Source organism: Gobio gobio (assembly GCF_949357685.1).
Source record: "Gobio gobio genome assembly, chromosome: 1".
In the NCBI taxonomy this organism is placed as follows: Eukaryota; Metazoa; Chordata; class Actinopteri; order Cypriniformes; family Gobionidae; genus Gobio; species Gobio gobio.
The window spans coordinates 75,181,001-75,320,175 of NC_137097.1; the positions used below are offsets into that span (position 1 = coordinate 75,181,001).

Below are 139,175 nucleotides of genomic sequence, written 5' to 3' on the forward strand. Positions count from 1 at the left end.
AGTACAATTATTAAAATTATAGAATATAATAAAATATAAATTATTCATCCCCTGTTCAATATCAGGGATATTGATCATCATTAATCATGAATATTAATCTTAACATCAATAGAAGATTGAAATAAAGGGGTCAAAACAGCCTCAACCAAAATTAAATCTCATACAGTATTGATAGCACATGAGATGGTTTAGGTCAGTAGAGCCCAAAAAATAGTTAAAATTGCCAATTTATATAGTAAAATAAATATATTAGTTAAGTTATATATATATATATATTGTATTTTACAGGCCATCAAGATTCGTTTTGATGCTGTACTGGATAGCCGAGAAGGACTTCTTGCAGCGGCCACTTGTCCCAAGTTCAAACTTCGATGGCTGAAAGATGAGCATAGGAGAGACCATTTGAAGGAGCTTCTGACAACAGAGTGTCGTAAAGCTGCTCCTGCAGCTGACAATGCTAATGTGGCCCAACTGGCAGCCAGCCCAGCTGAAATGGACTTTTTTGATTTTGAGAACCAGCCCACAGAAAGCTTCTCAGCAGAGAATGAAGTAACTGGCTATTTAAGGTCAGGGTATGAGCTTGAGATTCTGAATCAGTTCCCAAACCTCAAAAAGATGTACATGAAATACAACACTCCAACTCCATCCAGTGCACCAGTGGAACGGCTGTTCAGTTTAGGTGGATTGGTGCTTTCCCCGAAAAGGAACAGACTGTGTGATAGGAGGTTTGAGAAGCTTCTGCTGATGCGATATAACCACTGTTTCACTCCGAAATAAAAAACAAACAAACATAGGGCCTTGTCAGGGTAGCCATAAAATGAGACTGGACTAACAGCCTAAATGTGGCATGCAACAGCATTTTCTGTTTTGGTAAACTCATTTTTAGTCCTCTCTGCACTTTACTGTTAAAAGATGTGAATGTTAATAATTTGTAATACAGTCAGGAGAGACTTTCATTTTTATTATTTTATTGCTGTATTTTATTTACATCTAAGGAAGGATTTTACAAAAAAAAATATTTTTATTTTTTATGCAGAAATATAAGTTAACAGAAGAAGGACTTTATTTCATTAAAATATGGTGGAATGTGCAGAAAATAGGTTTAAATGTTCAACAATTTTCTTCAAGTCTGAGACTGTTGCATTTAATTAAATTTTTGCCTGATGCAATATGCATAAAGTTTAAATATTGAAACTAATAAAACAAGTTTAAAAAATGGATGTTTCATTTGATTCAATTTAAGATGATGGAATATGCAGAAAGAATAGTATTAGGCTGAAATGTCTATTGCTTTATAGTGTATTCAGGTCGTGCATCATGTTTTGAAAAATAACTTAGTAAAGTAACTAGTAAAGTAATTAATTACTTTTGAAAATAAGTAATCAGTAAAGTAACTGGATTACTTTCTTGGAGAAGTAATCAGTAACTAATTACTATCTCCAAGTAACTTGACCAACACTGCTGGTGATTGTGTTTGAACCTTTCTGGATCAAATTGATAAGTTTAATTATATCAAGTGCTGTGAGAAAAGGCTATAAATCTCCACCTCCAACATCCTCACACGCTATATAGCCTACTAGCCGGGACACCTTCTTTACGTGTACAGATGTGACGTAATGACGCAAACACATGCTTGAATTTCCTGTGGAAATCCACCAGTACCACTGGAATTAAAAACATTACTACAAGCTTACCGTTGCGAATCGTTAAGCAGATAGGATTGAACACTAGCTGGTTATGTACTATATATTTTTTAACCCAAAGTTACGGACTGCAGCTTTGATACGCAGTATAACAATCAATTTAGCTTTGTAAACGTGCATTTTGCACATTTTTGTTCTTTACTACTTGGTAAAAAGGCAGCCTGAATGCCAGCCGAATTTAGCCCCGCCCACAACATTTGAGGTTGGGAAGTTCGATCTGGACTTGATCCGTTGTGGAGCAACTATGCTGGAACCAGAGCTGTTCTGACCAATCAGATCACCAGGGCGGGCTTTATACGATGATGGACAAATGATCAACAGTAACATCATCATCACGTCACCAAAGAGCGCTTGGGTTGAACTCGTTTACTCAACGGAGAACTTGTTCGTATATGCGTTCACCTTTACTATTGCTCTCAGAAATGATAATGGTGTTGGTAAGTACTCCGTGTATCCTTAAATTATTTTTAGAACACCGGCAAAGATCGTTGACACTCTTCGTTCTTCTTCTTCTTCTTCCAGCGTGCGTGCGGTTGAGTTCTGTTGACAACTATGCGTCGCCCCGTTGCTCTGATTGGTTGTAGGTCTATCCAATTGAGGTCTTTCCTGGTTCGGTTGAAACACACCCCATAATCACAGCCCAGTGGAGCAGATCAGACTCATATTCTGACTAGACTCTGAGTATGACCACGCCAGGCTAGTAAAAAGGCACATGCGAGCTGACGTGTTGGTATGCGTTTTAAACAAACATAATTTAGCATTGTTTAAAGGGATAGTTTATCCGAAAATGAAAATTACCCCATGATTTACTTACCCTAATAGTTTGTCAAGGTAATTACTTACATCTGACAGTCATTTGAGCTAATTTAAACAAAGAAAGTTTCAGTGCGTCCACGTCCTCGCTCAGGTTAAAGCACACACAGCGCCATTGGGCATTTACGGTTAAAAAGCTCTGAATCGATTCTCAAATTCTCAGAATTTATCTAGAATCGTTGGAGAGAGAATCAAGATGCATCTTTTTTTTTCTCGCACCCCTAGTATGAATGTGTAATTTTGAGTAGAAAATGACCTAAAGGATGTCACAAGACGGCAATTTACTAAACAACACTAGCAATGGTGAAACACAGCTCTAAATACAGTTGGAAAACATTGAAAAAAAGCATACATTTTATCAGTCTATTTGAATGATCTCATTCTTTGAATGTCCTTTAAATATTAAGAATCACTAACTTTCTGGCTTAACAACGGCATAAGTTTGGATGATACGTGGCAAAATCCCCTGAGTTATAACAGTGCTCAGTGTTTATGTGAGTGTTAAAATAACACTGAAGCAGTGCTGGAGTTCATGAGATCATAAAGTCATGATGAACACCTGATGTTAATGTGTAAAATCAGTATATGAATGTGAAACAAACATGTGAGGTCACCATTGTGGTGAGTGTTTTCTGTAGTTCCTCTCTACGTCTGAGTAATTTAAAAAAAAAATTAAAAATTAAAAAAACTTTCCTCTGGCAGCACAACATGTCCAAATGACAATAATGTATAACTTTTTCACATTAAAAAAAGACTGTTATGTAGTGAACATTCATTAGTCATGCACAGATTATTTGTTGGAAGTGATTTGGCTCCACACTCCTCCACTGTGGTCGTTTTCCTGAAAGTCATGTGCTTTGCTTGAAAGAGGAGGGATCTCCGTAACAGACAGATCTTCTCTGATTGGCTGACATGCATCTTGCATAACACGAGTACTGTTATTTAAGCCCACAGCAGAAGAGTTCAAGAACACAAGACGCATCTCTTACATGATATCCAGCGGAAAACTCATCTCTAGAACACAGATTTCTTCAGGTTTGACTTTTTTACATTTACATTTATTAGTTTTTTCACTTTTATTAAACAAATTGTTTCCGATTCATGGGATATTCTGGGAATGTTAGTTCTATTGGAGCATTTCCAGAACAGAGTTTAGGCAGTCTTGGTTAGTCAGAATGTATGTGTATGTTATGTGTTATATCTCACACAGGTTATGGGTGAATTAGGGATCTTCTAAAATGCTCAACATGAAAGCATTGAACTTGGATTAATGCACTAAGAACAAACTTTTACTGTGATGTTGGACATTTCTTCAGACTGTTTATATAGCCTACATCTGTGATTGCAAACCGCAACTAAATAAGACAGCAGGGAATGGAAACTGCATGTGTGTCACATAATGTGATAGAAATATCTGATTCCCAAACAAAATCTTTTAATAAATTGATTATTTTAAATCCATCAAACTGGTTCACAAAGAAGTGTTCAAGAGAAGCGAACCGGACAACGTGCAATAGATTTCCATTGGTGGATGTAAAGAGAAGAGAATAAGTTTTACTGGATAGGTTATCTTTGATATAAATATATTCTAGGCTTAAATGTTTGATGTTTATGATGATAACAATATGATATTACACACAGTAATACAACAATTTGTTTAAAGTGCCCCATTATGTGTTTTCAAATATTACCTTTCATGCAGTGAGTAGTGCAGCTGTTTTAAAAGATAAAAAGAGATTAAAAGTTTTAAAGATAAAAGAGCACAGTAGAATATCCTATACACAGTGTCAGAAATGTTGATTTATTGCTTTATTTATTGTAAGGATCGGTTTTGGTGCTAAGACAAAAGCTGAGATACACACCCCAGCAATTGAACAATAAAAGTCACTAATCTTGAGAGAAGATCTCACAGAAACTGTGTGACAACACCCTGACAAACATTTCTCCCCCCTCCCCATTTTGCCCTCTCCTTGCCTTGTTTTCAAGTCACCAAATGCAGATATATCTTGTAAATCTATTGTTTTATCCCTTTCATGTTTGATGTCTTTTTAAAGGTCTCGGTGCGAATGGTAAAATGGTCTCAGTTTCACTGCAGTCACTAGTAGTATTAGAAAGATTGAAAACTAATGAGAATTCAGTTCTCCTTTTGAGGAATTTCTTCAAAGATATCTGATCCACTCCCCCAAAACCAGGTGGTTGTGTTGCAAATATTTACAGCCCTTTTGTTCTAGTTGAAGTATTTAAGGCTGGATAACCAAACTCTCGGGGGAACATTCTGTAGTCAGAACCCCCCGTGTGGTGCTGTGTCTGTGTCTTTGCAAACTGCATGTGTGCCAGACATGATGACTCTTAAATTATTTTCATATTGCTTTGCAATTGTGTTTTGTTTTTACGCTGATCAGTTGTGTACCATGGATTCTTGTTTACTTATTTACTTTTCCTGTCTGGCCAAAATAAATGTTAATCATCATTTATCTTGTATGATTCTGAAATCATTATTCTAGTATGGATCGATGTATACTCCTTTATTACCGCAAAATCTAGGATTATGATAGATCACACCGATGACGCCACTACTGAAGCATGGAGCGCAGAGTGCTCGATATTCTGATTTCGGACTATCGCTGGATTGGCAAGTTGCAGTTCGTGAATATTACTAAAATTACACTTTTTGTTGAGTGAGCATGTGCAACCACTTAAAGGTAAAATATTCACTCTGCATCCTCTGACTAATTACAGAAGTAACCGTTTTGTGCCCTTGAGCGCGCGTCCGGAAGCGTCTGTCTCTATGCGATATTGGGTCTCTCGATGAACGAATATGAAAACTAGGAAGACACAAAGAAAATCAACAATCTAAATTAAATCGCAACTAATCGTAAAATCAGCTGATAAACTCTAAATGTAGCACACTTTATGGAGTCACTTAAAATTGGAGTCAGATAAAATTATTAATGGAGTCAGATTTAAAATGAGATATCAATGAATTAAGAGAACTTCACCGAAAGGCTGAAAAGGCTTACACGCAAAATTCCTTTTGACCAAGCCGTTAGCATCCGGTTTTTGGACTAAATGGATGGAAGTTTACATTATGACCACGTGTCACTCAAACTGACAGGTCAGTGGCTGTCAATGGATGAATTTATTGGTGTATTTATGAGGGGCGTCGCCCTGATTGGCAGGTCACGAGTGTCAATCAGATATAGGGTCAGTTGGATTTATAGTTAGATATATGGGTACATTTACATTTAGTCATTTAGCAGACGCTTTTATCCAAAGCGACTTACAAAAGAGAGCAATAGAAGCAGCTAGAACAGCCAAGGGCAACAATATGTAAGTGCTGTAACAAGTCTCAGTTAATCTAGCACAGAACACACAGGACAGAACTTTTTTTTTTTTATAAATTAGACAGACAAAAAAATGAATAGAATGTTAAGTGCTATTTTTGATTGGTTAGGTGCTGCTGGAAGAGATGTGTCTTTAGATGTTTTTTGAAAATGGCTACAGACTCGGCCGCACAAATTGAGATAGGCAGGTCATTCCACCAGGTGGGAACGGTCCAGGAAAAGGTCTGTGAGAGCGATTTCATGCCTCTCTGGTATGGCACCACAAGGCGTCGTTCACTGGCAGAACGTAAGTTCCTGGAGGGTGTGTAAGTCTGAACGAGCGAGTTTAGGTATATTGGTGCAGAGCCAGTGGATGTTTTGAAGGCGAGCACCAGTGCCTTGAATTTGATGCGAGCGGCTATTGGCAGCCAGTGCAGACTGATGAAGAGAGGCGTGATGTGCGCTCTCTTTGGCTCATTAAAGACCAACCTCAAGTTGTGTGGCCTGCTCTGATAGGAAGGGTCTAATCTTCCTAATGTTGTATAGCGCAAATCTGCAGGACCGGGTTGTTGAGTGATGTGGTCAGTGAATTTTAGCTTCACTGACCACATAGCCTGAATTTTAGGGTATATTTATGGGGGTTACATATCACCCCAGATTGGCGTTTGTTGAACCCTAGCTCTCTGGCTCCTTTCAGTCTGTTGGAAACTGTGATTGTGTTTCCTTTGATTGTTGGGGGGTGAAAGTCACACAAGCAAGTGTTTAACTTTATGTTGACATCTCAGCAGGATCAGCAGTGTTTGATAGGGTATAATTTAATTATTTGTGTCAAGACATACAGGAAAACCATTACCCCTATGCAGCACTGGCTATATCCATTAAAATAACATGTATGGGCATGATCTATATAGATCAACTGTGTATGTATTGCCACCACATTAGTGTTTAAGACAAAGAATCAGAAATAATCATCAAGCCAAAGAGTCCTCATTAGCGACATACCCATCCTATTTTCTTCTCAACAATGTTAAAAACTTTCTAGAACATCAGACTGGGCCATCTGACCAATCAGAGCAGAGTAGACCAATCACAACAGACTGGGCCATCTGACCAATCAGAGCAGAGTAGACCAATCACAGCAGACTGGGCCATCTGACCAATCAGAGCAGAGTAGACCAATCACAGCAGACTGGGCCATCTGACCAATCAGAGCAGAGTAGACCAATCACAGCAGACTGGGCCATCTGACCAATCAGAGCAGAGTAGACCAATCACAGCAGACTGGGCCATCTGACCAATCAGAGCAGAGTAGACCAATCACAGCAGACTGGGCCATCTGACCAATCAGAGCAGAGTAGACCAATCACAACAGACTGGGCCATCTGACCAATCAGAGCAGAGTAGACCAATCACAGCAGACTGGGCCATCTGACCAATCAGAGCAGAGTAGACCAATCACAGCAGACTGGGCCATCTGACCAATCAGAGCAGAGTAGACCAATCACAACAGACTGGGCCATCTGACCAATCAGAGCAGAGTAGACCAATCACAGCAGACTGTGCCATCTGACCAATCAGAGCAGAGTAGACCAATCACAGCAGACTGTGCCATCTGACCAATCAGAGCAGAGTAGACCAATCACAACAGACTGGGCCGTCTGACCAATCAGAGCAGAGTAGACCAATCACAGCAGACTGGGCCATCTGACCAATCAGAGCAGAGTAGACCAATCACAGCAGACTGGGCCATCTGACCAATCAGAGCAGAGTAGACCAATCACAGCAGACTGAGTCATCTGACCAATCAGAGCAGAGTAGACCAATCACAGCAGACTGAGCCATCTGACCAATCAGAGCAGAGTAGACCAATCACAACAGACTGAGTCATCTGACCAATCAGAGCAGAGTAGACAAATCACAGCAGACTGGGTCATCTGACCAATCAGAGCAGAGTAGACCAATCACAGCAGACTGGGCCATCTGACCAATCAGAGCAGAGTAGACCAATCATATGATTGTGTTTTTGTTAACTGTTGAAAATATGAAACATTTATCATGTAAATAATTATATGAAATATATTACAGTGTGTGTTTCTCTCTATGTGTGCTTATATTATACACATGCAGTGCCATATCTGATCACATGCACTATATCTATATATTCTGAAGTGTTTAGTGAATATGAAATCATGCATATTCTGATATATGAGTAAATCTATTGTCTCATGTTTGTTGTAGAACAGAAGTGAGGTAAGATCAGAGCTGCAGAAGTTCCTCTCTGACCGATCACAGCAAACCTGTTGATGTGAGAACATTTCTCTGCTTCTGTTCAATCAGTCCTAAATTAAGGAGAATTTCTCACACAAACTCTTTCTTCACAGTAATTTATCCAGGAAGAGAAGAAGATCCTTTAAGAAGTCCAGAGACCAGATTGAGTTCCTTAACTCTGTTCCTCTGTTGCATCAAGATGGGACGGAAGCGATGTCTTAAACCATCTGGAAATGGTAAATCCACTCGTGTGAAAGGGGGAACAGACCCACCTGATGTCAGTTTAGTTCACGTACTTAATGATTCGCTATCATATTTGAAAAACTTAAAGCGATTATGTGAAGCTAAACAAGAGGCTGAAAATAAATATCACATTGAAAATGAGGATGATGGTTGCTGGCCAGCTGATGATATCAAACGAGTTTGGGGAAAAACACAAAGAATGAAAAAATATTCAATCAAAAGAATCCAATGGACTCTTGTGTTAACGCTTCAGCTGATAGAAATACCCAGAAATGATCTGTCTTGTCTGATCGAGGGTGAAAATATAAGCCAGAGATGTGCAGAACAGCAGAAAAATGATCAAATGCTGGAACAATTGAAAGCTCAAAGAGAGAATAAAAGAAGGGAAGATGGTCTTCGGTCACCTGTTGATATGAATCAAGCCTGTGGAACAACAGAAAGCATGAAAGCAAATTCAGAAGGCAGATTCTCTCAAAGCAATGCTGATCTGGGGTCAGTGGGAGGTATGCAGAGATCCATCTACATACGAATCCCACTCTCAGCAATGCTTCACAGAGAACAAACTTTCAAAGTAGACAGAGTTCCACCAGTCAGATCTCCCTATAAATTAATAGATGGATCTCCTGAAGCTGATGCAGTTATTGAAAGAAGAAAATCTTACGTCATGTCATTCAACAAAAGAACCAATAATGCTAAATGGGTGTATGAGATATTGAACAGAGAAACTTTAGCTCTCAATTGTAAGCAGCAAGCAATATTTGGAATAGAAGGATTTGGGCATGGTTATGACAGAGGTCATCTGGCTTCGGCTCGCAATCACAGGTGGTGTGAGGAAGACTTTTGTGATGCTAATTTGAACAGCAACATAACACCACAGCATTGGAGCTTAAACAGAGGCGCATGGAGTGTGTTTGAGACGTGGACTCGACAACTTAGTGCTTTAATCAGGACCCGCAATGTCCATGTGTACTCTGGGCCACTTTACCCAAGAGATATACAGATGAATCCTCTGGTGCTGCAAGGGAAAACAGTGCCAAGTCACTTCTTTAAGGTGATAATTGTGGAGAATGTGGATGGGACAGTAGAAGAGCCAGAATGTTATCTGTTGCCCAATGAGAAACCAAAATATGGTACCCTGACAGAATATCAGAGACGCATTGAAGAAATTGAGCAAATCTCTGGGCTAAAACTCATAGAACGCCAACCCAATGTGAACGAGGACAGAAGAATAACAGCGACACTGCAGGGACAAGATCTGAATAAAACAACACGTCATGCTAATATAGAAGTCAGAATAAGCCGTAAATGAAAACTGATGATAATCTGATGCTGATAATGAGCGTATTGATTGCTGACGCGTGTGCAGTAAATATTGCTGAACTCTGATGACTCTGAAACACAGAGAGTTGTGTGTGATCTTCTCTATGAGTGTGTTTGGATGAACTGACCGTCTGAATATGAAAAGAAGAGCCGATGATCTCACTTCTGATTAATAACCCCATACTGTACTGAAATATGCACAGCATTCAAAAACACTTTCTCCTGCTTTCATCAACGCTTTCTCATGATCTTACAAACCTGTTCCTCTGAGCGCTCATGAGCAAATGCTGGACATTAGTTTAGACAGTTATATAATGATTATGCTTAACATATGCTTATGGATTCATGTTTCTGTTCAAAAACGAATTTAATATTATATTATTTACTAATAGTTTTTTTATAGTTCTGATGACTTTTGTATTATTCTAAAGTGTGTGAAATCATAATAATAATCATAATAATGAGTGTTTTCAAGCATGAGTGAGTGAATTACTCAACGAGTGTGTGTTGATGATCATCATTCGCTCATGTTCGTCATATCTAGTTTTCTCTCCATTGTAATTATTTTGTAACTCAGAGACACAGACATGTTTGTTTGTTTATGTATATCTATATGACATTATATATTCCATGTATTTTGATTATGTTATTCATTGCTTGGCATCTTATTCTGATTCTGCTGTGTTGATTTGTGTTATTGTTATATTGTCGGCATATTAGCTCATTTTTGACATTATTTGTTTTGTGTAATAATGCTTTGGCAATAATGTAAACACAATCATGCCAATAAAGAACTTTATATTGGATTGAACTGAAATTAAACAAATGGTCGAGTGTCTTTGCAGCTCCTCCACATTATCAAAGGGAAATGTCTCCGATCAGGAAAGATGAACGCAGACGAGGAAAAGATAGGAAACACACACCTGACGACTCACATTAACACACACACACACACACACACACACACACACACACACACACACACACACACACACACACACACACACACACACACACACACACACACACACACACACACACACACACACACACACACACACACACACACACACACACACACACACACACACACACACAGGAGAGAACAGAGTAAATGCAGCAACTCAACTCAAACATGCATGAAAACACCTTTAACCATTATGGGTTTTATATATTATTTTAACCATAATGATTATTTAAACAAACATTTAGCATTCACCTTCATCAAATTAATTATAGTCAATTCAATCAAAGACATTATAATGTTAACCTTAAAGCACTTTTTAAACTCAAATAATTGTTCAACACAAATCATATAAAGCTTAGCATCGATCAGTATTACAGCAAACACATCAAACAAGTGAAAACACAATACTGACATTTCACATCTTTAAAGTTGATATTTTACTCTGATCATACTTGAAGTAATTATCAATGCTCATACCAGTTGCGTCTTCAAGAATGAATTTGAGCTGAATGTGTTAAAGTCCTTCTCCAAACTTCTCCACCTGCCTGTCCTCTCAGAGGTGCACCGCTTTATTGTTCCCCCTGGAAACACAAGCTCAGTCGCCACTGCACTGCCCTCCTCAGGAACACAGAGGAACTTAAAGAGAATTTTCTCCACTCAGCAATATACAATATTTTGTCAGCTGCTACATTTTAGTTTAATTCAAAGTGCAAACTCGGTGAACTGTTATCTCTTCATGAGCTTTTCTCAAAAGCAGCATCATCGCTGAGGTGTTGAAGCGTGAATAACTGAATAATGTACAGTAGAGTGAGTGTAGATGAGTTTTGATTCTGTGCTAATGCGGATTGATTCGAGCCCCAGCAGACAGTCGGTCAGATCTGTGTAACGACATCAAGTGGAGGAAATTCACTCTGCAGACTCCAGAATCTCCTCAAATGATTTTACTGAGGATTATTCAACTTGAACAGGTGTGGTTCAGGAACAAAATACAGAAATAAATATACATGAGTTTACTATTATACTATTTACTATTGTAACACAATTATCTTTACAGATATAAATTTAACAACAGTTTAGAGGCTTTTATACAGGTTCTAGGCAAATCAATAGATCAGCGATTCTATGAATGCCTACAAGATGGCGCCCTTCGCGCATTAATGATAACTGTGAAATGATAACACATTTAATCCATAATAAACAAATACTCTTCAATCGCAAATTAACACTCTGAAACATTAGCATATTTCACTTCACATCATGTGCATTTCTTGCAGTAACTATAAATATATATAAAATGCCCCTAAATAAATATATATTTACTACTTGGTAACAAAGGGCGCATGCGAGCTGAAGTGTTGGTATGCGTTTTAAACAAACATAATTTAGCATCGTTTAAAGGGATAGTTCACCTGAAAATGAAAATTACCCCATGATTTACTCATCTCAAGCCATCTTATACAGTGCTTCATTTGTAAATAAAGCATTGCTGGATCAAAAACAGCAATTAAAAGGCGCTGTGACCGACACTGACAATACAACATCAGTTTTCCCAGAACATACAATGACATCAATAAATGGTGACGGCACAATAAGAGGATTATTCACAAGTTTCTGCACGGTCCTCTAACTACAGCCCTTTTGTATTCTGTATTTGGCGTTGAGCATCATTCAGTTGATCAGTGATATTTACAGATATATATAGATATATATATCACAGACGAGCCATGAGGGGGCAAACTGATCTGATCTGTGCCTCTTCTGTTTCAGTTTGTCAACAGGATTGGTTTTAACTCTTTGACGCGTGGGTGTGTCACTGCTAAATGCATGAATTAATAAAGATATTTCGTTCGATTTTTGGAAAGAATACCGCTATCGTCTCCATGAAAACTACAAAAATATGATTTTCTGTCTTATGAAAAATCATTTTCTGAAAGATTTTAAGGGGGACAGAGTGATTTGTGTGTGAAATCTTGTGAGTGTTTCATTTACTTGGATTGAATTAATTGAACTGAAAACTAAAATCATCAGCTACACAATATATGTCTCTGACTGGACAGAGAGTCTACAGCTTGCAAATGCTGGACAAAATTAATCAAAGATGTGTTGAGAAAATAAGTTCCATTTATTGAAACAGTGCAAACTGTAGCTTACAAGCCTTTGAAAAGTAAATCAAGTGCAGTATTGCAATTAACAATGGAGTTTAAAAAAGTGCAGCAAGTGGCCTGTTCTGAACAGTTTCTTTGACAGCTTTTTTAGCTTGACACTGACACTTGGTGGTATTTCCAGAATATTTCACGTTTGTGTCACAGCTTGCAAACGGCGATGCTTATGTCCTGATCAATGCCCGGAACCAGGGAGCTGATTGAGACGCGCCCGCGCATCATTTGAATGGGGCTTATGTATCGTTACTCGCGGCTTAAAAATTGATACTTTCTTGGGAAAAAAAATATTGATTTATATCGCAGAATCGATAAAATTGCTCAGCCTTACTGTGCAGTCTAATTTATAATCGTCATATACCAACAAATGAATGTGGAGCAGAGGTGAATTGCTCCGTCTCATAGCTAGCGCTAAATAATTGATATTTACCATAATGCACAGCAAAACGAGAAACAAAGAAAACTCCATAACTGTATGAATTAAGCAAATAAGCGTGCTTCTGTTACATAATTGAACCATTGAAATGTCTTGTCCAGCAGAAAAAAGGCGTCTCTGCATCCGTTTTGAACCCCTTTAAAACACGGAGTTCACGCCACCTTTCAAAAGCCTTTTTTATCTTTGTTTTCGCATGGGCCCGGATGCAGTGTCTTTTTTTCTGTAGCCACTCTGAGGGTGTGTCTCAATCAGCTCTAGTTCAGTAGTCAGGGCACTGATCAGGGATCAGCCCATTGACTTCTGTCCTGATCAGTGTCCTGACTACTGAACTAGAGCTGATTGACGCCCCGAAAGTCCGAAGTATTTCGCATTTTACAGCGGGTGAATCTCCAGTTGTCACTGGTGATTGTCGTTTGAACCTTTCTGGATCCGCTATCAAATTGATAAGTTTAATTATATCAAGTGCTGTGAGAAAAGGCTATAAATCTCCACCTCCAACATCCTCACACACAATATAGCCTACTAGCCGGGACACCTTCTTTATGTGTACAGATGTGACGTAATGACGCAAACACATGTGTAATGGCACTCTTATTTCTTCAAATGTTCTATGTACCATTCGTTCAAAGCAACCAGTCTGACGCGACAAACTCATCCCAGTCGTTATATTCCTTTTGAATTCTTGTTTATTTTTGTACTGCAAAGCAATAACAACCTTTTAACTTTATATAACAACACAATATGGAACGACGGTCAAAAACTGTATCGCTCCGTCACTTGCTTACAATCCACTCACCCGGTTATGACGTCTTAGTACCTCATGCGTAAGCAAGGGCACAACAAAAGCATATATAATTATAGTGTAAACATTCTTATTCTTTATAAAAAATGCAAGTGAAACAACTAATAATCTAACATTACTTCAATATTATCAAATTTCCACAATGTGCATTATGGCTCTAACATTCCGGCCCCTAATTGTATAAGGGGACACTATATCAATTACCAATCCTTTAGGTGGAGCCATAAACACTGACAATAATTCCTTCATTTTCTGTTTGTTTCCTGTTTAAACATTCTCTTCTAACAAACAAAGCTTAGTTATAGGTCTTTCTAACGTATTGGTTTTTGTTTGCACCATCACACGTCTTACTGTCCCGTTTGTGTCTGGCATAGTCTTTATGATCCTGCCCATCATCCACGAGTTTCTGGGTGCACAATTATCCACTATGAGAACCACATCTCCTATCTGTAGGTTTCTGTGGGTCTTAGTCCATTTGTGACGTGTTTGTAATTGAGGCAAGTATTCAGCAGTCCATCGGGTCCAGAATAAATCTGCAAGATACTGCACTTGCTTCCAATGCCTGCGTGCGTACTGATCCTCTTTTCTGAATATGCCTGGTGGCAGTATTGCCTGTGTTTTTAACAACAATAAGTGATTAGGTGACAACGCATCAAGATCATTGGGGTCATCTGATGTCTTTGTGATCGGTCTGTCATTAACAATGGCTTCAACTTCACATAAAATCGTTTGAAGACCTTCATCATCCAGGTTTTGCTGATTTAACACAGATGCAAGTACCCTCCTTACAGTACGAATTTGCCTTTCCCACACACCTCCATGGTGGGATGCTGCAGTTGGGTTAAAAATCCACTGGATGCCCTTTTGACTCATAGCATCTTGTATTTTGCTTTAATTTAAGGTTTTCATTGCTTCTCGCAATTCCTTGTCAGCACTGATAAAGTTGGTTCCTTGATCTGAACGCATAATAGCGACTTGTCCTCTCCTACAAATGAAGCGACGTAAGGTGTTTATACAAGAATCCGTGTCTAACGAATGAGCCACTTCAATATGTATTGCTCTAACCGCCAGACAAGTAAAAATAACGCCATATCTTTTCACTAGACTGCGGCCTCGTTTGACTTCCAAGGGTCCGAAAAAATCTACGCCCACATTAGTGAAAGGGGGCTTGTCTGCTATGACCCGATCCTCAGGCAGATCTGCCATTTTCTGTATTGCAGGTTTGGCATGCAGACGTTTACATTTTGAGCATTGTGATATGACCTTTCTAATTGCAGAATTAGACTTTGGAATCCAGTACTTTTGTCTCAGTCTTGCCAGCATGTGGTTCCTACCAGTGATGCGCGGGTCAATGTATAAACAACCCGCACCCGACCGACGTTTTCAACTAACCCGCCCGCAACTCGGACCGCAAAAAAAAAGAAGAAAATATTGTACCCGACCCGCTTCCTGACCCGCATTTTTTAAAAGTAGTAAATGCTCATCGTAGCTCATTGGGCCATTGAGAAAATGTTTCAGGCCCTGGCGTGGTGCTCAGAGGTGCAGCGGCGAGAGCAGGCAGTTCTTGAGGCGGCCCATCCCATTTTAGCTCCAGATGCATATTATTGATGAACGCGATGTTTATGTTTCGACCCGGCTTGAAGAATTCATCAGCCCACATTTGGAAAACATTTGGAAAAGTGTGAAAGCCCTTAGGAGCGCAAACTGTTATTTTTCTGAATGCTGTATGATATAGCCTAGTGTTATGTAATACAGGCTTGATTTATTCATTTATTTCGTTTAATTTTCTTAACAATTAAGATGCTGCATGTGTTTATCCAGTCTAATCGAAGTGTGCGTCTCTCCCCCGACTTTCCCAACAAAAATCCCGCCCCCTCTCAGAAAATACATAAAACTGACTTTAAATGCGTTTAAAAGTAGCCTATTAAAATGGTACAATGGCATTGCTCAGTTCAACGTTTTGGGAAATCGGGCATTTTGTCCTGCGTCAGCATTTATTCAAAAGTTAATAACGCTCAACATTCAAAAGGTAAATAAGGATTTATTGACGATCCGACCGACCGTGACCCGAATATCATTAAAAATATTTTTGGATGACTCGTAACCGCGGGTAACCGCGGGTGGCCGCGGGCACCCGCTTATTTTGGATCAACCCGCGCATCACTGGTTCCTACCACTATGTCCAAGTCCTTGATGTACATGTTGGAGAATCAAATTGGCAATGCGTGAGTCTTTAGACAAAATAACTGGATGTTTGGCCTCTTCTGACAGAGTAGATTTATTCAATCTACCTCCTACTTTCAACACTCCATCCAGAAGAATTGGATCCAGTTTGTAGATAGAACTGCTCTTTTTAATGGGAGTTTTATTCTTCTGTAAAGTTGCAATTTCATCTGCATACTTTTCTCTTTGTGTGAAACGAATGAGTTCCATCTCAGCTCTCTCTAATTCGTCCACAGTAAGAGCATCACTCCACCATGCTTCTTTGTGTTTGTGCATCTTTTCTTTGAGGTGCATGTTGACTTTATCAGGGTTACTTTCTCTCTGATGTATTGCATCCTTTAATTCCTTTCTCTTTTTTTGCTTGCATAGTAGCAACTCTTTTAATCGTATAAACCAGGCTACTGCTCTTTTCAGTTGATGCCACTTGGAGTAGTAGTTGATAAGCATGTTCACAGTATCAACACTCTTATCCACAGCCGTAACATTAACTGATGTAGGTTTCTTGACCTCAGAGTCCTCCTTAGCAACCTTTCCAATGTCATTTGGTCTTTTTGGCCATTCCTTTTCATCCTCCAACAAGTAACTTGGTCCTTGTATCCAACTCTCGCATCTGATGAATGCTTCTGTTCTCATGCCCCTGGAAGCATTATCAGCTGTATTCAGTGTTGTGTTAACATACCTCCATTAATTTGCTGTAGTTGATTCTTGAATGACTGACTGCTAGACGATTAGCTACAAAGGTCTTAAACCGAGTATTCTGGTTCTTAATGTACTTCAACACAGTCATGCTATCTGTCCAAAAGACTGATTCTTCCAGATTCAACCGTAACTCTTGTCTCATCATTTTGTCTACCCTCACGGCAACAACAGCAGCAGTCAATTCCATTCTGGGTATTGTGATCTGTTTTAGAGGTGCCACTCTTGATTTGGCCATTAGAAAGGAACAGTGCTTGTCACCCCTTTCATTCTTCAGCAAGATATAAGTCACAGTACCGTATCCATCTTCACTGGCATCAGCAAAGTGATGCAGTTGAGCCAGTTTTGTAGATCCAAAATGTGCTGGTTTGATACATCGGGGCACTGTAAACTTAGAAAGTTGTTTTAAGTCCAAGAGCCAGTTGCACCATCTTTGTTCTTGATCATCTTGTATCTCTTCATCCCAACCTTTTTTTTCTTTACATAGGTTCCTCAGTAGTTGTTTAGCTGGCAAGATGACAGGTGACAGAAATCCAAGAGGGTCATATACTGAGCTGACCACAGATAGAATTCCTCTTCTGGTTGATTGCTTTGCTTGGATTTGCACTTTAAAGGTGAACATGTCCGTTTCAGTGGACCACTGGACTCCTAGAGCTCTTTCCATAGGTAAGACAATGTGACTCAAGTCTAGGTCTTTCACTTCTTTAGCTCTGTCTTCTACAGGAATGGATGACAAGACTGTTCTGCTGTTACTAATCCACTTGGTCAAGCGGAAGCCACCATTAGAACACAGACTTCTGAGCTGTTTTGCCAAGACAATAGCATGGCTCTCTGATGACACAGAATTCAGATAATCATCAACATAAAAGCTCTGCAACATTGTGTCCACTATTTCTTGAGGTACTTTATTTCTAGCATCTTCCACCGTTCTCCTAAGGGCATAGGATGCACAACTTGGGGAAGATGTGGCCCCGAACAAATGCACGACCATTCTGTATTCCCCAGGGGGTTGTGCCAAGTCACCCTCTGGCCACCACAAGAAACGTAGCAGATCTGCGTCTTTTTCTGGAACCCTTACTCGATAAAACATAGATTCTATGTCTGCCATTAGGGCCACTGGTTCTTGTCTGAACCTAATCAAAACTCCTACCAGAGAGTTAGTGAGATCAGGTCCCTGGAGCAGCTGTTTGTTCAATGAGATTCCTTGATAAGCTGCATTGCAATCAAAGACTAGACGGATCTTATGTTTTTTAGGATGGTATACTCCATGGTGGGGAATATACCACACTCTACCATCTTCTCGGTTTAGTTGCTCTTTTGGAACTTGGACTGCATAACCTTTTGTTATGATATCACTCATGAAGGTCTTGTAATCCTCATGCAAGTCTGGCTTCATGCCCAGCCTTCTTTTCAAACTGTTAGCACGTTGTTCTGCTACACTGCGATTATTTGGCATTTTCACGGCTTCATTTCTCATTGGTAAGCCAACGCAGTAGCGTCCATTTACTAATTGTGTTGACTTCTCAACGAACCTCATGAACTGGCGGTCCTCCTGTGACATCTCGGGCTTGTCTTCAATGCAGCGTTCTGCAAATTCCGTATTGTACTGCTGCACTAACAGATGTTCAATACTCTCTACAGAAATTCTGTTGACAGCAATGGTTGACTGCATTTCCTTCTCTATACAACAGCTATCAGTTTCGTTGCTGAGTCCATTTACTACCCAACCCAAAGCAGTTTTTAATGCATAAGGACCATTTCCTTTGCTATTAATTACCTGCCAAGGTTCCAGTGCATTAGGAATGTTGGTTCCAATCAATAAGCCAACTTCTGCATCAATTGTGGGAAAGTGCACTTTACTCAAGTAAGGCCATTTCTCTATGTGTCGTTGTGAGGGAATGTTTTCTCTTGTTACTGGAATACTTCTCTGTGTGTAAACTCTTGGGAGATCTATGTACTCTTTTTCTTCCAGTCCACATACTTCCAGATCAGACACAATATAACTATCCACCGGTCTTTCTTGTCCCATTGTTCTAAGCAGTATTTTTGTCTTCCTTCCTTTAGCATTCAACTGGTTCATCAAAGTCTCAGTGCAAAACGTAGCTGAGCTACCCGGATCCATAAAGGCATATGTCTCCAAAGTTTTCTCACTCCTTTTGGATTTGACTTTTACTGCCACAATTGCAAGAATCGACTCAGCTTCTCCGGCCCCAGTACCAGCACATGATTCTTTTTCAAGTGAGACCAGAGCAGAGGATACACTTTTTTCCTCTGTGCTGTCTTCTTTCTTTTGCCTGTGTACTTGTTCCTCTTTCTTATCAATGTGAAGTATGCTAGGGTGCCTTTGCGAACATTTTTGACATGTCATTCTTTTTCTACAGTCTTTACTAAGATGACCCAATGTCAGACATCCAAAGCATAAGCCTTTTGACTTCAAAAAGTCAATTTTTTCTTTGGAAGAGCATTCAACAAATTTACCACAGGACTCCAGTGTGTGGTTCTTCTGACAAAACAAACAGGGCTCCTCAAATGCACTGGCAATTACAACTGAGGTTCCTTTTGCAGCAGAGTCGGGGACTTCCTTTTCCAAAGAATTAATGGCTGTGACAAAACTGCTACCTTTTTGTGGAATTTTCTTTGAAACTTTAATGTTGACAGATGTGGCCTTTGCTCTTCCTTCACTGCCCACAGAAAAGCTTTGAATTTCTCCATACAATGGATCTGTGACTACCTTAGCTTCTCTGTCTATAAAGTTCACCAAGTCCGCAAATCTTGCTCTCCTTCCACGTTGTTCTTGAATTTCAAAGGCTCTACCTCTCCATTTCTCTTTCAACTTGAATGGAAGCTTTGAGATGACAATTCTGATATTTGTAGGATTGTCCATTTCGTCCATATAATCAAGATCTTCCATTACATTTCGACATCCAATCAGAAAAAGTGCATATGTTTTCAATGCCTTTCCATCCTCTGGTTTTATCTGTGACCAATTCAGCACTTTGTCTCTATAGGCACTGGCTATTTTCAGCTCGTCGCCAAACTCTTGGTGCAAAAGGTCCCAAGCCTTTTTGTAGCCTTTGTTAGGTTCCATATGAACGCAACTACGGACAAGATCTTTGGCTTCTCCACTAGTGTATTGTTCCAAATAGTACAATTTGTCTCTTGCACTTTCGGTTTTGGTGTCGATAGCATGTTCAAAAGCTCTGACAAAGGTTCTGTATTCCATCAAATTTCCTGTGAATATTGGAATGTCTCTTTGTGGCAAATGAGACAAATTTTGCTGTTTAACAAACATCTCAGTGATCTCATTCTGTCTTTGCATCACTTTGTACAAATTGCCTTCAAGTTCTCCAGAACTGCTATCATTAACTAGTTCTTTTCTAGATCTTGTATTGTGGGTTCTCTGAGAAAGTATTGGTATCCTGTCTCTTTTACTATGCTGTTCCTCAAGGAAAGGGTTTTTCTGTTCCTTCTTACAATGTATACCAGCATTTTTTGATTGACATTCACTCTTATTGTCAAACAGGATGTCATTGTCTTTAAATACCTTGAGTTTGGCAAAGGAAGCTGCAATTTCTGTATCCAACTCCAACTGTTCTTGTTCTGCCTTCAATTTCGCCACCTCTTGTTCAATGGATTGCTTCTTTTTTTAAAGCTGCAGCCCGTGCTAGTAATGCTGCATGTTCTGCTTCTTGTTTAAGGTGAACTGCAGAACTTGAACTGCGACTGGACACATTTGACATTCGTCCAGGAACGGACCCATATCTCTTTTTGTGTCTTTGGGATGAAGCAACTGAAACACTGTCTTCAGGTCCAATATTAAAAGCTTCTATCTTATCTTTGGTTGTAAGAATCCAAGTTTCAGTCTGTGTTACAAACTCCTCAACATATGCAATTTTATGCTGTAACCAGTTCTCATGATCTGCCTTTCTTTCTTCCTCAGACAGAAGCATTCCTAATTCAGTATTGAGGCAATTGAATTCTTTATTCAACCCTGAAAAGTCATTCTGAATCTTTTCCTCAATATTATTCAGATTCTTCTCATCATCTTTAAGACTGTCAATTTCGTTTATTAACTTGGTAATTTGGCCAAGTTTTGATCTTCTGTCCTTTATGAGATTGTGCAGCTTTAGTTCCAATGCCTTTTCAGTTAAATGAAGTGTTCTTTTCGGTCTGACATCGTCAGCTTCTTCCATTTGAAACGCAGTTCCTGCCACCTCGTGGCGAAAATCGGTACTGCAACCTGTTGCGTCATCGTCATCCATTTAGCAGAATCAGTGCACAAAAACGATGTGAAACAGTCATAAAGCCTCTTAAAAATTAAATACTTCCCGCGAATTGTTCAAACAATACCTGTTCATGTACAATATTCCTCAAACAGGATATTCCAACAGACTGAACAATGCGCCGTAACTTTTAAATGCCTCGTGCGCTCCACATGCGTGTTTCATTATGGACGTGCATCCACCAAACGCATCCATGCGATCGCTTAATCCTTTGATGTTGACGATCATCCACTAGTCCTTGTTAGAAACAACAGTAGTCCCAAACATCTATAATCCGTTTAGCGATTGTCCTTTAGAAGCAAAGTTTTTGACCAAATGTAATGGCACTCTTATTTCTTCAAATGTTCTATGTACCATTCGTTCAAAGCAACCAGTCTGACGCGACGAACTCATCCCAGTCGTTATATTCCTTTTGAATTCTTGTGTATTTTTGTACTGCAAAGCAATAACAACCTTTTAACTTTATATAACAACACAATATGGAACGACGGTCAAAAACTGTATCGCTCCGTCACTTGCTTACAATCCACTCACCCGGTTATGACGTCTTAGTACCTCATGCGTAAGCAAGGGCACAACAAAAGCATATATAATTATAGTGTAAACATTCTTATTCTTTATAAAAAATGCAAGTGAAACAACTAATAATCTAACATTACTTCAATATTATCAAATTTCCACAATGTGCATTATGGCTCTAACAACATGCTTGAATTTCCTGTGGAAATCCACCAGTACCACTGGAATTAAAAACATTACTACAAGCTTACCGTTGTGAATCGAGCTAAGGTAAGCAGATAGTATTGAACACTAGCTGGTTATGTACTATATAATTTTTAACCCAAAGTTACGGACTGCAGCTTTAATACACAGTATAACAATCAATTTAGCTTTGTAAACGTGCATTTTGCTAATTTTTGTTCTTTACTACTTGGTAAAAAGGCAGCCTGAATGCAAGCCGAATTTAGCCCCGCCCACAACATTTGAGGTGGGGAAGTTCGGTCTGGACTTGATCCGTTGTGGAGCAACTATGCTGGAACCAGAGTTGTTCGGAACAATCAGATCATCAGGGCGGGCTTTATACGATGATGGACAAATGATCAACAGTAACATCATCATCACGTCACCAAAGAGCGCTTGGGTTGAACTCGTTTACTCAACGGAGAACTTGTTGGTATATGCGTTCACCTTTACTATGCTCTCAGAAATGATGATGGTGTTGGTAAGTACTCTGTGTATCCTTAAATTATTTTTATTATTTATATTTTTTATACTATTATTAAACTATTATATAAACTATTATTTTTTAGATCAGACTCATATTCTGACTAGAATCAGAGTATGACCACGTCAGGCTAGTAAAAAGGCACATGCGAGCTGAAGTGTTGGTATGCGTTTTAAACAAACATAGTTTGGGATAGTTTACCCAAAAATGAAATTTAGCCCATGATTTATTCATCCTCAAGTCATCATAGGTGTATATGACATTCTTCTTTCAGACAAACACAGAGTTATATTAAAAATGTTAGTACTGGTGTCCCCCAGGCCTCAATTCTTGGTCCTTTGCTGTTTAGCTTTTTATATTTTTCCACTCGGTCAGTTATTTCTCTTGACCTTAACCAGGGGTGCCGCTAAGAAGGGGAAAGTTAGGCTGACTCTAAGGGCCCACACACTTTTGGGGCCCCCAGAGATCAGATTTATTAGTAGGCCTAGTAGTAATGAAATTATAAATGTATAATCTACCAAAGAGTTACCAATAAAACAATTATGGCTTAACGCTCCACTCATGAACCGCTTGCGCTCACCAGTGAAACTACGTTCGCTCAACTCCGCTCCGACATGAACTTTCTCTGTACTGTAGGCAACTATACCTGTAGCCTTTTAAGATGTATTTAGTTTCATATTTATGCTTAACTACTATAATGTTATTTTTAATGTCATCTATGTTGATTATGAATAGTGAGCAGCATGAGTGAGAAAGGACACATCATAAAATGCGCAATATGTTGGAAGACATGGAGCGAGTCAGAGATGATTTTGAGCACTTCATTAAGTTTTGTTTAGTAGAAAGCCTGAATTTCGTTTTGTATAAATTGTATCTTAATTTCAATGAATGTTTCATCAACCAATTGCCTGGATTTAATAAATAATAAGCAAATATAGCAGACAATATAATCGAGGCATGGAAGCGCTGGCGCGATTAATAGCATTGAACGTGAACTGGAGCGCGTCTCAGACATGAGAAATATGTTGCTTGAAATGTCTACTTTTAAACAAAACAATTCAAAACTAAAAGAAATGGGCTACTCTCTGATTATTTAATGAAATGTGCATTTCTTTTGTGGAATGAGCGTGCTCGTGAGATTTTGGATAGCTAGGTTGGCCCAACCTCATTCTTTCATAGGGCCCAAAATTGCTAGCGGCGCCCCTGACCTTAACTATCATTTTTATGCTGACGATACCCTGATTTACATCCACTCAAAACTTGGTCAAGACGTGGACTTATCCCATCTGACACATAGTATTTCAGAGATCAAGATTTGGATGTTTAAGAGCTTCCTATATCTGAATAGTTGTAAAACTGAAGTCAAGCTTCTTGGCTCTCCCCATCAACTGTGCACTGCTAGTTCTTTAGCTCTGTCTGTTGACGGTGTTGCATTGGAGTTACAAAGTAAAGTGAAAAATCTTGGAGTTATTTTTGATTCCACTCTGTCGTTTGAGCCTTTTGTGCAGAACACTGTTAAGACCTCTTTCTTTCATCTCAGAAATATTGCACGTCTGCGTCCTATGCTTTGCTTTTTCTGTTGCCGAAAGGTTGATTAATGCATTTTTTTCGCGGTTAGACTATTGTAATGCCCTTCTTGTCGGAGTTTCCAAATCTTGTAATCAACAAACTTCAATATTTGCAAAACTCTGTAGCTAGAATTGTATCTGGGGCTGTTGATCATATAACCCCTGTTTTGGCGTCATTGCATTTGCTACCAGTAAAATTTTGTGTTGATTTTAAAGTTCTTATGTTAACATATAAAGCATTGCATCAGTACTTAACCGAGCTTTTAACACCGTACTATTCACAACCTGCGTTCTTCTCAGAGCGGGCTTTTAGTCGTTCTTAAAACTCGGCTTCTCTCAAGGGGGGATGGGGCTTTCGCATCTTATGCCCCCAAATTGTGTAATTCTCTCCCATCTGACATCAGGGAAGCACATTCATTTGTCAGTTTTAAAATGCATCTTAAAAACTTTTTTTCAGGATTGCTTTTAATGGATTTTTATTTGTTGTTTATTTACTCAGTGTTTTTTTTTATTGTTGTGCTTTTTTGTGTTGTAAAGCGCTTTGAGAAAGCAACTTTTAAAGATGCTATACAAAATCAATGTATTATTATTTATTATGTCCTGGCTCTTCCAAGCTTTATAATGGCAGCCCAAAATTTGAAGATTTGAAGAATTTGAAAATGTATTTACACACATTTGATAGCCCCATTCATTTCAAGCCAATATGTTTATTATGTTATACAATCATTATATACCACCAGAAAACACATTACATTCATATAAATAGATTATTCTATGTGGAAATTTATTTTTTCTTCTTCACCGTTATATTTAAGCCTTAAGTGACGCAAAAAGTACCTATCACAGATCACATCAGGTCATCTGTAATGTATCTGCTTGTTTTAAACTCTTTGACCACCAGGTGGTATTGTGTGAGCACATGAAGCCTTGAGAAATGAACCATTAAAAGCTTCAATGCTTCATCTCGCCTCCACTATCTGACATTGGCTGAACTTCAGCTTCTACAGTCACACCCGTGGGTAGTGAAAGGGTGCAGGAGGGCATCATGTGATCAGAAAAGAAGAGGGGGGTCAATGTTACATCGGTCGATGGGCAGTCCCTTGTAAAAACAGTGAATTCCAGAGGCTGTGGCAACATCACAACTGCACCAGGTGAAGCCTTCCTCTCTCTGATGCTGTTTTATCGACCTTAAAATCATCTGCTATTCTCTTCCTATCTTTTTGCGATAAAACAATTAAAATCCCCTGCTATGGAAGCCCTACCTAACATTTGTGGGGCTGTAGGTCTTCTAAAAGCTCATATCTGTATTTTTTTCCTGTAAAACCTTAAAAAAAGTTAACCTAAATAAGTCAGATTGGCAAATATTGCCCGCCCATCCCTCACCACAGTGCTGCCCTTCACCCAGATGTTGGGATTATTCATTAAAATGGCAACACCGTCGTTTTTGTTAAGATTGGAGCCACCAGATGGAGGTCCTGGGGTCCAAAGCTCTTCCCATTTCCTGTAATTATTTTAAAAAGGCAGAGCACACTCTTGCAATAAAAAGACATCTGACTTGAAATGTTTTAAACATGATAAAACACTCTGTGCTCGCAGAGTAGACCTCACACTTCTCACATTGATCGAAGAGATGGTGAGGGCCATGAGCAGGATGGTTAAAAATACAAGCATTAATAGAAGAATACAAACTAATTAGAAGACTGCAGAACGTTGCATTAAAATCATGTTCTCTCATGTGCATTTGCTTCTCCTTTTGCCCAGAAAAACTGGGATCAGGAGGGCAAATGCTCACCGTCTCAGAGTCCACAGAGAGAACCTCTTGTGGCTCCTTTGGTGAGGATGTTCTCCACTTAATGTGCAAAAAAAGAGACTTCACTGGGAGACTCTGTGGGCCACATATGGTCTAGATCTTCCGAAGAGAAACTACCTAGCCGATGCAATGCCCACAGCCTTTTCTCCTTTGTTTGAAGCAGAGGAGATCCCACAGACCTTTCCTGCACTTGAGCATGGGGAGTGAACAATCGGTTTAACTCCCACTATACCCGCCACACTAACCTCCGAGACGGTTTGGAGGGAGGAAGCCGTTTCATCCTCTTCCTCCATTTTATTTCCACTTTCCTCTTGCTGGGCTTCCTCCCTCTGTCCACTATTAAAACTTGACTCCGGTCCTGTGGCTGCCCCACTTCCTCCTTCTTGTCCAATCCCTGAGGCTGTCTGGAAATATGAAATTCCCGCCAAAACCTCAAGGCCCGCCTCCTCTCTTTGTGTTTTTGTTTGTTCCTTTGGTGGGGCGTCATTTTGTTGCCTTTCAACTTGTTGGCAAAACTTTTGGGGCAATCTCTGTAGAGATGGTTGGATTGACCACAACGATTACACTGTCTGCCAATAGTACATACAGTATATATTTTTTATTTAAAGGTCCCATGGCATGAAATTTTCATTTTATGAGGTATTTCAACATTAATATGAGTTTCCCTAGCCTGAATATTGTCCCCAAGTGGATAGAAATGTTGATCGGTGTAAAACCGAGTTCTGGCTGTCTCTCTCTGCCTTTGAGAAAATGACAGGCCAGACTAGCCAATCCTGAAGTCTCCTGGTTTGACGTCCAAGCAGGAACGGTTTCCTCCCTTTCCCCCGCCCAGAGAGTCTGGCACGCCCATGCAAACACTCGAGATCATTAACGTTACTTGTGAACGAGTGAACACTGGCAGTTTCTCAGTGTTTGGATGTACAAATGAAAACAGAAGTCTTTCTTCAGTTCCTTCTGATCTGTGATCATTGATTTCTTATGTGTAGCTAATTATTTATTATTTGTGGACACGCAGCGGCTTCTCTCTCTCCCGACAGAACGGTGTTTTCGTGTATTCTATCTTGTGAGTCAGTGTTTTTGTACGTCCTTGTCGCGTCTATCTGTTCTAAAATGTGCATACAGTCTTTTCTGTTTAACATCAGCAGTCACATCTTTAGAGATAAACTTCACACACGCCGAAGCTCGGCCTTCAACATCCCCGACCCCCAGTACTGCATCTGGCCCACAGCGGAGGCACCAAACGCGGCGTGAGATTAAGCAGAAGGGGGGTAAGCGTGAGGGTATCCGGCTAGGCTAGCCAGCTTTCCCCACAATAAACTGGATTACATTCGATTACAGCTGTTGTGTCTTTGTTTGCGCTGTGTAACGTTACTCAATGCGCGTCAATGACGCTATTCATATGATTGGAACATATCTAGAAATAATGCTATACTCAACACTTACTAACTCGTTCATCTCGCTGTAATGGTACATTGCATGTGTTACAAAGTTGGTAGAATAATGATGAAGAGGACTCGGTGTGACTGGGACTCGTGTTTATTCAGAACTCTCAGATACAAACACAATAAACTCGCGCTGACTGACAGCGCTCTCATAACTCAGTAGTTACTATAAATAACTTTGTTAGCAATCGCTTCGTCTCCGTGATGTCCGGTTCGCGAACGAATCATTCTTTTGAATCAGTTCTTTTTAGTGAACCGAACCAGTTCACCAAATCGGACTGAATCGTTCTAAACGGTTCGCGTCTCGAGTCAGCGCTGATCCATAATTTACTAAAGTTACTAACTTTCTGACATGAGTGACAGCCCCTCCGACTAGAAATAAACTAATAACCTGAAGTATATGCTAGTAACTACAACAGTTCACCCTAAACTGAGACATGCTGAGAGAACTGATGAGAAGTGAACATAGGTCCATCCGTCTCTCTGGCAGACTCGTGCCTGCTCGTGCCTTGTTAAACCACGCCCCCTCCGCTCATTTAAAATGCAAAGATGTCAGCCAATCACAACAGTGGGCGTTTTTACTGAAGTCTCACAGCAGACACGCCTCTTGAAGCAGGGCATTCAGCCACAGGGCAAACAGCAGTATAGAAAAAATGCCTTTTATTTCTAAATTATGACATTTTATGATGTAAAAATCATACTAATAATATAAGTACACCTCAGGAAACACTATAAAATAATAGAAAAATGCCATGCCATGGGACCTTTAACCTTTATTTAACCAGGCAAGTTACTTAAGAACAAGTTCTTATTTTCAACAACAGCCTGACAGGGGAATTAGATCTCCTGGAAAACATAGAAAAATATTTTGCCGTACACACACACATATACATTAATTTAATACATTTACATGCTGTAATAAAAACACTCCCTAGTAGTTTTTTAAACGCAGAGATTGAAATATATGACTATAATTTCAATGACTTTTGTAGCAATTTCAATCATCTGGGGCAGCACAACCAAAAGCTGAACAACCAAACAGTTTTCTTTTTTGGGATAGTTAAAAGACTAAGATGAGATGATCTGGTTGTATGCGTACTAATGTGAGGTAGCAGCAACTCTTGAAGATATTTGGGTAATAGACCTAACAGGACTTTATAAATGAAAACACACCAGTGTGTTTCCCGTCTGATGTGTAATGATGCCCAATTTAAAAGGTATTATAGTTCACAGTGATGCGTTCTGTAAGGTGCATTAGTAATCAATCTTCCCTTTACGAGCATTCCTGCAAAATACTTCTCCGTAGTCGAATAATGGTAAAACTGTGGTTTCAACAAGATATTTCTTGGATGATATAGTAAACGCAGATCTTTTTCGATATAAGAAACCAAGTCTAAATGTAACTTTCTTCTGAAAATTCATTATATGATCTGTGAAAGTTAAAGAGCTTTTGAGCCATATTCCAAGATATTTGTATGAGGATACCACGTGTAAAAAGGTTTTGTAAAACTCCATCCATTAGCCCAAAAACCGAAAACTAATGACGTGGTCAAAAGGAATTCTGCGTGTAAGCCTTTTCAGCCTTTCGGTGAAGTTCTTTTAATTTATTGATATCTCATTTTAAATCTGACTCCATTAATAATTTTATCTGACTCCAATTCTAAGTGACTCCATAAAGTGTGCTACATTTAGAGTTTATCAGCTGATTTTATGATTAGTTGCGATTTAATTTAGATCGTTGATTTTCTTTATATCTTCCTAGTTTTTATATTCGTTCATCGAGAGACCCTAAATCGCTTAGAGACATAACGCGTCCGGATATCGCGCGCTCACGGGCACAAAACGGTTACTTCTGTGATTAGTCAGAGGGTGCAGGGTGAATATTTTACCTTTAAGTGGTTGCACATGCTCACTCAACAAAAAGTGTAATTTTAGTAATATTCACGGACTACAACGTGCTAACCCAGCGATAGTCAGAAATCGGAATATCGCGTACGCTGCGCTCCATGCTTCAGTCGTACCGTCATCGGTGTGATCTATCATAACCCTAGATTTTGCGGTAATAAAGGACTCTACATCGATCCATACTGGAATAACGATTTCGGAACCATACAAGAGAAATCAAGATTAACATTTATTTGGCCAGACAGGAAAAGTAAATACGTAAGCAAGAATCCATGGTACACAACTGATCAGCGTAAAAACATAAAACACAATTGCAAAGCAATATGAAAATAATTTAAAGGAGTCATCATGTCTGGCACATCTACATGCAGTTTGCACGGGGGGTTCTGACTACAGAATATTACCCCCGAGAGTTTAGATTATCCAGCCTTAAATACTCCAACTAGAACAAAAGGTTTGTAAATATTTGCAACACCCCCACCTGGTTTTGGGGGAGTGGATCAGATATCTTTGAAGAGACTACTCAAAGGAGAACTGAATTCTCATTAGTTTTCCAATCTTTCTAATACTACCAGTGACTGCAGTGAAACTGAGACCATTTTACCATTCGCACTGAGACCTTTAAAAAGACATCAAACATGAAAAGGATAAAACAATAAATTTACAAATAACATCATCACTGATATATCTGCATTTGGTGACTTGAAACCAGGACAAGGAGAGGGCAAAATGGGGAGGGGGGAGGAATGTTTGTCAGGGTGTTGTCACAGTTTCTGTGAGATCTTTTCCTCAAGATTAGTGACTTTTATTGTTCAATTGCTGAGGTATGTATCTCAGCTTTTGTCTTAGCACCAAAACCGACTCTTACAGTTTCTAAAATGCAAAATATGTAGTTTGAGTTAAATATTTTAAGTTAAATCTTTAAGTTAAATATTTTAACTGAAAATGCATCTTAAATTCACTTTTCACATTCAATAGATTCACCTTTGATCAGCGAATCAACACTAAATAAACAGAATTATACATTAAATACACAAAATATATACAAAATACGTAATGCCAAACATTCTCTAGCCTCGCACCATTACTAACGTGCTCAAAATGGAGCCCTGAGCTCGTGCATCCCTGAACTAATTAAAGGTTTTAACATTTCAATTAACACACAATCGATATAATATTCACGTCTGTATCTTAAACATTATATAACATCTTTTCACACTATTTTAACTAATCATTATAATTCATACCTGAAAAGGGGGAGAAGATTAAAAATCACAGAAAACTCGCTGCTTCCCACTGCAAACTATATGTGGAATGGAGAAATCCCGCAAGTTCTCCTCCTAGTGTTCAACCCAACACATTCTCACCCCGTCACATATTGACGCTTGGTCAGGACCCCTTTGGCATCACTTTTTAACACACAGGGAGCCGTTTAGCGTTTCGATGCACAGGAGCTCCATTGATTTCAATGAGAAACCTTTGGCGTCATACACAGATGTGTTGGGCATTCATCATGATGAAATTATTGGGCTATGATTTTACCATTATGACATGTTGGAGTGTGATCCTCAATTTAATAAGCCAGCATACTTTTATTTACATTTATTTTAATTTACGCTAGTTAGACACGTTTGAACATGTAACCAAACCTCATCCCTAAACCTACTCATTTGTGTATTATATGATATAAAACACAGATACGACTGCAGTTAGGGTTAGTGTTAATCTATTCAAAAAGCACAAATATTCCAAGTGTTCTGAGGCCAAACGATTGATTTGTGTGAAGAAAATCCCCAAAAGCGATCAGCATCTCGGTCCACCTCCGCCGAAGATCTAGACTGGGTAAACCCAGCCCGATCTGCCGGCAATTTAATTTCGACCAATCACAAACCGACTTATCCACCTGGTGCACGATCTTAACACGATTTAACACGATGACGGATAGAGAAGCGACAGATCGTTGGTCTGATTGGTTGAAGGACTATCCAATTGCATACAGAGTCATTTGAACTATGCCCGTTGATCACGCCTCTTGTGCAGTAGAAAATACAGAGCAGACTCCACAGACTAATGTTCAATCTTAAAAGATGATAGCCAGACAACCGAAGATCATGATGAACACATTCAAAAATTGCTGGTCGAAGAAATGTTACGTCAGCTTTGATTGCAAAATGCTCTCGTGTGTCTCCTGACCAATTGCGTCATGCTAAAGAGTCAGGTGTATCTTTTGAATGAGATATGACTGAGTGTGTGTGTGTGTTCACGGAGTGGCAGGTTCATAATTTCAGCGATTAAAACATTAAGATCAACTCTGTTCTTCACATAAAGATATTGTATGACTCCAGAAGACTTGCAACATGAGTTAATACTTTTATACTGTTTTTGTTCAGTTTTTGCAATAAATACCTGTGACTGTACTTTTATTTGCCTGTTGCGTGTTTTATATTGAGTGGGTAGGTTTAGGGTAGGTGTGGGGTTAGTTGCTCCAAAATATAAAAGTAACCTATAAATATTCATAAAATCACGTCTACTTTTACAAACGCAAATAATTAAATGCGTCTTGATCTGACGCATTGGGCAAACAACTGAAATCAATGGGGTACCCTGTGAGTTAAAAAGTGACGCTGAGGGGTCCTGACCAAGCGTCAATATGTGACAGACCAGAGCAATCGATTACACAACTTATCGTGCCAAACTAACTGATCACTGATAAACTCAAAATGACTAACAAACTACATATTTTGCATTTTAGAAACCTTTTTACAAGTTCAAAATAGTGAAAATAGAAATTGTTCACAGATTTATGAATTTTTTAAATACATATTTCACATGCATATTTCAATCTGTCACAAGAGCAACATCAAGGTTTGACTTTATTGATTAATAACATCTATTTGTTTTAAATTATTCAGTGTCTATATATATATTTTAAAGTTCAGAATCATAATTGTAGAGTACAATACTTGTACACTAAAATTGTAGCTACAATAGCTTTTTCATAATAAACACATGCATATAAACACAATAGGATAAATATTTAAATGTAAATATATTACAGCTGTAAATTATAATTTACATAGACATGATTTGCAGAGTTAGGTGTTCTTCAAATTTTGCAAAAATGTAAAACAATTTTTCAAATGTTTTAACAAAATTCTGACAATATATGCAGATGAGAAAACTTAAAAAAAATGTATTTGGACTGTGGATACATCAATAATGTCTCATAACTGTTGTTAAATATGTAAGATGATACATGTCAAACATCTGCTCTGATCAAACTCTTCCTGTTAGTTGGTGACTTTCTGAAATTTTGTTACACGATTTACTAGACATCAGGCCATTTTTCTTCTGAAAACTGCAAATCCTTTTGTACAGAATCTGCATCTTAGCATGAGGAGGAATTACTTGACTCTCATACATTTTCCACAGCAAAATCCCCAGTGTTAAATGAACACTCCTCAGTGTACATATGAGAGCACACTACAGGCTGTTAATTAAGTGATGATTGACCATTAGTGATGAACACCTGATGATAATGAGCAGAATCACTGAAGAAAAGAGAAACACAAGAACAGAAAAAAAGAGAGACACAACTCATATGCTGTGTCCCAATTCGCATACTATCAGTCCTAAATAGTATTCAAACATAGAATTGGTATGTCCCAAATCGTAGTATGTGGAAAAGAGTATTCCAAAGATACCCGTTGACCTACTATTTCCGGTCAGAATCTGAAGTGCGGATCGACGCACACTCTAATGGCTGATATTGTCCACAACCCATTGCAAGTTAGACGAGAATTAGATTAGAACTACAAACACGGATAAAAAGTGTTAAAACTATAAACATGACGGATGTGCGAGTCGGACGGTTAAGTAGGGAGGTTTAGATTAAGGGGGTTTAGTGATCAATTATCAGTATTTAACCTGTTTGGCCATTAACTTGTAAATGCATTATTATATTTAAACTGCAAACACATGAGGAGAGTCTCTGCATCAAGACCCACGAATGGCAGATCCACGTGCTACTACATTTCTCTTCGATATGATAGGAAATTGAATGTGGAGGATGTTAACTGTGATGATGATTGACAGGGCAGTTTAAACAGTGACGGGACACACGAGAGTCTAAGCAACAGAGTCTGTTAAAGATGACGAGGTAGTATGTCTCAAAGCTTGCATACTCTTTTGCTACACACTCAAAAGTATGTACTTTTAATTCACAAAAAGAGAACATACTTTTAGGTCGTAGTATAAAGTAGGCGAATTGGGACGCAGCATTACAACTGACTTCCAGCCATTGTACATTATTACACTTATTATTAACCATTTTTTTCAAGTCAGCATTATGGAGATATTTGTTTGCTTTAGTTTGGCTCTTGATATTTGAGCTTTTTTGTTTTTTGGTTGCTGTAACTTTGTGTTTATAAAGCACATTTTTCATGGTAAGCAAAGCTATTACCCACTTCCAGGTATGTCATGTGATTTCACAGAAAACATACATTGTTTTTGTGTGCCTATATAAAGGCATGAAGAGAACTGTCACGCTATTGAGGCCTCAGGAAATGTAAAGATGCCACGGAGAGCATATAGCAACCTCTGACCACAGAAAACTTGCCGTTTCTCACACTTTGTGGAATGTGTTTTGTAACAATTGACATTAAACAGTTTTTCAAATGAACATCTTTGACATTCAACAATTTGTGCCATACATATATTGTTAATGAAATTAATACACTTATTTATAACAATAACACTATTTAAAGTGTACAGAAAATACAATTAAGTATTTTAAGGCATTTTATAATTACCTGAGAATCAACTCCTTTTTATTTTAGTCATAGATGCACATTAACTATAGTGCAAATCAATTATAAGCATGTAAATGCACTCTTTAAGTTAAATATTTTATTTGAAAATGCATCTTAAATTCACTTTTCACATTCAGTAGATTCACCTTTGATCAACAAATCAGCACTAAATAAACAGAATTATACATTAAAAACAAAAATATATACAAAATATGTAATGCCAAACATTCTCTAGCCTCGCACCATTTTGTGGGCCTCACGCCATTACTAACTTGCTCAAAATGGAGCCCTGGACGCCTGGTGAGGACCCACTTTTTAACACACAGGGACCCGTTTTGTGCCACTTTTCGATGTGCAGGTGCTCCATTGATTTCAATGAGAAACCTTTGGCGTCATACACAGATGTGTTGGGCATATCATCATGATGAAATTATATATTGGGCTATGATTTTGTCATTATGACATGTTGGAGTGTGATCCTCAATTTAATCAGCCAGCATACCTTTATTTACATATATTTATTTATTTTTATTAACGCTATTTAGACACGTTTGAACATGTAACCCAACCCCATCCCTGAACCTACTCATTTGTGTATTATATGATATAAAACACAGGATATACAGGATAACACAGGACCGGCAGCTACGACTGCAGGCACAATTTATTCAAAAAGCATAAATATTCCAAGTGTTCTAAGGCCAAACGATTGATTTGTGTGAAGAAAATCCCCAAAAGCGATCAACGTCTCCGTCCACCTCCGCCGAAGATCTAGACTGGGTAAACCCAGCCCGATCTGCCGGCAATTCCATTTCGACCAATCACAAAAGGGCTCATCCACCTGACGCGCTATTGGCAGGTTTAACACAATGACGTATAGAGAAGCGATGGATCGTTACATAAACAATTAGGACCCGAACACACACTTTTGAGGCCCCCAAAGATCGGTTTGATTTGTAGGCCTAGTAGTAATGTAATTATAAATTATAAATGTATAATCTACCAAAGAGTTACAAATGCAACAAAATTATGGCTTATTTCTGCATTTCCGTCAAAACGCTCAACTCATGAATGGCTCATGCTCGCTCAAATCCGCTCCGACATGAACTTTCTCAGTACTGTAGGCAACTATACTTGTAGCCTTTAAGAAGATGTATTTAGTTAAATTTTTATGTTTAAATATCATAATGTTATTTTATAATTTCATCTATGTTGATTATGAAAAGTGAACAGCATGAGTAAGAAAGGACACATAAAATGTATAATATGTTGGAAGACACGAAGCGGGTCAGAGATGATTTTGAGCACTTCATTAAGTTTTGTTTGGTAAATTATATCTTAATTTTAATCAATGTTTCATCAACCAATTGCCTGGATTTAATAAACAAGCAAAATATAGCAGACAATATAATTGAGACATGGAAGCGCTGGCACGATTAATAGCATTGCACGTGAACTGGAGCGCGTCTAAGACATGAGAAATATGTCGCTTGAAATGTCTATGTAGTAAAGGTATGTTCATACGGGAAGAAGGAGGCGGGAACCGGCAAACAATCAAAGTATTTAATAAAAAAACACAAAACAAAAATGGCGGCGACAGCCCCTCGCGGACGACTGTCGCCTACACAAACACAAAATGAAAATAAAAAGGCTGCAGCCCCTCGCGGACGACTGCAGCGTGCACATAACAAAAACATCCAGGCCTGGTCCTCTCTCGTCCCTTACTGTCGTCGCTCCTCCTTTATACTCCCTCACTCCTCCGCAAGGGCCGAGATCGCTGCGGCTCGCAGCTGGCGCTCATCCTCTCTGATGAGCGCCGCCTCGTCCCGCCCTCACGGTCCCTCGGCCTCGCTGCCCGCCACATACCCCCAACGCCCTTCGCAGGCCGGGGGGCACTCCCGAGTCTGCGCTCTACTCCCCCCCCCCCTCCCCGGGGGGGCCGATCCCGGCGGCCGCGGGACCTGGGGGTAAAAACAGCGAGGTGAGAGAACGGAGCGGGGAGCATGAGGAGCGACAGAGACGAGAGAGTGGAGAGAGGAGAAAAAATAAAATAAAAAAATAATTCTGGTCCGGTTCCCAGACACACTGCCGCTCGGTCCTCAGCCAGCCGAGAGGCTCTTCTTCGCGGTGCCATGCGGTGGCACTGGACGCTCGGTGGACGGCCCGAGACTCCTCCGCCCCCTGGCGGCCGGCGGTGGCTCCTCCTTCTGAGGGCGGCCAGAAGCGAGTCCCCATCCCGCGCTCCCTGCTCCTCCCCTATGCGGCGGACAACAGCAGGCTCCGGCTCCAGGCAAGCGCTGGGGACTCCTTCGCCCCCTCGCGGACGGCAGCCACCCCACCTCGACCCAGGGGCGCGGCAGCGAGCTCTCCGTCCCACCGATCTTCATCCGCTCCAGCACCACCGCTTCGGGCAGCCGCTCGCGGACTTCTCTCCTCCGCGCTGCCCGAACTCCGCGGCACCGCGATCCCCCTCAGCTGCGAGGTCTCTTCTACAGCGTGTCCCTCCTTCCTCCCGGGCTTCGGCACCACTGTAGTAAAGGTTGTTTGTACGGGAAGAAGGAGGCGGGAACCGGCGGACATTCAAAATATTTAATCAAAATAAAAGACAAAATAAATATGGCGGCGGCAGCCCCTCACGGTCGACTGCCGCCTACTCACAAACACAAATAAACACAACGTGAAAATAAAGGCTGCAGCCCCTCACGGACGACTGCAGCGGATAACAAAACTAAAATAAAACATAACAAAAACGTCCAGGCCTGGTCCTCTCTCGTCCCTTACTGTCGTCGCTCCTCCTTTATACTCCCTCACTCCTCCGCAAGGGCCGAGATCGCTGCGGCTCGCAGCTGGCGCTCATCCTCTCTGATGAGCGCCGCCTCGTCCCGCCCTCACGGTCCCTCGGCCTCGCTGCTCGCCACAGTCTACTTTTAAACAAAACAATTCAAAATGAAAAGAAAAAGGCTACTCTCTGATTCTGTAATGAAATTCTCTTGTGGAATGAGCGTGCTTGCGTAATAGGTCAGTATTACATTTTGAATAGCAAGCTTGGCTTGTATGTTTGGTGTGGAATGGGAGTGCTAGGGGGCCCAGCAACCTCATATTCTTTCATAGGGCCCAAAATTGCTAGCGACACCCCTGACCACCACAGGGCATCAGAGCCAGCGGCAAACGTCAGAAGGACTAGCCGAGGAAAGGCTGCTCTCGGCGGAGCACTGAGCGCCGCTGATCGTCTGGATCTCACAACTCAGAAAACGCCAGATAACATTTTCAAATAGGCGATCTCTTTATAAATAAACCAAAAAATATTGTTTCTTTATCACCATATAAATTGTGAATAATTTGGTTTTGTTTTAACAATTGTGGTGGTATGGCATATATCTCAGACTATCATTTGGCATCATTTATCTTTTACCATTTGAAAGAGTGATGATGGGAATATACATGTCATCAATGCATCCAACCACTGGAAATCGTTTACTTCTAAGAGTTTATCAAGTGAATGTCAGGATCCTGTATAAAAGGACATGCCATTTTTGTCACTTTGACGGTGTCCTTTTGATGAAATATGTGCAATGAATGAATGAACCTGCACTGCAAAGAATGATTTTCTTACTTTGTATTTTTGTCTTGTTGTTTCCAGTCAAAATATGTAAAAATTCTCAATTTAAGTGCATTTTTCTTATTTTGCAAATTATCTGCCAGATGGGGTAAGAAAAATAATCTTTTTCTGTTTGCATTAGCATTATTTTTCTTACCCCACTGACAGATAATTTTACTTGTTTTAAGTAAAATGTGCTTAGATTAGATTTAAGATTTAGATTTATTTTATCATTTTTAGATATTTGTACTTGAAATAAGACACAAATACTCAGTATGAAAAGCATTTGTGCAGCGTGAATGAAAGAAGTAAGTATTTAAACACAGCTGACGCTTTAAAAAGGGGGAGGAGACCTTAATAAACTCTGGGTTTACCGAAGAAAACCTGGGGCCCGTTTCAGAAAGGAGGTTAAGTGAAAACTCTGAGTATGTTAACCCTGAAATAAGGGAAACTCTGGGTTCCCTTTCAGTCGGTCACGTTCGACGTACGTCGGACGTACCGACGAATTGGGATCACTTCTGGGAGCCCCTATCAGCTTCGAGCTATATAGAACCGACCAATGAACAATTGGCGTGCAAGATTTGCATCTCGCGCTCCGCCCCGCACTGCGGGTATAAACAGGAAGCGAGAGCGATGAAATTTCACGGACATATACAGCTGAAACACTGCTGGGTGTGCTAGGACTGAAGACTGTTAGGTGTGAAGAAGACCTTTCATATGTTAATGACTGACACTAGTGCTGGCTGCTCTCAGAGGGAGGGGGGCAGGGGAGGACTTCAGGATTGAGAATTATCTCTGGTCTACTGTAGGCTACAGTAAACAAGCTTTTTGTACACAAAAAATACATTCTTAAGGCCCTGAAACACTAAACCGAAGTAGCAATGACTAAAGCCGACTGTGGGGTTGGTTCACGTTGCCTGGGTCTGAGCCAAACCATCAGAATGGCGTGGCAGGGCCTTAAAACCACTGCATGAAAAGAGTCTCTCAATCAAATATTTTTTATAAAAGCAGTATAAAATAAAAACCCTGACTGAACTTATACGTTCACAAAAAAATCTGAATATGTAATGAAATAAACAAAGAAATGTAATGGAATTAACAAAGGATATTTAACCAAACATTTTAGACTATCCCCAAACAATTTTTGCAAAGTTTTACAAATTGTAGGCAATAATAGCATTAAATAAAAAGGAGATGAAATGTGGAATATAAAAAAGTTTGTTTTAAAAACACCAAAAACTGATATGCTCAAAATAAAAATTCACAGGGATTCACTTGCTCAAGAAACACAGAAACACAAGCAGATCTTTCAGCTCTGCAACTGTTAACAAAAAGTGTCACTCCAAGATTCTTAACTTTAACACGCTGCAAAAAAGTTGGGTTTTGAGGTTTGAAATCCACCACTCACAATAGATGTAGGTGCAACCAATAAGGTTACCAATAAAAATAAGGCAACCAATAAAAATAATCCTAATTTTACAGAATTTTTTTTTTTTTTTTACAGTATTTTCTTGTAGTTTTGAATTATGTTTAAAACGATGTAAAATTACAAACAATATCTAAATAAACAACTTGACTGTTATTTTAAGGATTATATCATTAATGACAAATTACAGTAATTCTCATTTTTTTATACAGGAACACTGTATTATTTTTCTGTTCCCTTTCAGTCGGTCACGTTCGACGTACGTCGGAACTGACCGACGAATTGGGATCTGATCTCAGAGACCAATCTACTTCGAGTGTATTAAAAACGAGCCAATGGAGATTGGCATGCGATCCACGCATTCCACGCACCGCCCGCAGCGCGGGTATAAATAAGGAAGTGGAATGCTTGATCATTGCCTTTTTTTTCGGAGCCGAACAGCGTCATTGCTGTGTCTACGAAGAGTGTTATTCGAGTCTCGTGAGAAGGATTGCTGTTCCAGTGCGGGTGTGACGGCGCTTTTCAGCGGGTGGCCGCTTCAGAGGAGATAAAGAGCTGGTTTTGTTGGTTGGCTGGGCGTTTCCATTTCTGAGTGCTCACGCAGGCTTGCACTATCTGAACTGCGTGAGCCGCGGTCATCTCCCTGAGTGCTTCAGCACTGAAAGAGCGGTTTTCCTTTTCTAAAAGAGCAACACGGTTTGACCCTGCGTCTTTTTCAAGATGTCATTCAAACCGTGTGTTTCTGGATGCGGTTGTTTCCTGTCCTCATTTGACGGCCACGATCTCTCTCACATATAAACATGTGTGATTGCGTTCGTGGGTGATCCATGCTCTCTCAGGAGAGCATGGTCACGTCGGCGCGTTGTTCGTCTCACCTTTCTCGTAAGGGCTCGAGCGTTCAGCGCGCCGTGTGCCGTCGAGCGCCGGCTGACAGCGGGGGTTGCCACGGCAACCCAGCGCGTCACTCGGCACTCTCTAGATGCGCGGTCCAGACTATGAAACCTCAAATGGGGTTGAGTCCCTTTCCTTATTCCCTGATCTAGTTTCTTTTCTGGTGCATCAGAAAAGGACTACTTTAGTTAATAAGCTTTGGTGGACCTGAGGATTACAGTGGGGCATCCCCGCCGGGTACATCTCTTCGGGCCCCCACTCCTCTATCGCATCATGAGCATGCCGAGACTTTGTTCGTGGGTGGTTCATGTTCTCTCATGAGAACATGACCACGTCGGTGCGGTGTTCGTCTTGCCTTTTCATAGGGCTTGAGCGTTCAGCGCACCGTGTGCCGTCGAGTTTGACGGCCACGTTCACTGTTTCACATGCCTGCTGGTAGCTTACAGATGGGATTGCTGGTCCTTTTAAAACAAGGAGACCTAATGTTTCATTTGTGGCTCTGGCAGAGGACAGATGTCAATTGCTGCATCGGAGAGAGGGCTGTTATGCACTGGAAATGATGATGCTGAGTTTCCCACTATAATGGTGTGTGCTTTTGCTGAATCAGATTCAGAGTTGGCAGCCATGCTTTCCCGGGTGGCTGAGGCGTAGTGCAACGCTTAAATCGCCTTGCCTACCCCCGTGCCTTTTTTCCCGGATGGGCATTGGAAAAATGAGCAGTATGGAACTATTTGGTGTCAAAATATGGAACACCAAAAGGGCCAAAATCTGTATAAATTTTTCCCTCTCTCACTACCCTCTGTCCTGCATGTACGAGGGTAGTCCCGACCCAGGGGTTATGCAGGAACTGCGTGCGGTGGTGGACCTCGCTCTCTGGGCGACGGAAGTCACTGCACGCTCCCTGGGTCAGGCGATGTCCACACTAGTGGTCCAGGAACCTGGGGCTAAACCTGGCAGATGTGCGTGAGTCCGACTAAGTTCGGTTCCTTAACGCCCCTGTCTGTCAGGCTGGCCTCTTCGGCGACGCCGTCGAGTACTTTGCCCAGCAGTTCTCGATGGCCTAGAAGCAGACAGAGGTGGTTTAAAAAAAAAAAAAAATCCTAATTCGCAGCACCTCTGCCTGCTTGTCGCCGAGGGTGCCCCCCCTGCGTCCACCTCTGCCCCTGCGAAACCCAGGCAGCAGCCTCCATCTGGGAGGCAGGGTGTCGGACGTAAGGGAGGCGCCCAACCCACTCAGGGCTTGCTAGTCTACAAGCAAGCGTAAGGGCAAGCGGCCCTGAGATGGGCAGCCCAGGGAGAACAGGAGCTGCTCCGAGGGAGTTGGTGTCCGCACCCCTCCCTCAACCCCCCGGAGGAGGACCGGGGGCCCTGACTGGTGTCAATACTCTGCCGCTGGCTCTCCGGAGTCCAGCGGTACCCACATTTTCAGAGCAGTTTCCTCTCTCCCTGGGCCCCAAGAGGGCCAGGTTGGCAGTGTGCGACGCCCCCGGGCCTTGTCACTTCTTTCCTCCCCTCCCTTCGCCAGGGGGCAGCAGTGTGGGCACCGAGAACGCCCCCGGGCCTTCTCACCCACACTCTGCCCCACCCTGGAATACTCAGACAACACTCAGGGCCGCCTCCGGGCCTCCCGAGTCGGGTCTGTCTATTCCGCCTCGCTGCCCCACCCCGGGTACGTCTGTGGTGCCGTTGGTCCCGCTTGTGCGGTCTCTGGGCTTCGGCCCCCAGGCCGTCTCGCTGGCTCATCCGTACCAACAGACTCGGCTACGCGATTCAGTTCGCTCACCGGCCTCACAAGTACAAGGGCATCCTCTTCACCTCCGTGCGAAGCAGCGATGCTCAGGTCTTGCGGTCAGAGATCGATGTCCTACTGGCGAAGGACGCGGTCGAGCCGGTTCCTCCAGCCGATATGAAGGCGGGGTTCTATAGCCCCTACTTCATTGTACCCAAGAAAGGGGGTGGGTTACGGCCAATCTTGGACCTGCGTATCCTGAATCGGGCCCTGCACAAGCTCCCGTTCCGGATGCTAACGCAGAAACGCATCTTCGAATGCATCCGTCCCCAAGATTGGTTCGCAGCGATCGACCTGAAGGATGCGTACTTTCATGTCTCTATCCTTCCTCGACACAGACGTTCCTACGTTTTGCGTTCGAGGGGAAGGCATATCAGTACAAAGTCCTGCCCTTCGGGCTGTCCCTGTCGCCTCGCGTCTTCACGAAAGTCGCAGAGGCAGCCATTGTTCCGCTCAGAGAACGCGGCGTTCGTATCCTCAACTATCTCGACGACTGGCTCATACTCGCCCAGTCTCGGGAGCAGTTGTGCGAACACAGGGACATGGTGCTCAGTCACCTCAGCCTGTTGGGCCTTCGGGTCAACCGAGAGCAGAGCAAACTCTGTCCCACGCAGAGGATCTCTTATCTCGGTATGGAGCTGGATTCGGTCAGCCAGACTGCGCACCTCACGGAAGAGCGGGTCCGGTCGGTGTTGAACTGCTTGAATTCGTTCAAGAACAGGACGGCGGTCCCACTGAAATTTTTTCAGAGGCTCCTGGGGCATATGGCATCTGCAGCCGCGGTAACGCCGCTCGGATTGCTTCATATGAGACCGCTTCAACACTGGCTCCATGGCCGAGTCCCGAGGTGGGCGTGGCAGAGCGGCCAGTACCGGGTCCCAGTGACTCCTTACTGCCGCCAAACTTTCAGCCCATGGTCCGACGCTTCGTTTCTCCGGGCCGGAGTGCCCTTAGAACAAGTGTCCAGGCATGCTGTGCTCTTCACGGATGCCTCCTCCACGGGCTGGGGGGCCACGTACAACGGGCATGCAGTTTCAGGTCTGTGGACGGGACCTCAATTGCATTGGCATATCAATTGCCTCGAGTTGTTAGCGGTACACTTGGCACTGCGCCGCCTCAAGGGGCCGCTACGTGGCAAGCATGTACTGGTCCGTACGGACAGCACTGCGGCCGTTGCGTACATCAACCGTCAGGGTGGTCTACGCTCCCGTTGCATGTTCCAACTCGCCCGCCACCTCCTCCTTTGGAGTCAGAAGCATCTGAGGTCGCTTCGTGCCATTCACATCCCAGGTGCGCTGAACCAGACAGCCGACGAGCTCTCTCGCCAGTCGACACCTCCGGGGGAGTGGCGACTCCATCCCCAGGCGGTCCAGCTGATATGGGACCTCTTCGGAGCCGCACAGGTAGACCTGTTTGCCTCTCTGGACTCGACCCATTGCCAGTGGTACTATTCCCTGACCGGGGGCACCCTCGGCACGGATGCACTGGCGCACAGCTGGCCCCGGGACCTGCGCAAATATGCGTTTCCCCCAGTGAGCCTTCTTGCACAGACCCTGTGCAAGGTCAGGGAGGACGAGGAGCAGGTCTTGTTAGATGCGCCCTACTGGCCCAACCGGACCTGGTTCCCAGAACTAACTCTCCTCGCGACAGCCCCTCCTTGGCCGATCCCCCTGAGGAGGGACCTTCTTTCTCAGGGACGGGGCACTCTATGGCACCCGCGTCCAGACCTCTGGAAACTCCATGTCTGGTCCCTGGACGGGACGCGGAGGTTCTAGGTGGTCTACCACAGGCAGTGGTGGACACCATCTCTTCTGCTAGAGCCCCCTCTACGAGGCGCCTCTACGCTTTGAAGTGGAACCTGTTCGTTGAATGGTGCTCTTCCCACCGGGAAGACCCCCGAAGGTGTTCGGTTAGTGTCGTGCTTTCTTTCCTGCAAGATGGGCTGGAGCGAAGGCTGTCTCCCTCCACCCTCAAAGTGTACGTCGCAGCAATAGCGGCGTATCACGACGCAGTCGAAGGTAAGTACATAGGAAAGCACGACTTAATCGTCAGGTTCCTCAGAGGTGCGAGGAGGCTAAATCCTCCTCGTCCAAACTCGTTACCCTCTTGGGACTTAGCTCTAGTGCTCAGAGCACTTCAGAGCCCTCCCTTTGAGCCTTTGCAGTCTGTGGAGCTTAAAATCCTGTCAATGAAGACAGTGCTTCTGACGGCATTGGCCTCCATCAAGAGGGTAGGGGACCTGCATGCACTTTCGGTCAACGAATCGTGCCTAGAATTCGGGCCGGCCAACTCTCACGTTGTCCTGAGACCCCGGCCTGGATACGTGCCCAAGGTTCCTACCACTCCCTTCCGGGACCAGGTAGTGAACCTGCAAGCGCTGCCCTCGGAGGAGGCAGACCCAGCCCAGGCTTTATGTCCCGTCCGCGCTCTTCGCGCTTACGTCGACCGGACTCAAAGCTTTCGGACCTCAGAGCAACTCTTTGTCTGTTACGGAGGCCAGCAGAAGGGAAAGGCTGTCTCCAAGCAGAGGTTAGCCCACTGGATAGTGGATGCTATCGTCTTGGCTTACCAGTCCCAAGACGTGCCTTGCCCGTTCGGGTTGCGAGCACACTCAACAAGGAGTGTTGCTTCTTCCTGGGCGCTGGCTCAAGGCGCCTCGCTGACAGATATATGTAGAGCTGCGGGCTGGGCGACACCTAACACGTTCGCTAGATTCTATAGCCTCCGTGTAGAGCCGGTATCTTCCCGCATCCTCGCCCCCAGTGGCCAGTAGCGCTAAGTGCCCGTTCTAAGTGTCGGCTTGCAACGCCACTCCCGCCCTCTGGGCCGGATACGTGCGTCTATTTTCTCCAGTTGTGTTCCCCGGAAACGGCTAACCCTGTCGAGCTCCTCCGTCACCCCTGCGGTGCCAGACGTTGCGGCCGTCTGACGCCAGGCCTGCACCCGTATGCTTGTGAAACGTGTGTGTAGGCTGGGTTCCATATGTAGCGGTCCCCTCACGGCTACCCCATATGTGTATTCTTCCACGGTACCAGCTGCCCTTCTCGGCTAGCCCCGTGTCTTTCCCTTGACAGAGCCCGCTCTGTCGTCTCTGGGCGTGTTCTTTCCCCCCTGGGACCAGGCTGGAACCACCCCAGAGACTGCCATATGTTGCACTACCCTGCCAGGTTAGTCCTTATGTGTATTCTGCCACCTAGCCTTCTACGAAGGACGTGGCTCCGCAGCGTACCATCTCCCGAGACGGGCACGCTTTCCCAGCGTTATCCAATAGTCACACTGAGTGGGTCTTGCAGAAACAGCAGTGACTGACCTCCCTGCTTGGAGCCCTGACTTCCGTACCATCTAAGACGGTCCAGTGCGCTCAAGCAGGACGCTGGAAGGGCCAGCGCCCTGGCGTTTTGGTAGGGATCCCAATTCGTCGGTCAGTTCCGACGTACGTCGAACGTGACCGACTGAAAGGGAACGTCTCGGTTACGTATGTAACCCTCGTTCCCTGAAGGAGGGAACGGAGACGTACGTCCCGTCGCCAGGTGCTGTGCTTCCGCTAGGGGGCCGAGTCACTAGTTCGGCTCCTCAGCAGAAAAAGGCAATGATCAAGCATTCCACTTCCTTATTTATACCCGCGCTGCGGGCGGTGCGTGGAATGCGTGGATCGCATGCCAATCTCCATTGGCTCGTTTTTAATACACTCGAAGTAGATTGGTCTCTGAGATCAGATCCCAATTCGTCGGTCAGTTCCGACGTACGTCTCCGTTCCCTCCTTCAGGGAACGAGGGTTACATACGTAACCGAGACGTTTTCATAAATAACAAATTCATGCAAAATTACAAACAATATCTGTAAATTAACAACTGTAATAAAATATTTAGCTCATTATATTAAAGGTTTAGGTTTATGTCCATACTAACAATTTAACATTATTCTTTGTCATTTTAAAGTAAATCTTATTAGTTTTATATTTACACTGTAAAAATAAAAAACTAAAAAAAACGGTCAAATGACTGACAGCTACAGCTGCAAAACAAAAAAACGTAAAATTAAAGTCAAATATCTTAAGTCAAATAAAGTTTAAAAACTTCACAGAAATGTACATTAAACGTTTTAGAGAAAACACTATTAGTTTACAGATTATTCCTTATTTAAATTAAGATATTTTACTTTAATTTTCTGTTTTACAGTGAAGGTGTATTTTTACATTCAAACTGGTTTTACATTCAATTCTGGATACAAATATAACAAACTATATAGCAAACTAAATATCAAACAATAATTGTAAGAGTACAAATCTGCACTGCTCTCCAGGTTGAAACTTCCAGGCCTCTGCCCACACCACAAAACACCATTTGACCAATTCATTAAATATAACAGCAAATAAAAATAAATATACACATTTTTGAACTGTTGTTTAAAACAAGTTTTTTTTTTCTATATTTGCAAGGCTATTTGCTGTCTTTCCGTGTTCTTTTGAGCGTGATTGGTCAATCTGAACGTCATCCAGAAATCTGGCCAATGACAGTGCGCGCCTTCAGTTTGAATTACACCCGTTGTCGTTGGAGTGTCTCGCGGGGACGCGATCGCGGCTTCTAATCTTCAACAGGACTGCTTCTTCGGTCCATTAATGGCATTGCATGGATCATTTTAAATCTGTTAAAATCTTATTTTGGACGAATTTTGATTGTGGGATGTTGACTGAGAACGAAAAAACATGAATACGAACAGACCAGGTTTCCAATGGCCGACAGCAGACGGCAGAAGGTAACGTAAATCCCTTTATATTGTTTCTACTGCTCATCAAGATATAACGTTAGTGCATTAAAGTCATATGGTAATCGTGATTAACTTACATATTCTGTTTCTGTGTTTTGTTGTGTTGTAATATTGTTAAGATAGGGCTGGATGTTATGACGATCTGATACTGACTATTGTTAGCGATTTTGCAGTACGTTAAACGTTAACATTACCTTTTTATATCGCGGAATGTGAATATAGCGTATATAACGTAGCACTGACTGTACTAAAAGTTTTTGACATTTTGACAAGGAAACATGAATGAATGAATGTAGAATAATGAGTTGGACATGCATGTGTTAAAATAAGCCTCTCCCAGACAGCATGCGATCCCGAAATCAATTATCTTTCTGTAAAATGCACACAATTATCTCAGAAACCTTGTCATGTGAGGTATTCACTTGATTTAAACAGTCAGTTATGTCTAAAGTAAAGTCAAACAGTTCAAGTTAACGTGGGGAAACCCGGATGTGTGTCATTCTGTGCATCCGTTCTTAAAGGGGCTGCAGCTTTGTCATAATTTTAATAAAACAAAAGAATAGAGAAGACCTTCTGCTTCTTTAAGAATCAAGTGATATTAATTAATTGAATATCATACAGTGAAGACTTTTAAAGCAGTATTATTCTGTAGCATTTTAATAAAATATCCATCAAAACAAATATATTGTGATATCGTTAATGTAAAATAAAATTTCTCATGTATGTAGAATAACATGGTCATAATGCCCATCCCTACTGTCAGCTAGTTTTAAGATCAAGCTTGTCATAAAATGTAAAGGAGCTTTGGAATGATTAATATGAGATCATGTACTCATTCAGCAGAGAGGACAGGAAACCACCATCCTTGGACTCTGAAGAATTATAGGCAAACCAGGATTTTGGATCTACTGTGAAGTTTTTGTATGGACCTGGTGAGTACGTTTTGCAAGTCCATGTCAGTAAGTTGATAATTAATATTAATGTTTTATCAAACAAATTAATATTCATTTGTGTGTGTGCATGTTTCTTCCCCCCTCATGATCCAGAAGTTTTGGATCCATGATCCTGAAGAACTTTTACAGATGTTGACCCTGAAAGTGTAAAAGGTAATCTTAAAAATTTTGTAATTATTTTAATGTTCTCTGTTTTTTTCTGTAATGTAGACGCATGCATTTTCTGTGAAGTTGCTTTGAAACGATATGTATTGTGAAAAGCGCTATACAAATAAATTTGAATTGAATTGTTTTACTTACTTTTATTGGCATTACATATATTATTCATGATTTATTTGGCAGGTCGCAAGATGTATTTTATTTTGTGAGACTTTGCTGAGGAAGTATTCTTTGGCTCAGTCTGAAAAGGCCCAGAAAAGAAACACTATGAAGAACATCACACAGAACCGTCAGAGAAAGAGACGGGTAAGTTAAGAAACCGGTTAAGCTTTTTCCCCCCAGAATGTTACTATACTCCTCTCTGAGTTTTAGTGGTTAATTTACTGTCATGTTTTGCAGTTGCTGGAGACCAGGTCCAGGGTTGCACAAACCAACACAGAACCTGTGGAAGACCGCAACTATAGACCTGATGAAGATGAAGATGATGCTGTTGTTGATGGAAGGCCAGTGTGGATGGTTAGGCTACTACAAACCAGACTAGGCTGACCCACGCTACACATCACATCACCAGCCCATCATGCCAGTTTGAAAAATGTTCAAACAACATTGTGTTAGAGTTGGTCACAATTATTTTATAATTTTAATATTCAATTGTTCCATTTTATATTTTCTTTATTCCTATGTTTATATACTTATACTTTTATTGGTTCCCATATATAGAGTATTTACATATATTTTATATACACTTTGTAATTTATAGATTTCTTTGTCTCGTTTTATATTGTATACTTTGTATGTTTGTTCCTTTTTAGATGTCCATGTTGCTTTTGATCTCCACGTTTTGTATTGTTGTTCCTCTTACGTCGCCTTCCTTTAGATACATTTTATTCACTTATCTTTTCCCCCATTCATTTTAATGTATGTTTATAATGCTCTTTGTTCTTTTTACTTGGTTACTTCTTTTATATTGTTTACTTGGAATATTTTTATATTTTATATACACTTCTTTTTGTCTTATAAATTTATTGTTCTCATTTTATATTGTTTAATTTGTATATTTATTATTTTCCTTTTTATGTACACCTGTGTATTTTATTCCTTTATATCTCTGTCCTTTAAATGCATTTTGTTCACTTTTTTTCCCCTTTTTGTTTCTTTACCAATTCATTTTAACGTATGTTTATGTTCTTTGGACTGTTTATATTTTTACATTTGTTCCTTTACATTTTCATCCCTTTTAAATACATTTAGTTCACTTGTTTTTTGTTTCACCATTGTTTTCATGTTCGTTTATAATGCTGTTAAGAGTTTTTTTTTTTTTATACCTTTTTAATAAATATTTCAGACTTTCTCAAATTGTTTTGTGTGTATTTTTCTTTTGGGAGGGAGAGGGGATTTTATATATATATATATATATATATATATATATATATATATATATTAATGAGCAAAATCTGCATAGCTGGCCTATTACCAATCAAGTCACTATGCTACAAAACATAGCCCACCCTTAGCCTTAGAAGTAACCAATAAAGTCACTTTACTGGGTCTTCAATGTGTCCTGTCCTCCAATAGCAGTCTGGGTTTTGGGAGTGGTTTAAAAAAAACAACCAATCCAGTTTGAGATAAAGGACCAATAGGGGGTGGAAGGCAAAGCTGTTTAGAGGTGTGAAAAAGTCTCCTGGGAAAAACTTGATGGGATTATTTGCCATGGCAACAAATGGCTGTAGCATGGAAGTATACGGCCACAACATACATCCGATTTGGTACCATTTCGGATGTATACGGACATATACGGATCCATGGAATTTGACCTATCCGGCCAGTATACTCCTGGATTCTTCCGAATTTCAGCAGTGTATACAGGAGTATACTGGTCCGGATACACCTTTTTTCATGCAGTGAGACCTAACAGGACTTTATAAATGAAAACACACCAGTGTGTTTCCCGTCTGATGTGTAATGATGTTAGAATAAGATATAAGAAACGTCTCGGTTACGTATGTAACCCTCGTTCCCTGAGGAGGGAACGGAGACGTACGTTAGTGACTAACGAATGGGGGTTTCGCCTAGAAGCCAATTACCTTCGAGGTGTTTAACAGCGCCCAATGGCTTGCCAATGCCATGGGCAATGCGGAATTTGCATACGTAACTCCGCCCCACCACGTGGGTATATAAGGAAGTACGCTGGCAACATCGCATTATGTATCTGCTGCGGAGCCAAGATCTGAACTCCGCGTTCCAGCAGCACAGCTGATGTGGCTGAGGAACGTACGTCTCCGTTCCCTCCTCAGGGAACGAGGGTTACATACGTAACCGAGACGTTCCCTTTCGTTCAGTCACTACGACGTACGTTAGTGACTAACGAATGGGGGTTCCAATATAACCGCGCCACTCAGCTGTCGTCCAGTGGCCTGCGTAAGTGTGAGATCCCGCCACTTAAGGCCGTAGGACTCCCACTTATCACAGGATTACCAAGGTACACTGGGAAGCATATCCCAGTGAGGGAATGCCAAAGATGCCTACCCGTGGGGAGGACTTAGATAGTACACATATGACCCGCTGTGGGCTGCATATGGAAGAACTCTAGGGTACCAGCCGAAGGTGGATTTTTAACCCTAGGGGTGGCAGGGCTTGCCAAGGGAAGACACCTGCTCACTGAGGAGGCTTACGGTGGGAATACTCGTGTGGGGGTCGCCGGAGGGAACCATGCACACGGGGCACCTGGCCGGACATGAGGGTCTGGGCTCGAAAGGGCAGACTGAACTGATGTCGGCGTCGACAGTGCTGGAGGAGCTCAGGGCTCTCGGGGAGCTCACCTGAGGAGAATATCGCACGTATCCAGTCCGTGGAGTGGAGTGGCGAGCAAGCGAAGACACCTAAGCCTGGCCCACTACCGGCCCCTCGGGGGGGCGAGTACATAATCGGACACTGGCTCCACTCGGAGATTGTAGAATCTGGCGAATGTGTTGGGTGTCGCCCAGCCTGCAGCTCTGCAGATGTCTGTTAGCGAGGCGCCATGCGCTAGAGCCCAAGAGGAGGCCACACTCCGGGTGGAGTGTGCCCTCACACCAAGGGGACATGGTCTACCTTGCTGCTGGTATGCCAAAATAATGGTGTCTACTATCCAGTGAGACAACCTCTGCTTTGAGAGAGCACTTCCCTTCCGCTCTCCACCATAACAGACAAAGAGCTGGTCTGAGGTCCTGAAACACTGCGTCATGTCTACATAAGCGCGGAGAGCGCGTACTGGACAGAGCAATGCCAAGGCTGGGTCTGCCTCCTCCAAAGGCAGCGCTTGCAGGTTCACTACCTGATCTCTGAAGGGAGTGGTAGGAACCTTGGGCACATATCCAGGCCGGGGTCTCAAGGTCACGTGAGAGTTAGCCGGCCCGAAATCTAGGCACGCTTCGTCAACCGAAAATGCCTGTAGGTCCCCGACCCTCTTAAGAGAGGCCAATGCGGTCAGCAGAGCCGTCTTCATCGACAGAAACTTAATATCGACCGACCGCAAAGGCTCAAAGGGAGGCCTCTGCAGAGCAATTAGGACTACTGAGAGGTCCCAAGAGGGAACGAGAGGAGAGCGAGGAGGATTCAGGAACCTGATGACCAGGTCGTGCTGACTTACCTTCTTGTTCTCCAGGAGATTGTGGTGGGCAGATATAGCGGCCACATAAACTTTGAGGGTGGAGGGAGACAGCCTTCGCTCCAGCCCCTCTTGGAGAAACTCAAGCACGGACCCGATCGGGCATTTCCAGGGGTCTTCTTGGCGGGAAGAGCACCAGGTGACGAAGAGGTTCCACTTCAACGCATAGAGGTGTCGTGTAGACTCTGCCCTAGCGGAAGTGATGGTGGCGGCCACCGTAGGTGGCAGGCCACTCAAACCTGCCGCGTCCCGTCCAGAAGCCACACGTGGAGCTTCCAGAGCGCTGGACGCAGGTGCCAAAGGGTGCCCCGTCTCTGAGAGAGGAGGTCCGGTCTCAGAGGAATAGGCCAGGGAGGGGCTGTCGCAAGGAGTAGCAGTTCTGAGAACCAGGTCTGGCCGTGCCAATACGGGGCGACCAACATGACCTGCTCCTTGTCCTCCCTGATCTTGCACAGAACTCGTGCGAGAAGGCTCACTGGGGGAAACGCATATAAGCGTAGGCCCTGGGGCCAGCTGTGAGCCAGTGCATCCGTGCCGAGCGTGCCCTCGGTCAGGGAATAGTACAGGCTGCAATGGGAAGAGTCTTGGGAGGCAAACAGATCTACCTGTGCGTCACCGAACTGTTCCCCAATCAGCTGGACCGTCTGGGGATGGAGTCTCCATTCTCCAGGAAGTGGCTGAATCCGTGAGAGCTCGTCGGCTGCACGGTTCAGGACCCCCGGGATGTGGATAGCACGAAGGGACCTCAGGTGCTTCTGACTCCATAAAACGAGATGGCGGGCGAGTTGAGACATACGGCGGGAGCGTAGACCGCCCTGGTGGTTGATGTACGCTACTGTGGCCGTGTTGTCTGTCCGGACAAGTACGTGTTGACCCCTCAGCAACGCTCAGAAGCGGTGCAGGGCGAACCGTACTGCCAGCAACTCGAGGCAATTGACATGCAGGAGGCGCTGGGGTCCTGTCCAGGAGCCCGCGGCTGCTTGTCCATTGCACATGGCACCCCAGCCCGTGGCGGAGGCATCTGTTGATACAACAACATGCCTGGAAACTCGTTCTAAGGACACTCCGGCCCGTAGAAAACTGAGGTTCGACCACGGAGTGAGTGTCTGTAAGCAGGCCCGGGTTACTTGGACCCGGAGCGTGCCAGACCGCCATGCCCATCTCGGGACTCGATCGCGAAGCCAGTGCTGAAGCGGTCTCATATGTAGCAATCCGAGCGGCGTTACCGCGGCTACCGATGCCATATGCTCCAGGAGCCTCTGAAAGTGTTTCAGTGGAACCGCACTCTTGCTCTCGATTTGACGGAGGCAAGTCAGCAGAGACTGCGCGCGCTCGCTCGTAAGCTGCGCGCACGTGGCGACCAAGTCGATCTCCATACCGAGAAAAGAGATCCTCTGCACTGGGCAGAGTTTGCTCTTCTCCCAGTTGACCCGAAGGCCCAGACAGGCTAAGTGGTGGAGAACCAGATCTCTGTGTTCGCAAACCTGCTCTCGAGAGTGACTCAGTATGAGCCAGTCGTCGAGGTAGTTCAGGATACGAACCCCGTGCTGCCGTAGGGGCGCAAGGGCTGCCTCGGCAATCTTCGTAAAGACGCGAGGGGACAGAGATAGCCCGAATGGGAGGACCGCGTACTGGTATGCCCGCCCCTCGAAAGCAAACCGTAGGAACGGTCTGTGTCGAGGTAAGATGGAGACATGAAAGTAGGCGTCCTTCAGGTCGATTGCTGCAAACCAATCGCCGGGACGAACGCATTCGAAAAGGCGTTTCGCTGTCAACATCTTGAACGGAAACTTGTGAAGGTAACGGTTCAAGATGCGCAGGTCCAGGATTGGCCTCAACCCACCGGTCTTTTTGGGTACAATGAAGTAGGGGCTGTAGAACCCAAACTTCATCTCGGCTGGAGGGACAGGTTCAATCGCACCCTTCGCCAGTAGGGTGGCAACCTCCGCTCTCATGACAGGGGCATTGGCCCCGACCATAGAAAAGCGGACTCCCCGGAAACAGGGAGGAACCTGCGCGAACTGAATCGCGTAGCCGCGCCTGACTGTCTTCTCGACCCAGCCGGACAGCCCTGGAGTCTGAAGCCAGGCTCCCAGGAACTGTACGAGCGGGGTCATTCGGACTATAGACGTACCCGATGTGGGGCAGCGATGCAGCGTTACCGACCCGGACAAGGGAGGCTGTTGGGCGTCCCGGTGTGGGGGTGCGGTTAACGGCTGCGTCCTGACAGAGGAGACCAGGGAAGGACGCGCGTTCCACTGGGGTCTGCTCTGCCAGGAGGCTGGCGACAGAGTGGGATGCGAGTGGCGGGACCCGTGGGTGGCGAGCACTGGCATCACCGGACTCTGGGGGCTCAGGGATGGGAGTGTTAATTCTTTCTTTGACCAGATTAGGGTGCTGCTGACCCGGGGGCCAGCAGCTAAACAAAGGATTCTCCCCCGGCCCTCCACCGGGGGAAGGAGTGGTCCTGCTACCATCTCCTCGAAAGAATTTCCCATCCCTGCGTTTAGCGGGGCGCGGGGCGGCCTGAGGGGACTTGGACGCCTTCCTACGGCTTCCTCTGCGACCCGGCCCGGGTGAAGGCTGCTGCTGGGACCGGGTGGGAGGGGCGGGAGCCTTAGGAGGGCGTCCTCGGCGGCGAGCAGGCTGAGGCGACTGTGCCGGCGGCTGGGTGGAAGCAGCAGCTGGCCGCCGGGGCAGTACGTGTTTGAGAGCCTCAGTCTGCTTCTGGGCGGTTGAAAACTGTTGGGCAAAGTTTTCAACCGCTCCGCCGAAGAGGCCAGCCTGGGATATGGGGGCATCGAGGAAACGTGTTCGCTCGGTGTCCCGCATATCGGCCAGGTTTAGCCACAAATGTCGCTCCTGGACCACATTTGTGGACATCACTTGACCCAGGGAGCGTGCGGTCACCTTCGTCGCCCGGAGAGCGAGGTCGGTGGCGGCACGCAGCTCATTTAAGAGCCCCGGATCAACTCCACCCTCGTGCATGTCCCTGAGGATCCTGGCCTGGTAGACCTGTAGGATCGCCATGGCATGCAAAGAGGCGGCAGCCTGCCCCGCAGCTCTGTGCGATTTCGCCACCAAGGTTGATGTGAATAGACAGGCTTTGGAGGGGTGCTTAGGATCACCTCGCCAGGTCGAAGCGCTCTGAGGACACAGTTGCATCACAACAGAACGTTCAACCTGGGGGACCCCAGTGTACCCTTTGGCCACGGCCCCATCAAGGATGGAGAAGGCAGAGGAGACTGCAGACCGATCACGGGAAGACAACGGGGACTTCCAGGACCGGGCAATCTCCTCATGCAGCTCGGGAAAGAAAGGTATTGAGGGCGGGGACTGACGTGAGTCAGCGCGGGCCCCCAGATAACAATCATCGAGCCGCGAGTGTTCGGGACAGGGCGGAGGGTTCCACTCTATCCCTAAACTCGCGGCTGCCCGAGACAACATGGCTGTCAGCTCTGGGTCTGACTCGGGCAATGCTGGCGCGCCCGAAGGCGGCAGCACAGCCGAGTCGTCATCCTCAGAGGACTCGAGCCCACCTTGTGATGCGGTGACCGACATCGCATCATCCTCCGGAGCGGCAAACGAAATGCGCGGGGGAGCCGGAGCTGGCCCCGCGATTTCAGCCTGGACACTCACGGGTTGCGGAACGCTCGAGGGGGGTGTTGCCCGAGGCATGAGCGTCGGAGCTTTGTTCCACACCGTAACCCTCAGGTCACCCTGACCACCAGCCGAAGTACCGGCCACGGGGGGCGCGGTAGATCGGGGTGTGGTTGAGGGGACTCTCACTTCAGTACGAAGGTCTTTGAGTCTAGACCGCAGAACCGCGATGGTCATGTTCCCGCAGTGGGAACATGACTCATCCACGAACGCTGCTTGAGCATGCTGAACGCCCAAGCATACCAAGCAGAGATCGGGCCCATCGAAGGAAGTCAACGACCGGCCACACCCAGAAGTACACGGGCGAGACATCCTGAAAAGGACGTGCCACGTGTATGCTCTTTTAGAGAAGAAGCTTCGCAGAGACGCCGAAGCGCCCAGGGACCACACACCAGCTGTCAGACGGACCACTGCGCAGATCAGCAGGCAGGCAGTATGCGATCACTGGAACGCGCCGAAAATCCAACGCCTCTGGAAAGCTGCTCGTCTCGAAGGCTGACAAAGACTCAGTTGAAGGCTTGAAGGAGTGAAGAGGTACTCTTGGCTCCAAAGCAGAAACATAATGCGATGTTGCCAGCGTACTTCCTTATATACCCACGCGGTGGCGCGGAGTTACACATGCAAATTCCGCATTGCCCATGGCATTGGCACGCCATTGGGCGCTGTTAAACACCTCGAAGGTAATTGGCTTCTAGGCGAAACCCCCATTCGTTAGTCACTAACGTACGTCGTAGTGACTGAACGAAAGGGAACCAAGTCTAAATGTAACTTTCTTCTGAAAATTAATTATATGATCTGTGAAAGTTAAAGAGCTTTTGAGCCATATTCCAAGATATTTGTATGAGGATACCACGTGTAAAAAGGTTTCTAAAATGCAAAATATGTAGTTTGTTAGTCATTTTGATTTTATCAGTGATCAGTCAGTTTGCCACGATAAGATGTGTAATCGATTGCTGGCGCGTCAATATCTGACTGACCACAGCAATCGATTGCACAACTTAAAATGTGCAAATTTTGTGCAACTTAAGATGATACATGTCAATCTTCTGCTCTGATCAAACTCTTCCTGTTAGCTGGTGGCTGTCTGAAATGCACCACTGCGGTTTTTGTCACACGATTGAAGGCATGAAGAGAACTGTCACTGGCTATTGAGAACTCAAGAGATGTAAAGATGCCGCAGAGAGCGTGTTGCACCCCCTGACCACAGAAAACTTCCCGTTTCCTAACTCACGCTTTGTGGAATGTGTTTTGTAACAATTGACATTAAACAGTTTTTCAAATTAACATAATTGACATTCAACAATTTGTTCCATACATACGTATATTGTTAATGAAATGAATACACTTATTTATAACAGGTTATTTAAAAACAATAACACTATTTAAAGTGTACAGAAAATACAATTAAGTATTTTAAGGCATTTTATAATTACCTGAGAATCAACTCCTTTTTATTTTAGTCATAGATGCACATTAACTATAGTGCAAATCAATTATAAGCATGTAAATGCACTCTTTAAGTTAAATATTTTATCTGAAAATGCATCTTAAATTCACTTTTCACATTCAATAGATTCACCTTTGATCAGCAAATTAACACTAAATAAACAGAATTATACATTAAATACAAAAATATATACAAAATACGTAATGCCAAACATTCTCTAGCCTCGCATCATTACTAACATGCTCAAAATGGAGCCCTGAGCTTGTGCATCCCTGAACTAATTAAACGTTTTAACATTTCAATCAACACACAATCGATATAATATTTCACTATTTGAACTAATCATTATAATTCATACCTGAAAAGGGGGAGAAGATTAAAATCACAGAAAACTCGCTGCTTCCCACTGCAAACTATATGTGGAATGGAGAAATCCCGCAAGTTCTCCTCCTAGTGTCTCCTCTCAACCCAACACATTCTCACCCCATCACATATTGACGCTTGGTCAGGACCCCTTTAGCATCACTTTTTAACACACAGGGACCCGTTTAGCGTTTCGATGCACAGGTGCTCCATTGATTTCAATGAGAAACCTTTGGCGTCATACACAGATGTGTTGGGCATATCATCATGATGAAATTATTGGGCTATGATTTTACCATTTTGACATGTTGGAGTGTGATCCTCAATTTAATAAGCCAGCATACTTTTATTTACATTTATTTTAATTTACGCTAGTTAGACACGTTTGAACATGTAACCAAACCTCATCTCTAAATCTACTAATTTGTGTATTATATGATATAAAACACAGATACGACTGCAGTTAGGGTTAGGGTTAATTTATTCAAAAAGCACAAATATTCCAAGTGTTCTGAGGCCAAACGATTGATTTGTGTGAAGAAAATCCCCAAAAGCGATCAGCATCTCGGTCCACCTCCGCCGAAGATCTAGACTGGGTAAACCCAGCCCGATCTGCCGGCAATTTAATTTCGACCAATCACAAACCGACTTATCCACCTGGTGCACGATCTTAACACGATTTAACACGATGACGGATAGAGAAGCGACAGATCGTTGGTCTGATTGGTTGAAGGACTATCCAATTGCATACAGAGTCATTTGAACTATGTCCGTTGATCATGCCTCTTGTGCAGCAGAAAATACAGAGCAGACTCCACAGACTAATGTTCAATCTTAAAAGATGATAGCCAGACAACCGAAGATCATGATGAATACATAAAAAAATGGCTGGTCGAAGAAATGTTACGTCAGCTTTGATTGCAAAATGTCATTGGCTCTCGTGTGTCTCCTGACCAATTGCGTCATGCTAAAGAGTCAGGTGTATCTTTTGAATGAGATATGACTGAGTGTGTGTGTGTGTTCACGGAGTGGCAGGATCATAATTTCAGCGATTAAAACATTAAGATCAACTCTGTTCTTCACATAAAGATATTGTATGACTCCAGAAGACTTGCAACATGAGTTAAAACTTTTATACTGTTTTTGTTCAGTTTTTGCAATAAATACCTGTGACTGTACTTTTATTTGCCTGTTGCGTGTTTTATATTGAGTGGGTAGGTTTAGGGTAGGTGTGGGGTTAGTTGCTCCAAAATATAAAAGTAACCTATAAATATTCATAAAATCATGTCTACTTTTACAAACGCAAATAATTAAATGCGTCTTGATCTGACGCATTGGGCAAACAACTGAAATCAATGGGGTACCCTGTGAGTTAAAAAGTGACGCTGAGGGGTCCTGACCAAGCGTCAATATGTGACAGACCAGAGCAATCGATTACACAACTTATCGTGCCAAACTAACTGATCACTGATAAACTCAAAATGACTAACAAACTACATATTTTGCATTTTAGAAACCTTTTTACATGTTCAAAATAGTGAAAATAGAAATTGTTCACAGATTTATGAATTTTTAAAATACATATTTCACATGCATATTTCAATCTGTCACAAGAGCGACATCAAGGTTTGACTTTATTGATTAATAACATCTATTTGTTTTAAATTATTCAGTGTCTATATATATTTTAAAGTTCAGAATCATAATTGTAGAGTACAATACTTGTACACTAAAATTGTAGCTACAATAGCTTTTTCATAATAAACACATGCATATAAACACAATAGGATAAATATTTAAATGTAAATATATTACAGCTGTAAATTATAATTTACATAGACATGATGTGCAGAGTTAGGTGTTCTTCAAATTTTGCAAAAATGTAAAACATTTTTTCAAATGTTTTAACAAAATTCTGACAATATATGCAGATAAGAAAACTTTTAAAAAATTTATTTGGACTGTGGATACATCAATAATGTCTCATAACTGTTGTTAAATATGTAAGATGATACATGTCAAACTTCTGCTCTGATCAAACTCTTCCTGTTAGTTGGTGGCTTTCTGAAATTTTGTTACACGATTTACTAGACATCAGGCCATTTTTCTTCTGAAAACTGCAAATCCTTTTGTACAGAATCTGCATCTTAGCATGAGGAGGAATTACTTGATTGATTGATTGATTGATTTTATTTCTGGATCAAACCGGTACAAAAAGAGAGAAACAGTAATCCAAAAGGATAACATGCTAAAGTAAAAATACTTATTTCCAGCATGGTCCTTGGTGTTACACACTGTAAAACAATAAACAGAAACATAATGGACAAAAACAAAGTAAAAACAAAAACAAACCCATACAATATGAAGAGGAGGGTAAAAAAAAATCACATAAAACAAACTAAAACAAAATAAAAACACTATAAAGACTCTCCAAACTATTAATAACTAATTTACCCTATCCCATAAATGTTTTTTGACCTGTGTTTTAAAAATCCCTCTTGATGATAGGAGTTTTGTAGCAGTAGGCAAAATATTCCATGCCATGATACCAGTATAAAAGAAAGAATTTTTAATTGCATTTGTAGCTCTAGGAACTATGCAAGAGCGGATGCTGGCCCTAGTATTATAGCCATGCTGCGTATGGACCATATTTACGTTAGAGCATAAATATTTGGGGGCATGACCATTAACAATGTTAAACATATGATTTAACTTAAGTTGTTCTACTCTTAGATGTACAGGTAGTAGACCAGCTCTTGTAAACTCCTCCCTACCTATATGAGTACGGGAGGGTACTTTTAATAGGTACCGAATAACATTGTTTTGCAGCACTTGGAATTTATTTTTAAATTTCGCAGTCAACTCAGAAAACCATGCAGAGCAGGCAAAATCTACATGACATTGAATCAGAGTTAATACCAATAATTTCTTTACAGAGGAATCAAAAAGCTTTGTCTTGCGATATAAAAACTTTAACTTACAGGCACATTTGGCTAAAACCTTGGCTGCAATGGCTTCACCTTTAAGTGATTGATCCAATGTTAGACCCAAATATGTAACACTTGATTTAGATACAATTTCAAACCCATTACACATCACCTTTACAGTATTTGATTTTGCCAGTTTCCTTTTTGTACCAAACAAAATTGATTCAGTCTTGCCCAGATGCATAGAGAGCTTATTGTCTACTAGCCACTGGCTGACAGACTCGAGCTCTATGCCAAGAGTATTTTCAATGTCTTTAACATTACACCCTGGGACAAGTAAAACAGAATCATCAGCATATAATAGCAACTTGCACCGTACCGCAGCTGATATATCATTTATATATACTAAAAATAACAGGGGCCCCAGGATCGAACCTTGGGGCACCCCGCATGTTATACTCTGTGGATCAGAAAGGGTCCCCTCAACATCACAGACCTGGGTCCTGTCTGTTAAGAAAGAAGTGAACCATATGAGTGCTGAGTTACTAAAACCCATACACTGTAATTTAGAAATCAAAATCTTATGGTTCACAGTGTCGAATGCTTTTTGCAGGTCAAGTAATAGCATACCAACATAATTCCCTCGATCAAAATTCTGACGCACATAATCAAAAAGGTGAATGAGACAGGTGTCGGTAGAATATGCAGCTCTAAAGCCAGACTGGAGCTCATATAATAAATCATGCCTGATGAAATACTCCTCCACCTGTTCATACACAAGGCGCTCAAAAATCTTTTAAACAGCTGACAGGATTGATACTGGCCTATAATTTCCAACATCAGTTCTGCTACTTTTCTTAAAAAGAGGAACCACTCTGGAATTTTACATATCGCATGGAAAAACTCCCTGACTTAAGGACAAATTTATAATATGGGTAAGAATACTATATATAACCCCTGCACTATCCCTAAGAAACCTGGAGGGGATAAGATCCAAGCCAGAAGCCTTATTCACTGACAGGGTGGAGAGGATCGCTTTTACTTTATCCTCTGTGACCGGGCTAATTACAAATGCACCTGCAGAGACATTTTTACTTTTATAAAAAGAGTTAACAAAATTTATGCCAAATTTGTCAGAAACACCAGGCAATTTACTGACCAAACTGGCAGCAATGGTTGTAAAATATTGGTTAAAATGACAGGCAATCAGCCGCTTATCAAAACACATCTCATTCTGAATAATAAGCCCCGCTTTTCCAGACTTAGATTTTGCCTTTGCTGTTGATCCCATATCATTGAGAATTTTTTAGGCTGTTTTACATTTGCAGCAATGGAATCAGTATAAAATGTAGACTTAGCTTGCTGTATCTTGCAATTAACTTGATTTCTAAGATAAGCATAAGAGTTATAGGGCCCTATCTTGCACCCAGCGCAATTGACTTTGTACACCGACGCATGTGTCATTCCTATTTTGCACCCGCGCAAAGCACGCTTTTCCCTCCACAGAAGCACGTCGCTAAACTAGTGAATGAACTTGCGCTACCTGGGCGGTTCAGCGCAAAAAAGGAGGCGTGTTCCGGCGCAAACAATCCCTGGTGCTATTTTGCTGTTCCATTAAACAATTGCGCCACTGACCAGAAAAAACCTAGTCTAAAGTCAGTGGCGCGTTGCGCGTTGCGCGTTGTTCATTATGCTATTTTAAGGGCGCATGCTTGACCATAATGTATAGCGTGCACAACGCGCATACACTTTGCTCATGTAATCTACACATATGCAACAGTTATTTTTGCAAATCATAAATTGTTACACTAAAAAAATATTAACACATGAGATGACGGAAATCATTGTGGTGTGCCACGAAGATGTGAAAAAATAGGCATAAATCTAGCTTACAAATGATTCAGGCTAATTGTAATAATTAAGGATAAGACCTGTTTGCCCAATAGTGGCAAGACATATATGTATATAAGGACATCTGACAAATTGGTTTGTCCGTCAAGAACCAGGAAAAAAAATCGACTGAAAAACTGAAAAAACTGAAAGACTGAAAAAAAAAAAGACTGTGAAATCACCTTTCCCATAATGTACAACATTACAACTTCACTTCTCTGTCTTTCACTGCTCTTACAAGAACATCAGTCTCCTCGGCTGTGAACCGCTCCTGGTGTGCGCCTGGTAAATACGCCATAATAATAGCAATCCATAATGGAACTTGCGCACCTGCTTTTAAAGGGAATGTTGGATGACGCTCGGATTGGTTTATTCACGTTACGCCCAAACCACACCTATGAATAATGAAGCTACTTCAGACCAACCCATTTTAGATTTGCGCCGGGCGCAAGAGCCATTTATCCCGCCGGGAAAATAGCAACAGCGCCGAGACCCGCCCACAAAGTTACTTGCGCTTCGTGCTTTGACACTTGCGTTTCAGATCGTTAAAATAGGGCCCATAGTCCGCTGGAAGTTTAGACTTTTTAAACTTTCTGAAACATCTATTACGTTGTCTGATCATGTCAACAATTTCAGATGTCATCCAACATGCACTTCTATGCTTAATTCTTGTTTCCCTCATAGGAGCGACTTCATCAAGAGCTGCTATAAAACGCTGCTTAAACAAATCCCAAGCCTTATCAACATCATTACATTCAAACACATCAGACCAGTCTCTCTCAGACAGCCTTTGATTGAACACCTCAGCAGAGTACTGTTTGGTACATCTGTATTTGATAGAACAGTGCTCATTTATTGGTTGAGATTTCATTTTTTTGCGTGTGCAAAAGACTGCATTATGATCACTAAAAGCCACATCCAACACACCCGATTTACTTATCATTTCATGGTCAGATACCAAAATTAAATCAAGAAGGGACTGACTGTTTATAGACAACCTAGTAGGCTCTGTAATTAATTGCTGTAAACCAGACACCCTACATAGACATGAGAGACATTCTTTCAAGCTACTTCGTGGCAATAATAGATTTGTATTAAAATCACCCATAATGATGCATTCTTTCTCTAGGCATACATTGCTTTTACAACAGACAGATTCAAGGAGTTCATAAAAGTCAGTTTGCTTAGGAGGACGATAACATACACCAACAATGATGGGCTTGGTTTTAGGAAGAATTAACTCCACCCAAGCTGCCTCCAAGCCATCAACCTGCAGATCGTGGCGCGGATTGAAAGTTATATCAGACCTTATAAAAAGGCACACTCCTCCTCCATGTCTGTTGTGATCGCGTCGGTAGATGGAATAACCTGTAAGCCCAACTTCACACTCTTGAATCGAACAGTCTAGCCAGGTCTCCGATACAGCGATCACAGCAGCCTTAGATGTAAACGCGAGGTGGCCAATTTCATCCAGTTTGGGTAACAGACTCCTTGCATTAACGTGAATAAAATGCATCCCTTTCTGATTTAAAAGACCAAGTGACTCAGAGTGTCTCTCATCCATACTGTCGTCATCATAAGTTCGCAATTCCTTTGTGTCATCAAATACATTTACGCCGCACATTTCCCGCACACAACACCGGTTACAAACCAGCGGGATATCCGACTCAGTTCTTACTGCCCGGTCATACAATTGTGGAGCAATATTTCCGCATTTTATATGAACAAAAACGTCACACAAGTCACAGGCAACTGCTTTGGCGTTTGCTCTTACCACCTTTCCGCAGTTAGGGCAGCAGTTGATGGTAAACTTCTTTTGCCGGTATTCCACTGTTTCAGAGTTAGTAGGGCCCGGACACTGATGGATATCTCCCGAAAGCAGTAGGCAGATTGATAGTATTTTGCCGAAAGCATCGGGTCGCTGGGTTCCTCTAGAACTTGCTTTAAAAGTGGCTTTAGACTGCCAGGTGATCAAGGCAACACTGTCGCATCCACAAAGTTTGTCAGCATTTACTGACAGATGACAATCTTTGTCTAAATGCTCGATTTTCAGGTGCACAAAGGGATCATATTCGAAGCCCTGTTTAGAATTTTTAAAACGGTAACCAAAACTGCTTAAAAACACAGTATAAACTGATACTGCTATCAGAGCTCCAAACACACCCGGCACACCTGCCGCCATCTTGAGCCGGTATATGTCGCAATCGGACGCTCGGAACGCGGCGCAGCGAGACTCTCATACATTTTCCACAGCAAAATCCCCAGTGTTAAATGAACACTCCTCAGTGTACATATGAGAGCACACTACAGGCTGTTAATTAAGTGATGATTGACCATTAGTGATGAACACCTGATGATAATGAGCAGAATCACTGAAGAAAAGAGAAACACAAGAACAGAAAAAAAGAGAGACACAACTCATATGCTGTGTCCCAATTCGCATACTATCAGTCCTAAATAGTATTCAAACTTAGAATTGGTATGTCCCAAATCGTAGTATGTGGAAAAGAGTATTCCAAAGATACCCGTTGACCTACTATTTCCGGTCAGAATCTGAAGTGCGGATCGACGCACACTCTAGTGGCTGATATTGTCCACAACCCATTGCGAGTTAGACGAGAATTAGATTAGAACTACAAACGCGGATAAAAAGTGTTAAAACTATAAACATGACGGATGTGCGAGTCCGACGGTTAAGTAGGGAGGTTTAGATTAAGGAGGTTTAGTGATCAATTATCAGTATTTAACCTGTTTGGCCATTAACTTGTAAATGCATTATTATATTTAAACTGCAAACACATGAGGAGAGTCTCTGCATCAAGACCCACGAATGGCAGATCCACGTGCTACTACATATCTCTTCGATATGGTAGGAAATTGAATGTGGAGGATGTTAACTGTGATGATGATTGACAGGGCAGTTTAAACAGTGACGGGACACACGAGAGTCTAAGCAACAGAGTCTGTTAAAGATGACGAGGTAGTATGTCTCAAAGCTTGCATACTCTTTTGCTACACACTCAAAAGTATGTACTTTTTATTCACAAAAAGAGAACATACTTTTAGGTCGTAGTATAAGTAGGCGAATTGGGACGCAGCATTACAACTGACTTCCAGCCATTGTACATTTTTATACTTATTATTAACCATTTTTTTCAAGTCAGCATTATGGAGATATTTGTTTGCTTTAGTTTGGCTCTTGATATTTGAGCTTTTTTGTTTTTTGGTTGCTGTAACTTTGTGTTTATAAAGCACATTTTTCATGGTAAGCAAAGCTATTACCCACTTCCAGGTATGTCATGTGATTTCACAGAAAACATACATTGTTTTTGTGTGCCTATATAAAGGCATGAAGAGAACTGTCACGCTATTGAGGCCTCAGGAAATGTAAAGATGCCACGGAGAGCATATAGCAACCTCTGACCACAGAAAACTTGCCGTTTCTCACACTTTGTGGAATGTGTTTTGTAACAATTGACATTAAACAGTTTTTCAAATGAACATCTTTGACATTCAACAATTTGTGCCATACATATATTGTTAATGAAATTAATACACTTATTTATAACAATAACACTATTTAAAGTGTACAGAAAATACAATTAAGTATTTTAAGGCATTTTATAATTACCTGAGAATCAACTCCTTTTTATTTTAGTCATAGATGCACATTAACTATAGTGCAAATCAATTATAAGCATGTAAATGCACTCTTTAAGTTAAATATTTTATTTGAAAATGCATCTTAAATTCACTTTTCACTAGGGTTGGGTATCGTTTGGGTTTTTTCCGATACCGGTGCCAAACCGATACTTTTAAAACGGTACCGGTGCCTAAACGGTGCCTGAACCGATACTTTAAAAAAAGAGCCACAAAACGAGGTGGATGAGATTAAAGAATGGCTTTTTATTGATTTTTTATTATTATTATTTAAATTGAACAATTTATTACAAGTTTAAAGTATACTTAAATATGTAAATATAAATAAATACAAAACACAATTTACATAACAAATTCACAGTAAAACTAAAGCCACCTAACCCAACTACAATAGGCCTAATTTAACTCTAAATACAGTAATAACAGCAGTAGTCTGTATTCTTGGTATGCTACAACCCAGCTTCAAGCTTTAGCTTTATTTTGCAGAAATATGACCATATTCTCTGGCTAAATATTTTAGAGCGCATCACCTTATTGTTTCCATGGAGACGCGTCATGCTTCTCACATGACACACAGCTGCTACAATAGCGCTGTATGACAGCTCACTCAGCTGTATCGGGTTTATTTAGCTTTTTCTTTTTTAATCAAAATATTCACAAACTTTCTAACTATGTCATGAACTATCTGATATTCTGATTTTCAAATATATGTGTGAGTAGATGTGTGTTAGTTGATCTATACTGCGCGATGGGCGGCGCCACGTTAGTTTGCGCCTCAGAGAATCGGATCTGTCGGATTTACATCACATAACGTTACATGTATCTTCATCTCACGAAATACATGAAAGTAAGTGACGTGCTGAACTGGGAGAAGAATAGAGTAAACTGTATAGTCACTATATAATGTGTATCTGATGTGAATAAAACACTTAGTCAAGTTATCTTAACTGTCTGAAAGGATTGTTTTTGCCGCTTCCATAGACATCATTGTGTATTTTTTGCTAGTACTTATGAGCATTTAAATGTCTGAAACCTAAAATAAACATGATGTGGATGAAAACACTGAATAGTTGTGATATGTGACGAGCGCTGAGCGTGTCTGTCTCTGGCTCAGCGCCGGCCAAAGCGCGAAAGCACGTTTGATTTTAAGTGGCACCGAAATGAGGCACCGAAATTTGCGTTCTGATTCGGTCTGGTACATACCGGTCATAAAGGTACCGGTGCCATATTGGCACCGGGTTTCGGTACCCAACCCTACTTTTCACATTCAGTAGATTCCCCTTTGATCAACAAATCAGCACTAAATAAACAGAATTATACATTAAAAACAAAAATATATACAAAATATGTAATGCCAAACATTCTCTAGCCTCGCACCATTTTGTGGGCCTCACGCCATTACTAACTTGCTCAAAATGGAGCCCTGGACGCCTGGTCAGGACCCACTTTTTAACACACAGGGACCCGTTTTGTGCCACTTTTCGATGCACAGGTGCTCCATTGATTTCAATGAGAAACCTTTGGCGTCATACACAGATGTGTTGGGCATATCATCATGATGAAATTATATATTGGGCTATGATTTTGTCATTATGACATGTTGGAGTGTGATCCTCAATTTAATCAGCCAGCATACCTTTATTTACATATATTTATTTATTTTTATTAACGCTATTTAGACACGTTTGAACATGTAACCCAACCCCATCCCTGAACCTACTCATTTGTGTATTATATGATATAAAACACAGGATATAACCGGCAGATACGACTGCAGGCACAATTTATTCAAAAAGCACAAATATTCCAAGTGTTCTAAGGCCAAACGATTGATTTGTGTGAAGAAAATCCCCAAAAGCGATCAGCGTCTCCGTCCACCTCCGCCGAAGATCTAGACTGGGTAAACCCAGCCCGATCTGCCAGCAATTCGATTTCGACCAATCACAAAAGGGCTCATCCACCTGGCGCGCTATTGGCAGGTTTAACACAATGACGTATAGAGAAGCGATGGATCGTTACATAAACAATTAGGACCCGAACACACACTTTTGAGGCCCCCAAAGATCGGTTTGATTTGTAGGCCTAGTAGTAATGTAATTATAAATTATAAATGTATAATCTACCAAAGAGTTACAAATGCAACAAAATTATGGCTTATTTCTGCATTTCCGTCAAAACGCTCAACTCATGAATGGCTCATGCTCGCTCAAATCCGCTCCGACATGAACTTTCTCAGTACTGTAGGCAACTATACTTGTAGCCTTTAAGAAGATGTATTTAGTTTAATTTTTATGTTTAAATATCATAATGTTATTTTATAATTTCATCTATGTTGATTGTGAAAAGTGAACAGCATGAGTAAGAAAGGACACATAAAATGTATAATATGTTGGAAGACACGAAGCGGGTCAGAGATGATTTTGAGCACTTCATTAAGTTTTGTTTTGTAAATTATATCTTAATTTTAATCAATGTTTCATCAACCAATTGCCTGGATTTAATAAACAAGCAAAATATAGCAGACAATATAATTGAGACATGGAAGCGCCGGCACGATTAATAGCATTGCACGTGAACTGGAGCGCGTCTCAGACATGAGAAATATGTCGCTTGAAATGTCTACTTTTAAACAAAACAATTCAAAATGAAAAGAAAAAGGTTACTCTCTGATTCTGTAATGAAATTCTCTTGTGGAATGAGCGTGCTCGTGTAATAGGTCAGTATTACATTTTGAATAGCAAGCTTGGCTTGTATGTTTGGTGTGGAATGGGAGTGCTAGGGGGCCCAGCAACCTCATATTCTTTCATAGGGCCCAAAATTGCTAGCGACACCCCTGACCACCACAGGGCATCAGAGCCAGCGGCAAACGTCAGAAGGACTAGCCGAGGAAAGGCTGCTCTCGGCGGAGCACTGAGCGCCACTGATCGTCTATATCTCACAACTCAGAAAACGCAAGATACAATTTTAAAATAGGCGATCTCTTTATAAATAAACCAAAAAAATATTGTTTGTTTATCACCATATAAATTGTGAATAATTTGGTTTTGTTTTAACAATTGTGGTGGTATGGCATATATCTCAGACTATCATTTGGCATCATTTACCTTTTACCATTTGAAAGAGTGATGATGGGAATATACATGTCATCAATGCATCCAACCACTGGAAATCGGTTACTTCTAAAAGTTTATCAAGTGAATGTCAGGATCCTGTATAAAAGGACATGCCATTTTTGTCACTTTGACGGTGTCCTTTTGATGAAATATTTGCAATGAATGAATGAACCTGCACTGCAAAGAATGATTTTCTTACTTTGTATTTTTGTCGTGTTGTTTCCAGTCAAAATATGTAAAAATTCTCAAGGAACTAATTTAAGTGCATTTTTCTTATTTTGCAAATTATCTGCCAGATGGGGTAAAAAAAATAATCTTTTTCTGTTTGCATTAGGATTATTTTTCTTACCCCACTGACAGATAATTTTACTTGTTTTAAGTAAAATGTGCTTAGATTAGATTTAAGATTTAGATTTATTTTATCATTTTTAGATATTTGTACTTGAAATAAGACACAAATACTTAGTATGAAAAGCATTTGTGCAGCGTGAATGAAAGAAGTAAGTATTTAAACACAGCTGACGCTTTAAAAAGGGGGAGGAGACCTAAATAAACTCTGGGTTTATCGAAGAAAACCTGGGGCCCGTTTCAGAAAGGAGGTTAAGTGAAAACTCTGAGTATGTTAACCCTGAAATAAGGGAAACTCTGGGTTCCCTTTCAGTCGGTCACGTTCGACGTACGTCGGACGTACCGACGAATTGGGATCACTTCTGGGAGCCCCTATCAGCTTCGAGCTATATAGAACCGGCCAATGAACAATTGGCGTGCGAGATTTGCATCTTGCGCTCCGCCCCGCACTGCGGGTATAAACAGGAAGCGAGAGCGAATGCACGCTGTCATTCACTTCGGAGCCAAACGGCACATGAAGAGGACTCTCAAATCGTTGTTTGAGTTTGTAGTAAACGTTGTTTGTACGGGAAGAAGGAGGCGGGAACCGGCGAACAATAAAAGTATTTAATAAAACAAACACAAAATAAAATGGCGGCGACAGCCCCTCACGGTCGACTGCCGCCTACACACACACAAACACAAAATGAAAACAAAAAGGCTGCAGCCCCTCGCGGACGACTGCAGCGTGCACATAACAAAAACGTCCAGGCCTGGTCCTCTCTCGTCCCTCACTGTCGTCGCTCCTCCTTTATACTCCCTCACTCCTCCGCAAGGGCCGAGATCGCTGCGGCTCGCAGCTGGCGCTCATCCTCTCTGATGAGCGCCGCCTCGTCCCGCCCTCACGGTCCCTCGGCCTCGCTGCTCGCCACAGAGTTGTTTCAGCTGCTATCAGCAAAGAGTTGTATTTACCGGAGACCAGAGGAAGACACGTGTTGGAGGAACGGCACACTTCAGCGGGACCCTGCTGCCATCTGGTAAGCGCTTCCGTAGCCTGATGGCAAAGACTGAAAGACTCAGGAGGAGTTTCTTCCCCCAGGCCATCAGACTCCTGAACTCAGTCACGTGACTTCACTTCACCCCGCACACGCATAAACATCCAGTTTAAACATTAACATCCATATACTGCCATTGCACTGCACTTTACGTTCCTATTGTTACTGTGTAACAACCTGTAATAAACCTTGCACATTATACTTCTTTATATATACATATATATATATTTTATGTTAACCACTTATTTTTAAGTCTACAGTTTATCTCACTTATCATATCCACATATTTTTTATATTTTTATTTTATCTTATTTCCATTTTTATCTTTACTTGATTTATTTATAATCCTACTTATGTTAATACTTTTTATTCTAATTTTATTCTATTTCTATTTTAATTTCTTGTAACTGTTATTTGCACTGTCCATGGAGCGGACCTGTTTACATTTCACTGCCAGTTGTATATTGTGTATATAACTGTGTATGTGACAAATAAAACTCTTGAATCTTGAATCTTGAATCTTGACCGAGCAACGTCCGACGTACGTCTCCGTTCCCTCCTTCAGGGAACGAGGGTTCCCATTCAGTCGGTCACGTTCGACGTACGTCGGACGTACCGACGAATTGGGATCACTTCTGGGAGCCCCTATCAGCTTCGAGCTATCTAGAACCGGCCAATGAACAATTGGCGTGCGAGATTTGCATCTCGCGCTCCGCCCCGCACTGCGGGTATAAACAGGAAGCGAGAGCGAATGCACGCTGTCATTCACTTCGGAGCCAAACGGCAGAACGAAGACCACTCAAATTGAGTTTGCTGCTATCAGCAAGAAATACAAGAGTTTTGAGAAGAACCGGAGAAGAGGAGAAACGCGTGTTGGAGAGACGGCACATTCCAGCGGGACCGCGGAAGACTCATCAGCTGCCTCTGTGCTACAGAGAAAACGGCTGTTTTCACAGCAACAAATTTCTGTTGGTCTGGTTGGGCGTTTTCCTGTATTGAGTACAGGCACGGGCTGCACTACAATCCCATGCGCTGTCGCGTTTCCCCCTGAGTGCTTCAGCACAAGAGCGTTTCCTTACAAAAAGAGCTTCACGGGTGACGCTGCGTCTTTTTCAAGATGGCATTCCACCCGTGCGTTTCTGGATGCGGTCGTTCCCTGGCGCCTACTGACGGTCACAATCGCTGTCTCACGTGTTTGGGCAAACAGCACGCTGAGGCGGCGTTTGTGGATGACTCATGTTCCCACTGCGGGAACATGACCATCGCGGAACTAAGATCGAGACTCTCCTACCTCCGGGCTGGGGGAGTCCCCTTAGCCATCCCACGAACCAGGTCTACCCCTAACCCGGGTGGACCTGCTTCTTTGGATGGCCAGGGTGATCTGAGGATCACGTTTAGGGCAAACCCGCCGAGTGAAACTCCGCAGGCCGCTATTCCCTCGGTTCCGCTGCCGGTAGAGCTCCCGAGAGAGACCGCTGGACCCTCCCACGGGAGACCAGTGGTGTCTTTCGGAGCTCCGGTAGACGAGCAGATGTCGATCGCTGCATCGGAGGGGGAGTTTCAGTCCTCGGAGGATGAAGGGTCAGCTGTACTGCCTCCCTCTGGGAGAGTGGCAACGGCTGCCCCGGACCCCGAGATGACTGCTATGCTTGCCCGGGCCGCCGAAAGGGTTGGGCTCGTGTGGAACACTCCACCGTGTCCCGAACCCTCTAGGTTGGATGATTGGTTCCTCGGGGCGGCTCGCGCTGGTTCTCAGCGTCCCGCCCCGACACCTTTCTTCCCGGAGGTGCATGAGGAGCTCACGAGGTCGTGGACGGCACCTTTTTCTGCCAGAAACCGACCGAGTGACTCCTCCCCCCTCACTACCCTCGACGGCGGGCCAGCCAAGGGTTACGTGGGAATCCCGCCAGTGGAGCGCGCCGTCGCGATGCAACTGTGTCCGGCGACCGCCTCTAACTGCCGTGGTGACCCGCGTCTCCCGTCCCGGGCCTGTAAGTTCTCTTCCGGTCTGACCGGGAAGGCTTACAAGGCCTGCGGACAGGCTGCGTCCGCCTTGCATGGCATGGCGCTGCTTCAGGTCCACCAGGCCCAAGCGCTCCTTGACATGCACAAGGGTAGGCCTGACCCAGAGCTCCTCCGGGAGCTCCGGACGGCGACGGACCTCGCCCTCCGGGCGACGAAAGTCACCGCCCGTTCCATTGGTCAGGCGATGTCCACACTTGTGGTCCAGGAGCGGCATCTCTGGCTTAACCTGGCTGATATGAGGGAGACCGATAAATATCGGTTCCTGGACTCCCCCATCTCGTCAGCTGGGTTATTCGGCGACGCGGTCGAGAGCTTTGCCCAGCAGTTCTCGGCCGCCCAGAAGCAGACGGAGGCGATCAAGCACATCCTGCCCCGGCGGCCCGCTGCTGCCCCTACACCGGCGCCGGCGGCAGCGCCTCCGGCTACTCGTCGCCGAGGACGTCCACCCGCCGCCGCCTCCGCCCCCACCAAAGCCCCGCAGCAGCCTAACACCGGCCGTCGGGCGTGGGGCCGGCCGTGGGAAGGACGTCCAGCCCGCTCAGGCCGCTGCAAAGCCAGGTGGCAAGCGCCGTCGCAAGCGACCCTGAGACGGGCCGCCCAGAGATGGAGGAAACTGCTCTGAGGGAGATGGCTGCAGCACCACTCCCTCCCCCGGAGGAGGGCCGGGGGAGAATCTTTTGTTTTTCTGTTTTCTTTTTTTTTTCTGCACCCAAAACTTCAATAAAAGAGCAGTTTCCAATATCTCTGGGTGCCAAGAGAGCGCGCTTGGCGGTCCCCACACTCGCACGTCCCCTCCGCGGATGCAGGTAAGTGTTGCACAGCACACTCAGATCCCGCTTCGGGCCACTCCCATGCCGTCCGAGCCGGATCCCTGCGTTCCGCCTCGCTGCCCCGCTGCGGGTACGTCTGTGGTGCCGTTGATCCCCCTTGCGGAGTCTGGGAGCCTGGCTAGCGCTTCCCAGCCCGTCTCGGTGGCTCCTCCGTACCATCAGACTCGGCTATGCGATTCAGTTCGCCCGGCGTCCCCCCAAGTTCAGGGGCGTTCACTTCACGACTGTAGTGGAGGCGAACGCCCCCGTGCTCAGGGCGGAGATCACTGTCCTACTGGCGAAGGACGCGATAGAGCCGGTCCCTCAAGCCGATATGAGGTCCGGGTTCTACAGCCCGTACTTCATTGTACCCAAGAAAGGCGGCGGGTTACGACCGATCTTGGACCTGCGATTCCTGAACCGGTCCCTTCACAGGCTGCCGTTCACGATGTTAACGCAGAAGCGCATCTTCAGGTGCATCCGTCCCCGAGATTGGTTTGCAGCGATCGACCTGAAGGACGCGTACTTTCATGTCTCGATTCTCCCTCGACACCGGCCCTTTCTGCGCTTCGCGTTCGAGGGACGGGCATATCAGTACCGCGTCTTACCCTTCGGCCTGTCCCTGTCGCCCCACGTCTTTACGAAGGTTGCGGAGGCGGCCATTGCTCCCATGAGAGAGCATGGTGTTCGCATCCTCAACTACCTCGACGACTGGCTAATTCTTGCCCAGTCGCGAGAGCAGTTGTGCGAACACAGGGACAAGGTGCTCAGTCACCTCAGCCAGTTGGGACTTCGGGTCAACTGGGAGAAGAGCAAACTCTGCCCCACGCAGAGGATCTCTTTTCTCGGTATGGAGATAGACTCAGTCGCCATGACAGCGCGCCTCACCGAGGAGCGCGTCCAGTCAGTGTTGAACTGCTTGAATTCGTTCAAAGGCAGGACAGCGGTACCACTGAAACATTTTCAGAGGCTCCTGGGGCATATGGCATCCACAGCCGCAGTAACGCCTCTCGGATTGCTTCATATGAGACCGCTTCAATGCTGGCTACACGATCGAGTCCCGAGATGGGCGTGGCACAGCGGTTCCCTCCGTGTCCAAGTGACTCCGAGATGCCGCCAAACCTTCGGCCCGTGGTCGGACCCTTTGTTTCTCCGGGCGGGAGTTCCCCTAGAGCAAGTGTCCAGGCACTCCGTTGTCTCCACGGATGCCTCATCCACGGGTTGGGGTGCCACGTACAACGGGCTTGCAGTTTCGGGTCTGTGGACGGGGCCTCAACTGCAATGGCATATCAATTGCCTCGAGTTGTTAGCAGTTCGTCTTACACTCAGCCGCTTCAAAGTGCCGCTCAGAGGCAAGCACGTTCTGGTCCGGACGGACAACACTGCGGCCGTAGCGTACATCAACAAACAAGGTGGTCTACGCTCCCGTCGCATGTCGCAACTCGCCCGCCATCTCCTCTTATGGAGTCAGAAGCATCTGAGGTCGCTTCGTGCTGTTCACATTCCGGGCCTGCTCAATCGTGCGGCCGACGAGCTGTCACGTCAGCAGGTACTTCCGAGAGAATGGCGACTCCATTCCCAGGCGGTCCAGCTAATCTGGAGTCGTTTCGAGGCCGCACAGGTAGACCTGTTTGCCTCCCCAGAGACGACCCACTGTCAGTGGTTTTATTCCTTGACCCAGGGGAACCTCGGGTCGGATGCCCTGGCCCACAGCTGGCCCCGGGAAGAACGCAAGTATGCTTTTCCCCCAGTGAGCCTTCTTGCGCAGACACTGTGCAAAGTCAGGGAGGACAAGGAGCAGGTCCTGTTGGTTGCTCCGTATTGGCCCAACCGGACCTGGTTCCCGGAACTAGTGCTCCTTGCGACAGCACCTCCCTGGCCCATTCCTCTGAGACGGGACCTCCTGACTCAGAGACGGGGCACCCTATGGCACCCGCGTCCAGACCTCTGGAAACTCCATGTCTGGTCCCTGGACGGGACGCGGAGGTTCTAGGTGACCTGCCACAAACGGTAGTTGACACCATCACTTCCGCTAGAGCCCCCTCTACGAGGCGCCTCTATGCGTTGAAGTGGAACCTGTTCGTCGACTGGTGCTCTTCTCGCCGAGAAGACCCCCGAAGATGTACGATCGCATCTGTGCTTACCTTTCTACAAGATGGGTTGGAGCGAAGGCTGTCTCCCTCCACCCTCAAAGTCTATGTTGCCGCTATCGACGCTAATCATGAGCTAGTAGATGGAAAATCTCTAGGTAAGCACGATCTGATCGTCAGGTTCCTTAGGGGAGCGAGGAGATTAAATCCGCCTCGTCCTCCCTCTATACCCTCTTGGGACTTAGCTCTGGTGTTTACTGCACTACAGAGAGAACCCTTTGAGCCTCTGCAGTCAGCTGAGTTGAAAAGCCTGTCGTTAAAGACTATACTCCTGATTGCGTTGGCCTCCATCAAGAGGGTAGGGGACCTGCAGGCATTTTCGGTCGACGAATCGTGCCTGGAATTCGGGCCCGGTAACTCTCATGTGATCATGAGACCCCGGCCTGGATACGTGCCCAAGGTTCCCACTACTCCCTTCCGGGACCAAGTGGTGAGCCTGCAAGCGCTGCCTTCGGAGGAGGCAGACCCAGCCCTAGCTTTTCTCTGTCCCGTCCGTGCTCTCCGGACTTACGTGGACAGAACGCAAAGCTTCAGGACCTCAGAGCAGCTCTTCGTCTGTTACGGAGGACAGCAGAAGGGAAAGGCTGTCTCCAAGCAGAGGATGGCCCACTGGATAGGCTTATCAGTCCCAAGACGTGCCCTGCCCGCTCGGGTTAAGAGCCCACTCCACTAGGGGTGTTGCCTCTTCCTGGGCGCTGGCTCGTGGCGCCTCGCTGACAGATATTTGTAGAGCTGCGGGCTGGGCGACACCTAACACGTTCGCTAGATTCTATAGCCTCCGTGTAGAGCCGGTATCTTCCTGTGTGCTCACTTCCCATAGTCAGTAACACCGAAATGCCTGTTCTAGTGTCGGCTTGCTGCGCCATTCCCTCCCCTATGGTAGACGGATGCGTGCGCTTATTCTGCTCCAGTCGAGTTCCCCGGAACGGCGAACCCTGTTGAGTCCTCCGCAACCCGTGGCAGTCGGACGTGGCGGAGCGTTCGACGCCAGGTCTAACACTCGTATGCATTGGTGGAACTTGTGTTAGGCTGGGTTCCATATGTAGTGACCCCCACGGCGGTCCCATATGTGTATTCTTCCACGGTACGGCTCCCTACGGCGAAACCGTGTCTTTCCCTCAGCAGAGTGTCCTCTGCCGTTCCAGGTACGTGTTGTTCCCCCTCCACTAATTGGCCGGGGCCACCCCTGGGACTTCCGTATGTTGTGCTGCCCACGGTCAGCCCATACGTGTATTCTCCACATGTTAACTCCCTCTGGGCATGATGTGGCTTCCGCAGCTGCCTTCACAGGCACGCTTTCCCAGCGTTATCCAATACAGTCAGCTGAATGGGTCTTGCGGAACAGCAGCTTTGACTCTCCCTGCGTGAATTCCCGCCCGCATCAGATCGGGGTCTGAAGGGCTCATCGCTGGGCGCTGGAAGTGGTAGTAACTATGGCGTTTTCCATAGGGGATCCCAATTCGTCGGTACGCCCGACGTACGTCGAACGTGACCGACTGAATGGGAACGTCTCGGTTACGTATGGTAACCCTCGTTCCCTGAAGGAGGGAACGGAGACGTACGTCCCGTCGCCACAGTTGCTGTACCATCACTGCAGGTTGAGCCACTACGTTTGGCTCCTCAGTGAAAAACACCGTGCATTCGCTCTCGCTTCCTGTTTATACCCGCAGTGCGGGGCGGAGCGCGAGAAGCAAATCTCGCACGCCAATTGTTCATTGGCCGGTTCTAGATAGCTCGAAGCTGACAGGGGCTCCCAGAAGTGATCCCAATTCGTCGGTACGTCCGACGTACGTCTCCGTTCCCTCCTTCAGGGAACGAGGGTTACCATACGTAACCGAGACGTTACCATACGTAACCGAGACATTTTCTGTTTCAGAATGGGAGGTAAGTCAAGCCCGTTTCTAAAAGAGAGGTAACTTCTACTCAGAGTCAGTTACCAGGGTAACTTACTCTGTGAACCTAACCTGGTCAGGAGCAGGTTTTCTTTGGTAAACCCAGAGTTTCTTTCGGTCTCCTCCCCTTTTTTAAGCGCCAGCAGTGTTTAAATACTTCATTAATTCATTCAAACGCCACAAATGCTTTTCTTACTGAGTATTTTGGTCATATTTCATGTACAAATATCACAAAAATTATAAATATAATCTAAATCCAAAGTAAGCAAAGTTTACTTGAAACAAATTAAATTATCTGCCACTTGACAAAAATACAGTGCAGTGCAGGAACATTCATTCTTTGCTTATATTTTCATCATGAGGACTGTCAAAGTGACACAAATGGCATGTCCTTTTATACAGGATCCTGACGTTCACCTGATGAACCTCTAGAAGTATCCTAATAATTAGAATTTCCTTTAGGATTTCCAGTGGTTGGATGCATTGATGACAGTCATATTCCCATCATCACACTTTCTGAAAACGGATTACTGTATTGAATGGAAGGATGCTGCCAGATGGTAGTCCGTGATATATGCCATAACCACCACCACAGCTGTTAAATACATTTATTTACAATTTTTATGGTCATCTTTATTTCCTACAAATACTTTATTCTTTTTCCTGTTGGATGTTAATATTCTTCGTCCGTCTCCTCTTCATCTGTCAGTGGTGCTGGTGTTTGGTTGGCCTGAGTTGAAGTTAAATGTTAATGTCATGACCCTAATTAATAAATGAGCCTTTTCACAATTCTGGGTTTCCGAAGCTGAAGTCGTCATAGTTGGGTTAACTTTTATAGCGGTGAATGAAAGAATACATTAAATATATATTTTTGTGTCCCCATTTGCTCAAATAGCAAAAGAAAAACTCCACAATAGTGATTTCTCAAATTTCAAAAAGAGTGAATTTGATAATGCAAGTGAAAAGAGAGAAAGATGTTAATTTTCACCATCACTCCCATAGATACTGTATTAGAAACACCCTCACAGCAGCGGCCACTTGTTTTTTGTAATTTGATGCAAAAGTAATATAATACAAAGTATTAGTGCTATAAATGTACATACATTAAAAAAAAAAAAAACCTTGCAGGATTTACAATATTGATGACAATTAAAACACGTCATCACAGTCTGTGAAAAGGGTCTATGTGGGAAAAGCTGCTGCACATTGGACACTGAATGATATTTATTTAATATGTCAAATTTTTGTAAAGTCATTAAACCTACACCCATGAACATTTTATGCTTAAAGCTTTAGCTGATTGAATTATGTTTTTATTTTTCATTTTTAGCTGCTGCCACATTCTTTTTTTGCCTTTTGGATACCATGAAAATTAAACTTAATTAAAATAATTAAGAATTAAACTTACATATTGACCTGGAAGTATGGGAACGTCTTTTTGTTGGGTGCTGTTGCCATAGTGAATCGTAATTTCGGAGCTCCATTGATCGTGGCTTTTCATAGTTGGAGTGCATGTGCTTAACTCAGAGTCAGTCTACTCAGAGTTGATTGAACTACCTTAATTCAGCTGTTCTGAAACCCAAAACTCAGAGTTTCCCATCTCAGAGTAAGTCAACTCAGAGTTCAGGTTTAAACTCAGAGTTGATTGAACCTCCTTACTGAAACGGGCCCCTGCTCCCGACCGATTAGGTTCACAGAGTAAGTTACCCTGGTAACTGACTCGGAGTATAAGTTACCTCTCTTTCAGAAACGGGCTTGATTTACCCTGCTTTCTCGGGTTTAACATACCTTCTTTTCTAAAACAGAAAACTCAGTTTCCCTCATTTCAGGATTAGCATACTCAGAGTTTTCACTTAACCTGCTTTCTGAAACGGGCCCCAGGTCATAATGCTTATATTTTGAGAATGTGTGTTTAGTGTTAACAATAATAAAAAAAAAGTTTATATGCCAGTTTAACGTGTACATGTACTTCAAGATGTTAAACTATATATACATATGCATATATAGGGTACAACATCTTAAGAAAAAAATGTGCTTTTCACCATTTGTCCCATAGTGTATGATTACATTAAAAAAATTGATTGAACATTTATGGAGCAACAGATTTTGTGTGAAGATAAATCATAAAAGTTTTACCTCACACATGGGGTAAAACACTGTTAGACCTTACCAGGCTTTTTTTTTACTGTAAAATACAGTAATTTACTGTAAATTGTACAGAATGTTACTGTAAAAATACTATGCATTAACTTAAAATTCGAGTTAACTAATTTAATTTGCAGAAAACGACTGCCTTAAATTGGCCAAATGCCATGACATTTATAAACTTTACACTAGTAATGAGAGCATTTAGTCCACTAAAAAATATTTTAAATAAAAAGACTTTCACTCAGCAACTACACAGTCACCATCTGTTAAATTAAGCAACTCGCAGCATATCATCAGTGTTTCTTGATCTTCTGCTGGACTGAAGCACAGGCTCTACTCTTCAGCTCAATGGTGACACACAAAACTACATTTTACAGTAAACAACTGTGAACAGTGTTGCCATTATATAACACAGTTTATTACTGTGTCTTTTTATCTTGCAAGTTTAACACTTTCAACTCCACAGGGAAATCCTGTAGTGCCCACAACTGTGTTGCAGTGAGATAATAAATTGTGTGTGTGTGTGTGTGTGTGTGTTTGAGGTGCTGTTGATTTTGTTGTGAAAATGTGGATTTATACGCATAGACTTCATCTGAGAAGGATGAGAGCAGAGATTGATACTCACGTCAGACGGGTCGTTTGATTTGCACCATTTTCTCTCTGCTGCCCTGAGTTTGGTCCGGTGTTCATGAAGAATCTCAGATAACCAAGGGTTAGAGGGAGTAGCATGTGCTGGCCTAGAAGATAGAGGACAGATGCTATCTAGACAAGAAGTTAAAGTGGAACATAAAGTGTCTGTCACAGTATTTACATCCATGGATGAGAATTGCGTGGATGAGGGAAGCGAGGATGACACAATAGAGGAAAGACGAGAAGGAGAAAGTGAGCACAGGTTTCGTCTGAAAGTAACTGGTAGAGGGACTGGTTAAGTAGATTAAAAGATGATCTGAGATGTGTAGAGGTTTCACCAAAATGTTGTCTGTACGACAGGAGTCATAAAGATTCATGCATGAATAACAGCAGCCTTAACTACATGTTAGTGCATGTTTGACAATTAATGCATTCATTAACATTTAGGGCTAAAATAAATCAATCAGGCTGAGTAAGAATTCAGTACCCTGAATTTGAATAAAACGTGATTTAATACTGTCATCAAAAGAGAAACATATTCACTTCCAGGTATGTCATGTGATTTCACAGGAAACAGACATTGTTTTTGTGTGTCTATATAAAGGCCTGCAGAGTACTGTCACTTGCATTTGAGAACTCAGGAAGTGGAAAGAAGCAGCACAGAGAGAGCGACATCAACGACATAAAGGTTTGACTTTATTGATCAATAACATCAATTTGTTTTATATTATTCAGTGTCTAAATATATTTTAAAGTTCAGAATCACAATTAGAGTAAAATACTGTACACGAAAATTGTAGCTACTGTACAAAATTTTTTCATAATAAACATACATATATATATAATGTCTTTTTAAAATTAGATTTTTTTGCAACTGTGTTTATAAAGCATATTTTAACACTGACAAAGCTCTGTAGCTCTCATTGTGAATTAACAGAGGTTTAGATGTTGATGTTTTATTGAAAAAAATCAGTGTTTGCTTTAGTTGGGCTCTTGACTCTTGACTTTTTAACATTAACCACTTATGCTCTGGGACCATTTTGGGGGATTTCGGCCTGGATTTGGCCAACACAAATTGAAAAGCTTCCCATACCCACTGTGGTCTGTTGGATGTTTTACAAAAGAAAAATACTCTTTAAAGCAATATAAAATCACTCTCTCTGGTCTCTCTCTGTCTCTCCAAGAATGGCACTTGCACACGGTGGGGATGTGAAATTTGACACAGTCGCAGCAGTGGCAGGGCAGGAATCAGGGGGACACAATCTATGTAATGCCTTAACTTATTTTCCCCAGAGAAAATGTTTTAGAGACAAAATAAAATATTTAAAAGTTTTTAATAAATGTATTAAGTCTCTATCTTCCTATAAGAGTGTTGTATCCAACATCCGACGTCCTATGATTTTTAAATCCAACATAACGCATAATTTTACTAAACAGAGAATGTTCCATTACTTTATAATGTTTTAGAGCTTATTTCTAGAAAGATAATATTTAAAAGATGATTTTTAATAAAGCAATAGTTGTTTTCTGTTAGTGTTTGGCATCGTCACAAACATTGTAGGTGGAAATATATATTACACACCCAATAATGTTTAATGAATGATTAATTTATTGAAACACAGGTAATCAAACATTGTAGTTAGCTAGGTTGAAATATATAGGTGCTTATGCACTATGTATTGAATGAAAGGCACAATATAAAATCTCTCTCTTTCTCTCTCTCTCTCTCACGCACACAGGGGAGTGTGTGAAATTGACGGTTTAAAAAAAAAATTCCCATGCCTGGGAGATAACGCAGGCCCATCTGCGTAAACTCATTACAAAATAACTTCTGGTTAAAATTGTTTTACCAGGGTATTTTTGGGGGATCCACACGTGTGAAAAAGACAGTCCGGAATGACTTATATACCTAAATTATTTGTTTAACACAAGACAAGATGTCCGGGGTGTGAGAGTTCGGCAAATGGATTCGTCATAATGTCATCCGATTGTTGATTTGAATGGCTTGTCTACCGTTTCGCTCTAAAACATTATAAAGTAATGGAACATTCTCTGTTTAGTAAAATTATGCGTTATGTTGGATTTAAAAATCACCGTGTGCAAGTGACATTCTTGGAGAGACAGAGAGAGACCAGAGAGAGTGATTTTATTTTGCTTTAAACTGTATTTTTCTTTTGTAAAACATCCAATGTATATACATGATTGTAAAACCCCTACTTTTCCCTGCTCCCTGAAAATGAAAGTTATAAATATATAACGTAAGCTATAATAAACTGTAATATTTTATCTGGCCAGTTTCAGTACATTTTAGTATGATAATTGTTATTATATATTGTAATATTATATATTTTGTTTATATTCATCACATTTAAATAGAAATACATTATTTTATAAAACCAATTGCACATTTTACAATTTCTCTGTGTGTGTGTGTGTGAGGCAGTGAGTGAGTATGTGTGAGACAGTGTGTGTGTGTGTGTGTGTGTGTGTGTGTGTGTGTGTGTGTGTGTGTGCCAAGTGTGTGTGTGTGTGTGTGTGTGTGTGTGTGTGCCAAGTGTGTGTGTGTGTGTGTGTGTGTGTGTGTGTGTGTGTGTGTGTGTGTGTGCCAAGTGTGTGTGTGTGTGTGTGTGTGTGCCAAGTGTGTGTGTGTGTGTGTTTGTCTGCCAAGTGTGTGTGTGTGTGTGTGTGTGTGAGGCAGTGAGTGAGTATGTATGAGAGAGTGTGTGTGTGTGTGTGTGTGTGTGTGTGTGTGTGTGTGTGTGTGTGTGTGTGTGTGTGTGTGTGTGTGTGTGTGTGTGTGTGTGTGTGTGTGTGCGTGTGTGTGCATATTCTAATGTACCATAATGACAATTCTCGGTTCCTCTGTGAAAAAATCCCCCGTCTCTGGTGGAATGCACCAACCCCTCACGTGTCCGGCAGATATCCCCCGAAATCTCCCTTCAAATAGTCGTGGCAAAGTTCAAAACAATCATTATTCACATTGGTGGCCTAAAGGTCATACCCTGACATCGCTATTTCAAATATGAGCCCTCAAAGGTCATATCGCTCCCCGGAGGATACACAAGGTCAAAGGTGACAGCGACGTGGGTGGTCAAGGTCAAACGTGGGGGAGGGGAACGATGTGGTTGGTCCATGGTAAAGGGGCGTGGTAGGTCAAAGGTCGCAATCAAAGTGACACAAGGTAGCTTATATAACTACTGAGGAAAGACGAGAAGGAGAAAGTGAGCACAGGTTTCGTCTGAAAGTAACTGGTAGAGGGACTGGTTAAGTAGATTAAAAGATGATCTGAGATGTGTAGAGGTTTCACCAAAATGTTGTCTGTACTGCAGTTGCGTGTGTAGATTGGGTCAAGTTTTTAACTAATTATGAGGCAATGAAGAGCTATCCTTAACCACGACAGGAGTCATAAAGATTCATGCATGAATAACAGCAGCCTTAACTACATGTTAGTGCATGTTTGACAATTAATGCATTCATTAACATTTAGGGCTAAAATAAATCAATCAGGCTGAGTAAGAATTCAGTACCCTGAATTTGAATAAAACGTGATTTAATACTGTCATCAAAAGAGAAACATATTCACTTCCAGGTATGTCATGTGATTTCACAGGAAACAGACATTGTTTTTGTGTGTCTATATAAAGGCCTGCAGAGAACTGTCACTTGCATTTGAGAACTCAGGAAGTGGAAAGAAGCAGCACAGAGAGAGCGACATCAACGACATAAAGGTTTGACTTTATTGATCAATAACATCAATTTGTTTTATATTATTCAGTGTCTAAATATATTTTAAAGTTCAGAATCATAATTAGAGTAAAATACTGTACACGAAAATTGTAGCTACTGTACAGCATTTTTTCATAATAAACACACATTACATATATATATATATTATATGTTGTTATATATATATACGCTGTTTTCTGCATCGTGGAAGCAAATTATTTTATCCTAATTCCACAGAATAACCTTTAGTGTTCCCGTCATTGTACAGATGACTGCTTCTCAAATCTCGTAAAGGTCAATGTGGGATTTGTAAAATGCTTATCCTTTAAAGATGGGACAGTACCCGCTTTATTTGAACCAGTTGCTCCACTTAAATTACTGATGTCTTCTTCTGAGTGCTCAAAATACATACGTGAGTAAAAACTTACAGTGAGAAACGTCCTGTTCAAGTCGTCCCTGTGATGGAGGTTTTGAATCGCACTCAAATTTATATTGTAAAATCTACTCAGTCATGTTTGTACAATTGCTGAGGATTGTGGACGTCTTTAGTGCATAAATTCATATATGATAATGAGACTTAAGTTTCAGACTTACACTGTAAGGGGTAGACCAATCACAGCAGACTGAGCCATCTGACCAATCAGAGCAGAGTAGACCAATCACAACAGACTGAGTCATCTGACCAATCAGAGCAGAGTAGACCAATCACAGCAGACTGGGCCATCTGACCAATCAGAGCAGAGTAGACCAATCACAACAGACTGAGTCATCTGACCAATCAGAGCAGAGTAGACCAATCACAGCAGACTGAGCCATCTGACAAATCAGAGCAGAGTAGACCAATCACAGCAGACTGAGTCATCTGACCAATCAGAGCAGAGTAGACCAATCACAGCAGACTGAGCCATCTGACCAATCAGAGCAGAGTAGACCAATCACAGCAGACTGGGCCATCTGACCAATCAGAGCAGAGTAGACCAATCACAGCAGACTGAGCCATCTGATCAATCAGAGCAGAGTTGACCAATCACAGCAGACTGAGCCATCTGACCAATCACAGCAGAGTAGACCAATCACAACAGACTGAGCCATCTGACCAATCAGAGCAGAGTAGACCAATCACAACAGACTGGGCCATCTGACAAATCAGAGCAGAGTAGACCAATCACAGCAGACTGAGCCATCTGACCAATCAGAGCAGAGTAGACCAATCACAGCAGACTGAGCCATCTGACCAATCAGAGCAGAGTAGACCAATCACAACAGACTGGGCCATCTGACCAATCAGAGCAGAGTAGACCAATCACAGCAGACTGAGCCATCTGACCAATCAGAGCAGAGTAGACCAATCACAGCAGACTGAGCCATCTGACCAATCAGAGCAGAGTAGACCAATCACAACAGACTGGGCCATCTGACCAATCAGAGCAGAGTAGACCAATCACAGCAGACTGAGCCATCTGACCAATCAGAGCAGAGTAGACCAATCACAACAGACTGGGCCATCTGACCAATCAGAGCAGAGTAGACCAATCACAGCAGACTGAGTCATCTGACCAATCAGAGCAGAGTAGACCAATCACAGCAGACTGGGCCATCTGACCAATCAGAGCAGAGTAGACCAATCACAACAGACTGAGTCATCTGACCAATCAGAGCAGAGTAGACCAATCACAGCAGACTGAGCCATCTGACAAATCAGAGCAGAGTAGACCAATCACAGCAGACTGAGTCATCTGACCAATCAGAGCAGAGTAGACCAATCACAGCAGACTGAGCCATCTGACCAATCAGAGCAGAGTAGACCAATCACAGCAGACTGGGCCATCTGACCAATCAGAGCAGAGTAGACCAATCACAACAGACTGAGTCATCTGACCAATCAGAGCAGAGTAGACCAATCACAGCAGGCTGGGCCATCTGACCAATCAGAGCAGAGTAGACCAATCACAGCAGACTGGGCCATCTGACAAATCAGAGCAGAGTAGACCAATCACAGCAGACTGAGCCATCTGACCAATCAGAGCAGAGTAGACCAATCACAGCAGACTGAGCCATCTGACCAATCAGAGCAGAGTAGACCAATCACAACAGACTGGGCCATCTGACCAATCACAGCAGAGTAGACCAATCACAGCAGACTGGGCCATCTGACAAATCAGAGCAGAGTTGACCAATCACAGCAGACTGAGCCATCTGACCAATCACAGCAGAGTAGACCAATCACAGCAGACTGGGCCATCTGACAAATCAGAGCAGAGTAGACCAATCACAGCAGACTGAGCCATCTGACCAATCAGAGCAGAGTAGACCAATCACAGCAGACTGAGCCATCTGACCAATCAGAGCAGAGTAGACCAATCACAGCAGACTGGGCCATCTGACCAATCAGAGCAGAGTAGACCAATCACAACAGACTGAGTCATCTGACCAATCAGAGCAGAGTAGACCAATCACAGCAGACTGAGTCATCTGACCAATCAGAGCAGAGTAGACCAATCACAGCAGACTGAGTCATCTGACCAATCAGAGCAGAGTAGACCAATCACAACAGACTGAGTCATCTGACCAATCAGAGCAGAGTAAATCAATCACAGCAGACTGAGTCATCTGACCAATCAGAGCAGAGTAGACCAATCACAGCAGACTGAGCCATCTGACCAATCAGAGCAGAGTTGACCAATCACAGCAGACTGAGCCATCTGACCAATCAGAGCAGAGTAGACCAATCACAGCAGACTGGGCCATCTGACCAATCAGAGCAGAGTAGACCAATCACAACAGACTGGGCCATCTGACCAATCAGAGCAGAGTTGACCAATCACAGCAGACTGGGCCATCTGACCAATCAGAGCAGAGTAGACCAATCACAGCAGACTGGGCCATCTGACCAATCAGAGCAGAGTTGACCAATCACAGCAGACTGAGCCATCTGACCAATCAGAGCAGAGTAGAGCAATCAAAGCAGACTGGGCCATCTGACCAATCAGAGCAGAGTAGACCAATCACAACAGACTGAGCCATCTGACCAATCAGAGCAGAGTAGACCAATCACAGCAGACTGGGCCATCTGACCAATCAGAGCAGAGTAGACCAATCACAACAGACTGAGTCATCTGACCAATCAGAGCAGAGTAGACCAATCACAGCAGACTGAGTCATCTGACCAATCAGAGCAGAGTAGACCAATCACAACAGACTGAGTCATCTGACCAATCAGAGCAGAGTAAATCAATCACAGCAGACTGAGTCATCTGACCAATCAGAGCAGAGTAGACCAATCACAGCAGACTGAGCCATCTGACCAATCAGAGCAGAGTAGACCAATCACAGCAGACTGAGCCATCTGACCAATCAGAGCAGAGTAGACCAATCACAGCAGACTGAGCCATCTGACCAATCAGAGCAGAGTAGACCAATCACAACAGACTGAGCCATCTGACCAATCAGAGCAGAGTTGACCAATCACAGCAGACTGAGCCATCTGACCAATCAGAGCAGAGTAGACCAATCACAACAGACTGAGCCATCTGACCAATCAGAGCAAAGAAGACCAATCACAACAGACTGAGCCATCTGACCAATCAGAGCAGAGTAGACCAATCACAGCAGACTGAGCCATCTGACTAATCAGAGCAGAGTAGACCAATCACAACAGACTGAGCCATCTGACCAATCAGAGCAGAGTAGACCAATCACAGCAGACTGAGTCATCTGACCAATCAGAGCAAAGAAGACCAATCACAACAGACTGAGCCATCTGACCAATCAGAGCAGAGTAGACCAATCACAACAGACTGAGCCATCTGACCAATCAGAGCAGAGTAGACCAATCACAGCAGACTGGGCCATCTGACCAATCAGAGCAGAGTAGACCAATCACAGCAGACTGGGCCATCTGACCAATCAGAGCAGAGTAGACCAATCACAACAGACTGGGCCATCTGACCAATCAGAGCAGAGTAGACCAATCACAACAGACTGAGTCATCTGACCAATCAGAGCAGAGAAGACCAATCACAACAGACTGGGCCATCTGACCAATCAGAGCAGAGTAGACCAATCACAGCAAACTGAGCCATGTGACCAACAATCAGAGCAGAGTAGACCAATCACAGCAGACTGGGCCATCTGACAAATCAGAGCAGAGTAGACCAATCACAGCAGACTGAGTCATCTGACCAATCAGAGCAGAATAGACCAATCACAGCAGACTGGGCCATCTGACCAATCACAGCAGACTGAGTCATCTGACCAATCAGAGCAGAGTAGACCAATCACAGCAGACTGAGCCATGTGACCAATCAGAGCAGAGTAGACCAATCACAGCAGACTGAGCCATCTGACCAATCAGAGCAGAGTAGACCAATCACAGCAGACTGAGCCATCTGACCAATCAGAGCAGAGTAGACCAATCACAGCAGACTGGGCCATCTGACCAATCAGAGCAGAGTAGACCAATCACAGCAGACTGAGCCATCTGACCAATCAGAGCAGAGTAGACCAATCACAGCAGACTGGGCCATCTGACAAATCAGAGCAGAGTAGACCAATCACAGCAGACTGAGCCATCTGACCAATCAGAGCAGAGTAGACCAATCACAGCAGACTGAGCCATCTGACCAATCAGAGCAGAGTAGACCAATCACAACAGACTGGGCCATCTGACCAATCAGAGCAGAGTAGACCAATCACAGCAGACTGAGCCATCTGACCAATCAGAGCAGAGTAGACCAATCACAGCAGACTGGGCCATCTGACCAATCAGAGCAGAGTAGACCAATCACAACAGACTGAGTCATCTGACCAATCAGAGCAGAGTAGACCAATCACAGCAGACTGAGTCATCTGACCAATCAGAGCAGAGTAGACCAATCACAGCAGACTGAGTCATCTGACCAATCAGAGCAGAGTAGACCAATCACAACAGACTGAGTCATCTGACCAATCAGAGCAGAGTAAATCAATCACAGCAGACTGAGTCATCTGACCAATCAGAGCAGAGTAGACCAATCACAGCAGACTGAGCCATCTGACCAATCAGAGCAGAGTAGACCAATCACAACAGACTGGGCCATCTGACCAATCAGAGCAGAGTTGACCAATCACAGCAGACTGAGCCATCTGACCAATCAGAGCAGAGTAGACCAATCACAACAGACTGAGCCATCTGACCAATCAGAGCAGAGTAGACCAATCACAGCAGACTGAGTCATCTGACCAATCAGAGCAGAGTTGACCAATCACAGCAGACTGAGCCATCTGACCAATCAGAGCAGAGTAGACCAATCACAGCAGACTGGGCCATCTGACCAATCAGAGCAGAGTTGACCAATCACAGCAGACTGAGCCATCTGACCAATCAGAGCAGAGTAGACCAATCACAACAGACTAAGCCATCTGACCAATCAGAGCAGAGAAGACCAATCACAACAGACTGAGCCATCTGACCAATCAGAGCAGAGTAGACCAATCACAGCAGACTGGGCCATCTGACCAATCAGAGCAGAGTAGACCAATCACAACAGACTGAGTCATCTGACCAATCAGAGCAGAGTAGACCAATCACAGCAGACTGAGTCATCTGACCAATCAGAGCAGAGTAGACCAATCACAGCAGACTGAGTCATCTGACCAATCAGAGCAGAGTAGACCAATCACAACAGACTGAGTCATCTGACCAATCAGAGCAGAGTAAATCAATCACAGCAGACTGAGTCATCTGACCAATCAGAGCAGAGTAGACCAATCACAGCAGACTGGGCCATCTGACCAATCAGAGCAGAGTTGACCAATCACAGCAGACTGAGCCATCTGACCAATCAGAGCAGAGTAGACCAATCACAACAGACTGAGCCATCTGACCAATCAGAGCAAAGAAGACCAATCACAACAGACTGAGCCATCTGACCAATCAGAGCAGAGTAGACCAATCACAGCAGACTGAGCCATCTGACTAATCAGAGCAGAGTAGACCAATCACAACAGACTGAGCCATCTGACCAATCAGAGCAGAGTAGACCAATCACAGCAGACTGAGTCATCTGACCAATCAGAGCAAAGAAGACCAATCACAACAGACTGAGCCATCTGACCAATCAGAGCAGAGTAGACCAATCACAACAGACTGAGCCATCTGACCAATCAGAGCAGAGTAGACCAATCACAGCAGACTGGGCCATCTGACCAATCAGAGCAGAGTAGACCAATCACAGCAGACTGGGCCATCTGACCAATCAGAGCAGAGTAGACCAATCACAGCAGACTGAGTCATCTGACCAATCAGAGCAGAATAGACCAATCACAGCAGACTGGGCCATCTGACCAATCACAGCAGACTGAGTCATCTGACCAATCAGAGCAGAGTAGACCAATCACAGCAGACTGAGCCATGTGACCAATCAGAGCAGAGTAGACCAATCACATCAGACTGAGCCATCTGACCAATCAGAGCAGAGTAGACCAATCACAGCAGACTGAGCCATCTGACCAATCAGAGCAGAGTAGACCAATCACAGCAGACTGGGCCATCTGACCAATCAGAGCAGAGTAGACCAATCACAGCAGACTGAGTCATCTGACCAATCAGAGCAGAGTAGACCAATCACAGCAGACTGGGCCATCTGACCAATCAGAGCAGAGTAGACCAATCACAGCAGACTGGGCCATCTGACCAATCAGAGCAGAGTAGACCAATCACAGCAGACTGAGTCATCTGACCAATCAGAGCAGAGTAGACCAATCACAGCAGACTGGGCCATCTGACCAATCAGAGCAGAGTAGACCAATCACAGCAGACTGAGTCATCTGACCAATCAGAGCAGAGTAGACCAATCACAGCAGACTGGGCCATCTGACCAATCAGAGCAGAGTAGACCAATCACAGCAGACTGAGCCATCTGACCAATCAGAGCAGAGTAGACCAATCACAGCAGACTGGGCCATCTGACCAATCAGAGCAGAGTAGACCAATCACAGCAGACTGGGCCATCTGACCAATCAGAGCAGAGTAGACCAATCACAGCAGACTGAGTCATCTGACCAATCAGAGCAGAGTAGACCAATCACAGCAGACTGAGTCATCTGACCAATCAGAGCAGAGTAGACCAATCACAACAGACTGAGTCATCTGACCAATCAGAGCAGAGTAAATCAATCACAGCAGACTGAGTCATCTGACCAATCAGAGCAGAGTAGACCAATCACAGCAGACTGAGCCATCTGACCAATCAGAGCAGAGTAGACCAATCACAGCAGACTGAGCCATCTGACCAATCAGAGCAGAGTAGACCAATCACAACAGACTGAGCCATCTGACCAATCAGAGCAGAGTTGACCAATCACAGCAGACTGAGCCATCTGACCAATCAGAGCAGAGTAGACCAATCACAACAGACTGAGCCATCTGACCAATCAGAGCAAAGAAGACCAATCACAACAGACTGAGCCATCTGACCAATCAGAGCAGAGTAGACCAATCACAGCAGACTGAGCCATCTGACTAATCAGAGCAGAGTAGACCAATCACAACAGACTGAGCCATCTGACCAATCAGAGCAGAGTAGACCAATCACAGCAGACTGAGTCATCTGACCAATCAGAGCAAAGAAGACCAATCACAACAGACTGAGCCATCTGACCAATCAGAGCAGAGTAGACCAATCACAACAGACTGAGACATCTGACCAATCAGAGCAGAGTAGACCAATCACAGCAGACTGGGCCATCTGACCAATCAGAGCAGAGTAGACCAATCACAGCAGACTGGGCCATCTGACCAATCAGAGCAGAGTAGACCAATCACAGCAGACTGAGTCATCTGACCAATCAGAGCAGAATAGACCAATCACAGCAGACTGGGCCATCTGACCAATCACAGCAGACTGAGTCATCTGACCAATCAGAGCAGAGTAGACCAATCACAGCAGACTGAGCCATGTGACCAATCAGAGCAGAGTAGACCAATCACAGCAGACTGAGCCATCTGACCAATCAGAGCAGAGTAGACCAATCACAGCAGACTGGGCCATCTGACCAATCAGAGCAGAGTAGACCAATCACAGCAGACTGAGTCATCTGACCAATCAGAGCAGAGTAGACCAATCACAGCAGACTGAGTCATCTGACCAATCAGAGCAGAGTAGACCAATCACAGCAGACTGGGCCATCTGACCAATCAGAGCAGAGTAGACCAATCACAGCAGACTGGGCCATCTGACCAATCAGAGCAGAGTAGACCAATCACAGCAGACTGGGCCATCTGACCAATCAGAGCAGAGTAGACCAATCACAGCAGACTGAGTCATCTGACCAATCAGAGCAGAATAGACCAATCACAGCAGACTGGGCCATCTGACCAATCACAGCAGACTGAGTCATCTGACCAATCAGAGCAGAGTAGACCAATCACAGCAGACTGAGCCATGTGACCAATCAGAGCAGAGTAGACCAATCACATCAGACTGAGCCATCTGACCAATCAGAGCAGAGTAGACCAATCACAGCAGACTGGGCCATCTGACCAATCAGAGCAGAGTAGACCAATCACAGCAGACTGGGCCATCTGACCAATCAGAGCAGAGTAGACCAATCACAGCAGACTGAGTCATCTGACCAATCAGAGCAGAATAGACCAATCACAGCAGACTGGGCCATCTGACCAATCACAGCAGACTGAGTCATCTGACCAATCAGAGCAGAGTAGACCAATCACAGCAGACTGAGCCATGTGACCAATCAGAGCAGAGTAGACCAATCACATCAGACTGAGCCATCTGACCAATCAGAGCAGAGTAGACCAATCACAGCAGACTGAGCCATCTGACCAATCAGAGCAGAGTAGACCAATCACAGCAGACTGGGCCATCTGACCAATCAGAGCAGAGTAGACCAATCACAGCAGACTGAGTCATCTGACCAATCAGAGCAGAGTAGACCAATCACAGCAGACTGGGCCATCTGACCAATCAGAGCAGAGTAGACCAATCACAGCAGACTGGGCCATCTGACCAATCAGAGCAGAGTAGACCAATCACAGCAGACTGAGTCATCTGACCAATCAGAGCAGAGTAGACCAATCACAGCAGACTGGGCCATCTGACCAATCAGAGCAGAGTAGACCAATCACAGCAGACTGAGTCATCTGACCAATCAGAGCAGAGTAGACCAATCACAGCAGACTGGGCCATCTGACCAATCAGAGCAGAGTAGACCAATCACAGCAGACTGAGCCATCTGACCAATCAGAGCAGAGTAGACCAATCACAGCAGACTGGGCCATCTGACCAATCAGAGCAGAGTAGACCAATCACAGCAGACTGGGCCATCTGACCAATCAGAGCAGAGTAGACCAATCACAGCAGACTGAGTCATCTGACCAATCAGAGCAGAGTAGACCAATCACAGCAGACTGAGTCATCTGACCAATCAGAGCAGAGTAGACCAATCACAACAGACTGAGTCATCTGACCAATCAGAGCAGAGTAAATCAATCACAGCAGACTGAGTCATCTGACCAATCAGAGCAGAGTAGACCAATCACAGCAGACTGAGCCATCTGACCAATCAGAGCAGAGTAGACCAATCACAGCAGACTGAGCCATCTGACCAATCAGAGCAGAGTAGACCAATCACAACAGACTGAGCCATCTGACCAATCAGAGCAGAGTTGACCAATCACAGCAGACTGAGCCATCTGACCAATCAGAGCAGAGTAGACCAATCACAACAGACTGAGCCATCTGACCAATCAGAGCAAAGAAGACCAATCACAACAGACTGAGCCATCTGACCAATCAGAGCAGAGTAGACCAATCACAGCAGACTGAGCCATCTGACTAATCAGAGCAGAGTAGACCAATCACAACAGACTGAGCCATCTGACCAATCAGAGCAGAGTAGACCAATCACAGCAGACTGAGTCATCTGACCAATCAGAGCAAAGAAGACCAATCACAACAGACTGAGCCATCTGACCAATCAGAGCAGAGTAGACCAATCACAACAGACTGAGACATCTGACCAATCAGAGCAGAGTAGACCAATCACAGCAGACTGGGCCATCTGACCAATCAGAGCAGAGTAGACCAATCACAGCAGACTGGGCCATCTGACCAATCAGAGCAGAGTAGACCAATCACAGCAGACTGAGTCATCTGACCAATCAGAGCAGAATAGACCAATCACAGCAGACTGGGCCATCTGACCAATCACAGCAGACTGAGTCATCTGACCAATCAGAGCAGAGTAGACCAATCACAGCAGACTGAGCCATGTGACCAATCAGAGCAGAGTAGACCAATCACAGCAGACTGAGCCATCTGACCAATCAGAGCAGAGTAGACCAATCACAGCAGACTGGGCCATCTGACCAATCAGAGCAGAGTAGACCAATCACAGCAGACTGAGTCATCTGACCAATCAGAGCAGAGTAGACCAATCACAGCAGACTGAGTCATCTGACCAATCAGAGCAGAGTAGACCAATCACAGCAGACTGGGCCATCTGACCAATCAGAGCAGAGTAGACCAATCACAGCAGACTGGGCCATCTGACCAATCAGAGCAGAGTAGACCAATCACAGCAGACTGGGCCATCTGACCAATCAGAGCAGAGTAGACCAATCACAGCAGACTGAGTCATCTGACCAATCAGAGCAGAATAGACCAATCACAGCAGACTGGGCCATCTGACCAATCACAGCAGACTGAGTCATCTGACCAATCAGAGCAGAGTAGACCAATCACAGCAGACTGAGCCATGTGACCAATCAGAGCAGAGTAGACCAATCACATCAGACTGAGCCATCTGACCAATCAGAGCAGAGTAGACCAATCACAGCAGACTGAGCCATCTGACCAATCAGAGCAGAGTAGACCAATCACAGCAGACTGGGCCATCTGACCAATCAGAGCAGAGTAGACCAATCACAGCAGACTGGGCCATCTGACCAATCAGAGCAGAGTAGACCAATCACAGCAGACTGAGTCATCTGACCAATCAGAGCAGAGTAGACCAATCACAGCAGACTGGGCCATCTGACCAATCAGAGCAGAGTAGACCAATCACAGCAGACTGAGCCATCTGACCAATCAGAGCAGAGTAGACCAATCACAGCAGACTGAGCCATCTGACCAATCAGAGCAGAGTAGACCAATCACAGCAGACTGGGCCATCTGACCAATCAGAGCAGAGTAGACCAATCACAGCAGACTGGGCCATCTGACCAATCAGAGCAGAGTAGACCAATCACAGCAGACTGAGCCATCTGACCAATCAGAGCAGAGTAGACCAATCACAGCAGACTGGGCCATCTGACCAATCAGAGCAGAGTAGAGCAATCACAGCAGACTGGGCCATCTGACCAATCAGAGCAGAGTAGACCAATCACAGCAGACTGGGCCATCTGACCAATCAGAGCAGAGTAGACCAATCACAGCAGACTGGGCCATCTGACCAATCAGAGCAGAGTAGACCAATCACAGCAGACTGGGCCATCTGACCAATCAGAGCAGAGTAGACCAATCACAGCAGACTGAGCCATCTGATCAATCACAGCAGAGTAGACCAATCACAACAGACTGAGCCATCTGACCAATCAGAGCAGAGTAGACCAATCACAACAGACTGGGCCATCTGACAAATCAGAGCAGAGTAGACCAATCACAGCAGACTGAGTCATCTGACCAATCAGAGCAGAATAGACCAATCACAGCAGACTGGGCCATCTGACCAATCACAGCAGACTGAGTCATCTGACCAATCAGAGCAGAGTAGACCAATCACAGCAGACTGAGCCATGTGACCAATCAGAGCAGAGTAGACCAATCACAGCAGACTGAGCCATCTGACCAATCAGAGCAGAGTAGACCAATCACAACAGACTGAGCCATCTGACCAATCAGAGCAGAGTAGACCAATCACAGCAGACTGGGCCATCTGACCAATCAGAGCAGAGTAGACCAATCACAGCAGACTGAGCCATCTGACCAATCAGAGCAGAGTAGACCAATCACAGCAGACTGAGTCATCTGACCAATCAGAGCAGAGTAGACCAATCACAGCAGACTGAGCCATCTGACCAATCAGAGCAGAGTAGACCAATCACAGCAGACTGGGCCATCTGACCAATCAGAGCAGAGTAGACCAATCACAGCAGACTGAGTCATCTGACCAATCAGAGCAGAGTAGACCAATCACAGCAGACTGGGCAATCTGACCAATCAGAGCAGAGTAGACCAATCACAGCAGACTGGGCCATCTGACCAATCAGAGCAGAGTAGACCAATCACAGCAGACTGAGTCATCTGACCAATCAGAGCAGAGTAGACCAATCACAGCAGACTGGGCCATCTGACCAATCAGAGCAGAGTAGACCAATCACAGCAGACTGAGCCATCTGACCAATCAGAGCAGAGTAGACCAATCACAGCAGACTGAGCCATCTGACCAATCAGAGCAGAGTAGACCAATCACAGCAGACTGGGCCATCTGACCAATCAGAGCAGAGTAGACCAATCACAGCAGACTGGGCCATCTGACCAATCAGAGCAGAGTAGACCAATCACAGCAGACTGAGTCATCTGACCAATCAGAGCAGAGTAGACCAATCACAGCAGACTGAGCCATCTGACCAATCAGAGCAGAGTAGACCAATCACAGCAGACTGGGCCATCTGACCAATCAGAGCAGAGTAGAGCAATCACAGCAGACTGAGCCATCTGACCAATCAGAGCAGAGTAGACCAATCACAGCAGACTGGGCCATCTGACCAATCAGAGCAGAGTAGACCAATCACAGCAGACTGGGCCATCTGACCAATCAGAGCAGAGTAGACCAATCACAGCAGACTGAGCCATCTGACCAATCACAGCAGAGTAGACCTACCACAACAGACTGAGCCATCTGACCAATCAGAGCAGAGTAGACCAATCACAACAGACTGGGCCATCTGACAAATCAGAGCAGAGTAGACCAATCACAGCAGACTGGGCCATCTGACCAATCAGAGCAGAGTAGACCAATCACAGCAGACTGAGCCATCTGACCAATCAGAGCAGAGTAGACCAATCACAGCAGACTGGGCCATCTGACCAATCAGAGCAGAGTAGACCAATCACAGCAGACTGGGCCATCTGACCAATCAGAGCAGAGTAGACCAATCACAGCAGACTGGGCCATCTGACCAATCAGAGCAGAGTAGACCAATCACAGCAGACTGGGCCATCTGACCAATCAGAGCAGAGTAGACCAATCACAGCAGACTGGGCCATCTGACCAATCAGAGCAGAGTAGACCAATCACAGCAGACTGGGCCATCTGACCAATCAGAGCAGAGTAGACCAATCACAGCAGACTGAGCCATCTGATCAATCACAGCAGAGTAGACCAATCACAACAGACTGAGCCATCTGACCAATCAGAGCAGAGTAGACCAATCACAACAGACTGGGCCATCTGACAAATCAGAGCAGAGTAGACCAATCACAGCAGACTGAGTCATCTGACCAATCAGAGCAGAATAGACCAATCACAGCAGACTGGGCCATCTGACCAATCACAGCAGACTGAGTCATCTGACCAATCAGAGCAGAGTAGACCAATCACAGCAGACTGAGCCATGTGACCAATCAGAGCAGAGTAGACCAATCACAGCAGACTGAGCCATCTGACCAATCAGAGCAGAGTAGACCAATCACAACAGACTGAGCCATCTGACCAATCAGAGCAGAGTAGACCAATCACAGCAGACTGAGCCATCTGACCAATCAGAGCAGAGTAGACCAATCACAACAGACTGAGCCATCTGACTAATCAGAGCAGAGTAGACCAATCACAGCAGACTGGGCCATCTGACCAATCAGAGCAGAGTAGACCAATCACAGCAGACTGAGCCATCTGACCAATCAGAGCAGAGTAGACCAATCACAGCAGACTGAGTCATCTGACCAATCAGAGCAGAGTAGACCAATCACAGCAGACTGAGCCATCTGACCAATCAGAGCAGAGTAGACCAATCACAGCAGACTGGGCCATCTGACCAATCAGAGCAGAGTAGACCAATCACAGCAGACTGAGTCATCTGACCAATCAGAGCAGAGTAGACCAATCACAGCAGACTGGGCAATCTGACCAATCAGAGCAGAGTAGACCAATCACAGCAGACTGGGCCATCTGACCAATCAGAGCAGAGTAGACCAATCACAGCAGACTGAGTCATCTGACCAATCAGAGCAGAGTAGACCAATCACAGCAGACTGGGCCATCTGACCAATCAGAGCAGAGTAGACCAATCACAGCAGACTGAGCCATCTGACCAATCAGAGCAGAGTAGACCAATCACAGCAGACTGAGCCATCTGACCAATCAGAGCAGAGTAGACCAATCACAGCAGACTGGGCCATCTGACCAATCAGAGCAGAGTAGACCAATCACAGCAGACTGGGCCATCTGACCAATCAGAGCAGAGTAGACCAATCACAGCAGACTGAGTCATCTGACCAATCAGAGCAGAGTAGACCAATCACAGCAGACTGAGCCATCTGACCAATCAGAGCAGAGTAGACCAATCACAGCAGACTGGGCCATCTGACCAATCAGAGCAGAGTAGAGCAATCACAGCAGACTGAGCCATCTGACCAATCAGAGCAGAGTAGACCAATCACAGCAGACTGGGCCATCTGACCAATCAGAGCAGAGTAGACCAATCACAGCAGACTGGGCCATCTGACCAATCAGAGCAGAGTAGACCAATCACAGCAGACTGAGCCATCTGACCAATCACAGCAGAGTAGACCTACCACAACAGACTGAGCCATCTGACCAATCAGAGCAGAGTAGACCAATCACAACAGACTGGGCCATCTGACAAATCAGAGCAGAGTAGACCAATCACAGCAGACTGGGCCATCTGACCAATCAGAGCAGAGTAGACCAATCACAGCAGACTGAGCCATCTGACCAATCAGAGCAGAGTAGACCAATCACAGCAGACTGGGCCATCTGACCAATCAGAGCAGAGTAGACCAATCACAGCAGACTGGGCCATCTGACCAATCAGAGCAGAGTAGACCAATCACAGCAGACTGAGTCATCTGACCAATCAGAGCAGAGTAGACCAATCACAGCAGACTGAGTCATCTGACCAATCAGAGCAGAGTAGACCAATCACAACAGACTGAGTCATCTGACCAATCAGAGCAGAGTAAATCAATCACAGCAGACTGAGTCATCTGACCAATCAGAGCAGAGTAGAACAATCACAGCAGACTGGGCCATCTGACCAATCAGAGCAGAGTTGACCAATCACAGCAGACTGAGCCATCTGACCAATCAGAGCAGAGTAGACCAATCACAACAGACTGAGCCATCTGACCAATCACAGCAGTCTAGACCAGTCACAGCAGACTGAGCCATCTGACCAATCAGAGCAAAGAAGACCAATCACAACAGACTGAGCCATCTGACCAATCAGAGCAGAGTAGACCAATCACAGCAGACTGAGCCATCTGACTAATCAGAGCAGAGTAGACCAATCACAACAGACTGAGCCATCTGACCAATCAGAGCAGAGTAGACCAATCACAGCAGACTGAGTCATCTGACCAATCAGAGCAAAGAAGACCAATCACAACAGACTGAGCCATCTGACCAATCAGAGCAGAGTAGACCAATCACAACAGACTGAGACATCTGACCAATCAGAGCAGAGTAGACCAATCACAGCAGACTGGGCCATCTGACCATTCAGAGCAGAGTAGACCAATCACAGCAGACTGGGCCATCTGACCAATCAGAGCAGAGTAGACCAATCACAGCAGACTGAGTCATCTGACCAATCAGAGCAGAATAGACCAATCACAGCAGACTGGGCCATCTGACCAATCACAGCAGACTGAGTCATCTGACCAATCAGAGCAGAGTAAACCAATCACAGCAGACTGAGCCATGTGACCAATCAGAGCAGAGTAGACCAATCACATCAGACTGAGCCATCTGACCAATCAGAGCAGAGTAGACCAATCACAGCAGACTGAGCCATCTGACCAATCAGAGCAGAGTAGACCAATCACAGCAGACTGGGCCATCTGACCAATCAGAGCAGAGTAGACCAATCACAGCAGACTGAGTCATCTGACCAATCAGAGCAGAGTAGACCAATCACAGCAGACTGAGTCATCTGACCAATCAGAGCAGAGTAGACCAATCACAGCAGACTGGGCCATCTGACCAATCAGAGCAGAGTAGACCAATCACAGCAGACTGGGCCATCTGACCAATCAGAGCAGAGTAGACCAATCACAGCAGACTGGGCCATCTGACCAATCAGAGCAGAGTAGACCAATCACAGCAGACTGAGTCATCTGACCAATCAGAGCAGAATAGACCAATCACAGCAGACTGGGCCATCTGACCAATCACAGCAGACTGAGTCATCTGACCAATCAGAGCAGAGTAGACCAATCACAGCAGACTGAGCCATGTGACCAATCAGAGCAGAGTAGACCAATCACATCAGACTGAGCCATCTGACCAATCAGAGCAGAGTAGACCAATCACAGCAGACTGAGCCATCTGACCAATCAGAGCAGAGTAGACCAATCACAGCAGACTGGGCCATCTGACCAATCAGAGCAGAGTAGACCAATCACAGCAGACTGGGCCATCTGACCAATCAGAGCAGAGTAGACCAATCACAGCAGACTGAGTCATCTGACCAATCAGAGCAGAGTAGACCAATCACAGCAGACTGGGCCATCTGACCAATCAGAGCAGAGTAGACCAATCACAGCAGACTGAGCCATCTGACCAATCAGAGCAGAGTAGACCAATCACAGCAGACTGAGCCATCTGACCAATCAGAGCAGAGTAGACCAATCACAGCAGACTGGGCCATCTGACCAATCAGAGCAGAGTAGACCAATCACAGCAGACTGGGCCATCTGACCAATCAGAGCAGAGTAGACCAATCACAGCAGACTGAGCCATCTGACCAATCAGAGCAGAGTAGACCAATCACAGCAGACTGGGCCATCTGACCAATCAGAGCAGAGTAGAGCAATCACAGCAGACTGGGCCATCTGACCAATCAGAGCAGAGTAGACCAATCACAGCAGACTGGGCCATCTGACCAATCAGAGCAGAGTAGACCAATCACAGCAGACTGGGCCATCTGACCAATCAGAGCAGAGTAGACCAATCACAGCAGACTGGGCCATCTGACCAATCAGAGCAGAGTAGACCAATCACAGCAGACTGAGCCATCTGATCAATCACAGCAGAGTAGACCAATCACAACAGACTGAGCCATCTGACCAATCAGAGCAGAGTAGACCAATCACAACAGACTGGGCCATCTGACAAATCAGAGCAGAGTAGACCAATCACAGCAGACTGAGTCATCTGACCAATCAGAGCAGAATAGACCAATCACAGCAGACTGGGCCATCTGACCAATCACAGCAGACTGAGTCATCTGACCAATCAGAGCAGAGTAGACCAATCACAGCAGACTGAGCCATGTGACCAATCAGAGCAGAGTAGACCAATCACAGCAGACTGAGCCATCTGACCAATCAGAGCAGAGTAGACCAATCACAACAGACTGAGCCATCTGACCAATCAGAGCAGAGTAGAGCAATCACAGCAGACTGGGCCATCTGACCAATCAGAGCAGAGTAGACCAATCACAGCAGACTGAGCCATCTGACCAATCAGAGCAGAGTAGACCAATCACAGCAGACTGAGTCATCTGACCAATCAGAGCAGAGTAGACCAATCACAGCAGACTGAGCCATCTGACCAATCAGAGCAGAGTAGACCAATCACAGCAGACTGGGCCATCTGACCAATCAGAGCAGAGTAGACCAATCACAGCAGACTGAGTCATCTGACCAATCAGAGCAGAGTAGACCAATCACAGCAGACTGGGCAATCTGACCAATCAGAGCAGAGTAGACCAATCACAGCAGACTGGGCCATCTGACCAATCAGAGCAGAGTAGACCAATCACAGCAGACTGAGTCATCTGACCAATCAGAGCAGAGTAGACCAATCACAGCAGACTGGGCCATCTGACCAATCAGAGCAGAGTAGACCAATCACAGCAGACTGAGCCATCTGACCAATCAGAGCAGAGTAGACCAATCACAGCAGACTGAGCCATCTGACCAATCAGAGCAGAGTAGACCAATCACAACAGACTGGGCCATCTGACCAATCAGAGCAGAGTAGACCAATCACAGCAGACTGGGCCATCTGACCAATCAGAGCAGAGTAGACCAATCACAACAGACTGGGCCATCTGACCAATCAGAGCAGAGTAGACCAATCACAGCAGACTGAGTCATCTGACCAATCAGAGCAGAGTAGACCAATCACAGCAGACTGAGTCATCTGACCAATCAGAGCAGAGTAGACCAATCACAGCAGACTGAGCCATCTGACCAATCAGAGCAGAGTAGACCAATCACAGCAGACTGAGTCATCTGACCAATCAGAGCAGAGTAGACCAATCACAGCAGACTGGGCCATCTGACCAATCAGAGCAGAGAAGACCAATCACAGCAGACTGAGTCATCTGACCAATCATAGCAGAGTAGACCAATCACAACAGACTGGGCCATCTGACCAATCAGAGCAGAGTAGACCAATCACAGCAGACTGAGTCATCTGACCAATCAGAGCAGAGTAAATCAATCACAGCAGACTGGGCCATCTGACCAATCAGAGCAGACTGAGTCATCTGACCAATCAGAGCAGAGTAGACCAATCACAGCAGACTGAGTCATCTGACCAATCAGAGCAGAGTAAATCAATCACAGCAGACTGAGTCATCTGACCAATCAGAGCAGAGTAAATCAATCACAGCAGACTGAGCCATCTGACCAATCAGAGCAGAGTAGAGCAATCACAGCAGACTGGGCCATCTGACCAATCAGAGCAGAGTAGACCAATCACAGCAGACTGAGCCATCTGACCAATCAGAGCAGAGTAGAGCAATCACAGCAGACTGGGCCATCTGACCAATCAGAGCAGAGTAGACCAATCACAGCAGACTGGGCCATCTGACCAATCAGAGCAGAGTAGACCAATCACAGCAGACTGAGCCATCTGACCAATCACAGCAGAGTAGACCAATCACAGCAGACTGAGCCATCTGACCAATCACAGCAGACTGAGCCATCTGACCAATCACAGCAGAGTAGACCAATCACAACAGACTGGGCCATCTGACAAATCAGAGCAGAGTAGACCAATCACAGCAGACTGAGTCATCTGACCAATCAGAGCAGAATAGACCAATCACAGCAGACTGGGCCATCTGACCAATCACAGCAGACTGAGTCATCTGACCAATCAGAGCAGAGTAGACCAATCACAGCAGACTGAGCCATCTGACCAATCAGAGCAGAGTAGACCAATCACAACAGACTGAGCCATCTGACCAATCAGAGCAGAGTAGACCAATCACAGCAGACTGAGCCATCTGACCAATCAGAGCAGAGTAGACCAATCACAGCAGACTGAGTCATCTGACCAATCAGAGCAGAGTAGACCAATCACAGCAGACTGAGCCATCTGACCAATCAGAGCAGACTGAGTCATCTGACCAATCAGAGCAGAGTAGACCAATCACAACAGACTGGGCCATCTGACCAATCAGAGCAGAGTAGACCAATCACAGCAGACTGAGTCATCTGACCAATCAGAGCAGAGTAGACCAATCACAGCAGACTGAGTCATCTGACCAATCAGAGCAGAGTAGACCAATCACAGCAGACTGAGCCATCTGACCAATCAGAGCAGAGTAGACCAATCACAGCAGACTGAGTCATCTGACCAATCAGAGCAGAGTAGACCAATCACAGCAGACTGGGCCATCTGACCAATCAGAGCAGAGAAGACCAATCACAGCAGACTGAGTCATCTGACCAATCATAGCAGAGTAGACCAATCACAACAGACTGGGCCATCTGACCAATCAGAGAAGAGTAGACCAATCACAGCAGACTGGGCCATCTGACCAATCAGAGCAGAGTAGACCAATCACAGCAGACTGAGCCATCTGACCAATCAGAGCAGAGTAGACCAATCACAGCAGACTGGGCCATCTGACCAATCAGAGCAGAGTAGACCAATCACAGCAGACTGGGCCATCTGACCAATCAGAGCAGAGAAGACCAATCACAGCAGACTGGGCCATCTGACCAATCAGAGCAGAGTAGACCAATCACAACAGACTGAGCCATCTGACCAATCAGAGCAGAGAAGACCAATCACAGCAGACTGAGCCATCTGACCAATCAGAGCAGAGTAGACCAATCACAGCAGACTGGGCCATCTGACCAATCAGAGCAGAGTAGACCAATCACAGCAGACTGAGTCATCTGACCAATCAGAGCAGAGTAGACCAATCACAGCAGACTGGGCCATCTGACCAATCAGAGCAGAGTAGACCAATCACAGCAGACTGGGCCATCTGACCAATCAGAGCAGAGTAGACCAATCACAGCAGACTGGGCCATCTGACCAATCAGAGCAGAGTAGACCAATCACAACAGACTGAGCCATCTGACCAATCAGAGCAGAGTAGACCAATCACAGCAGACTGGGCCATCTGACCAATCAGAGCAGAGTAGACCAATCACAGCAGACTGAGCCATCTGACCAATCAGAGCAGAGTAGACCAATCACAGCAGACTGAGTCATCTGACCAATCAGAGCAGAGTAGACCAATCACAGCAGACTGGGCCATCTGACCAATCAGAGCAGAGTAGACCAATCACAGCAGACTGGGCCATCTGACCAATCAGAGCAGAGTAGACCAATCACAGCAGACTGAGCCATCTGACCAATCAGAGCAGAGTAGACCAATCACAGCAGACTGAGCCATCTGACCAATCAGAGCAGAGTAGACCAATCACAGCAGACTGAGCCATCTGACCAATCAGAGCAGAGTAGACCAATCACAGCAGACTGGGCCATCTGACCAATCAGAGCAGAGTAGACCAATCACAGCAGACTGAGCCATCTGACCAATCAGAGCAGAGTAGACCAATCACAGCAGACTGAGCCATCTGACCAATCAGAGCAGAGTAGACCAATCACAGCAGACTGGGCCATCTGACCAATCAGAGCAGAGTAGACCAATCACAGCAGACTGGGCCATCTGACCAATCAGAGCAGAGTAGACCAATCACAGCAGACTGGGCCATCTGACCAATCAGAGCAGAGTAGACCAATCACAGCAGACTGAGTCATCTGACCAATCAGAGCAGAATAGACCAATCACAGCAGACTGAGCCATCTGACCAATCAGAGCAGAGTAGACCAATCACAGCAGACTGGGCCATCTGACCAATCAGAGCAGAGTAGACCAATCACAGCAGACTGAGTCATCTGACCAATCAGAGCAGAGTAGACCAATCACAGCAGACTGGGCCATCTGACCAATCAGAGCAGACTGAGTCATCTGACCAATCAGAGCAGAGTAGACCAATCACAGCAGACTGAGCCATGTGACCAATCAGAGCAGAGTAGACCAATCACATCAGACTGAGCCATCTGACCAATCAGAGCAGAGTAGACCAATCACAGCAGACTGAGCCATCTGACCAATCAGAGCAGAGTAGACCAATCACAGCAGACTGGGCCATCTGACCAATCAGAGCAGAGTAGACCAATCACAGCAGACTGGGCCATCTGACCAATCAGAGCAGAGTAGACCAATCACAGCAGACTGAGTCATCTGACCAATCAGAGCAGAGTAGACCAATCACAGCAGACTGGGCCATCTGACCAATCAGAGCAGAGTAGACCAATCACAGCAGACTGAGCCATCTGACCAATCAGAGCAGAGTAGACCAATCACAGCAGACTGAGCCATCTGACCAATCAGAGCAGAGTAGACCAATCACAGCAGACTGGGCCATCTGACCAATCAGAGCAGAGTAGACCAATCACAGCAGACTGGGCCATCTGACCAATCAGAGCAGAGTAGACCAATCACAGCAGACTGAGCCATCTGACCAATCAGAGCAGAGTAGACCAATCACAGCAGACTGGGCCATCTGACCAATCAGAGCAGAGTAGAGCAATCACAGCAGACTGGGCCATCTGACCAATCAGAGCAGAGTAGACCAATCACAGCAGACTGGGCCATCTGACCAATCAGAGCAGAGTAGACCAATCACAGCAGACTGGGCCATCTGACCAATCAGAGCAGAGTAGACCAATCACAGCAGACTGGGCCATCTGACCAATCAGAGCAGAGTAGACCAATCACAGCAGACTGAGCCATCTGATCAATCACAGCAGAGTAGACCAATCACAACAGACTGAGCCATCTGACCAATCAGAGCAGAGTAGACCAATCACAACAGACTGGGCCATCTGACAAATCAGAGCAGAGTAGACCAATCACAGCAGACTGAGTCATCTGACCAATCAGAGCAGAATAGACCAATCACAGCAGACTGTGCCATCTGACCAATCACAGCAGACTGAGTCATCTGACCAATCAGAGCAGAGTAGACCAATCACAGCAGACTGAGCCATGTGACCAATCAGAGCAGAGTAGACCAATCACAGCAGACTGAGCCATCTGACCAATCAGAGCAGAGTAGACCAATCACAACAGACTGAGCCATCTGACCAATCAGAGCAGAGTAGACCAATCACAGCAGACTGGGCCATCTGACCAATCAGAGCAGAGTAGACCAATCACAGCAGACTGAGCCATCTGACCAATCAGAGCAGAGTAGACTAATCACAGCAGACTGAGTCATCTGACCAATCAGAGCAGAGTAGACCAATCACAGCAGACTGAGCCATCTGACCAATCAGAGCAGAGTAGACCAATCACAGCAGACTGGGCCATCTGACCAATCAGAGCAGAGTAGACCAATCACAGCAGACTGAGTCATCTGACCAATCAGAGCAGAGTAGACCAATCACAGCAGACTGGGCAATCTGACCAATCAGAGCAGAGTAGACCAATCACAGCAGACTGGGCCATCTGACCAATCAGAGCAGAGTAGACCAATCACAGCAGACTGAGTCATCTGACCAATCAGAGCAGAGTAGACCAATCACAGCAGACTGGGCCATCTGACCAATCAGAGCAGAGTAGACCAATCACAGCAGACTGAGCCATCTGACCAATCAGAGCAGAGTAGACCAATCACAGCAGACTGAGCCATCTGACCAATCAGAGCAGAGTAGACCAATCACAGCAGACTGGGCCATCTGACCAATCAGAGCAGAGTAGACCAATCACAGCAGACTGGGCCATCTGACCAATCAGAGCAGAGTAGACCAATCACAGCAGACTGAGTCATCTGACCAATCAGAGCAGAGTAGACCAATCACAGCAGACTGAGCCATCTGACCAATCAGAGCAGAGTAGACCAATCACAGCAGACTGGGCCATCTGACCAATCAGAGCAGAGTAGAGCAATCACAGCAGACTGAGCCATCTGACCAATCAGAGCAGAGTAGACCAATCACAGCAGACTGGGCCATCTGACCAATCAGAGCAGAGTAGACCAATCACAGCAGACTGGGCCATCTGACCAATCAGAGCAGAGTAGACCAATCACAGCAGACTGAGCCATCTGACCAATCACAGCAGAGTAGACCAACCACAACAGACTGAGCCATCTGACCAATCAGAGCAGAGTAGACCAAATACAACAGACTGGGCCATCTGACAAATCAGAGCAGAGTAGACCAATCACAGCAGACTGAGTCATCTGACCAATCAGAGCAGAGTAGACCAATCACAGCAGACTGGGCCATCTGACCAATCAGAGCAGAGTAGACCAATCACAACAGACTGGGCCATCTGACCAATCAGAGCAGAATTGACCAATCACAGCAGACTGAGCCATCTGACCAATCACAGCAGAGTAGACCAATCACAGCAGACTGAGCCATCTGACCAATCAGAGCAGAGTAAACCAATCACAGCAGACTGAGCCATCTGACCAATCAGAGCAGAGTAGACCAATCACAGCAGACTGAGTCATCTGACCAATCAGAGCAGAGTAGACCAATCACAGCAGACTGGGCCATCTGACCAATCAGAGCAGAGTAGACCAATCACAGCAGACTGGGCCATCTGACCAATCAGAGCAGAGTAGACCAATCACAGCAGACTGAGCCATCTGACCAATCAGAGCAGAGTAGACCAATCACAACAGACTGAGTCATCTGACCAATCAGAGCAGAGTAGACCAATCACAGCAGACTGAGTCATCTGACCAATCAGAGCAGAGTAGACCAATCACAGCAGACTGAGTCATCTGACCAATCAGAGCAGAGTAAATCAATCACAGCAGACTGGGCCATCTGACCAATCAGAGCAGACTGAGTCATCTGACCAATCAGAGCAGAGTAGACCAATCACAGCAGACTGAGTCATCTGACCAATCAGAGCAGAGTAAATCAATCACAGCAGACTGAGTCATCTGACCAATCAGAGCAGAGTAAATCAATCACAGCAGACTGAGCCATCTGACCAATCAGAGCAGAGTAGAGCAATCACAGCAGACTGGGCCATCTGACCAATCAGAGCAGAGTAGACCAATCACAGCAGACTGAGCCATCTGACCAATCAGAGCAGAGTAGAGCAATCACAGCAGACTGGGCCATCTGACCAATCAGAGCAGAGTAGACCAATCACAGCAGACTGGGCCATCTGACCAATCAGAGCAGAGTAGACCAATCACAGCAGACTGAGCCATCTGACCAATCACAGCAGAGTAGACCAATCACAGCAGACTGAGCCATCTGACCAATCACAGCAGACTGAGCCATCTGACCAATCACAGCAGAGTAGACCAATCACAACAGACTGGGCCATCTGACAAATCAGAGCAGAGTAGACCAATCACAGCAGACTGAGTCATCTGACCAATCAGAGCAGAATAGACCAATCACAGCAGACTGGGCCATCTGACCAATCACAGCAGACTGAGTCATCTGACCAATCAGAGCAGAGTAGACCAATCACAGCAGACTGAGCCATCTGACCAATCAGAGCAGAGTAGACCAATCACAACAGACTGAGCCATCTGACCAATCAGAGCAGAGTAGACCAATCACAGCAGACTGAGCCATCTGACCAATCAGAGCAGAGTAGACCAATCACAGCAGACTGAGTCATCTGACCAATCAGAGCAGAGTAGACCAATCACAGCAGACTGAGCCATCTGACCAATCAGAGCAGACTGAGTCATCTGACCAATCAGAGCAGAGTAGACCAATCACAACAGACTGGGCCATCTGACCAATCAGAGCAGAGTAGACCAATCACAGCAGACTGAGTCATCTGACCAATCAGAGCAGAGTAGACCAATCACAGCAGACTGAGTCATCTGACCAATCAGAGCAGAGTAGACCAATCACAGCAGACTGAGCCATCTGACCAATCAGAGCAGAGTAGACCAATCACAGCAGACTGAGTCATCTGACCAATCAGAGCAGAGTAGACCAATCACAGCAGACTGGGCCATCTGACCAATCAGAGCAGAGAAGACCAATCACAGCAGACTGAGTCATCTGACCAATCATAGCAGAGTAGACCAATCACAACAGACTGGGCCATCTGACCAATCAGAGCAGAGTAGACCAATCACAGCAGACTGGGCCATCTGACCAATCAGAGCAGAGTAGACCAATCACAGCAGACTGAGCCATCTGACCAATCAGAGCAGAGTAGACCAATCACAGCAGACTGGGCCATCTGACCAATCAGAGCAGAGTAGACCAATCACAGCAGACTGGGCCATCTGACCAATCAGAGCAGAGTAGACCAATCACAACAGACTGAGCCATCTGACCAATCAGAGCAGAGAAGACCAATCACAGCAGACTGAGCCATCTGACCAATCAGAGCAGAGTAGACCAATCACAGCAGACTGGGCCATCTGACCAATCAGAGCAGAGTAGACCAATCACAACAGACTGAGCCATCTGACCAATCAGAGCAGAGTAGACCAATCACAACAGACTGAGCCATCTGACCAATCAGAGCAGAGTAGACCAATCACAGCAGACTGGGCCATCTGACCAATCAGAGCAGAGTAGACCAATCACAGCAGACTGAGCCATCTGACCAATCAGAGCAGAGTAGACCAATCACAGCAGACTGAGTCATCTGACCAATCAGAGCAGAGTAGACCAATCACAGCAGACTGGGCCATCTGACCAATCAGAGCAGAGTAGACCAATCACAGCAGACTGGGCCATCTGACCAATCAGAGCAGAGTAGACCAATCACAGCAGACTGAGCCATCTGACCAATCACAGCAGAGTAGACCAACCACAACAGACTGAGCCATCTGACCAATCAGAGCAGAGTAGACCAATCACAACAGACTGGGCCATCTGACCAATCAGAGCAGAGTAGACCAATCACAGCAGACTGGGCCATCTGACCAATCAGAGCAGAGTAGACCAATCACAACAGACTGGGCCATCTGACCAATCAGAGCAGAGTAGACCAATCACAGCAGACTGAGTCATCTGACCAATCAGAGCAGAGTAGACCAATCACAGCAGACTGAGTCATCTGACCAATCAGAGCAGAGTAGACCAATCACAGCAGACTGAGCCATCTGACCAATCAGAGCAGAGTAGACCAATCACAGCAGACTGAGTCATCTGACCAATCAGAGCAGAGTAGACCAATCACAGCAGACTGGGCCATCTGACCAATCAGAGCAGAGAAGACCAATCACAGCAGACTGAGTCATCTGACCAATCATAGCAGAGTAGACCAATCACAACAGACTGGGCCATCTGACCAATCAGAGCAGAGTAGACCAATCACAGCAGACTGAGTCATCTGACCAATCAGAGCAGAGTAAATCAATCACAGCAGACTGGGCCATCTGACCAATCAGAGCAGACTGAGTCATCTGACCAATCAGAGCAGAGTAGACCAATCACAGCAGACTGAGTCATCTGACCAATCAGAGCAGAGTAAATCAATCACAGCAGACTGAGTCATCTGACCAATCAGAGCAGAGTAGAGCAATCACAGCAGACTGGGCCATCTGACCAATCAGAGCAGAGTAGACCAATCACAGCAGACTGAGCCATCTGACCAATCAGAGCAGAGTAGACCAATCACAGCAGACTGGGCCATCTGACCAATCAGAGCAGAGTAGACCAATCACAGCAGACTGGGCCATCTGACCAATCAGAGCAGAGTAGACCAATCACAGCAGACTGAGCCATCTGACCAATCACAGCAGAGTAGACCAATCACAGCAGACTGAGCCATCTGACCAATCACAGCAGACTGAGCCATCTGACCAATCACAGCAGAGTAGACCAATCACAACAGACTGGGCCATCTGACAAATCAGAGCAGAGTAGACCAATCACAGCAGACTGAGTCATCTGACCAATCAGAGCAGAATAGACCAATCACAGCAGACTGGGCCATCTGACCAATCACAGCAGACTGAGTCATCTGACCAATCAGAGCAGAGTAGACCAATCACAGCAGACTGAGCCATCTGACCAATCAGAGCAGAGTAGACCAATCACAACAGACTGAGCCATCTGACCAATCAGAGCAGAGTAGACCAATCACAGCAGACTGAGCCATCTGACCAATCAGAGCAGAGTAGACCAATCACAGCAGACTGAGTCATCTGACCAATCAGAGCAGAGTAGACCAATCACAGCAGACTGAGCCATCTGACCAATCAGAGCAGACTGAGTCATCTGACCAATCAGAGCAGAGTAGACCAATCACAACAGACTGGGCCATCTGACCAATCAGAGCAGAGTAGACCAATCACAGCAGACTGAGTCATCTGACCAATCAGAGCAGAGTAGACCAATCACAGCAGACTGAGTCATCTGACCAATCAGAGCAGAGTAGACCAATCACAGCAGACTGAGCCATCTGACCAATCAGAGCAGAGTAGACCAATCACAGCAGACTGAGTCATCTGACCAATCAGAGCAGAGTAGACCAATCACAGCAGACTGGGCCATCTGACCAATCAGAGCAGAGAAGACCAATCACAGCAGACTGAGTCATCTGACCAATCATAGCAGAGTAGACCAATCACAACAGACTGGGCCATCTGACCAATCAGAGCAGAGTAGACCAATCACAGCAGACTGGGCCATCTGACCAATCAGAGCAGAGTAGACCAATCACAGCAGACTGAGCCATCTGACCAATCAGAGCAGAGTAGACCAATCACAGCAGACTGGGCCATCTGACCAATCAGAGCAGAGTAGACCAATCACAGCAGACTGGGCCATCTGACCAATCAGAGCAGAGAAGACCAATCACAGCAGACTGGGCCATCTGACCAATCAGAGCAGAGTAGACCAATCACAACAGACTGAGCCATCTGACCAATCAGAGCAGAGAAGACCAATCACAGCAGACTGAGCCATCTGACCAATCAGAGCAGAGTAGACCAATCACAGCAGACTGAGCCATCTGACCAATCAGAGCAGAGTAGACCAATCACAGCAGACTGAGTCATCTGACCAATCAGAGCAGAGTAGACCAATCACAGCAGACTGGGCCATCTGACCAATCAGAGCAGAGTAGACCAATCACAGCAGACTGAGTCATCTGACCAATCAGAGCAGAGTAGACCAATCACAGCAGACTGGGCCATCTGACCAATCAGAGCAGAGTAGACCAATCACAGCAGACTGGGCCATCTGACCAATCAGAGCAGAGTAGACCAATCACAGCAGACTGGGCCATCTGACCAATCAGAGCAGAGTAGACCAATCACAACAGACTGAGCCATCTGACCAATCAGAGCAGAGTAGACCAATCACAGCAGACTGGGCCATCTGACCAATCAGAGCAGAGTAGACCAATCACAGCAGACTGAGCCATCTGACCAATCAGAGCAGAGTAGACCAATCACAGCAGACTGAGTCATCTGACCAATCAGAGCAGAGTAGACCAATCACAGCAGACTGGGCCATCTGACCAATCAGAGCAGAGTAGACCAATCACAGCAGACTGGGCCATCTGACCAATCAGAGCAGAGTAGACCAATCACAGCAGACTGAGCCATCTGACCAATCAGAGCAGAGTAGACCAATCACAGCAGACTGAGCCATCTGACCAATCAGAGCAGAGTAGACCAATCACAGCAGACTGAGCCATCTGACCAATCAGAGCAGAGTAGACCAATCACAGCAGACTGGGCCATCTGACCAATCAGAGCAGAGTAGACCAATCACAGCAGACTGAGCCATCTGACCAATCAGAGCAGAGTAGACCAATCACAGCAGACTGAGCCATCTGACCAATCAGAGCAGAGTAGACCAATCACAGCAGACTGAGCCATCTGACCAATCAGAGCAGAGTAGACCAATCACAGCAGACTGGGCCATCTGACCAATCAGAGCAGAGTAGACCAATCACAGCAGACTGAGCCATCTGACCAATCAGAGCAGAGTAGACCAATCACAGCAGACTGGGCCATCTGACCAATCAGAGCAGAGTAGACCAATCACAGCAGACTGAGCCATCTGACCAATCAGAGCAGAGTAGACCAATCACAGCAGACTGAGCCATCTGACCAATCAGAGCAGAGTAGACCAATCACAGCAGACTGGGCCATCTGACCAATCAGAGCAGAGTAGACCAATCACTATATATTCTGAAGTGTTTATTGAATATGAAATCATGCATATTCTGATATATGAGTAAATCTATTGTCTCATGTTTGTTGTAGAACAGAAGTGAGGTAAGATCAGAGCTGCAGAAGTTCCTCTCTGACCGATCACAGCAAACCTGTTGATGTGAGAACATTTCTCTGCTTCTGTTCAATCAGTCCTAAATTAAGGAGAATTTCTCACACAAACTCTTTCTTCACAGTCATTTATCCAGGAAGAGAAGAAGATCCTTGAAGAAGTCCAGAGACCAGATTGAGTTCCTGAACTCTGTTCCTCTGTTGCATCAAGATGGCGGGTGTGGCCGCGATTGAGCCGAGTTGTGAGTTTCTTCCTGACTATTCTGAAGAATCCTGTGCACAAAGTGAATATTCTGGAGAATCCTGTGCACAAAGTGAATATTCTGGAGAATCCTGTGCACAAAGTGAATCTTCTGGAGAATCCTGTGCACAAAGTGAATCTTCTGGACATGGTAAAACCACTCTTGAGGAAGGGGGAACAGACCCACCTAATGTCAGTTTAGTTGACATATTTCATGATTTGTTTTCATATTTTAGTGAGTGCGAGCGAATATGTAAATCTAAACAAGAGGCTGAAGAGGAATATAACATTAGAAATGAGGCTGATGGTTGCTGGCCAGCTGATGATATCAGACGAGTTTGGGGAAAAACACAAAGAATGGAAAAATATTCAATCAGAAGAAACAAGTGGGCTCTTGAGATAATGCTTCAGCTGATAGAAAAACACAGAGAAGATCTGTCTGGTCTAATCGAGGGTGGAAATATAGTCAAGAGACCAGAAGCTCCTGGGGAGGATACGCAGCATTCTGGAGCAAATCCCCCAACATATACCCAATGTTTGCCAACATTAAGTGTCATTCAGAGCTGGACTGGGAGACAATATCTGGTCTGTGATCAGAATGATAGTATTCAACGCTTTAGTCCCTTTAGCCGGAACTGGGAACCTGTAGAATTAAATACGCATAGAGATAGAACCATCTGCATACGTATCCCACTCACAAAAATATTTGAAAATGAACAAACTTTCAAAGAACCCGTAAATCCAGTCCAATCTCCCTATAAATTAATAGATGGATTTCCTTCATACACTGATTTAAAGAAAAGAAAATATTACGTCATGTCATTCGACAATAGAACCAAGAATGCTAAATGGGTGTATGAGATATTGAACAAGGAAACTTTAGCTATCAATAATGTGCAGCAGTCAGTAGTTAAAGATCCCTATCACAAAGGTCATCTGGCTGCGGCTGCCAATCACAGGTGGTGTCGGGAAGCCCTTAATGATGCTAATTTGAACAGCAACATAATACCACAACATGAGAAGTTAAACAATGGCCCATGGAAAACATTAGAGAATAGGTGTCGAGCTCTCCAGTATAATGTCGGTAATGTCCATGTGTACACTGGACCACTTTACCAAGATATGGATCCTCCGATGTGGCCATGTAAAAAAGTGCCAACTCACCTCTTTAAGGTGATAATTGTGGAGAAAGTGGATGGGACAGTAGAAGAGCCAGAATGTTATATGATGCCCAATGAGAAACCAAAATATGGTACCCTGACACAATATCAGAGAAGCATTGAGTATATTCAGCTCATCTCTGGGCTGCAGTTCATAGAGCGCAGACCCAATGTGACAGAGGAGAGAATAACAGTGAAACTGCAGGGAGAAGATGTGAATGAAATAATACGCCATGCTGATATACAAGTCAGAATAAGCCGTTAACAAACACTGATGATAATCTGATGCTGATAATGAGTGTATTGATTGCTGACGCGTGTGCAGTAAATATTGCTGAACTCTGATGACTCTGAAACACAGAGAGTTGTGTCTGATCTTCTCTATGAGTGTGTTTGGATGAACTGACCGTCTGAATATGAAAAGAAGAGCCGATGATCTCACTTCTGATTAATAACCCCATACTGTACTGAAATATGCACAGCATTCAAAAACACTTTCTCCTGCTTTCATCAACGCTTTCTCATGATCTTACAAACCTGTTCCTCTGAGCGCTCATGAGCAAATGCTGGACATTAGTTTCAGACAGTTATATAATGATTATGCTTAACATATGCTTATGGATTCATGTTTCTGTTCAAAAACTGTTGTTATTATTATACTTATCGTTTTTTTATAGTTTTGATGACTTTTGTGTTATTCTAAAGTGTGTGAAATCATAATAATAATCATAATAATGAGTGTTTTCAAGCATGAGTGAGTGAATTACTCAACGAGTGTGTGTTGATGATCATCATTCGCTCATGTTCATCATATCTAGTTTTCTCTCCATTGTAATTATTTTGTAACTCAGAGACACAGACATGTTTGTTTGTTTATGTATATCTATATGACATTATATATTCATGTATTTTGATGATGTTATTCATTGCTTGGCATCTTATTCTGATTCTGCTGTGTTGATTTGTGTTATTGTTATATTGTCGGCATATTAGCTCATTTTTTACATTATTTGTTTTGTGTAATAATGCTTTGGCAATAATGTAAACACAATCATGCCAATAAAGAACTTTATATTGGATTGAATTGAAACTTCATATTTTAAACAAATGGTCGAGTGTCTTTGCAGCTCCTCCACATTATCAAAGGGAAATGTCTCCGATCAGGAAAGATGAACGCAGACGAGGAAAAGATAGGAAACACACACACCTGACGACTCAAACCTGCTTCAGATGAATATTATCCCAGATCACACACTTGTGTTGAGACACACACACACACACACACACACACACACACACACACACACACACACACACACACACACACACACACACACACACATACACACACACACACACACACACACACACACACACACACACACACACACACACACACACACACAGGACTTTTCCCTTTATCAAAGCTGCTGTCCGTAACTTCATTTGTGTTCAAGATTTACAAAAGCTTCATGCCGCAATGCATGCTGGGTGCCATCATAGTACAAAACTCACACACTTCATGTGTTAAAATCTACACAACACGTGTTGTCCCTGAGCACACACACACTACATGTGTTAAAATCTACACAACACGTGTTGACCCTGAGCACACACACACTACATGTGTTAAAATCTACACAACATGTGTTGACCCTGAGCACACACACTTCATGTGTTAAAATCTACACAACACGTGTTGTCCCTGAGCACACACACACTACATGTGTTAAAATCTACACAACACGTGTTGACCCTGAGCACACACACACTACATGTGTTAAAATCTACACAACACGTGTTGACCCTGAGCACACCAACACTACATGTGTTAAAATCTACACAACACGTGTTGTCCCTGAGCACACACACTTCATGTGTTAAAATCTACACAACACGTGTTGTCCCTGAGCACACACACTTCATGTGTTAAAATCTACACAACATGTGTTGACCCTGAGCACACACACTTCATGTGTTAAAATCTACACAACATGTGTTGACCCTGAGCACACACACTTCATGTGTTAAAATCTACACAACATGTGTTGACCCTGAGCACACACACTACATGCGTTAAAATCTACACAACACGTGTTGACCCTGAGCACACACACTACATGTGTTAAAATCTACACAACACGTGTTGTCCCTGAGCACACACACACTACATGTGTTAAAATCTACACAACACGTGTTGTCCCTGAGCACACACACACTACATGTGTTAAAATCTACACAACATGTGTTGTCCCTGAGCACACACACTTCATGTGTTAAAATCTACACAACATGTGTTGACCCTGAGCACACACACTTCATGTGTTAAAATCTACACAACACGTGTTGTCCCTGAGCACACACACTTCATGTGTTAAAATCTACACAACATGTGTTGTCCCTGAGCACACACACTTCATGTGTTAAAATCTACACAACATGTGTTGACCCTGAGCACACACACTACATGTGTTAAAATCTACACAACACGTGTTGTCCCTGAGCACACACACACTACATGTGTTAAAATCTACACAACATGTGTTGACCCTGAGCACACACACTACATGTGTTAAAATCTACACAACACGTGTTGTCCCTGAGCACACACACACTACATGTGTTAAAATCTACACAACACGTGTTGTCCCTGAGCACACACACTTCATGTGTTAAAATCTACACAACATGTGTTGACCCTGAGCACACACACTTCATGTGTTAAAATCTACACAACACGTGTTGTCCCTGAGCACACACACTTCATGTGTTAAAATCTACACAACATGTGTTGTCCCTGAGCACACACACTTCATGTGTTAAAATCTACACAACATGTGTTGACCCTGAGCACACACACTACATGTGTTAAAATCTACACAACACGTGTTGTCCCTGAGCACACACACACTACATGTGTTAAAATCTACACAACATGTGTTGACCCTGAGCACACACACTACATGTGTTAAAATCTACACAACACATGTTGTCCCTGAGCACACACACACTACATGTGTTAAAATCTACACAACACGTGTTGTCCCTGAGCACACACACTTCATGTGTTAAAATCTACACAACATGTGTTGACCCTGAGCACACACACTTCATGTGTTAAAATCTACACAACATGTGTTGACCCTGAGCACACACACTTCATGTGTTAAAATCTACACAACATGTGTTGACCCTGAGCACACACACTACATGTGTTAAAATCTACACAACACGTGTTGTCCCTGAGCACACACACACTACATGTGTTAAAATCTACACAACACGTGTTGTCCCTGAGCACACACACACTACATGTGTTAAAATCTACACAACACGTGTTGTCCCTGAGCACACACACACTACATGTGTTAAAATCTACACAACATGTGTTGTCCCTGAGCACACACACTTCATGTGTTAAAATCTACACAACATGTGTTGACCCTGAGCACACACACTTCATGTGTTAAAATCTACACAACACGTGTTGTCCCTGAGCACACACACACTACATGTGTTAAAATCTACACAACACGTGTTGTCCCTGAGCACACACACTTCATGTGTTAAAATCTACACAACATGTGTTGACCCTGAGCACACACACTACATGTGTTAAAATCTACCCAACACGTGTTGTCCCTGAGCACACACACACTACATGTGTTAAAATCTACACAACACATGTTGACCCTGAGCACACACACTACATGTGTTAAAATCTACACAACATGTGTTGTCCCTGAGCACACACACTTCATGTGTTAAAATCTACACAACATGTGTTGACCCTGAGCACACACAATTCATGTGTTAAAATCTACACAACATGTGTTGACCCTGAGCACACACACTTCATGTGTTAAAATCTACACAACACGTGTTGTCCCTGAGCACACACACACTACATGTGTTAAAATCTACACAACACGTGTTGTCCCTGAGCACACACACACTACATGTGTTAAAATCTACACAACACGTGTTGTCCCTGAGCACACACACACTATATGTGTTAAAATCTACACAACATGTGTTGTCCCTGAGCACACACACTTCATGTGTTAAAATCTACACAACATGTGTTGACCCTGAGCACACACACTTCATGTGTTAAAATCTACACAACACGTGTTGTCCCTGAGCACACACACTTCATGTGTTAAAATCTACACAACATGTGTTGTCCCTGAGCAAAAACACTACATGTGTTAAAATCTACACAACACGTGTTGTCCCTGAGCACACACACTTCATGTGTTAAAATCTACACAACATGTGTTGACCCTGAGCACACACACTACATGTGTTAAAATCTACACAACACGTGTTGTCCCTGAGCACACACACACTACATGTGTTAAAATCTACACAACATGTGTTGTCCCTGAGCACACACACTTCATGTGTTAAAATCTACACAACATGTGTTGACCCTGAGCACACACACTTCATGTGTTAAAATCTACACAACATGTGTTGACCCTGAGCACACACACTTCATGTGTTAAAATCTACACAACATGTGTTGTCCCTGAGCACACACACACTACATGTGTTAAAATCTACACAACACGTGTTGTCCCTGAGCACACACACTTCATGTGTTAAAATCTACACAACATGTGTTGACCCTGAGCACACACACTTCATGTGTTAAAATCTACACAACATGTGTTGACCCTGAGCACACACACTTCATGTGTTAAAATCTACACAACATGTGTTGTCCCTGAGCACACACACTACATGTGTTAAAATCTACACAACACGTGTTGTCCCTGAGCACACACACTTCATGTGTTAAAATCTACACAACATGTGTTGACCCTGAGCACACACATTACATGTGTTAAAATCTACACAACACGTGTTGTCCCTGAGCACACACACACTACATGTGTTAAAATCTACACAACATGTGTTGTCCCTGAGCACACACACTTCATGTGTTAAAATCTACACAACATGTGTTGACCCTGAGCACACACACTTCATGTGTTAAAATCTACACAACATGTGTTGACCCTGAGCACACACACTTCATGTGTTAAAATCTACACAACATGTGTTGTCCCTGAGCACACACACACTACATGTGTTAAAATCTACACAACACGTGTTGTCCCTGAGCACACACACACTACATGTGTTAAAATCTACACAACATGTGTTGTCCCTGAGCACACACACTTCATGTGTTAAAATCTACACAACATGTGTTGTCCCTGAGCACACACACTTCATGTGTTAAAATCTACACAACATGTGTTGTCCCTGAGCACACACAATACATGTGTTAAAATCTACACAACATGTGTTGTCCCTGAGCACACACACTACATGTGTTAAAATCAACACAACATGTGTCGTCCCTGAGCACACACACACTACATGTGTTAAAATCTACACAACATGTGTTGTCCCTGAGCACACACACTACATGTGTTAAAATCTACACAACATGTGTTGTCCCTGAGCACACACACTACATGTGTTCAAATCTACACAACATGTGTTGACCCTGAGCACACACACTACATGTGTTAAAATCTACACAACATGTGTCGTCCCTGAGCACACACACACTACATGTGTTAAAATCTACACAACATGTGTGGTCCCTGAGCACACACACACTACATGTGTTAAAATCTACACAACATGTGTTGACCCTGAGCACACACACTACATGTGTTAAAATCTACACAACATGTGTTGTCCCTGAGCACACACACTACATGTGTTCAAATCTACACAACATGTGTTGACCCTGAGCACACACACTACATGTGTTAAAATCTACACAACATGTGTTGACCCTGAGCACACACACTACATGTGTTTAAATCTACACAACATGTGTTGACCCTGAGCACACACACTACATGTGTTTAAATCTACACAACATGTGTTGTCCCTGAGCACACACTACATGTGTTAAAATCTACACAACATGTGTCGTCCCTGAGCACACACACACTACATGTGTTAAAATCTACACAACATGTGTTGACCCTGAGCACACACACTACATGTGTTAAAATCTACACAACATGTGTTGTCCCTGAGCACACACACTACATGTGTTAAAATCTACACAACATGTGTCGACCCTGAGCACACACACACACACACACACTACATGTGTTAAAATCTACACAACATGTGTTGACCCTGAGCACACACACTACATGTGTTAAAATCTACACAACATGTGTTGTCCCTGAGTACACACACATACACACACTACATGTGTTAAAATCTACACAAAATGTGTTGTCCCTGAGCACACACACACACACACTACATGTGTTAAAATCTACACAACATGTGTCGACCCTGAGCACACACACACACACACACTACATGTGTTAAAATCTACACAACATGTGTCGACCCTGAGCACACACACACACACACACACACACACACACACTACATGTGTTAAAATCTACACAACATGTGTTGTCCATGAACACACACACTACATGTGTTAAAATCTACACAACATGTGTCGACCCTGAGCACACACACTACATGTGTTAAAATCTACACAACACGTGTTGTCCCTGAGCACACACACTACATGTGTTAAAATCTACACAACATGTGTCGTCCCTGATCACACACACTACTTGTGTTAAAATCTACACAACATGTGTCGACCCTGAGCACACACACACACACTACATGTGTTAAAATCTACACAACATGTGTCGACCCTGAGCACACACACACTATGTGTGTTAAAATCTACACAACATGTGTCGTCCCTGAGCACACACACACTACATGTGTTAAAATCTACACAACATGTGTCGACCCCGAGCACACACACTACATGTGTTAAAATCTACACAACATGTGTTGTTCCTGAGCACACACACACTATGTGTGTTAAAATCTACACAACATATGTCGTCCCTGAGCACACACACTTCATGTGTTAAAATCTACACAACACGTGTTGACCCTGAGCACACACACTACATGTATTAAAATCTACACAATATATGTCGTCCCTGAGCACACACACTTCATGTGTTAAAATCTACACAACACGTGTTGACCCTGAGCACACGCACACACACACACACACACACACACACACACTACATGTGTTAAAATCTACACAACATATGTCGTCCCTGAGCACACACACTTCATGTGTTAAAATCTACAAAACACGTGTTGACCCTGAGCACACACACTACATGTATTAAAATCTACACAACATGTGTCGTCCCTGAGCACACACACTACATGTGTTAAAATCTACACAACATGTGTTGACCCTGAGCACACAAACTACATGTGTTAAAATCTACACAACATGTGTTGACCCTGAGCACACAAACTACATGTGTTAAAATCTACACAAAATGTGTCGTCCCTGAGCACACGCACACACACACACACACACACACACACACACACACACACACACACACACACACACTACATGTGTTAAAATCTACACAACATATGTCGTCCCTGAGCACACACACTTCATGTGTTAAAATCTACACAACATGTGTTGACTTTGAGCACACACACTACATGTATTAAAATCTACACAACATATGTCGTCCCTGAGCACACACACTTCATGTGTTAAAATCTACACAACACGTGTTGACCCTGAGCACACACACTACATGTATTAAAATCTACACAACATGTGTCGTCCCTGAGCACACACACTACATGTGTTAAAATCTACACAACATGTGTTGACCCTGAGCACACAAACTACGTGTTAAAATCTACACAACATGTGTTGACCCTGAGCACACACACTACATGTGTTAAAATCTACACAACATGTGTCGACCCTGAGCACACACACTACATGTGTTAAAATCTACACAACATGTGTCGACCCTGAGCACACACACACACACTACATGTGTTCAAATCTACACAACACGTGTTGTCCCTGAGCACACACACTACATGTGTTAAAATCTACACAACATGTGTCGTCCCTGAGCACACACACACTATATGTGTTAAAATCTACACAACATGTGTTTTCCCTGAGCACACACACTACATGTGTTAAAATCTACACAACATGTGTTGACCCTGAGCACACACACTACATGTGTTCAAATCTACACAACACGCGTTGTTCCTGAGCACACACAATCTAAATGTGTTCAAATCTACACAACATGTGTTGTCCCTGAGCACACACACACACTACATGTGTTAAAATCTACTCAACATGTGTCGATCCTGAGCACACACACACACACACACTCACACACTACATGTGTTAAAATCTACACAACACGTGTTGACCCTGAGCACACACACTACATGTGTTAAAATCTACACAACATGTGTTGATCCTGAGCACACACACACACACACACACTACATGTGTTAAAATCTACACAACATGTGTCGTCCCTGAGCACGCACACACACACACACACACACACACACACACACACACACACACACACACACACACACACACACACACTGCATGTGTTAAAATCTACACAACATGTGTCGTCCCTGAGCACACACACACACACACACACACACACACACTACATGTGTTAAAATCTACACAACATGTGTCGTCCCTGAGCACACACACACACACTACATGTGTTAAAATCTACACAACACGTGTTGACCCTGAGCACACACACTACATGTGTTAAAATCTACACAACATGTGTTGATCCTGAGCACACACACACACACACACACACACACACACACACTACACGTGTTAAAATCTACACAACATGTGTCGACCCTGAGCACACACACACACACACACACACACAAACACACACACACACACACACACACTACATGTGTTAAATGCTACACATCATTTTTAACATCTCTTTTTACAGTTTGTGTTGTTTTCAACACATTTTATTGTATACAGTGTTTATGTTAAGGCTTGTGTAAATAAAAGTTATTAATATATGTCAAGTTCCCCAAGATCTTTCTTCAGCTCTGGCCAAACTTGAAAATGGCGCTCAAACTTTGAAGGATGCAAGAGGACAACTCATCGACTCCACTGTTTTATTTTCTTCAGTTTGCAGGTTTTGGCAGAAGTTATAATAGTTACAGAAGTAGATCAAACAAAACATTAATTATACATTAATAAAAATAAAGATATTATGTAAACAAACATTTAACATTCACCTTCATCAAATTAATTATAGTCAACTCAATCAAAGACATTATAATGTTAACCTTAAAACACTTTTCAAACTCAAATAATTGTTCAACACAAATCACATAACTTCGTCATGAACTTCGTTATGAAGTGCTTTGAGCGGCTGGTCCTGGAACACCTAAAAGACTCTCTACCATCCACATTGGACTCACACCAGTTTGCCTACCGCAGCAATAGGAGCACAGAGGATGCCGTTTCCATGGCACTGCACTCTGTGCTCACTCACCTGGACAATAAAAACACTTACGCACGCATGCTGTTTGTTGACTTCAGCTCAGCATTCAACACTGTCATCCCAACCAAGTTAATAGCCAAACTTGGAGACCTGGGCATCAACACTTCAATGTGCAACTGGATTTTGGACTTCCTGACTGACAGACCCCAGAATGTTCGATCAGGATCCACCTGCTCCACATCCATCACTCTTAACACTGGTGTACCACAGGGCTGTGTGCTAAGTCCGTTTCTCTACTCCCTCTTCACCTCCGACTGCAAGCCCGTGTATGGATCTAATTCCATCGTCAAGTTTGCGGACGACACTACGGTGATTGGACTCATCAGCAACAACGATGAGACTGCCTATAGGGAGGAGATCCAGCACCTGGCCACATGGTGCACTGAAAATAACCTGCTCCTCAACACCACCAAAACGAAGGAGCTCATCGTGGACTTCAGGAAGGAGTCAAGAGGCACACACGACACCATCCACATCAATGGAACGGCTGTTGAACGTGTCTCCAGTTTCAAGTTCCTGGGGATCCACATCTCGGCGGACATGTCGTGGACGACCAACACCTCCAGCCTGGTCAAGAAGGCTCACCAGCGCCTCTTCTTCCTGAGGACACTGAGGAAGAATCAGCTCTCCTCGGCTATCCTGGTGAACTTCTATCGCTGCGCAATAGAAAGCATCCTGACCAACTGTGTCGCAGTATGGTATGGGAGCTGCTCTGTTGCGGAGCGCAAGGCACTGCAGCGGGTGGTGAAAACTGCCCAGCGCATCACAGGGACTCCACTACCTGCCATCGAACACATCCAGAGGAAACGCTGTCTGCATCGAGCTCGCAGCATCCTCAAGGACTCCTCTCACCCAGCCCACAGACTGTTTTCTCTCCTGCCCTCCGGCAGGCGTTTCAGGATCCACCGGACCAGGACCAGCAGACTAAAGAACAGTTTTTTTCCCCAGAGCTGTCTCTTTACTGAACTCAAACCCCCGTTGATCCACTTCCCTCATATACTGATAACTCTCCTACCTCACATCTGCCTTCACTTTGTTATTTGCACTACCGACTGTTTATTACAGTAACAACTGTTTACTTATTCATTTTGCACTACCATACCTTAACTGGATTATGCTCATTTGCACTGCCGACTGTTATTTACAGTACCTACTGTTTACATTTGCATTTTGCACCGTACTTCTAACTGTAATATGCAATCACTTTCCACTGCTCTTTTACACTTTTTTTTCGGATAGCTTCTGTCCATAATTTATTGTACTACCTTAATCCACTACCATATTCCTCATTTTAGCCTAACATATCATTGTATACCTCTATCTGTAAAATTCTGTTTATAGTAATAGCCATCTGTATATTATATTACATTCATAGTACATATCCACCTGTAAATTCTGTTTATAGTAATAACCATCTGTATATTATTCACTGTACATATTCACCTGTAAATTCTGTTTATAGTAATAACCATCTCTCTATTTATAGATATATTTATATATACTCAGTACATATCCATGTCCTGCACTTATGCAAACGTTGTATATCCTGCACTTGCTGCTATTGCACTTCTGGTTAGACCTAAACTGCATTTCGTTGCCTTGTACTTGTACTTGTGTAATGACAATAAAGTTGAATCTAATCTAATATAAAGCTTAGCATCGATCAGTTTTACAGCAAACACCATCAAACAAGTGAAAACACAACACTGACATTTTACACATTTAAAGTTGATATTTTACACTGATCATACTTGAAGTAATTAACAATGCTCAAACCAGTTGCGTCTTCAAGTAGGCCATAAGGTGAACTAGGAAAAAGGGTCTAAAAAGTGATTTTTGTTCCCACACCTGGGCACTACTTTTTAAATGAATTTTTGCATAGACAACACCCTTTTAAACTTTATGTTAAAAGTTCTCCACAAAATATCCTGCAGTTTTTTGTCACAATCCATAAATGTATATAATTGTGAATTGAAAAAAAACGAAAATCTTATACTGCTGGTTTTGCTTGTATCTGTATTTTTATTCATTTTAGCAACACAAAATATATCTCAAACTGACATTTATACATGTACCTTAACATTTGAGACTGACATTGGTGCATTACTATACTCAAGTTTGAATGTAGACCATGAAATATGGCAAATTTGTAGAAAATACTCTTCAACTTAATAGATTGGCACCAAGCTAAATTAAACATACACATTTTAAATGTAGCAAAACTGTGATGTTTTATACATCAAAAATGTCAGTAGGTACTATGTAATCACAGAAAGTTAAAAAAAGCAGCACACTTTGGCCCAAGTTGGCTGAAATTACTCAAAATGCTTCCCTGCCCCCTTAATTTTGAAAAATTTCACAATAGATTCATTACAGCTCAAAATCAGCCTAAAATATGACAGCACGTCTTTACTCATCAGTATCATCCCTATCACTATCATCATCATCAGAGCCATCATCCCATGTAGCTCTTTCCTCTGTTTCCTGTGAAACATTTGAACAATTTTGGCACCGACATAAATCAGTACAAGACAGTCTTGCAGACATACAGGAACATCTTCCGGTCTCACATTTGCCTTGCTTGCAACTGCAGTGGACTACCTGCAACACACTTTCAGGGGCAGGATTTCTAGTCATCCAGGTCACCGTTAACTCCCCATCCTCAAGGTGCCATCCATTGCCAACGGGTGAAGGGGCACACATTAAACCTTTCAGAGAGTGTCTCATTATGGCTGCTTGGTAGTTTGCCCTTTGGCAATGTTGGTACAGGGCGTCACTTGTTGGGGGCATGGATAGTTCTGGCAAAGCTGACGATGCCATGCAGAATGCTTTGTATCTTGCATCGTTCACATTTTCAGCAGATGACTGGCCATACAGGTGGCACACATATTTGCAAAGAAGTTCAAAGGTAGACTGGCCCAGGTTAAAACTGCTACCCAAATTTGTAAATGCAGCCAGGTATTCCTCTTTCTCACAAGCAACAGAAAATGTCTTTCTTTTGCCTTTGCCATAAAAGGCGCTTGTAGAGTCACAGCCTGAGAAGGTATGGATCCCAATAAGTGCCAAACACACACTGGTGCCAAGAGCGTATGCCACCTTAGCTAAATCAATGATCCTTGTTTTGTTGCCAACCCCCGTGAAAAAATACAACCTACATGGTAAGTCTGGCTGCAGAGTTAAAGCAATCACTGCCACATCAGTATCAGGGCTCTTGATGACTACAGTTTGATGTTCCTGTGCAGCATGTTGTGCATGTAAAAACACCCTAGTGTCACATTCCTCATGATCACATGTCAGATCTTCAACAGCACTGAGAGTTTGTAAACCCTCCATTACAGTCACACAGTGACACAGGTCTCCATGTGCTATGTACAAGCTTAAGTCCTTGCCCACAGCGGTAAGATCAGCATCTTTCCACGCAACATAGAGGAATTCTGCCAGTGCCTCTTTGTTTGCTCCATCTGATAGAAACTTTTTCCATTGTGTTGGTGTCTTCTGATCCAGTCCATAAATTTTCACCAGTTGTGTACCACCAGCAGCTCTACGTGACCGTTCTAGATTTTTAATACTCATTTCCGGATACCGGTCAATCACAAAGTCTATCCGTGTACAGTTGTGCTTCAGAGCAAGCTTGACTATGTACTGCAGAATGGTGTCGGCGAGCTCTCCAAAGGTACTTGGTCTGGATCGAATGGCTTGAATGACTGCCATGCCATCAAAGAGAATAGCTCCATCTGCCGGAACTTTGTCAACTAAACAGTCTCCACCTTTGGTTTCCAATAGATCCATAAGAGCGGATTTGTTTGTTTTAGCAAGTGAACCATCAGCACTAGCTAAAGGATATGACACAGTTCCCAAGGAGTAGGACAGAATTTCCCGCAGGTCTATCTTTCTACTTTGACCTATGACGAGTAGTCTGGAGAATAGCTTCTTGTCAGCACGCAGAATCACTTCATTGCCTGCTGCAGATTTCTTCTTTGTCTTTGCTTGATCACTGAAGGTCTTTAGTTTTTGTGTTTTGATGGGAGCAAATATGTCAACTGATGGTGATAACAGTCTATGGTCCATAAACTCTTTGACAGCGTTTTCCCCCTTTTCCGAAGCTGTGAGCAAATCCCTCATGATTTCTTCAGCTGCGACTGTCCCAGAGCTAAGACACACAATGCCATCTTGGTGTGAGTCAAAAGGATTCAGCATGGAATCTAGGGTGGAAATTATTCTGGTCACATCTTTTTCATCAGCATGAATTCGTGTGCTGTCAAGGTCTTTTCGTTTCCTTATATCAGAAGATTTACCTGCCATTGCCTCACATTGTCTTGCTATGGCTGCCCTTTCATGTTGCGACAATATCCAGCGATATAATGCATCTCGATTCTGTGTAAGCCCTGTCCAACCACCCTTTGTCTTGGAATCTCTGTTGCATGTTTGCTCAATGGCCTGGTCACAAGCAATCGAGGCAAACCCATGGACACTTTGGCGTTGGACAGTCCACTGGCCTTTAACACAGAGCTCACTGTGGCAAGAAGGATGTGTGAGGGGCAAATTGACCATTTCCAGCCAGTATGAAGGTAAATACCTTGCATAATTGACACGATCGTATGCAAAAAACCATGCCATCATCAAGCGCACTGTTGACAGGTGAAGCTGCCAGTCCGATTCTCGTGTTGCTCTCACAAACAGAAGGAGTATCTGTACCATGTCAATGTATGAACTCCAGAAGGCAAATGTTGGGTTTTCTGCACTTCTTTTTTTCACAAAGTCTTCATATTTTGAACACATTTTGTCAAATTTCTCATTTGCGCACAGAGCATCCATTGTTCTGTCCTGGAATGCACATCTGAGCTCATTGATAACATCCATACACTCATCTCTCTCCTCTGGTGGCAAAGAGTCTAAGAAGGTGAGAATTCTGATGCGTTGCAGACTCTCATACAGAAGTTTGTGTGCCCTCATGCTGCGGTTGTAGTGATGACCACTGATCACTCCATTGATGGATCCTGGGGCAACAACTTCGGACTCAATGAGTATGTCTTGCAGTCCTGCATCTCCAAACCTTTTTCCTAGAATGCCCAGGTAGGACATGCATGTGTGAAACTCACCTAGTCTAATCACTAGACGCTGAGTAAAATCATCATCTTTCCAGCGGATTTGCTGAGCTTTGGCATATATAGCTTGGTCAAAAACTAACACTATATGATCCAGTTCTAGCTGATCAGCAATTTGGACACTTCGCTTCAGAATTGTGTTGACTGTTGACATCTCTGTAGGTGAAGCCTCAATGACTGGAAGATAATATAGTGCTGACTTTTGCAGAGTGCCATCACCTTGAAGCAATGTATGGAAACCTGTCCAGCTTGGGATTGTGCATCTTTCAGCATCTATGGACTTTACAAAAACATATGCCAGTTCAGTTTGTGCAGCAGACACAGTGTTCAATTTGTATGTGTCTGTCTGTAATGGAATAGTTTCATGATGGAACAAGTTCTGTGGTCCTTGTCTTTTAGACTGATGGTACTGTTCCACAGGGATGCTAGGGGGTGCTTTGAATGAGGAAACTCCCTTCTGTAATGGTTGTCTGTTTGTTGTTGACACAGTTTCAACTACAGAACTTTGCAGCATAATCCCATTTGTGTGGTGGGTAGTTCCACGACCTGACAGTGTCTCCTCCCCAAAGTCAATATTGTCCCACACAAGTATTGTAGGAACCTTCTTTGAAAATCCCTTTGGTATTTTGTCTCTGCCCTCTACTAGTTGTAGTTGGGCAAGGCTAGTGTCTAGACTAACAACTGTGTCCCATGAAGCACAATGTCCTAGTCTATTTAGAAGTGACACAATTTGAGATGAACCTGTTAAATGGCGAACAGTTAGACCAAGACACAATGATTTAGGGGTCTGCCTCCGTCCCTTAGATGCAAGATACACAATGTCTTGACAAATAGATATTACTTTAAGGTTCAAATCATCTGGAATATCAACATAATGGGCCAGTGTTGGTTCCTCAGTTGCACCAATAATCCAGGAAATCAGATTGTACAGTTCGAGTGGCACAACAGATTTTGCTTCGCTCACATTTAAATCATCTGACGTGGGTGGCCACGGACATGTCATACTGGGAGAGTCACATAGAAGCATCTTTAATATCAATGCCGCACTGTAAAGTGTCCTTGTGTCCTCTGTAGCATTGACAGAGGCCATTGAAATTGGTCTTTGCGGACCAGCCACTGTACTTGCCGTGTTTTCACCGTCACTTTGGCTAGTTACCTCAGTTGACTCAGTTGTTTCTGTACCTGATGGATGAGGTAGCCTGTCTATTAGCTTATCTGCAGAGAGTGTCTCAACAAAAACCAGCTCACTGATGTTGCGCTTGCTAGGTGCGTGAAACACCAGCTGGGGGAAATCACGGGTCAACCTCCTCTTTAATTTATCCTGTCTGAAACAAAGATACAGTGAAAAATTATCACAACGGTATAAATATAGATATATTAACACTGAAAACAAATAAGTTAACATACACTGTGTCAGCTTCTACACATTATAAAATATGGTTATCATTATTATACATATTAGGGCTGTGTATCGGCAAGAATATGGTGATATGAACGATACGCAGCACGATACAGGGGTTGTGATATGATAAATTGCGATACTGTAAGCAAGGCGATATATTGGAATATTTCTTATTTTAGTTATATGATACAATTTTAGGAAAGCTGTCATAAAGAACACACCACCAAATACAAACCTTAGTTAAAAAAAAACCTTTTTGAGCATTACGAGTAAAGGGTGAAAAATAAAGTGCTTGCAGGATTCTTTAGTTACCGGTATATTAAATGTATAAAATGTAAGCTGTTATAAACAGACCATATACATTTATAGACCCTGCTTTAAAGGTTTAGTTTCAGTTTACAATTGTAACATGCAGTGTCCTAACATTTTGATCTGAACAAAAATAGTACTAGCATAATGGCACATCATTAATGTTAATGTTAATATAGTTCGCTGCTAGTAATGGGGGTGAAAATAGTTCCAGCTCCTGATTCGGTGTACAAAAACCGAAGTGTGGTGTCATTTCGGCTTTCGTTACAGACAAGGTACAAAAGAGATTCTAGTACGCTCATTTTTACTTCCTTGTACAAGTTAGGCCAAAATGACGCCACACTCAGTATTGTTAAACAAAATATTGCGATACTCATGTGTATTGATATTTTCTTACACCCCTAATAAATATATATATTGCATAAAAGCTGCCAAAGAAACTCATGGTATTTAAATTACCTGTAGTTTGAAGCATCAAGATCTTGATGTTTTTTCACAAGATTTAAAAAGATCCTTCTTAGCTGCGTCATTGTCAGCACCTCTTGGTTTACAATTATTCTATGGCGGATGATCCTCTCACAGAAGATCTTGTAGCTGGCATCGAAGGTTGGATCATTTCTGAAAAGAAAACATTAAAAATCGAATTTATATATATTATTTAGTGTGCCATAACTATTTCACCATGCATTCTATTTAAAATATAGTAGAAATAGTAGAAAATCCAAAGCAATTGACCAAGCGATTTGTGAAGATTTTTTAAATTTATTCTTCAGAAAGAAAATGCATTGGTAATAAATTATTTCTAGTTTATTCTACTTTCACAAACCACTAAACATTTTATCATTCATATCAAAACCTTAAAAAAAACATAATTACTTGAAATTAAAAAAGTGATTTGAAGCTTTAGCTTAACCTGATATACTAACAAAAACAGAAATACAAAATTATAAAAAACTATAAAAAAAAGTTAATTGAGCTTAATTCGTGTATTTTTGTGCTTCAACTGTCAAAAACAGTCTAAATTCTGACATGTATTCAAGTAACAGTCGGTTATGTATTGTTTAAATGCACAATTAATGCATTACAATTTAAATTCAGGTGACTAAAATAATGACTAAAACTAAATGGCATTTTAGTCAAAAGACTAATGATTAAAATTAAATCAAAATTTGCTTTCAAAATTAACACTGCAATGATGGGGCTTTACTTTTGAAATGTGCAATAATGTGAGGGAATTATGAATTGTTATTTGATAATGCAATATAACAACTCACTGTTCTTCTGAGGTCCCAGTAACTGTTGCAGTAGACTTTGTCAAGAATCTGGTGTACTGTCTGTAACAGGACTTGTGGTATCGCACTTCCAGAGACACACAGTCTTTGTCTCGAATATGCACAAGAATGCTAGTGTCTTCTTTAATCTCAGCAGCTTTCAGCAATTGGCCTGTAATTAATAATAATAAAAAAAATTGTAAATAAAAACCATCAAATAAAAACTGTTAACACCAACAATATTAAGTGTTCTGACACCACTGTATGCAAAACAATGATAATCTGACTGTACAATAAATATTAAATAAATAATGTAATTGAATTTGACAGATAGCCATGGTAACCTGCATATTATATTAAACTTTAAAGTTCAAACGTGTGTGTTGTTGTTGTTGTTTCTTACCTGCTGACAATGTTTCTGCTTGTGAAAGATGGTCCTTCTGGCGTTTGCTTGCAACAGTAATGTACTTGTCCGTTTTCTTACAAATTATGCACAAGGCAGGAAGCACAGGACCTGCACAAGCTGCTGGCAGGCCCGTCCTGGACCTTAGTTTCTTGGTCGGACATTCAATTGTTGAGGTACTACTAGCCGATGACACAGACTGGCCTTGAACTTGAGCGTCAGGACGCTGCGTGACCCGTTTCTCGGCCGCATCCAAACGCTTTTTGTCAATGAAACGCCTGTAGCAAGTGGAGTGAAACCCAGCGTCTTCGGGAACATTGTCAAACTCGATTTCAAGACAATGTTTGTATGTTTCTGCTATTCTCTGATTCTCACCCTGCAAGCCAAGCCACCGTTTGACGCTGTTTCTGAACGTATCCCAACGTGTGTGTGTAAAATCCTTTGTTTGTTCATTCTTTATGGACGTGAGATGCATATAGCATTGTTTATAACGCTTTTTACGGAGTTTAAAAGGCGGTCTGGCCGTAATTTCATCATCTTCGCTGCTCGATATTGACGACATCTTCGACTGACATTTAAACGTCGTTCCTAAAAGCAGCCAGCTTATTGGTCTAGCGGGAAGCACGTGACGAATGTTCCGCGAAGCCGCATCACTCATGATCAAAATATGATTACGCGAGGGAGGAACTATTGCCGACTTTAAACACTGATAAAAAATAAACTGCAGGATTACATATGGAGAACTTTTATTTTCTCGCTCAAAACCAATAGATCTTTTTATTGGAATGAAAATAATTTAGTGCCCCATACATGGGAACGGGATTAAACGAAAAACGTCTTCACCTTACGGTCTAAAGACTGAATTTGAGCTGAATTAAAGTCCTTCTCCAAACTCCCCCACCTGCCTGTCCTTCTTCTTCTTCTTCAGTGAATTTTATTGGCAGCTTGCAATCTTTGTTCATTACCCCCATCTACTGGACTGAGGTGTGATCACATTGGGTCGTGTAAAAAAATTGAAAATAAAACATCCCAGAGGATCAGAGCCAAAGCTTCAGCTGGTGCTGTGTGTTCAGCTCCTCCAGCTTCCACCTCAGCTCAACCTCCAGAAAAAAAATGAGGCTAAAGTCTTCTTGCTAATTGTGTTTCTTTTAGAAACTCTATCACTGCTTTGGTTATAGACTGAGTTCCAGCTAGACTCAACAGGTTGCTCAAAGTAACAGAGTTCTTTGTTACCCTCTTAAGTATTTCTCTCTCTTCAGAGAACTGCCTACATGTCAGAAGGACATGCTTCACGGTTTCTGTTTCTGTACAATATGGGCACATTCCTGTCTCATGTTTCCCTATTATATGTCGGCCGCTGTTCAGTCCTGTATGTCCTAACCTTAGCCTGGTGAACCAGGTTTCCTCCTGTCGTGAGAGTGAGCTGGGGCCTCATTTATAAACGTTGCGTACGCACAAAAGAAGGCGTACGCCGCTCTCTACGCAATAATTGGTATTTATAAAAAGCAAATTTGACGGGAAAATGTGCGGTCCTTCACGCAAGCTCTGACCCAGGCGTACGCACAAAAACGGGTGAAATGAGAAATGGCGACACAATGTCCACTGGGGAAAGTTGTTTTCATAGTAAAAATTTCTTCATTAGCTACGGAATCATGGCATTCATGCATATGCCTTTAGTTTGTTTTATTTTTGATAAAATAACGTATGACGTATGTCTCAGCCATTCAGAAAGCTGCAAAAAATTACATTTGCACTGAACTATTTCCCATTTCCACGTAGATGATAACCGACATCTGTAGCTTGTCAGATGCAATTAAATGGATGGAAATAAAATGCCCCATCACAATGCGTAATGGCGCACAATGGCTGATCTTGCGCTCTTAGAAGATGTGGCAAATGGAAGGATTCGGACTGAACGCATCTTCAGACAGCAAGAAGACTTCCTGGCAAACGAGGATGAGTGGCTTATGAGCCGGTTCCGACTTTTTACGGCATTTACGGCGTCTGCAACCTTTTGCCACTCAATTGCCTTTTTGGCATTAGTAATGCCCACACTGTGCCCTCCAAACAACATTTTTCTCCTCTTTTCCAGCTCGCCAACGATAACTTCTACTTCACATTGAGTGAAGTTACGTTTTTTTTATTTCCTCTCTGTGTTTGCCATGATTTCGCAATCGATGAATATTAACTTGTGGGCGTTTCACGGACTATATGGGCAACTATGGGCGTGATATGAAGCCGCAAAAGCTGCGCTACATTTAGAATTGATTGTGATTCATTAAGGGAAAACTGCGTCGGATGTGCGTGCGCACGGTTTTATAAATCCGAATATTTCTGTGCGTGCGCATGTCCTATGTTTCATCCGTACGCCACTTCTGACGCAAATCCTACGCAAAGTTTTATAAATGAGGCCCCTGATCTTTTTAACTGATACAGTCTGTTGAATACTTTTATAAATGCCTACCCTTTTCCCTCTTATCCCATTTATCTTGCCAGAGTTTATGAATACCATCTTTAATTATTGTTTTAAATTCTGATTTGCTGAGTGGAACCTGTACTTCTACTTGTTATGCTTTAAGTGCTTCTTTTGCCAATTCATTTGCCTTCTCATTGCCCTCAATACCTGTGTGTGCTGGAACCCAAGTGAACTGTAATATTAGCTTCTGTTGAGTTATCCTGAAAATCATCTGATGAACTTCATCTGAAAGATCCTGTCTGCATGCTGATTTCCCATTCTGGATGCTAATTAGGGAGGACATAGAGTCCAAACAAATAACAGATTTATATGGCTTCACTTCTTCTACCCACTGTAGTGCCAATATGATGGCCATTATCTCTGCAGAGAAGATTGAGAGGTGGTTTGAAGTTCTTTTTTGTATTATGACATTATATTTAGGAATGTATACAGCCACCCCTGTTTTACCTGCTGGTTCTTTGGATGCATCTGTAAATATACGTTACTTCTAGATACTGCTGTACACTTTGAAACAATCCTGTCTCGATTATATTTGTAGCTTCTAGATTAACTACAGGGTAGCAGAAAAACCAAGGTGGAATTGTGCTCAAGTTAACAGTTTCGCTGCAAGGTATATAATTTATTCCCATGTAATCTGCCTCTTTATTGCTATTCCATCCAAAACTACTGTTCACAATGCGACCATATTCCCAGCAATCTTCTAACACCAATTTTGTAGGATGTGTATTTTCATGCCCAATATGCTAGAGAAAGTTTTAACCTCCTAAGATTTAAAGGCATCTCCTCTACTTCTCCTTGCAGCGCTGGGATAGGTGATGTTCGGAAGGCTCCGCTACACAGCCGGAGAGCTTTGGCCTGCACCCTGTCCAGTTCAGCTAATGTAGTTTTTGCTGCTGTTTTGTATACTGAACATCCATAGTCAAACACTGATCGGATTATTGCAATATACATTATTTTCAAAGAAGAGCCTGACGCCCCCCAGCTGTACCTTGTAAGACACTTCAAAAGATTGATTGCTTTCTTACACTTGTCCACCATTCTCTGAACATGATTATTAAAAGTAATTTTACTATCAAACCACACACCAAGATATCTTAAGTCATTGACCTGTTTGAGAGATTGTCCATATATCTTAAGATCTATTATTGGTTCTACCCTTTTTCTTAGAAAAATAGATGAATTGCGTTTTTTCCACTGAAAGGTGGAAGCTCCATTTAAATGACCATTTTCCAACCTGACTAATTGCTGTTTGCATCCTTTGCTGTAAATTGTCAATATTACGGTCCCTTACCCACAATGCTCCATCATCTGCATATAATGCCCTGTTTATCCTTTGATTCACTCCATCAAACACATCATTAATCATTATATTAAACAGAATTGGACTGCATACACTACCTTGTGGGGTGCCATTTTCTATTGTGTATGTGCTTGATGACTCTGATCCTATCCTAACCTCTATGGTTCTACCCTTTAAAAAATCTTTGATCCAGTTGAACATTTTACCACCTATTTCCATTTTATTCAACTTAATTAAAAGTCCTTCTTTCCACAGCATGTCATAAGCCTTCTCTATATCAAAAAAGGTTGCCAAAACAGATTCTTTATTAGCTTTATGTATCTCATTCTCCAGGCACACTACAGGATCCATAGTTGTTCTTCCATTTCGGAAACCACTCTGGTATGTTGAGATCAGCCCTCTGCTTTCTAATTTGTACACTAACCTTTTAGTAATCATCCTCTCCATGAGTTTACATAGGTTAGATGTTAAAGCTATTGGTCTGTAGCTTTTGACATTCGTTTTATCCTTTCCTGGTTTCCCTATAGGGACTATTACTGAGTGTTTCCACCCAGTGGGTAGCTTTCCTCGCTCCCAAATTTTGTTATATAAAACCAGTATCACATTTTTTGCCACATCAGATAGTTCTTCGATCATTTTATATCATATCCCATCTCTCCCTGGTTAGGTATTTTTAACACCTATCAATGCTCTTTTTAGTTCAAACAGTGTGAAATCTGCATCTAGTGAGCTCTCCCCCACCACTTTCACCCCCAACATATCTTTATTTTCTTCAATGGAAGAAAATTCCTTCTTCTTACAAAGGATTTTCCAAGCCTGTCTTTCTCTAATGGTTACTGGCTCAGTGCCATTATCTCTTAATACTGGAAGTGAAAAGTCCCTTCTTATGCACCCATTTTTCTGATCATTCCCCATATGTCCATAATTTTTATTCCTGTCCCAATATTACTACATAACTCTCTCCAATATTTCCTTTTGGCTTCTCTTATAATTCTTTTGACTTTAGCCTGTGCTCTTTTAAACTCCAATAAATTATCAAATGAATGATTAGATTTAACAATATTAAGGGCTTTATTCCTGTTTTTAACAGCCTCTCTACACTCATCAAACCACCATGGTACCATTTTCTTCTCCTTTGCTCCAGATGTTTTACCTATTGTTTCCTCTGCTGACTCATGTATTATGTTCATATTGTTCAACTCCTCAATGTCATCACTCAAATTTGGCATGACTTCAAATAATTTGCTGCTTGTTTTAAAATTATACAGCCCCCAATTGGCCTCTTTCATTCTCCATCTTGGAATCCAATTCTCTTCAAAACTAATATTTGGACTTCTTATCTTTACCCAGATAGGATAGTGGTCACTACCCATTGCATTGTCACTGCTCATATCCCATATGCAATTACCTGCTAGTTGTTGTGATACAAAAGTAAGATCAATTGCAGATTCTACACCACGAGCTGCGTCATACCTAGTGCCTCTTCCATCATTTAGACACACTAACTGATTATCATCCATAAACTCCTCAATGATATACCCATCTCCGTCTGTTCTAGCACTTCCCCACAGGGTATTATATGCATTAAAATCTCCACATACTATGGATTTTTCCACAACACATACACTCTCCAACATGTCTCTAGTTGTTTTTTGACAAGGATTATAAAAGTTTATTGTTCTAATTTTTGTTTTGTTGACCCATGCCTCAATTATAATTATCTCCAGCTCTTCACTACTGTTGATAGCTCTATAGTTAACACCATGTTGGATGAAGATGACAACTCCACCACCCATAGCAAGGGATCTATCCTTACGCACTTGCTGTATAACCATACAATGTAAAGTCAAGTGAGGGTTTTAACCAAGATTCCTGAATGCAAATAATGTTTTTTGGAATCGATTCCCAGCCCTAAGTTTAGGACCCAAGACCAGTTCTGCCGTGCAAAGGCAAAAGACCTTAAGTTCAATTTTGGTCAAAAATGAGTTATTACCATTTTTGGAACAATGGACATCAGTTTTGTTTTTGCCCTAACTTCCAAAAGCAGAGTGAAAGCAAAGGCAGAAACCCTTAACATCAGTTACAGTCTTCTAACTTATTTACGCTGCACTCTAGAACACTGGAATTCAGTTACGCTTGAGTTAAGGCAATCTGCCTTTGTTTTACCAACGTTAAGATTTTTGCTGTGCTGAAGTTATGGTGTTATGCCTATATGTAATTGAAGCACTTTTGCCACACCCATTAACTTAACTTTACCAGGAGGTTTTTCTGGAGCTCCTTGATGGTCAGAAACCTCAATGAGGTTGAAGAATAGGGATAGGGATAAATTAAGACCCTCTGTGGACTGATTTCCGGACTCTTGTGATTCTCTATCTCTCTCTCTCACACACACACACACACACACACGCACACATGCACACACACACACACACACACACACACACACACGCACATACACACACACACACACACACGCACGCACGCACACACACACACACACACACACACACACACACACACACACACAAACACACACACACACACACACACACACACACACACACACACACATTTTCTTGTTAATTTAATACATTTCTTAAAATCAGTTTGTTGTTAGACTCCCTTCTTTGTAAACTGTCATAAACTGACTATATCAAGACTAATCACATCAAATTTGTGAGCGAGAACTGTGGTCTGTACACGCATGTGGTACTAAATACATTTTCCATTCTGTCCAGGAAATGTATTAATACAGAGTTTTTTCATTAATTCTTGAAAACATACACACAATGTCATCAGATAAGCATATTCCTATACGTTTTGTCAGAAAAGGGTGAATGGTATTTGAGAAAGGACGTCTACATATTACTGGCATAGCCAAATCAGACCTTTCAAATGTAAGAAATATTTGTGGAAGGTTACTTTATTAACCTCTTAAAGTGTTATTTTACTTAAATTAAGTACAATGATAAAATTTTAAAACGATCCAGTACAGTTGTAGCCTTCTCATTATTTTTTCTTTTGTAATATTCTATTGATGTTATATTAAGCCTTACTAGACAGAACTCACTAAATGTTATTTTAAGAATATCATTGTTATCATAGAAATGTTTGTATAGAGTTATAAAGTCAAAATGATCAATAAATTAGAAGTTAAGGTATTTTGCCTTTGTATGACCCATTATTGTTTTGCAGATAATGCAAAGGCAGAATACAGTAACTTCCGAATAAGGGTCAAAGTCTGCACTT

General features: G+C 43.7%; 1 protein-coding gene across 6 annotated transcripts; it reads left to right on the forward strand.

Moving 5' to 3' along the window:
• Window positions 1-3,467: 3,467 nt before the first annotated feature.
• LOC307124919 (uncharacterized protein) lies at window positions 3,468-115,308 on the forward strand. 6 transcript variants are annotated; one of them, XR_013816309.1, is made up of 4 exons: window positions 79,948-80,010; window positions 82,967-83,050; window positions 112,795-112,856; window positions 112,933-115,308. XR_013816309.1 is itself a non-coding variant. In XM_079814419.1 (2 exons), exons 1-2 carry the CDS (start codon window positions 3,506-3,508, stop codon window positions 9,657-9,659), a joined length of 1,485 nt encoding a protein of 494 aa, XP_079670545.1. In that variant the 5' UTR covers window positions 3,490-3,505; the 3' UTR covers window positions 9,660-10,483. The 6 variants fall into 6 exon arrangements, 1 of the variants encoding a protein (XP_079670545.1); XR_013816310.1 differs by having other exon boundaries at window positions 112,790-112,856; window positions 112,933-115,289; XR_013816306.1 differs by lacking the exons at window positions 79,948-80,010; window positions 82,967-83,050; window positions 112,795-112,856; window positions 112,933-115,308 and adding exons at window positions 3,468-3,551; window positions 8,083-8,144; window positions 8,221-8,356.
• Window positions 115,309-139,175: the final 23,867 nt, after the last annotated feature.

Coding starts and splice junctions, on each gene's coding strand:
- LOC307124919 (XM_079814419.1), top strand. CDS start 3,506: ATGATATCCAGCGGAAAACTCATCTCTAGAACACAGATTTCTTCAG. Junction 3,552..8,220: donor TAGAACACAGATTTCTTCAG/GTTTGACTTTTT, acceptor CTTTCTTCACAG/TAATTTATCCAGGAAGAGAA.